General features: G+C 38.5%; 3 protein-coding genes, 2 non-coding genes and 1 pseudogene across 5 annotated transcripts; 4 read left to right on the top strand and 2 right to left on the bottom strand.

Annotated features, from left to right (window-relative positions):
- The first annotated feature begins 28,795 nt into the window (after positions 1-28,795).
- Positions 28,796-28,899, top strand: LOC148568925 (small nucleolar RNA R71). The gene has a single exon (XR_015881571.1). It is a non-coding gene; the product is annotated as a small nucleolar RNA R71 (small nucleolar RNA).
- Positions 28,900-36,804: 7,905 nt separating this feature from the next.
- LOC148568926 (zinc finger BED domain-containing protein DAYSLEEPER-like) lies at positions 36,805-76,416 on the top strand. Its single transcript, XM_088485499.1, has 5 exons — positions 36,805-36,986; positions 37,079-37,233; positions 73,697-73,765; positions 73,873-76,037; positions 76,147-76,416. The coding sequence occupies exons 4-5, from the start codon at positions 75,362-75,364 to the stop codon at positions 76,203-76,205; spliced, it is 735 nt and encodes a 244-aa protein (XP_088341625.1). The 5' UTR covers positions 36,805-36,986; positions 37,079-37,233; positions 73,697-73,765; positions 73,873-75,361; the 3' UTR covers positions 76,206-76,416.
- LOC148568927 (uncharacterized) lies at positions 47,911-49,530 on the bottom strand. Its single transcript, XM_088484825.1, has one exon. The coding sequence runs from the start codon at positions 49,528-49,530 to the stop codon at positions 47,911-47,913; it is 1,620 nt and encodes a 539-aa protein (XP_088340951.1).
- Positions 76,417-77,540: 1,124 nt separating the features above from the next.
- On the top strand, positions 77,541-78,553 carry LOC107636902 (PRA1 family protein B3 pseudogene; annotated as a pseudogene).
- A 1,537-nt stretch (positions 78,554-80,090) lies between these two features.
- Positions 80,091-94,481, bottom strand: LOC148568928 (uncharacterized). Its single transcript, XM_088484826.1, has 7 exons — positions 94,468-94,481; positions 94,256-94,325; positions 94,039-94,174; positions 93,440-93,945; positions 92,514-93,134; positions 80,499-80,966; positions 80,091-80,273 (listed from the first exon to the last, which is right to left on the bottom strand). The coding sequence occupies exons 1-7, from the start codon at positions 94,479-94,481 to the stop codon at positions 80,091-80,093; spliced, it is 1,998 nt and encodes a 665-aa protein (XP_088340952.1).
- Positions 88,238-88,341, top strand: LOC148568929 (small nucleolar RNA R71). Its single transcript, XR_015881962.1, has one exon. It is a non-coding gene; the product is annotated as a small nucleolar RNA R71 (small nucleolar RNA).
- Positions 94,482-128,575: the final 34,094 nt, after the last annotated feature.

Here is a 128,575-nt window from a genome sequence, read left to right on the forward strand (position 1 = left end):
TAGTTTTGTTCTATGGTTGAAAACTTGCTTCCTAGAGATCTTTAATTTGTATATTTTAATTCTCCTTTATACCATTCGATGCCATGATCCGTGTGTTAAGTGTTTCAGGTTTTATAGGGTAGGAATGGCTTAGAGAATGAAGAGGAAGCTTGCAAAAATGGAAGGAACACAAGAAACTAAGGAGAAAACCAGCGAGCATCAACGCGCACGCATGGCTCACGCGTGCGGGCAACATGGAGAAATTTGCAGCGACATGTGCGCGTGCCTAACGCGTACGCGTGGATTGGAGTTCTGCAAGACGACGCGTGCGCGTGCCTGACGTGTACGCGTGACAAGGAAATTTGCCAAATGACGCGCACGCGTGACTGATGCGTACGCGTGACATGCGCGATCTGCAGAAATAACAGAAAACGCTGGGGGCGATTTCGGGCCGAGTTTTGACCCAGTTTTTGGCGCATAAACACAGACTAGAGCCAGGGAACATACAGAGACTCAACAGACATTCTCATTAGGATAGTTTTTAGTTTTTAGATCTGAATCTAGAGAGAATTTACTCCTCCTCTAGGTTTTCTTTACATTCATAGTTTATTAGTTTTATGCTTTTGCTTTGGATATTGAAGTGTCATCACCTCCGTTGAAGTTACCATTCTAGTTTGTTTTCTTACTTCCTATTTATTTATTTCATATTCTTAATTCTTGTTTAGAGTTACAATTGGATTATTTTTAAAATGTATTAATGCAAAAGATTACTTTTACTTTTAATTAATTTTCAATCTCTATTTTATTTAATTCATCATGTCTTCTTTTTATATTTTTATGAGTGTTATATTCATGTCAATGGAGTAGATTCCATACTTGACATGGGGGTTGATTAAGAGGAGACACTTGAGTTGAAATGCGCAAGTGATTAGTTAAATTGGAAGTTGTTGGCTAATTCTGTATTTACTAACGCTAGACCTTCCCAAGGGAGAGGACTAGGATTTGCGAATAAGAGTTAGCTCAATCACTTGACTTTCCTTTATTTAGTAAGGGTTAACTAAGTGAAAATAACGACCTCTTTATACTACACTTGAGAGAATTCCAACAAGGATAGAACTTCCAATTAATCATTCCCCCAGTCAAGGCTTTTTAATTTAAATTTATAAATCTCTTTTAATTTTCATTGCTTTAATTTACAATTATATGCTTGTGCTCATTGCCCAAACTCAAAATCTCTTGGAAAACTCCTGATTAATAAATTAGCACCCTTTTTGGCAACTCGTTGAGAGACGACTTGGGACTCATACTCCCAGTATTTTTATTCTAAACTTTTGTGACAACCTTTTGAAATCGATGAGGCGAATTTTAACTGGTTAAGAACTATACTCGCAACGTATTTCCTAATTTGATTTCTTAATTGGCCGACTTACACGCTCACGTCAGAGATACAAGGGAAGGAATTGCTATGGACTTTGTGACTGGTTTACCAAGAACTAGGTCAGAATTTGATGCGATTTGGGTGATCGTAGATCGCTTAACCAAATCCGCTCATTTTCTGCCTATTCGAATAAACTGTTCTATGGAAGAGTTGGCGAGATTGTACATCAAGGAGATAGTAAAGTTGCATGGTGTACCTTCAAGCATAGTATCGGACCGTGATCCCCGGTTCACCTCAAGGTTTTGGGGAGCTTTCCAAAGAGCTTTCGGTACGAAGCTATGTCTTAGTATGGCATATCATCCATAGACAGATGGACAATCGAAAAGGACTATTTAAATGTTGGAAGATATGCTGAGAGCGTGTGTGTTGGATCAACCCAGGAGTTGGGACCGTTACATGCCATTGGTGGAGTTTGCATACAATAACAGTTTTCATGCGAGCATTGGGATGGCTCCGTATGAAGCCTTATATAGACGGAAGTGCCAATCTCCACTTTGTTGTTCTGAATCTGGTGAAGTAAGTATTTTGGGTCCAGTTTTGATCACAGAGACTACTGAAAACATTAAGAAGATTCGTGCAAGGATTCTAACTGCTCAAAGTTGACAGAAAAATTATGCGGACTAGAGGAGGAAACCATTAGAGTTTGAAGTGGGAGAGCACGTATTCCTTAGGGTTACACCGACGACTGGGATTGGAAGAGCAATCAAGACTAAGAAGTTGAACTCAAGATATATAGGACCGTTTGAGAGTTTGAAGAGATTAGGGCCGGTGGCGTATCAAGTAGCTTTGCCACCTCATCTATCTAACTTGCATGACGTATTCCATGTGTCACAACTTCATAAGTACACGTCGGATGCGGCTCATGTGTTGGAGCCTGAATTGGTCGAGTTGAAAGAGAATTCGACTTTCCAAGTAACGCCAGTAAGTATCGATGACAATAGTATTATGAAGCTGCGAGGAAAAGATGTTCCATTGGTTAAAGTTTCTTGGAAGCGAGCAGGAGTAGAAGCGCACACTTGGGAGTTGGAGTCTAAGATGCGAAAGGATTATCCCGCGCTTTTCTCAGGTAATTCAAATTTTGAGGGCAAAATTTCTTATTTGGTGGAGAGAATGTAAGAACCGTAACTAATCAATCAGTTAATTAAGTGATAAATTTCCCTAATTAGACTTCAAAAAGTTAGAGTGAGAATTTGAGGATTTAAAGGTGATTTTTGGACTCGTTCTTTCTGAGTTAGAAAATGTGCTTTCTGCAAAAAATCGTGAAAAACTGCGAACCGACAGTTGAACTGGTTCAACCGGTTCAAGTCTGCCCGGTATCGCATGAGAAAAAGTAAAAACCGACAAAAATCTTAGAAAAATATTAGAAGTTGAAAACCGGCCATTAATTTTAAAGGTTTGGCCCGAAGTTGGGCCAAACGGGCTAAAAACACTAACAGGTTGGACCGGGTCCAAGTTGGGCTCAAGCCCAACATATAAAAGGCTCAATTAATGAACCAATCAACATCACAACACACTAAAAAACACACAGAATCAGAAATTGAAAGGAGGAGAGGAGAAGAGATTGAGCACTATTCATCTCTATCTTCCAAAGCTCATATCTTGAGCTAGAGAGATCCAATCGCTGCACCGTTTGCAGCTACACGTTTCTTGTGAAGAGCTCTACAAAACTCACCCAAGAAACTCTTTAGGTAATCATGAAATCTTCCCAGTTCCTCTCTTCAAGGTTTCGAGTTTTTAAGGTTTTGGCTAAGTGAGGTTTTGTGATTTTTGGGTGTTCAGGTACACCCTAGCCTTTGATTGGTGTTGGTTTTGGCTTCCAAAACCATTGAACAAGGTAAGAGGCATTGAAACTCTTGTGAAATTTCAATTATAATGAGCCCTAGGTTGATTTATGATGGTTTATGTACATATAGCTTGTTTATGGTGATGTTTGGAGCTTGTTGATGCTTGTGGAGATTCTTGGTGGCATAGATTGTGCTTGAAAGCTTGTCTTGGGCTCAATTTGGGGTTTTGGTACATATTGGGGATCGGCCAAGGTATGATTTCGATTTCCTCTATGTAGTATATAATATTCATGGACACATAGGCTAGTGACCAATAAGATAGGTTGAACTAAATGATGGTTGGTGTGTTATATGTTGATGAAATGATGAATGTTGGGTTGATTTATGATGAATTATAATGATAAGATGATGTTGAATGATTGTATGGATTGGAAGTTGGTTCCTTATGATAATTGTAGTGTTGTGATTTATGAAATGGTGATTTTGATTATAAGTGTTATATAGTTGATGTTGGAATTGAGAGTAATGAAATGAGAAGGGGAATGTGGTAAGGTTGGTGTATTATGATACAACAGGTACATTTTGATGAATAAGGAGTTTTGGATGGTTTGGTATGATTTTGGTATGGGTATGGTAAGATATGGTGGTAATTGTAAAATTTGGTAAAATTGGGTTTTTGGTGAACTTTGTTCGATCATAACTTTTGCCTCGATTTTCGAAATTGATTGAAATTTATTTAGAATTAAAGATCTTTGAAAACCCTTTAAATCGATATAAAGTTTGTAAAAATTGGAATTTTATAGAGGACGTTATGATCACTCAAAATTGATGTTAAAAATCTGAACTTCTGCAAAGTTGCAGAATTTCATGAATTACTGATATGTGCGGGTGCACACTCTCGTGCAGATGCACACCCTGCAAGAATTTCAACCTGTGCGGACGCACACACACCTGTGCGCACACACAGGCAGGGAAGTGCGCTCTGTTTGCAGCGCTAGCACAGCTTGTGCGCGCACATATCTAAGGAAAAACTTCAACCTGTGTGGACGCACACGTCGGGAAGGTTAGTCTGTTGGGGCGCTGGCATAGGTCATGCGAGTGAACAGACCAATTTAAGTTTTGACACCTGTGCATACGCATACTCTTAAAAATTTCTTGGACGTGCGCACGCACACATCCCTGTGCGGCCGCACACGTCCTGTTTCTCAAATTTTGCTTGTTTTTCAACTATTCTACCTTCCAAACAAGGTTGTGAGCTCCTAAAACACCATTTTAAGATTTTTGGGCTTAGTTCTGAGTATTAGAACATGGGATGTAACTTAAGGGTTCTAGTATATGGTTTTAAGATAAATTAGAAACTGGAGGCCTAGGTTTCTGGTGTGCTGATAAGGGGTTTGACGTTAGGTGAAAGATGAATGATATATGGGATGAGGAATGATGAATTATTGATATTTGGAAACTGAGTTATGAATGGACAGTGGTTGAGATGAGTCGGGGGCTCGGATTGAGGTGATGGATCTCTGTATACTGAAAAATGCTTTTTGAAAACCACTAAACTAATGATTTTCTGAGATTATGAGACGCTATGCGCCCGGGCAGGGGCTGAGGTTGGATCCCGCCTGTTCGAGGTAGCGGCGGCGGCGTAAGGGCGGTGGTTCCTCCCGCTTGCGCTTAGATGTGAGGTCGGTGGCGATAGATCCCGCTCGCATCCCTTCGGATCTATAGGGCGTGCAAGCGCCGGTACTTGGACAGTGATCCGGGCACTATATCCCGGGAGTTCCCATATGAGAAATCCGAAGGGCGACGTCTCCATGGAGATGTGTCCGGTACTCCGGTTGGCAGTTGAACCGACAATGTGATATCACAGCCAGTAGGGCAGGCATTCATCATGTGCATTTTCTATCTGTTTGTATGTTTTGCCGACTTGATATTGTTTTCCTACCTGTATAACATGTCTAATTGCTATTTGAATTAATTGCCATATATGATTCTACCTGTGTTTTACTTGTATTGTATATATATATATATATATATATATATATATATATGTTTTCTACTGAGTTTGAGGAGGTTCGGAAGGCGGTGGCGATGGGATCGCATGGAGGATCGGTTGGTGAAGGCTGTGGGACAGCGGTGTTCGATTAGATTAGAAATCCCTTAAGATAGTTTACCCTTTATGGTACAATGGTTTAAGTTTTGTTAAGGTTTTACATATTATGCTTATTTGGTTTAGAATGCTTTAAGCTTGAATTCTTGTGATGGATATGGAGTCTAGGATTGCCTTTGGTGTCCCGGGGTCTTATATCCTACATCACTGGGCACTGTTACCATACTGAGAACCTCCGGTTCTCATACCATATTTCTGTTGTATTTTTCAGATGTAGATCGCAACCCACCTCGGTGAGTTGCTTTGGATGGTGGCAGAAGCAGAGGATCTTGGATTCTTTTGGAGTCTTTTTGGTTTACTTTGTTTATACATATCTCTTTTGTATTTTTTTTAGCCTAGAGGCTTGTATTTGAGAGAACAAACTTGTATAAGCTATTTTTAAACTGTCAGAATTCTGTACGGTTCTGTATACCGGTATATGGCTAGCCGGCTTAAACTCCGCGAGTTCGATGCTAGTTTCCTATGATATTATATACTTATCTTTTGATGTATCTCATCTGTTTCTTATGCCTTAAGATAGTATGCTTTGCGCTTTTGTAATCCGGTCTTTGAGCTATATCCTTCATCAGGCTTCTAGATTATATTCTTCCTTCTATACTTATGTTATGTATGAGCTTAGAACTGTCGTAAGCTCTGATTAACCTTTGCTTTATGACGCGAGGTAAGGCTTAGGCTAATTAGGGTGTTACAGTAAGGGTGTCACAACTTATGAATAATCTATTTAAGCAAATAACTACAAACATTTAAATTATAAATTTATTTACATAAAAAAGTTTACTTGAATAATGAAAAAATGTTTAGTAAAACAATTAATTTAAACGTCTGTATAATATAATGCAAATGAAAATGTATGCTAAGATAACTAATGACTACACTAATAAATGCCTATTTTATTTAATTTAAATAAAATTATTTAGTTAAATAATGAATCACAAAATTCATTTCGCATATCCTATATATGGTAGATTAAGTGAAAACATAGAATTGCATAACCAACAAGTACATCCATATAGATAACTTAGTTTAAGTAACAAAAAAATTTAACAAAAATAATTTACTTAGATATTTAGTAAATACAAACATAAATATTTTGCTACATGATTAGTTTTATTACAAATTGTTAATAACCTTAATTAATAACTAAATTAATAAAATATGCTTAATAATAACTTAGCAGACTAGTATTTAAACCTAACATTATATCCTAGCATTTAAACCAATCCTAACCATAGTTAATACCCTTAATTAATAACTAAATCAATAACATCCATTTTAAGGTATACCTAACATCATTTTCTAGCATTTAAACCAATCCTAACCATATATTTATTCACTTAACATAGTAACATATACTGTATACTACCTACATAAAAGTACCCTAATTATGGCAATACATTTATGATTTAAAATAACCATAAAACACAAAACAATACCAACCTCAAAGTCAACTGCTCCTGGAATGTGCCAAGTCACATTTAGTCTTTTAATGTCTCCATCGTGATTATCAGCGCGCGCCATGCTCTTCAAGTAACTCAGAAATATGATAAAAAAAAAAGGGGTAAAAGTGGGAGAAAGGTAAAAAAGGGAAGTTAAAGGGTCTGAAGAGCCTGTGAACGAGATACATATATATATAGGCCTCTGCTTTTCTTATCTTGTTTACGGTGTAAACAAAATAAGTTAATGCATATCTCGTTTACACTGTAAACGAGATAAGACCATTATACGACAGGTGTATAAACATGATATGAACATGTCGTTAATGGCCTTATCTTGTTTACACTGTAAACGAGATAAGAGATGCGATATTTTTTAGTAAAAATGCTCCAAAATGCATATTTCGGTAATTAAAATATTTATTTTATTTATTTAAAAAAATCCATGTAACATCTTAGTTTTTTAATCATATTTATTATTCAATAATTAATTAATTAAATTCATAATAATTTGAATTTTCACTACATAATAAAAAATTAGAAGATAATACAGTTGAAAAATTAACATATCTAATTTAACATTTGAAAATTTGAAAACACTAGTTGTAGTGAATTTCTAACTGACAATAAACAACATTTTAAGATATAGTCATAACTAATTCCATACTTATTGGATTTGAATAATCTTTGGCTACATAAAAAGATAAGAAAACTAGCTATTCTTTGAGTTCAATACAAAATCATATTCAAATTCAATTAGGTAGATAAATCTATTACAAGTTCACAGTAGAAAATGCGTCGTAACCAACCAGCCTGACATACTAACAGTATTTCATAAATATCTCAAGCTACAAATATTCGATTGACCTCGTTTAGATTTATTTTAAAGCTAACTCAATTATACATAAATTTGTCTCTAATAATTATTTTCAAATTCTAAATGTAGAAAACTTTATAGGGATTGCAAAGTGATAAGTCAGATTGAAGATTTCACCTAAATGCAAGTTAGATTCTCCTAACACAATCTGCACATACTTAAGAGCCATTTGAGTCTTTCCTTTATCAAACTTTTCCTCTTTTCTATTAAAAGAAATTCTAGGTGACCTATTTTCTCTATCTTCTATTATCTCTAAAGATTGTCTTTCATATACTTTCTTCACTTCATTATAGGAAAAATGCTTATCTTTTCTCACTTTCTTATTCTTATTCTAAACTTTTTGTGAAACTATTCACAAATTTTATTTATATATATTGTTTGAGAAGGTATCCTCTTTGAACTATGTTAACTTTGGAGATCAGAAATATGGAGATTTCTTTTCTACAATATAGCCAACTCGGACTCAGAGATTTGTATAGGATTCTGACGATGGCCAAGAGTGAGTTTGAAATTTCACAAAAATAGAATCACTGTTGTAAGTATAGTCCTAAACCAACAATTGACCAACATCAAAGTTTAAAGTAAAGATTGTCACAATCTAAAACAAATAATCGGGAGTTTTAAATCCTGGGTCGTCTCCCTTGGACCATGCAAATTGATGTGCACACTCTTGGTTGTGAAATACCGGGGTTTTGAAGTACAAAATGGAAAATGTAAAAGAAATTAAAGAATAAACGAACTAGCAATAGATCAAAAAGGAAATTAATACAATTTAAAGGAAATTAAGATCAAAACTAGTGAAAATACAATGCAATGTATAAAAGAGCCTTGACTTAGGAATGAGAGTTAATGAATCCTATCATTGTCATAACTACAACTATGGCAACTATGATGAGTTAATCTCACTTCTCCAACCCCTAATATCGAGGAGTAAGTCAAGCAAGCATAATTGACCTTAATGCAAAAGTCCTAGCTAACTTACTAATTAACTTAGTAAAAAGCTAGCGTTAATGGAAACAAGAGTCAACTAACAGCCCAAGAATTACCACTAAATTCGGACATTATGACTCTAGTATTCTAGGAACTCATTTTTCAAGCAAAGGTGTGAAAATCTACTCAAAATTTTCAAGTGACATTTTCACAAACACTTGGTGGGCAAAATAACAAAACATGGCAAATTGCAAAGGAAAATAAAAACTATAACCAAACTATTCACAATATCAACAATAGAAACTCAATCAAGCATATATAAATCATAAAAGACAAAAATAATAAACAAAAGATTCAAGAAATCAAAATTGAGCAAACTAACAAAATAACTTCTGTTATAAGAAAGCAAGAGTAAATGCGATGTAATTAAAGAGAAATTAAAGAGTACTTACAAAAGAGCAAGCCAAATCCAAGATCAAAACTGAAATTATAAAATTCTACTATGAACCCTAATTAAAACCCTAAGAGAGAATTCTTTAAACTACACTAAACTACCCCTACTCCTAATAATCTATGTAATGTGTGTAAAAGTGAGCTCCACCTAAGTGTATGTTCATTTTCCTTTGATATAGCCTTCAAATTGGCTTTAGCAACTCCAAAAATTGGGCCAAGAGGCCCCCAAATTCGCAAGCCACGTGCTTCATTAACGAAGTCACGCGTTGGGACTTGTGCGTATACACAGGCATATACGCACACTTGCTGATTCTTCACTTGTGTGTATGCACAGGAAGTTGTGCATACGCACACTTGAGTGTGTGCTTCTCCTTCGTTTTCTTCATAAAATCTCCCATTTTGCATGCTTCCTTCCACTTTTACCTAGCCATTCTTGCCTATTAGACCTGGAATCAATCACAAAACATATCACGGCATCGAATAGAATAAAAGTGGAATTAAAATGATCAATTTAAGCACAAAAATACATGTTTTCTCATTTAGGTTCAAATTAGAGAGAAATCACAAAGGTATGCTATTTTAGTGAATAAGTGTGAGTTTATGTGATGAAATCCGTCCAATTCAAGTCAAAATTTACCGTCAAATATAGACTCATCATATTCATATCTTTTGCAACCTTAATATTTATATTAAGTTCATCGAGTAAGATATTTTAGTCATTATAACTCATTGTTTATTTATTCCTCTTGTTCTTATTAATAGTCCATGATCTATCGGTTTCTAACCAAATCCTAATCGCCCCAAATCTTAAACTCTTGTACTTAGATGAATGAAATCTATCCCTTGACTAAAGATTCATACCTACATCAAAACACATACAAAGTCTAGTAATAGAATATATATATATATATATATATATATATATATATATATATATATATATATATCTACAAATTTCACTAGAGGTAGGGGTTATATACTTCTTTATGTATCATATATTAAATATTTTTTAGTATGAATACCATCATTGTATGTTATCCTATAATGTCTCTTTGTTACATACATATTATGCATTTTAATATAATTGTACATTAAAGAACCGAGGGTATGATTCTTTGGTAAGGGAATACCAAGGATATAGATATAGAATGTCAAGCACTTGCTAAAATTCATATTAAGGATGAAGGATACACTACAAGAAAAATATTGAGTACCGTCGAATTTAGTGATGGTTGTTACCGGCAGATTCAGCGGCAGTTTTTGCATCGGATACGAGTAAAATTTTGTTCTCAGAATTAATTACCGTCGGATTTTTTATTCTGCCACTAAATTCGACGGTAATTAGTGGCGTGAAATCTTATTTTACTACCGCCAAATTTACTGACAGATTTTCCGTCGGTATAACAGTTTTGTGAAAGGCGGCATTTAGACACTTTACCAGTGGAAATTTTGCCGGTAAATCCAACAGTAAAATTAGGGTAAAATTGAAACACAAAACCCTTCTCTCTCTCTAGCTCACATCTCCTTCGTTGAAGCTGTTGTCATTTCCACCACCACCTAGAGCTTCTGCTATAGTTGTCACTGTTAGTATTTGTGGCCATCAATGGTGATCACGTTGTCGCTGTCGCTATTGCCTCTTGTCACTGCCACGCTTTTACCATCCTACAACCTCCATCAGAGGTAATTTTGGTATATTTTTTATTTTTTCAGATTTTTTTTGAGTTTAGGGATTTTTTTAGGTATTTTGTTAAATTATTGATTAAATTAGTGTAATAAAATTTGTAATTAGAATTTTTTATCTTAATTTAATGAAATAAAAATTAAAGAAAGTTAGGGTAGGTTAAGTAGGGTAAGATTAAACGTGCTTGAGATGTTGGAAGATTTTATTTAGTTTGTTGAATTAGTTTCACCTTATGAATTTAATAAGTTATTTTTTTTAGGATGGTGCTATTTTGTCTGAGATCAATTGGAGTTCGCTTCTTCTGTAGTTTATGCATATGTATTCTCTATTGGTATTCTATCTCTAAGTATAATCAATTGTTTAATTTTTATGCCGGACTTACTTTTCCTAAGACAGCGTTTTAGGACGGAAGTGGGAGAATGTCGTGTAGAGACGCCTTCTCAAAACCCTTGTTTGTTGGAAAATTGTGGAGCTATAAGGGGTTGCGCCTATGATGCACGGACATGGACATTGACACAGGAAAAATTGACACACGAATTTTAAAATCTTATAAGATATGGAGACACGTATATATGTAAAATATAAAGTATTTTTTAGAAAATAGTAATGATATTTTGATATTTATTGATATTAAAGCATAAATTAATTTTTTAATATCTTATTTTAATTATATAAAGTATTTAAAATTTTTTATTTTAATAAATAATAATATATACTATTTCTAAATTTATTTCAACAATACATGTCAATAATAAGGTTGGACACGCTAACACATGATGGTATTTAGGTGTGTCCAAGTGTGTCTGGAGAAGAATTTTTTATTTTTTATTAAGACATGGTTGAACACGGCAGACACGCATATCGATGAGTGTCGTGTCCGAAATGTGTCCGACATGTGGACACGGCAACTCAGCGAAGTGTCTGTGCTTCGTAGGGTTACGCACTAGAACGATTAGTATTTGATGTGTTATTGAATGGGTGTTTATTCTAATTTATGCCTGAAGCTATTTTCTCTATGAAAACTGTTAAATTTATTTGGTGGATGTCTCTGAATTAAGAAAAAGTTCTGCCAAAATTTTGTTTAAATCGTTTAACATATGTTTGTTTTGTGAGGAAATGATAATTGAATTTGGTGGGATATTCTAATTATAGGAGACACCCTGCCGAATTTTCTAAAAATTTTAATAAGTTGTGTTGTCAGATGAAAATTATAGGGTGTTTGTTGCAAGATGATACCAAGTCATCATATGTGGATGTATGATAGAGATAACAATGGATGGGGGTTTAAAATCTAAATTCTTTGAGGGGGTTAACGCGTTTGTTGCGTTTGTCTTCAACCTGAAACTGTTTAAGTCTCAAAGGGTATCTAGGTATTCGTGCTATATGTAATGACCTAATTTTTGACAGGTTTGGATCACTGCTAGTCATTAAGCACTACTTCTCAGATACTCTATGAAACACTAGACTCGATATTATTATTTACTACATATGAGCTTTTCGTACTAGCGAAATCGTATAAGTTAGATAGGTTGAAGCATTTTGTTTTAATTAAGTTATAATTAATCTCATACGTCAGCATATATGTACAATAAAAGTATATATTAAATTAAAATGAAATCAGTTCAAATAGCACATAGTTCATAGAGTAAAGCACAAATGTATCCACACACACACACATACACACACACACACACACACACACACACACACACACACAAATATATATGTATCCAAAGTTAGCTTGCTACAGACTCGATGGACATGTTAATATACACACACAAATATATATGTATGTATATGTATACTGACTAGCAACTCCCCAGATACCTAGTCCATGCAGCAAACCTCTGGGCTAATCAAAGAAGTATCAAGTCATATCCCTCAAAAGACTACATAATTGAGAGAAAATAAAGTCTAAGGATCAAAGTCCATCTATCCTACAATCATTGCACCGTTGAGGCACAAGTTTACAATCATCATCCCAGGACTAGTCTCGAGCATCACCCGCAGCATCTCCTGTAGGATCCTAAAACACATGCTATTCTGGTACCTCTATGAATAAAACTCCAGTGGCTATGACCAAGTCAGGATCCTCCATCTGTGGGGAAATAGGAAAAGAAGAGATGAGAACCTATATGGTTCCTAGTAAGGTACAAAGGTGGAAACGTATCTCTCTTGTTATTCCTAGGATTCTTGGCTCTAACATCATGAGTTATTCTGTTACCTAATTTCTTAACCCTAGTTCTTTTACTAACTCTTCTCTCCTTCCCGTATTCATAACTTTTGAAGTTTATTGATTGATCTTTTCTCTTATCCTTATCATAAGTTACAGGTTTGATATAAACACAGAAAATCAAATATAAACAAGCACAAAAAAGAACATAGCAAATATCAAACATGGAGAATGAATAATCAACAAAAACAAGCAATATGTGCAAGCCAGGAGCTCATACGTCGATTGACTATCTGCAACATGATGTTACCCGTAATGAATCGCGAATATGGTTTCTCACCAAGTACAGTCAGGTACCGGTATTGTCATGGATGAACCATGTGCAGTTAGGATTCCTCATCAGCACGGGTGCACCCATACACAATCTGGCCAGAAAGTATAATAGTTGCTATAGCTGAGAAAATGTGCATCTTAATGAGAAACAGGCTATCAATTAGGCAGGCGTCCCCACATGAGCAATCTCATCACATCATTATATCATTCATAATTTTATTCATCATCAACAAACTCTCCATGGGTAGTACGTTTTTCCCTGACCGAGGTTCTCTTCCCAACTAGTACATTTTTCCTAGCTGAGGGTCTCTTCCTAGCCAATAAAATATGTCCCATACCATATTTTATTAGTTTGGGGACTCTCCCTCACTGAGCACTTGATTAGTGAGGTTGTCTGCCTACCAATATTACCTTAGTGGGACTTGCACGACTTCTTGGAGGTATCCTTTACTTTTAATATCTTAATATAATTATTTGCTAACAAACTTATACTCTTAGTTATTTTCTTAATTTATTTGACTTATTGCCTCCTTGGCGACCATATTTCTAACTAAAAATAAAAATACTAAACTAACTCGAAAATTAAAGATATGATGAAAAATCAAGAAACTTAGCTTGGTTTTAAGCTTGCGATAATAATTATTCCATAAAATAATTAATTATAACAGTAATGTTTAATTACCGAGTCTTGTTGTCAGAAATTTACAGAAAAAACTCTAACTTGGTGAGTAAAGTTTAACTATAATTTTCCTCAAGTTTTCGATCATGTTTGATGAAAATAAGGTTTATGATGTGTGGGGATATAGTGTGGAGGAGAGAAAACTGTGGCTTTATAATGAAGAAAAACCAATTTGATTATGAAATGGTGGAGTTGGTTTAGTTTGGTTCAAGCTCAATTTAATTAAGCTATGTGGGTTGGTTTATTATGTGGCTTCAAGAATTTTTGGTTGAAGATAGATTCCTTGATATCTTAGCCGAACTGCCAAAGAAAGAAGAACATGAATTAATGATTAAACCGTAAGATTACCATTTTCAAACCGTATTGGTTTAAACAACCGGCAATTGAGGAATTGGTAGCAGAGAGTATCTCACCTCCAAATCAAATTTAGAATATTCTACTAAGCTAATTTAGTCAAGAAAAACTAGTAGTAAAGATTTCATAGATGATTTTAACTCAGCGGTCAAATTCATCGTTATTGGTACCGTTTTTTGTGTAGGACACACTTTTATCTTTCACGACATATCTATTCCTTTCACTTATCTAATCTAAATACGCCTTATAATATTTGTTAAGGTGATTCACAGACATTTATCAGAATGTCATCACAGAATTTTCGAGAATAAATCCTATGGAGAAACGGGGTGTTACATTCTACACACCTGACAAAAAGTTTCATCCTCGAAACTTCGGGTATACCTAAAGATCAAAATATCTTTAAGAACTTCGTCCCAACTATGGTCTTACACTAACGTAATACTTATCTTACATGAAAAGGGGGTCGATCCTAAGGACATTCGTAACCGAAGTCGATGAAAACTCTTCACGTTCGTATCTCATGCCACCACGCTTCTGCTGTGCATCACTCACATCGATTCGTCTTGGTTGTAGTTACTTAGCAACATGCTTGCCCCACGCCTCATGCTTTTTGGTTTGTCCTTCAGTCAGTCTACTCCTCGTATTGGCTTAGTAGAACTCCCGATCTTCTTTGTATGGTAAATTTTCTTCTCGCATTTTCGGGTCAAGTCAATCATACCTTGAAGTCTTGCAATCATCAGGTTAAGTCTAGCTTTTCCTCGAGGTTAGACCTAGCCTTTCAGTCTTCCGCGTACATTCTGCCATGGTCATCGTTCTTATCTTTATTGCAGACATGCTAGCTTTATTGAAGGCACCTTCGTTCCCTTGTTGTACGAGCGTGTCACTCGAAGTATCGCATCACCGAGGTCAAGCGTCTCCTTAGAGTAGGTGTACTCTTATTTGTATGTGTCATACTTCTGAATCGATTCATTTGTGCCTAAGGCTTGATAAATCCCGATAACAAAGATGGATAAGGTTCGAGGGTTCAACTAAGGTCAAGGTACTATTTTAATAAACTTAGCTACTCTTATGGTTTCATTATCTATTCTTGTATTATTCCTATCCCATTGTCTAACAGTCAACTGTACTACTAAGTATAGCAGCTATGTCCCACACAAGTGTGGTCATCGGCATTTAAAGGTTTTACGATGACGGTCTATATGATAGTCGCATGTGTTGCGAGAAATCCTATATCAATAAGTTCATTTACTCACAGTTATTGAAGTCTTATTAATTCCTAACAATCAACATCAAGGTGATCAGCCTTAACATATCAAATAAAATATGAATAATTCCAAAACAAGCACTTGCAGACGATCATGCTACACGTATCAATGAAGATACCCTAACAGCGAGAGAAAACAAAAAGTAGAGTATGCAATGAAGCATAGTCAGTCCATTCCTAGGCTCTATTAGGAACGAACTACTTTGATACCAAGTTGTAACGACCAAATTTTCGGCAGGTCTGGATCACTGCCAGTCATTAGGCATTACTTCTCACTAACCATATAAAACTCTACACTCGATATTATTTACTATATATGAGCCTTTCATACTAGCGAAATTGTATAAGTTAGACAAGTTAAAGCATTTTATTTTACTCAAGTTATAATTAATCTCATACGTCACCATATATGTATAATAAAAATACATATTAAATTAAAATGAAATCAGTTCAAGTAGTACATAGTTCATAGAGTAAAGCAAAAATGTATCCACATATATATATACACACACAGACATACAGACTAGCAATTCCTCACATACGTGTCCATAAAACAAACCCCTAAGCTGGTACCAAAGAAAGTATCAAGTCTTATCACTCAAAAGGCTACAAAAGTGAGGGAAAATAAGGTCTAAGGATGAAAGACCATCTATCCTACAATCATTCCACTGTCGAGTTACAAGTTTGCAGTCATCATCTTAAGATTAGTCTCGAGCAGAACCGGTAGCATCTTCTGTAGTGTCTTAAAACACATGCTCCTCTGATACCTCTATGAATTAAACTCCAGTGGCGGCGACCAAGTCGGGATCCTCCATTTGAAAGGGAAAGGGAAAGAGAAGGGGTGAGATTATATATGGTTCCCAGTAAGGTACTAACGCAAAAATGTTTCTCTCTTGTTGTTCCTAGGATTCTTGGCTCTAACATCCTAAGTTATTCTATTACCTAATTTCTTAACCCTAGTTCTTTTACTAACTCTTCTCTTCTTCCCGTATTCGTAACTTTCGGAATTTCTTGATTGATTTTTCTCTTATCCTTATCATAACTTATAGATTTCATATAAACACAAAAAATTATAAATACAAACAAGCACACAAAGAACATAGCAAATAGAAAACACAGAGAATCAACAATAAACAAACACAAGCAAATGTGCAAATAATATGATGCATGCTTGTCCCTAGTACAAGCCATGAGTTCATGCGTCAGTTGACAACCCGTAACCCAACGTTACTTGGGATGAATCCCGAATATAGTTTCTCACTACAGTCAGACACCAGTATTGTCATGGGTGAACCCATGTGCAGTTAGAATACCTCATCGGCACGGGTGCACCCGTATATAGTCAGGTCAGAAAGTATAATAGTTGCTATAGTTGAGAAAGTGTGCATCTTAGTGAGAAACAGACTATCAGTTAGGCGGGTGTTCCGACATTAGCAATCTCATCACATTATTATATCATTCATAATTTTATTCATCATCAACAAAATCACTATGGCTAGTACGTTTTTCCCTGACCGAGATTCTCTTCCCAACTAGTACATTTTCCCTAGATGGGGATCTTTGGCTAGCCAATAAAATATGTTCTATACCATATTTTGTTGGTTCGGGAACTCTCCCTCATTGAGCACTAGATTAGTGAGGCTGTCTGCTGATCGATGTTACCTTAGTGGGACTTATACAACTTCTTGGAGCCATCCTTTACTTACAATATCTTAATATAATTATCTTGTTAACAAACTTATACTCGTAGTTATTTTCTTAACTTATTTGACTTATTGCCTCCTTGGCAACCAGATTTCTAACTAAAACTAAAGATACTAAATAGACTCAAAATCACATCTGCGTCGAACTAAAGTTTTCTAAGAATTAAGAATCTTATTTTTCTGGACGGTCTAGTTCTACCTATTGAAGAAAAATCGAGACTCCTTTACCGATTTCTTTATTTGGGCCATCACCTTGTTTTCTCGCAAGGTAGATATACATTGCAAAAAGTTCGGGCACGAGCTATTTATTTTGATGGAGTTGTTCTAGGGATCTTAAACTTTAATTTAAATCAAGTTTCATTGTGATAGGATTAAAATTGAATTTTGCACAAATTTTCAAAATTCTGCTACTATCCTTAGCAATTTCTACGAAAATAGCAGGCAATAAGGTTTTTACAAAAATCATGAAAAATTTAATTTTAACTCGTTACTCCTAAATTTTGGTGGGGTATACTAGACACATCCAAGTTTGATTTAAACTAAGTTTCAGACTCATATCACATCATATGAGAAAGTTATGTAACTTTGAATTCTATTCTGTTTTGATTGCTTCTATTTGAAAGATTTCAGTGAACTAGTTACCTTCCAAGTTACATAATTAATTCTCTAAAACAGCCATGAATCTAAAATTTGAATTGATTATTCTAGACATCGCAATCTTTCAACTGGCATAAATTTAGATAAAAATATCATTCAGAATCAAAAGATATCCAAATTGGAAGATGATGTTTTAAAATCTAGAAAACAGGTTTTTAAGTAGAGAACAATTTAACTTTTAAAAATAATAACTTCCAATCCACTAATCTAATCATTCTAAAATTCTATGAAAATTAACTAGATACATAAAAGATTCATATAAAACTAGTTTTACTCAGATTGCATGTCTAGAATGAAAGCAATAAATCGAGTAAATTGCTAGCTTCAATAACTAAGTCCGACAGAAACTGGTTTACTTCACCAGTGAGCTCGTCTTCTTCTAAGGTTCATAACTCTTTCTCTAAAGTTTCAATCCCTATGAAATTTGGTGTGGTTATACCACACCATCATAAATTTCATTTGGTTCAAGTTCTAAAGCATTCTCATTTTGAGAACAAAAGCTATGTATATTCTATTTTGAGAGGTTTTTGATTGGTTAATCAGTAATCCGGTTAACTTCCAAAGTACATGAACTGAATGAACTAGACATCATAGGCTTTTGTTTTTTTTGTCACACCAGAATAGTCCTTTCTGGATTTGAAGTTATACATCTAGGAAGTCACTACTCTAAATCTGAAAAATCTGTTTAACCAACAATGATCAGTAATTTTATAAAATCCATAACTCCCAATGTATAACTCCAAAAATTATGAGCTTTTGAGAAAATAAATTAGACACCTTAAAGTTTTACTCCAAGTGGTTGTACACCAATTTGAATTCGGGATCAGTACTAGTAGCTCACGCAAGTGGCTGGTATAATCAAACAAGTTATAGGATTGCATGTTAAAAAAATAGTGAACCTATCATTATGTAAATTGCATAATTAATTCTAAAAAAATGGGTTTGCCCTGAAATTTGGTTACAGTTTTCTTGACATATCAATCTCTCAGCTGTCTTTGGTTGTATCATAAAACTCATCAAAAGTTACATAGGTTAGAATTCATTGTTACAATAGCTTTAAAACAAATTTTTCAGCAGAAGCATTTACTTTCAACAATCTTTTATCTTCCAATCTACTCATCAGAAAATTTTGAAATTTTTAGATAAGGTTATAAACTGATCAAGGATTACTAGAATATTTATTTTTCTAATTTTGAGTGGTTGGATTTTACCCATCAAATCGGGTAAGTCACTGCCTATATCAGTAACAGATTCTGCAGCAATTGGCTTAAAATTTAACTAACCAATTCGGTTACCTAAGCTTCTAATCATCATTCTATCTTTCTCAAACTATCTTAGACTTAATCATCTTAGCTTTACAGCCCCAAGAGCTCAACTTTTTTTCATTTCATCATTCAATCATCATATAATCAAACAAGAGCAATATAGTACAACAATTAATCATAATAGCTTTATTATCATAATCATCAAACTTAATCAACAGCAAATAAATCAAGCAAACATTCATTTCATCATCAAACATCATCAATCACATAATCACAAACATACAATTAAACTAATCTAACCCCTACCTCATTGGAGTTCACTCTTGGTCACATTCAGTTCAAGCTCTCTCTTCCTTTCTCGGTTAGTTTTCCTCCAAGCTTTGTCTAGCCCCTTCTTGGCTTGTGGTTCAGCTGTTCTAGCAGAGTTCTAATAGAACAAGAGGAATTATCAGAATTTTGAATTTGGGAAAGGGGAAATTAATGTTGCTAGTACTTAACAGCAGGGAAAGAGTGGCTCTTCCTTAGCTTCGGTCAGTCACCGTTCTTTGCCATCACTCTCCTTCCTCTTTTGATGATGCAACAAAAAATCAAGAAGAAGATGAAGAACTCCTTCTCACTCTGTCGTTCTTCCTTGGCCAGCTCCCTTTCTCTCTTTCTTTGCTTCTGTTTTTGCATCTGTAATGACCCAGAAAAGACATATGTTCATATAAATAAAAGAAGAAGAAGTGGGGTGAGGTGGTATGAGTGTTACATTAGTTTCTTCTTTAGGGAATACTTAATCAGAAGCCATCATTACAAGAGGTAACCAAGAGGTGTAACCTTGGTTGGAAGTTCTTCTCTAGTTCATTCATCAGAGGAAGAAAGAAGAGGATTAGGGCTTTAATCATGGTTAAAGGGGTTCCTAATGATGTGTATGATTTTGGTCTTGGTTTGGTTGACTCGAAGAAAGTGGTATAATGTGTGTTGGTTCATGGTTAACTAATCTTAATGATATACCGATTCTTCTCTTTAATTAATTAATGATATAATTAATTAAAAATTTGATGAGAAATCAAGAAACTTTGTTTCAAGCTAGCGATAAAAATTATTCCATAGAATAATTAATTATGATGGTAATTTTTAATTACCAAGTCTCGTTGTCAGAAATTTACAGAAAAACTCTAACTTGGCGAGTAAAGTTTAACTGTAATTTTCTTCAAGTTTTTTTTATCATGTTTGATGAAAATAAGGTTTATAATGTGTGGGGTTATAGTATGGAGGAGAGAAAACCGTAGCTTTATAATGAAGAAAAATCGATTTGATTATGAAAGGGTGGAGTTGGTTTACTTCGGTTCAAGCTCGGTTGAGTTAAGCTAGGTGGGTTGATTTATTATGTGGCTTCAGAAATTTTTAGTTAAAGATAGATTCCTTGATGATTTGGCTGAATTGCCAAAGAAAGAAGAACACGGTTTAATGATTAAACCATAAGATTATCATATTCAAACCGTATCGATTTAAACAACCGACAACTAAGAAATTGGTATCAGAGAGTATCTCGGCTCCAAATCAAATTTAGAATATTCTACTAAGCTAATTTAATCAAGAAAAGCTTATAGTAAAGATTCCATAAATGATTTTAACTCGGCGGTCAAATTCATCGCTATTGGTATATGGTTTTTGACTTAGGACACACTTTTTTCTTTCATGACAAATCCATTACTTTTACTTATCTAATCTAAATCCGCCTTATAATATATGATAAGGTGATTCTCAGACATTTATCGGATTCACATCACATAATGGTTAGGACCTTAGAATGTAACATTTCACCTCTATTGTAATGGGTTCAAGGATAGGTATTAAATATGGACGGAACACGAAGAAGTGGATGAGCAGGAAATTAACCTGTTTGCCTTGAATTTCAATAAGTCTAGGGGTCGATCAACGAGGGTTCGGGTGATTAGAGAACTAAACATAGAAGAAATTAATTGGGAGGGTAACCACGAGAGATACAACGAGATGGTGTTTGATGCAATAGGTGTTACTGATATAGAAGACGCTGAAAAATATCCTAACTCAGAGGCAAAGAGCTTTTATCATCTATTAGAATATGGCGTAAAATCCCTGTATGAGGGGTCTGTTCATTCTTGTCTGCATGTGTTAGAATGATGAGTGTTAAGTTTGAGTCAAATTACACACAAAAGTCTTTTGATAAGTGAGTCACTCTTTGCAACAAATTATTACCTGCCGAGACTAGTGGCATCCCCCGAAGCCACTACGAAGCAAAGAAGTTAGTTTTGAAGTTAGGTCTAAATTCCATAAAAATCGAATATTGTTTGAATGGTTGTATGCTGTATTACAAGGGGGACGTAGATCTAATTGCTTGTAGATTTTGTGATGTATCGAGGTTTCAAGTAGAGAGAGAATGGATTGGTAAACGGTGGCTAAAGAGAATTTCAAACAAATGGATGCATTACTTGCCATTAATCCTTAGGCTAAAACGATTGTATGCATCGATGAGTTTGACCCCTCACATGACCTGGCATAGTAACCACAAGAGAGATGATGGTTTTATGACGCACCGGTCACATAGAGATGCTTGGAAGCCTTTGATCGAGTCCACCCTACATTTGCGAATGAACCCAGAAGTGTTAGATTAGCTTTGTGCTCCGACGGATTGGCACCAAATTTTAATTTCGGTAATGTGTACTCTTATTGGCCTGTAGTAGTGAATTCTTATAGCCTACCTCCTGAAATTTGCATTAAGGACCCATACATGTTCCTAACTTGTATCATACCTGGTTCAAGCAATCCAAAAGCCAAAATAGATGTCTTTTTGCAACTCTTGGCAGATGAGTTGATGGAGTTATGGGTTTATGGTTTAGAAACGTAAGATATTTTAACAAAGACAAACTTCTAACTACATGTTGTGTTGATGTGGACCATTAACAAATTTTCTACTTACGGGATGTTATCAAGTTTGTCTACTTATGGGAGAATGTCGTGTCCCATTTGAATGGAGGATACAAAGGTATTTTGGCTAACAAATAGGGTAAGAATTCATGGTTTGATTGTCATCGAAGGTTTCTTAATATTAATCATTCTTTTTGGCACAACCAAGAGTCGTTTAAGAAAAATAAAACTGAACAAGAAGAGGCACCCGTGAGATTAGGGGGTTTGCAAGTTTGACATCGTATTAGTAGAATGCCAAGGATCATCGATAACGGGGCAAGTTTGAGACCTTTGGGATATGGCAAGGCGCATAATTGAACAAGCAGAGCATATTTTGGGTTTTGCATTATTGGAAAGACAATTTGGTTTGACATTGTTGGTGCGCGAACGGAATTGTTGATTCACAACACTTCTTCACAACTCCGCACGACTATCCAGCAAGTGCACTGGGTCGTCCAAGTAATAAACCTTACGTGAGTAAGGGTCGATCCCACGGAGATTGTCGGCTTGAAGCAAGCTATGGTCATCCTTGTAAATCTCAGTCAGGCGGATTCAAATGGTTATGAGGTTTTGATAATTAAAATATAAATAAAACACAAAATAAGATAGAAATACTTATGTAATTCATTAGTGGGAATTTCAGATAAGCGTCTGGAGATGCTTTGTTGCTTCTAAACTTCTGCTTTCCTACTGCCTTCTTTCAACCATGTGTTACCTCCTTCCATGGCAAGCTGTATGATCCTCTCGGATGAAAACAAATCCATATGCGCTGTCACCGCACGGCTAATCATCTGTCGGTTCCCGCTAGCGTCGAAATAGGACCATTGTCCTTTTGCACACTGTCACTGCGCCCAACATTCGCAAGTTTGAAGCTCGTCACAGTCATCCCTTCCCAGATCCTACACAGAATACCACAGACAAGGTTTAGACTTTTCGGAACTCAGGAATGCTGCCAATGGTTCTAGCCTATACCACGAAGGTTCTAATCTCAGATTCAGATGCTCTATTGTCAGGAGAGACGATGCGAATCACGGATTAGAGGCCCAAGAGAATATACTCCGGATGTCGTCCAATGACTACGTTGAACATCATGTAGACCGCTTGTGGTTGTCAGGCACGCGGATCTTGGCTAAGCGAGTAACGAAGATTGGGTGATTGTCATGGGTCACCCCTTCATTCTGACTTAACTTAATTAAGAACAAGAGTATATCTTGGAGAAGAAGTAGGCGTGAATTGAATGAAAAATAATAGTACTTGTATTAATTCATGAAGAACAGCAGAGCTCCACACCTTAATCTATGGGGTGTAGAAACTCCACCGTTGAAAATACATAAGTGAAAATAGGTTAGGCATGGCCGAATGGCCAGCCTCCCATGGAGGTCTCAAAGTGCCAAAGTTACATAATATGATCCAAAGATAGATAAAAAGACGTAAAATAAATCTCTAAAAGTAGTTTTTATACTAAACTAGTAACCTAGGGTTACAGAAAATGAGTAACTAAGTGCAGATAGTGTAGAAATCCACTTCCGGGGCCCACTTGGTGTGTGCTTGGGCTGAGCATTGAAGCTTTTTCGTGCTTAGGCTGTTCCTGGAGTTAAACGCCAGTTTTGGTGCCAGTTTGGGCGTTTAACTCCAATTCTGGTGCTAGTTTGGGTGTTTTACGCTAAGATATTTTAGACTGACTTTGAATGCCAGTTTGGGTTATCAAATCTCAGACAAAATATGGACTATTATATATTTCTAGAAACCTCAGGATGTCTACTTTTCAAAGCAATTGAGAGCGTGCCAATTGGGCTTCTGTAGCTCCAGAAAATCCACTTCGAGTGCAGGGAGGTCAGAATCCAACAGTATCTGCAGTCCTTTTTCAGCCTCTGAATCAGATTTTTGCTCAGGTCCCTCAATTTCAGCCGGAAAATACCTGAAATCATAGAAAAATACACAAACTCATAGTAAAGTCCAGAAATGTGAATTTTGCATAAATACTAATAAAAATATAATAAAAAGTAACTAAATCATACTAAAAACTATATAAAAATAATGCCAAAAAAGGTATAAATTATCCGCCCATCACAACACCAAACTTAAATTGTTGCTTATCCCCATGCAAATAAAAACAAAATAGGATAAAAAGAAGAGAATATATAATGAATTTCAAAAATATCAGTAAAGATTAGTCTCAATTAGATGAGCGGGACTTGTAGCTTTCTGCTTCTGAACAGTTTTGGCATCTCACTTTATCCTTTGAAGTTTAGAATGATTGGCATCTATAGGAACTCAGAATTCAGATAGTGTTATTGATTTTCCTAGTTCAGTATGTTGATTCTTGAACATAGCTACTTTATGAGTCTTGGACGTGGCCCTAAGCATTTTGTTTTCCAGTATTACCACCGGATACATAAATGCCATAGACACATAACTGGGTGAACCTTTTCAGATTGTGACTCAACTTTGCTAGAGTCCCCAGTTAGAGGTGTCCAGAGCTCTTAAGCACACTCTTTTTTGCTTTGGACCACGATTTTAACCGCTCAGTCTCAAGCTTTTCACTTGACACCTTTACGCCACAAGCACATGGTTAGGGACAGCTTGGTTTAGCTGCTTAGGCCAGGATTTTATTCCTTTAGGCCCTCCTATCCATTAATGCTCAAAGCCTTGGATCCTTTTTACCCTTGCCTTTTAGTTTAAAGGGTTATTGGCTTTTTGCTCTTACCTTTTGGTTTAAAGAGCTAATGGTTTTTTCTGCTTGCTTTTTTCTTTTTCTTTCTTTTTTTTCTTTTTTTTTTCGCAAGCTTTTGTTCTTCACTGCTTTTTCTTGCTTCAAGAATCAATTTTATGATTTTTCAGATTATCAATAACATTTCTCCTTTTTCATTATTCTTTCAAGAGCCAACAATTTCAACATTCATAAACAACAAATAAAAAATATGCACTGTTCAAGCATTCATTCAGAAAACAAAAAGTATTGCCATCACATCAAAATAATTAAGCTAATTTCAAGATAAAATTTGAAACCATGCACTTCTTGTTCTTTTGTAATTAAAACATTTTTCATTTAAGAAAGATGATGGATTCATAAGACATTCATAGCTTTAAGACATAGACACTAGACACTAATGATCATGTAATAAAGACACAAACAGAAATAAAACATAAAGCATATGAAACGAAAAATAGAAAATAAAGAACAAGGAGATTAAATAACGGGTCCACCTTAGTGATGGCGGCTAGTTCTTCCTCTTGAAGATCTTATGGAGTGCTTTAGCTCCTCAATGTCTCTTCGTTGCCTTTGTTGCTCCTCTCTCATGGCCTTTTGGTCCTCTCTAATTTCATGAAGGATGATGGAGTGCTCTTGGTGCTCCATTCTTAGTTGCTCCATGTTGGAACTCAAATCTCCTAAGGAGGTGTTGATTTGCTCCCAATAGTTTTGTGGAGGAAAATGCATCCCTTGAGGTATCTCAGAGATTTCTTGATGAGGAACTTCCTCATGCTCTTGTTGAGGTCCATGAGTGGGCTCTCTTGTTTGCTCCATCCTTTTCTTAGTGATGGGCTTGTCCTCTTCAATGAGGATATCTTCCTCTATGACAACTCCAGCTGAATTGCATAGGTGACAAATGAGATGAGGGAAGACTAACCTTGCCAAAGTAGAGGACTTATCCGCCACCTTGTAGAGTTCTAGGGATATGATCGCATGAACTTCTACTTCCTCTCCAATCATGATACTATGGATCATGATATCCCGGTATACAGTAACTTCAGACCGGTTGCTAGTGGGAATGATTGAGCGTTGGATGAACTCCAACCATCCCCTAGCCACGGGCTTGAGGTCAAGCCTTCTTAGTTGAACCGGCTTGCCTCTTGAGTCTCTCCTTCATTGAGCTCCTTCCACACAAATATCCCTAAGGACTTGGTCCAACCTTTGATCAAAGTTGACCCTTCTAGTGAAAGGATGAAGGTCTCCTTGCATCATTGGCAAGTTGAATGCCAACCTCACATTTTCCGGACTGAAATCCAAGCATTTTCCCCGAACCATTGTGAGCCAATTCTTTGGGTTCGGGTTCATACTTTGGTCATGGTTCTTAGTGATCCATGCATTAGCATAGAACTCTTGAACCATTAAGATCCCGACTTGTTGAATGGGGTTGGTGAGAATTTTCCAATCTCTCCTTTGAATCTCATGTCGGATCTCCGAATATTCACTCTTTTTGAGCTTGAAGGGGACTTCAGGGATCACCTTTTTCTTGGCCACAACTTCATAGAAGTGGTCTTAATGCACTTTTGAGATGAATCTCTCCATCTCCCATGACTCGGAGGTGGAAGCAATTGCCTTCCCTTTTCTCTTTCTAGAGGTTTCTCCAGCCTTAGGTGCCATTAGTGGTTATGGAAAAACAAAAAAGCAGAGCTTTTTCCACACCAAACTTAAAAGGTTTGCTTGTCCTCGAGAAAAAGAAGAAAGAAAGGAGTAGAAGAAGAAGAAATGGAGGAGATGGAGGGTAATGAAGGTTTTGGCCAAGGGTCTATGGGGAAGAGTGTTATAGAAAGGTGTGAAGAGGAGAGAAGAAGAGGTGGGATAGGTGGGGATCCTGTGGGGTCCACAGATCCTGAGGTGTCAAGAAATTCGAGTCCCTGCACCATTCTGGCGTTTAAACGCCCATTGTGTGCCAAATTTGGTGTTTAACGCCAGCTCTGCTACCTTTCCTGGCGTTAAACGCCAGCCAGATGCCAGACAGCCCTTTCTGGCGTTAAACACCCAGAGTGTTACCCATTCTGGCATTTAACGCCCAGAATGCTGCTAGGCTGGGCGTTAAACGCCCATTCTGCTATCCTTACTGGCGTTTAAACGCCAGTAAGTCTGTCCTCCAGGGTGTGCTATTTTTAATACTGTTTTTATTCTATTTTTTATTTTTCAGTTATTTTTGTGACTTCACATGATCATCAACCTAAATAAAACATAAAATATTAATGGAAAATAAATAAATATAATTAAATAGCATTGGGTTGCCTCCCAACAAGCGCTTCTTTAATGTCAATAGCTTGACAGTGAGCTCTTAAAGAGCTTCACAGAGACTCAGAGCTTAGTGGTGGCCTCCCAACACCAAACTTAGAAGTTGAGTGTGGGGGCTCTGTTTGACTCTGTATTGAGAGAAGCTTTTCATGCTTCCTCTCCATGGTTGCAGAAGAAGATCCTTGAGCTTTAAACACAAGGTAGTCCTCATTCAATTGAAGGACTAGCTCTCCTCTGTCCACATCAATCACAGCTCTTGCTGTGGCTAGGAAGGATCTTCCAAGGATGATGGAATCATCTTCATCCTTCCCAGTGTCTAGGATTATGAAGTCAGCAGGGATGTAACAGCCTTCAACCTTCACTAAGACATCCTCTACAAGTCCATAAGCCTGTTTCCTTGAATTGTCTGCCATATCTAGTGAGATTCTTGCAGCTTGCACCTCAAAAATCCCTAGTTTCTCCATTACAGAGAGAGGCATGAGGTTTATCCCTGACCCCATGTCACACAGAGCCTTCTCAAAGGTCATAGTGCCTATGGTACAAGGTATTAAGAACTTTCCAGGATCCTGTTTCTTCTGAGGTAATTTCAGTTGAACCAGATCATTCAGTTCATTGATGAGCAATAGAGGTTCATCCTCCCAAGTCTCATTACCAAATAACTTGGCATTCAGCTTCATGATTGCTCCTAGATATTGAGCAACTTTCTCTTCAATAATATCTTCATCCTTTTCAGAGGAAGAATACTCATCAGAGCTCATGAATGGCAACAGTAAGTTCAGTGGAATCTCTATGGTCTCTGTATGAGCCTCAGATTCCTTTGGTTCCTCATTAGGGAACTCCTTGGAGGCCAGTAGATGTCCATTGAGGTCTTCCTCACTGGAAATTACTGTCTTTCCCTCCTCTACAGGTTCGGCCATGTTGGACGTGTAGATGGCCTTGCACTCTCTCTTTGGATTCTCTTCTATAGTGCTTGGGAGAGTACTAGGAGGGAGTTCAGTAACTTTCTTACTCAGCTGACCCACTTATGCCTCCAAATTTCTAATGGAGGACCTTGTTTCATTCATGAAACTTTAAGTGGTCTTAGATAGATCAGAGACTACAGTTGCTAAGTCAGAGTGGCTCTGCTTAGAATTCTCTGTTTGTTGCTGAAAAGATGATGGGAAAGGTTTGCTATTGCCAAACCGTGTTCTCCCACTATTATTATTATTATTGAAGCCTTGATTAGGCTTTTGTTGATCCTTCCATGAGAGATTAGGATGATTCCTCCATGAAGGATTGTAAGTGTTTCCATAGGATTCTCCCATGTAATTCACTTCTTCCATTCCAGGATTCTCAGGATCATAAGCTTCTTCTTCAGAGGAAGCTTCTTTAGTACTGCCGGATGCAACTTGCATTCCAATCAGACTCTAAGAAATCATATTGACTTGCTGAGTCAATATTTTATTCTGAGCCAATATGGCATTCAGAGTATCAATCTCAAGAACTCCTTTCTTCTGAGTTGTCCCATTATTCACAGGATTCCTTTCAGAAGTGTACATGAACTGGTTATTTGTAACCATTTCAATGAGTTCCTGGGCTTCCTCAAGCGTCTTCTTCAGATGAAGAGATCCACCAGGAGAGTTGTCCAATGACATCTTGGACAATTCAGACAGACCATCATAGAATATGCATATGATGCTCCATTATGAAAGCATGCCAGAAGGACACCTTCTGATCAATTGCTTGTATCTTTCCCAAGCTTCATAGAGGGATTCGCCTTCCTTCTGTCTGAAAATTTGGACTTCCACTCTAAGCTTGCTCAACTTTTGAGGTGGAAAGAATTTGGCCAAGAAAGCATTGACCAACTTTTCCCAAGAGTTCAGGCTATCTTTAGGTTGTGAGTCCAACCATGTCCTAGCTCTGTCTCTTACAGCAAAAGGGAAAAGCATAAGTCTGTAGACTTCAGGATTAATCCCATTGGTCTTAACAGTGTCACAGATTTGAAAGAATTCAGCTAAAAACTGATGAGGATCTTTCAATGAAAGTCCATGAAACTTGCAATTCTACTGCATTAGAGAAATTAATTGAGGCTTAAGCTCAAAGTTGTTTGCTCCAATTGCAGGAATTGAGATGCTCCTTCCACAGAAGTCAGAAGAGGGTGCAATAAAGTTACCAAGCATCTTCCTTGCATCTCCACCATTATTGTTAGGTTCGGTCATCTCTTCTTCTTTTTCGAAAAGTTTTGTCAGGTCCTCTCCAGAGTGTTGTGCTTTAGCTTCTCTTAGTTTCCTCTTTAGAGTCCTTTCAGGTTCCGGATCAGCTTCAACAAGAATGTTCTTATCATTGCTCCTGCTCATATGAAAAAGAAGAGAACAGAGAAGAAGAGAAATCCTCTATGTCATAGTATAGAGATTCCTTTATGTTAGTAGAAGAAGAGAAGAATAGAAGAATGAGAAGAGAGAAATTCGAACACAGAGAAGGAGAGAGGGTTCGAATTTTTAAGAAGAAGAGAAGTGTTAGTGATTAAATAAATAAATAGAAAGAGATGAGGGAGAGAGAATTCGAATACTAATTTAAATGAAAAGGAAAATATTTTTGTTTTTATTTTAAAATTTAGTTAGAATTTGAAAATTATAAAAAGGAATAAAATAAAATTAAAATTTAAAATAATTAGTTAATTAAAAAGAATTTTGAACAAGAGGTTAGTGGTTTTCGAAAATTAGAGAGAGAAAAGTAGTTAGGTGGTTTTGAAAAAGATAAGAATTAGTAAAATAAACAAGTAGTCAAGTAGTTAATTGAAAAAGATTTGAAAATTAATTTTGAAAAGATAAGAAGTTAGAAAAGATTTTGAAATTAAGTTTTAAAAAAGATATGATTGAAATTTTTTTTTTGAAAAAGATTTGAAAAAGAAATTTAAAAAGATTTGATTTTTGAAATTTAAAGTTGATTACTTGACTAACAAGAAACAAAAAGATATGATTCTAAAATTTAAAGATTGAACCCTTCTTAATAGGCAGGTAACAAAATTAAAATTTTTGAATCAATCACATTAATTGTTAGTAAAGTTTTCAAAAATTATGAAATAAAAATAAGAAAAATATTTTGAAAATCAATTTTTAAAATTTTTGAAAAATAGAAAAATGAAAAAGATTTGATTTTTGAAAACGTTTTGAAAAGATAGGATTTTTAAATTGAAAATTTGACTTGACTTATAAGAAACAACTAAGTTTTAAAAATTTTTGACTAGTCAAACCAAATATTCAAAATTTATGAGAAGAATAAGGGAAAGAAATTTTTTTATTTTTGAATTTTTAATAAAGAAAGAGAAAAACATAAAATTGACACAAAACATGAAAATTATGAATCAAAACAAGGAAATGCATGTAAGAACACTTTGAATATCAAGATGAACACCAAGAACACTATGAATGTCAAGATGAACATCAAGAACATATTTTTGAAAATTTTTAAGAAAAGAAAAATATGCAAGACACCAAACTTAGAAATTTTCAAACTTTAGACACTGATAATTCAAAAATACATATGGAAAACAAGAAAAAACACTAAACAAGAAAATGCAAAGATCAAACAAAGAAGATCATCAAGAACAACTTGAAGATTATGAAGAATACCATGCATGAGTTTTCGAAAATTTTTAATGAAAATAAAAAATATGCATTTGACACCAAACTTAAAAATTAACACTAGACTCAAACAAGAAACATCAAATTTTTTGTTTTTATGGTTTTATTAAATTTTTTTTTTTGGATTTTTTGAAAATTAATTTTGAAAAAGAAAATAAGGAAATTCAAAATTTTTAATAAGAATTCCAGGAATCATGCAATGTTAGTCTGAAGCTTCGGTCCAAAAATTTAGACATGGCTTAATAGTCAGCCAAGCTTTATGTGAAAGCTTCGGTCCAAAAGATTAGACATGGCCAATGACCAGCCAAGCTTTAGCAGAGCATTACATACAACAACCAAATTGATGGGAATCAAAAGGCACCTGCAGCGATAAGTGGAAGCCTCGGTCCAAAAGATTAGACATGGCTTGACAGCCAGCCAGGCTTCAACAAATCATGATGAAACTTTAGAATTCATTCTTAAAAATTCTGAAGAACAAAATAAAATATATATTTATTTTTATTTTTTTTTTGAATATTTTCGAAAATAAAAAGATTAAAAACAAAAAGCTTAAACATAAAATAAAATTACCTAATCTGAGCAACAAGATGAACCGTCAGTTGTCCAAACTCGAACAATCTCCGGCAACGGTGCCAAAAACTTGGTGCGCGTACAGAATTGTTGATTCACAACACTTCTTCACAACTCTGCACAACTATCCAGCAAGTGCACTGGGTCGTCCAAGTAATAAACCTTACGCGAGTAAGGGTCGATCCCACGGAGATTGTCGGCTTGAAGCAAGCTATGGTCATCCTTGTAAATCTCAGTCAGGCGGATTCAAATGGTTATGAGGTTTTGATAATTAAAATATAAATAAAACACAAAATAAGATAGAAATACTTATGTAATTCATTAGTGGGAATTTCAGATAAGTTTCTGGAGATACTTTGTTACTTCTAAACTTCTGCTTTCCTACTGCCTTCTTCCAACCACGCGTTACCTCCTTCCATGGCAAGATGTATGATCCTCTCGGATGAAAACAAATCCATATGCACTGTCACCGCACGGCTAATCATCTGTCGGTTCCCGCTAGCGTCGGAATAGGACCATTGTCCTTTTGCACACTGTCTCTGCGCCCAACATTCGCAAGTTTGAAGCTCGTCACAGTCATCCCTTTCCAGATCCTACTCGGAATACCACAGACAAGGTTTAGACTTTTCGGATCTGAATGTTGCCAATGGTTCTAGCCTATACCACGAAGGTTCTAATCTCATATTCAGATGCTCTGTTGTCAGGAGAGACGATGCGAATCACGGATTAGAGGCCCAAGAGAATATACTCCGGCTGTCGTCCAATGACTACGTTGAACATCATGTAGACCACTTGTGGTTGTCAGGCACGCGGATCTTGGCTAAGCGAGTAACGAAGATTGGGTGATTGTCACGGGTCACCCCTTCATTCTGACTTAACTGAATTAAGAACAATAGTATATCTTGGAGAAGAAGTAGGCGTGAATTGAATGAAAAATAATAATACTTGTTTTAATTCATGAAGAACAGCAGAGCTCCACACCTTAATCTATGGGGTGTAGAATAAGTGAAAATAGGTTAGGCATGGCCGAATGGCCAGCCTCCCATGGAGGTCTCAAAGTGTCAAAGTTACATAATATGATCCAAAGATAGATAAAAAGACGTAAAATAAATCTCTAAAAGTAGTTTTTATACTAAACTAGTAACCTATGGTTACAGAAAATGAGTAACTAAGTGCAGATAGTGCAGAAATCTACTTCCGGGGCCCACTTGGTGTATGCTTGGGTTGAGCATTGAAGTTTTTTTGTGCTTAGGCTGTTCCTGGAGTTAAACGCCAGCTTTGGTGCCAGTTTGGGCATTTAACTCCAATTCTGGTGCCAGTTTGGGCGTTTTATGCCAAGATATTTTAGACTGACTTTGAACGCCAGTTTGGACCATCAAATCTCGGGAAAAGTATGAACTATTATATATTGCTGGAAAGCCCAGGATGTCTACTTTCCAACGCAATTGAGAGCGCGCCAATTGGGCTTCTATAGCTCCAGAAAATTTACTTCGAGTGCAGGGAGCTCAGAATCCAACAGCATCTGAAGTCCTTTTTCAACCTCTGAATCAGATTTTTGCTCAGGTCCCTCAATTTCAGCCAGAAAATACCTGAAATCACAAAAAAACACACAAACTCATAGTAAAGTCCAGAAATGTAAATTTTTCATAAATACTAATAAAAATATAATAAAAAGTAACTAAATCATACTAAAAACTATATAAAAACAATGCCAAAAAGGGTATAAATTATCCGCTCATCAATTGTCTTGATATGATGCACATTAAAAAGAACGTATTTTGTAATATCATGCACATGGTAATGGACGATAAGAGGATAAAGAATAACGATAAGACAAGGTTAAACTTGGTGGACATTTGCAGACGACCAGGTTTGAACTTAAAGAGACTTGAGAATGGCTGGCGGACTAAACCAAAGGTGGTGTTCACTCTAATGAAGGACCAAAGATAAAATATTTGTAGGTGGATTAGAGGATTGAGGTTTTTCGATAGTTATGACACTAACTTGGGCAGGTGTGCAAACGTCTTACAAGGTAGGCTTGCTAGGTTAAAGAATCATGTTTGTCATGTCTTTGTGGAGTCATTACTCTTATCGCATTTAGAGAACTTCCTACCAACATTTGAAATCCCTCTCCAAAATAAATGAGTTTTTTAGGGAGTTATGTGCTATGAAACTTAACATAAACGATCTCACAATCATGAGAAGAACATTTCGATCATACTTTTTAAGTTAGAGAAGATATTCCCTCTCGGGTATTTTTGACGTCATGGAACACTTAGCAATCCACCTATTGTACAAAGCAAGAGTATGTGGGCCAGACTAATTTAGTGGATATACCCATTTGAGAGGATGATTGGATCATTCAAACTCACCGTGAAGAATAGAGCTCGTATCGAGGGTAGTATCTGCAAAGCATTCCTAGCTATAGAAACATCTGCATTTTGCTCCGTCTATTTTGTGCCTCATATTGAGTCACGTAAAACAAGAGTTATAAGGTATGATGAGAGGGAAAAATCCTCGTCAGGTGGAACAATGTATCCAATATTTGTTCTAGAAGGAGTTGCAATAGGCGCGGGTAGTATATTGGTTAGAGAAAAAAGAAATCAATGCTGCACATCTGTATGTGTTGCTTAACTTTGACCAAGTTTCACCCTACCTGATGTGAGATTTCAAGTCTTCGTAATTATTGCATTTAGTAACATACTATGTTAGTCATCTAATTAAAACTTCAGTACACTAAAATTTTCTTATTCATCATATTGTATCATAGGTTATTTCAAGAAATAAATCCTGATACATCACTGAACAATTTTTTATATTAGTTTAAAGAATACGTCAGAGTGCATCTAGCTGACACAACAGATTGGGAACTAGTTGCACTTAATTAGGACCCAATGAATAAAGACACAAGCTACCTGATATACAATGTTAATGGATATCGATTCTATTCGTTCAATAGTCAGTTAGAAGGAAAATATATAACACCAGAGTTTGGGTTCGTGGGATTCAGGTGGTGCTCATTTTGATTGGTATGGTGTGTTGCATAATATAATTCAATTAGAGTATTTTTATCACACTACGTACAAGGTGTGCGTATTTAAATGTATATGGTATGATCCAAGTTTGCGACAAAGAACCGAAAGCACAAAGACTATAATATCACTGAAGTAAATATGACTAGGAGATATAGAAACTACGATCCTTTTATTCTACCTCAAAATGCATGACAGATATACTATTTGCCTTATCCTAGGTCATGCTAGTCTAGTTGGGTGATTGTAGATAAGACTAAGACAAGAGGTCGCATTGAGTCTGATGGGACAGAGGGTCAGGAACCTTTCCAAATTGATGACCCAACTTCTTCAAAAATGGTGGTTGATGTTGGTTATCCGAACACCCTTAGGTTGGCTATTATGGATGATGATATTAGAAGTCGATGATCAGAAAATTATCTCGGAAGAGGAGGATGATAAACCAGAGAAAGAAGATAATGAATCTAAATAAGGTTAATGTCAATATAGTTCTATCTTATGTATTTCTTTATCAAACTTTGATTTCGTGTTTTGATTCTATATACTTGATATTTTATATCATATATAAATCACTATTTTCAGATAAAATACTAATTTATTATTTACTAATTGAGAGTTGACTTTCAATTATTAACTATTGGAGCCCATTATAGACTGAAAAAAATTTAAAAAAATTGACTCTATTGTTGGATTTATTGACGGAATTTTCCGTCGGTATCGATCATCCAAACTAATTTCAAAAATAAAAAAATGACGTCATCGTCGAATTTTTCCGACGGTACAGTGATGCAAAGTCTCAGCTAATGGCGCCAATGTTACTGTCAAATTTTTTGTTCTAATGGTAACGTGCATTCGATTTTCATCCCTCAACTATCATATTCTGTTGCAAGTTATCGTCGGAACAAAAAATTCAATGGTAACCAGTTACCGACGAGGTTTATGCTGTCAGATACAATCCGACGGTAACGTATTATCGTTGGATTATTTTCGTTATTCCGCCGATAAATTCGATGGTAATCTGCATTTTTCTTGTAGTAACAGACGATTGGTTTAGTCATAGTTATGCAAAGTGATGAGAGAATTAAAATTCATTGTGTGTCTTGTTTTATCTTTATTGAGTGACTACAATTGTGGCTATGAAGTTTTTTTATTATATAATTATTTGATGAGTAAAATTTGTTATTGTTTTTGTCTTTATAGTTTAGTATTCCCATTTTCCGTGTTAGTATCTCTAGGTCTACTTATATTTTTCAACTAGTAATGATTCAATTTCAAATAGCTTTTAAAAATAAAAACTAGTTATTCAGTATTTTTTAAATATTTTAGATAAAAATTTTATTTTAAAAATTTCGTAAAATTTGAATATCAACAACTAATATAATCTAAATAAGACTTAAGCCTAGTTTAAAAATATTAGGGTGTTACAAAAATGATCTCAATAAAACAAATATTTTAATAATTTATGACAAATTTTAATGTTGATATTTCATATTTAAATATCTTTTTGTTATTTGATTTTTGAATTTATAATTGGATGACATTATAATATTTTAATTATTGTAGTACTTTTAATTTAGATAATATTTTATAATTTATATTAAATTATAATATTTTTTGGTGATTATATTAAATTATAATTATTAAAATAAATATACTAAAATAATATGTTTTATTATATTTATTTATATTTTATTATAAATAGTTATTCGAGTTGAATCCATAAATTAATAAACTAGTAAATCAATAGCTAAAAGGTTCCATAATGTCTGATTTTCAAAATTTTGCTGGTTACTCTTTGTCTCTTTCGTACCTAGTACATTGATGTTCCAATAAAGTGAATAGAACATGTAAACAATTTCCAAAAACAAATACCTTATTTAAGATTTTGCATATTTCACTCTATCCACAAACATTTCCCAGCTCCGACATGTGTGCTGTATGCGAATGAATTTAATACAATATGTTGTCGTACAAAAGTTGGATATAGAGCATGGAGTATGGCTGGAGCTTTAACGGGAGTGGATTTTTTTAGTGGAAAAAAAATTAGATAGTTTTCAGTATTTAATTTTATTTTTTATTGTTCTCTTTTTTATTTATTTTTAGTTTCATTTATAAAATTAAATGTGAGAGATTACATTTTATTCTTTCTAAGTGTTAAAAAAAATAAAGAGGATTTATTTCCAGCTTTAACCATCATCATCACTATCAATCTATAATTTTAATTTTCCAAAGTCCTTTTATTTAATTCAATTAATTTGATTAAATATGTTATTTGTCTCTATTTTAATGCTTTAATATTTTTATTTTTACTAAAAATAGATATTTTATTCATTTAAAATAATAAATACAATTTATTTTAGAAAAACAAAGAAACTAATAAATTGGATTTCCGACGCTTTTTTTTTTTAAATCAAAGAGAGAAATAAAGAACCAAAGTTCAGATAAAAGAGAGTTTAGGCATCAACTATTTTCCTTTAAAGACTTCAAATTTTTTGTCTTTTAATTTGCCATAGAATCGTTGGCATTATGGATATTTTTTTATTCTTGTATTCCTATTTTAGCTTTTGATTTGTCTTTACCCACTGTTTCCATAGCTCATCGGATTTTGGGATACCCTCGAAGTTAAAATTGCAACCAAGTTCCAAATTTGCTTCGCATGTGAGTAGTTTATCAAGTAACAGAGCATTGATTCTTCTTCTTGTTCACTATGAAAGAATTGTTATGGCACGATAAAGGAATCTTTAATATAGGTTTTGGCAAGCTGATAACTCGCCATGCAAGGATTTCCACCCAAATATAATATTTTGGTTTTGGCTGGGCTCTTTAGATCCCAAGATGAGGATGGAAGAATTAAAAAGTGATCGAATCAAAAGCCACTGAGTGACCATTTCTCTCCTTGCACCAAGTAATTGAATCTTTGTCTTGTCCAATTTCTTTTAAAGTATTGCTTATTGGATTTCTAGACTGAATTGTGATGTGTTTTCCTGGATTTTACATTGCTTTTTGTCATAATTAAGTCTGAAATCATTCTTGATGTTTGACCTTAGATTAACTAAGTAGAAAGCTGAAATGAGTTTGAAATGTTTTAGCCAAGGATCCTCCAAAAGTCTAATTAGTCTACTTCTACCTACACTCAGAAAATGCCCTTTTCGAGTACTTTCGTACCTTTCAGCAAACTTCTCCATGCCCAAAAAGGTCATGGCTGATTTACTTTTATAGACTTTAAAGACCAATGTTGAGTCCTTTTGGTAATTCTCCATCCTTGTTTTCCTAATATAACAAAATTAAAAGCTTTGATATCCTTGAAGTTCAGTCCTCCTAAATTTTTTGTCAACAAATAGTGTTCCACCTAATCCAGCTCATTCTCGTTCTAGAACCTTTGAGTTTTGCCCGCAGCAAAACTGCATCATCATTCTTTAAATTTCATTTGCAAGGTTTCTGCTGGCAGCTTGAAACAACTAAGAGATATAAGGACAATAGCTATTGTCTTGATTAGGACTTCTCTTCCACTAGCTGAAAGCAAGTTTCCTTTTCCAATGTTGTAACTTTTTCCTACCCGATCCATGATGTAGTTAAATGTGACCCTTTAGATTTAGATCTAGAAATAACTATTGGAAGACCCAAATACTTATCTTAATTACCCACATGAGGGACATGTAAAGTTTGATCAGTAGAATCTCAAACTGTTGCTGGTGTATTGTGGCTAAAAAACACGACTAATTTGTCTTGTAGGATTTGTAAGAGTTTTTGAAATGAGTGAGAGTTAGCTTTGTAACAACTATAAAATCACTGCAAAAATGAGGTGTCTAATTGTCGGGCATTTGCAATTTAGTTTAAGACCCATGATGTCTTGTCTTTGTTCTTCTTTGTGGAACAGATGGAAGAGATCATCTGCATACAACAAAAATAGATAAGGAGAAAGAGAATTGTCATGTCACAATCCATGACTTTAAAAAAAATAATAAAATTAGTCTTTTACAATAACAAAGTAAGGAACTAATGCCACATATTCTTTTAACTTATTTAGCCATCTTTCATAGAATTTCAATTTCTCCATAACTAACCACACAAAATTCTATTTAGACCTTATTCATATTCTGTTTCGACACAAAATAATCACCTGATTTTTTTATTTTTGAGAAAGTACATCATCATTGAACTTCCCTCTAAAATAATGTGTGAAGTGTAAAAATACATTTTATATATATATATATATATATATATATATATATATATGATGAATGGTGACTAAGTGTAACCAGAAATTGATTGACCAATACCTATTAGATACTTTGGTATTTGACAAGAGAATATAAAAAAAGGATACGGTAATTCACTGTGAAGGTATAAATGAAATTTAGACACCAAAATATTAGGCCTGTGTTACGAGCCTTGGACTTGAAAAAAAAAATGAATAAGGCAAAATCAATAGGCTGAAAAATTTGGTAGAGTCTATGGATTTTGATGATGAATTTTTTGTGTTACTCCATATACTAAAGAGTCTCGTTAGAGAGACAATAATGAGATATTTGTACAATGTGTACAATAGACTGTTTATTTAGTCCAATATAAATTAAAAATAAAAATTATCCACGAAATAATAAATTTAAAAATTCTTATTCAGTTACATCAAATTTCAAATTTCAAATTCTCCAATTTCAAATTTTAAATTTTTAAAAAATCTAGTTAGTTATTTCAAAAAAATAACCATCTGAAATCCCTTCAATACTCTCTTCCTTTTCAACCGGCGGCCACCCCACCTTCATCAATAATCATTCCATTTCACCATTGCTACTTGGCTTGTCACACGCCACTCACCCTTAATAAAAATAACCATCCACTTAAGGATAAAAATAATCATCCGCATACCAATGAATTGAAGATCTAACATATTTTAATTATATATAATTAAACTCAATTCAATCAAAATAATCATCTACATAAAAATAAAATAAACATCCGCATACCTACTAAAATGACCATCCTAAATTGACCATTAAAATAGAAGAAAAAGATGAATAAACAGAAGAAACTATTATTGTGGTGAAACATAATTTTGAAGGATTACTCATGACAAAAGCGGCACTGTTGTGAAACATAGGGCTCAAATCATGAAAGAAGCTAACCATGCTTGGATCCGAAGAAGAAGAAGAGTATGGTGGTATCATCGGTGAGAAGAGGTTTGAAAGAATGGGAGAAAGCGAAGCCGGATTTGAAGAGAAGCACGAAAACAGCGGCTGCAACGTTAGGTTGAGCGTCGGAGGGCGAGGCGCATCGGACTGACCAACGGAGGTGAGGACGGTGTCGGTGGGAGGATGCGGCGGCCTCAGTATGGTCGGAGAAATTCAATGACGCGAGGTGAGAACCAAAGAAGACGACGGTGAGTTTTGGACGTGGACTAGAAATAACCGTATATAGTGTGAATGGATTTAATACTAATCTTAATTTTCAAATTTTAAAATTTGAAATTAAATAATTAATTAATGATCTAATTTTTAATTTTAATTTTATATTTTTTTTATTTATTGTACACATTGTACACAATTAATATTGGTTCCCTATACTTTCTCTATACTAAATAAATAATAGTAGCCCGCAAAAAAAAGAAAGCAAATTTATCGTTTATGAGTGTGAAGAAGAAAAGAAAACTGAAGAACAAAATTATTTGAGTAAACGGTACAAAAAAAAATTGTTAAATAGATGTTTGAGATGAATTTTTTTAAAATGAAATGGTTTATATTGAGATATAAACTTTGAATAATTTTTTATCAATTATATATCAATATTGGAGTTTAGATGTTAGGTTTTATTTGCATATTTTTTTTGTTTATTCTAAAAATTATAAAAACAAAAAGAGCAAACAAAATTATATTTTACAATTTTTAAAATAAACAAGATTATTTATTATCCTATTTTTGTTTTTTTTTTATTTTTAAAATAAACAAAAGATAAAACAATAAATAATTATACTTTATAATTTTAATTCTTGCATTGAAAATTTTGGATATCATTCTGATTACCTACGGTTTGATGATTTTATTTCTCCAACTTATCAATAGGCTACAAACTAATGTAAATTATTTAAATTAAATTCATGTCATTTGATAATAAAAAATGTTAGGCAAAAAAATTTATTTTGTATAAAAAAAATTGTTTTAAGCAAATAAATCTAAGATAATTTTATTATCAATTCATGTTATATTATTCAATTTTTAACAATTCAATTTTTGTACATTAGAAAAAAAACTTTCAATTGACACTACCAAAGGAATAATTTTAATCAAAATTGGAACTAAACCCAAATAATTAAGGTCTGCTAAATTCGAACTAAATTTTAAATTTTAAATTTTAAATTTTTATATGACAATAAAAAATTATAAGTAAAACCTAAAACCTAAACTCCAATATTAATATATAATTGATAAAAAGTTATTCAAAATTTATGCCTCAATATAAACTACTTCATTTTAACAAAATTTCACCTCAAACATCTAGTTAACAATTTTTTTTTTTAATTTTACTATTTATTCGAATAAATTTGTTTTTCTAGTTTTTTTTCTCCTTTGTCCCACTCAAGAATTGTAAACTTGTTACCTTATTTTCACTTATTGATGTTACTTATTTAGTATTTGGGATAACAAAAAAAATAAATTACCATCTAAATTTATGGACTTTACGATTTTTTTAGGCCTATTAATATTATTTTATCTCTTTTTTCACCTAAGTCCAGGTCCATAACACAAGCCTAATTATAGGCGTATTGGGTATATAGCCTGGGCGGCTTCTACCCGGCCCGGGTCTGTTTGTTTGGCCATGAGCCACGACAAAAAAAAAAAATTTTAATGTCCAAATTTCATTTATATCCTCACAGTAACACTTCAGTGAATTTCCGTACCTTACTCGATTTCTATGCTAATTGACTATTCTTCCTTCATAATTCTCTTGTCAAATGCCAAGTGTCCAACAGGTACTCTATCCACTCTTAGCCACCATTTTCCATGCCACCACATACATCACCTATATATATATATATATAGTAAAATAAAAAAGAAAGCATTGTATCCAATGTGGACTTAAAGCGAAGTCTATTACGTATAATACTTGTTCGGTAGGTCGGGTACCGGACGGTTCGGGTTGATATCCTGGTTGTGGAGGGGGAGATCTCGCCTGGTCGTACGTCACCGGGTCGGGGTAGGCGACGTCCCGAGTACTTCGTATGAGGAGGGGGGTGTCACCTGCAAAGACACTCTGACGCTCTAGTCAGTGATATGTGCAGGCGAAAAAGGGGTATGTGGCATGTAACGTACCTTGGGGGAAGGGCAGGACCTTCCCTATATATACCATGTCAGAGGTGGGCCCATCAAGGACAGGCCCACCTTCCTAGATGCCTCCTTCTCATAGCTGAAGCGTAGCTGGCAGGGACACGTGTCCGGGTCGGCGACTGAGCGTCTCGCTCCTGACCGTCCGGGTCGGGTGGTGCTCGGGTCGAGCCGGCCCGCTAGTTTTGGGTCAGGCCGTAACAGTGCCCCAACGCGTCAGCAATGATTGTGAAGGTGGTTGGTGGCGCGTTATCTCTTATTCCGTGTGTTGTCACTAGGTCGGCCGCCCGTGGAGGGGACGTGCCCCTTGCGCGCGTGACTGTTTGTTGCTGAGGTGACCATTTGTCGCATCGTTCCTCGCGCGGAGCATTAAATGCTCATAATGGGTTGGAAAACTCTGTGCGCAAAGACCATTTTGTCCCTAGGCCTTTCGCGCTTCTTGAGTGGTAGTTTTAAACAGTTTTGCATTGGTTTTCCTTTCCCACTCCCACTCTTGTTTCTCCTATCTCCCTCTTCTTCATCCCCTAACCGTTCCAAAGCCTCGTTCTAGCATCCTTGCGCATTTCTTTTTCTTCCAAGCTTTCGTAACCAATCCAGGTAAACCTCGATCCTTTCTTTTTTCTGCTTCAATGCTTTTTTATCCCTGTTGTTGGCTTTTCTGTACGTTTGTTGTTTGTGCTTGCTTTTTGTTCTTGTTGTTTGTTTGATTTTTGTGTGATAGATAACTTTTTAGTGTCAAGTAGGTGCGTTAGGGGGTTACCATTCCAGGGTAGGCTTTGCTTGGATTTAGCTTTTAGCCATGCTTGATTTTAATTGTCGGATAGGACAAATATAGTTTCTGGGCTTTTTCCGAACTCCCGACCTCATAGACTAACGGAGTGGTACCCTCACTATAGGTATGCCTCGCATCGTTTCTCGGGCTTCTCCCTCCGCCGCGAATTACGATCCCTACGCCTGGGTGACTTTCGATGTGAAAGATTCGCCAAATCAGATGGACGAGGGGGAGTTGACGGAGTTCCGGCAAGGCGAGTACTTGTGTGGAGGGACAGACGAGGAAGCCAATTATGACGTCTTCGTTCCCGCCCCCAACGAGCGGTTGTATGATTAATTTCCACTCCCCCCGGGTTGCCGACTGGATCTGGTTTTACAAGGCCATGTTCACCCAGGTGGGCATTCGCATCCCGTTTTCTGACTTCCAGATGGCGCTCCTCAACCGGATATCCGTATCGCCGTCGCAGCTGCATCCGAACAGTTGGGCTTCTATCCGCTGTTTCGAGATGGTGTGTGAATATCTCGAGCTGCCGGTGTCTGTTGACGTCTTTCTTTTCTTCTTCAACCTCACAAATCCTTCCAAAGAGGGGAAAGCGAGGAAAGGGTTCTTGTCCTTTCGATTCGCCCAGGGTCGGAGGATATCTGGTTTGTTCGAGGACTCTTATCATGGGTCCAAGGATAAATACTTCAAGGTTCGTCCCCTCAAAGGTTGCCATCCCTTCTGGTTGTCGTTGGAGGGGGAACGCCTCATCCCGACGTACTGGAGATTCGGGGCGGGGTCTAACACCTTCATTAAGGTAACCTATAAGGGAATGTCTGCCGTAAATAAGAAAATTACCGACGTGTTGTGGGCAGTTTTCGGGAAGAACCACGTGAAACCCCACCTCCTTAAGGGTGAACGGGAGGTCGCCACGAGTTATATTTGTGAGCTGCTTTGTCTTGTTTTCGCATTGTTTATCGTTTTACCTGATTATGCCGACTTTACGATTGATGTGTTTGTTTGTCTTTTACAGTGGAGATGTCTGCTTTGATAATAGGGCTCGAGGGTTTGTATAAGACCTTTTTAGAGGATAGTGATGAGGAGAAGGCTGACGAGAAGGTTGCCGGGAAGCCGGAGGACCTTTCTTCGGAGAAGAAAGATCAGTCGGTGCCTTCACCTCGTGACATCAAAATGTCTGACAAGAATCCTATCGGCGTGCATGCTTTCCCTATTCCCGAGGAAATGGCCGGCATCGAGCATTCATCCTCCTCCCGACAAGAGGGTCCCGACTTAAAGCTTGTCCCTACTCCCAAAAGGCAGAGGGCATCCTCTAGCACTGAGGGGACTCTTACTATGATGGAGAGAAACTTCGATGCTGGGGCCTTCATTGACTCCAAACTGATCCCCGGCACAGAGGATCACTTCCTCGGTACCGAGCTGACGAGCTAGGTGAGGTGGATGTATCGTACGCTGCTCCGTGGAGCTGTAATAGCTCGGAAGGCCGAGTTCGAGTTGTCGGGGATGCAGTCACTACGAAGAAAGCTTGAATCTGCTGCCACGGCCAACAATGAATTCAAAGTTCAAGTTGAATCGCTTCAAGAGCAGCTGTCTGAAGCAGGGGAAAGACTCAAGACTGCCGAGGAGAAAGCCATATCTGCCGAGGAGAAAATGAAAGCCTCCGATGAGATCGTGTCCCGTTTAACCAAGCGAGAGATGACTCTGGAGAGCCAATTGAATACCGCGCAAGGTCGGGTGGTGGCTCTGGAGAAGGAACATGACGAGGTCGTCTCGTCGGCTAAGGCTGTTCAAGCCGAGCTTGAGGAGCTGAAGAAGAAGCATAAGGGGGTCAAGGAGCAGGGAAAAAATGCGATTTTCATGACCGAGGAGGCCCTTAAGGCCCAAGTGAAGATCTTGGCTCCCGATTTTGATACGTCGGCCATCGGGGTCTTTAAAATGATCAAGGATGGCAAGGTTGTTGACATGCCTCGAAAATGAACTCTTGTACGTTGTGCTTTTTGCATGGATTTGTGACCTTGTTGTAGAACTTTTGAAACTTATTTTATGCTTTAATGGACGCTTGGTCGGCTTCTAATTATCGCCTTTATCTGTTTGTTTAGTAGTATTTGTTTTGTTACCATTTTTTCGGCGTGGACTTATTGCTTGTGTCCGTTTTGCCGTTATGTTGGTAACTTGGGCGAAACCGTCTTGGTCTTATTATCATGGTCGTTTGTTATGGCTTCGATTTGTTCGGCTCACGGGGTGATCAGTCCCGGGTTGCCGTATCGTTGTCCCGTTTGCCATATGTTGAAAAACATGATGATGTGGGATACATATTGGGGAATAGTAGATGGGAGAATTTAGACAAGTAAACTGCATTCCATGCTCTCGGGATTTCTTTGCCGTCGAGTTTCTCCAATTTGTAGGCGCCTTTGCCGAGCACTTCTCTGACTTTGTAGGGACCTTCCCAGTTTGCCGCCAGTTTGCCTTTTCCTGGGGTCGGTAGGCCGATATCATTGCGCCGTAGGACAAGGTCGTTTTGCTCAAATTCCCTCTTGAGCACTTTGGTGTTGTAGCGTAGGGCCATTCTTTGCTTTAATGCCACTTCTGACAGGTGGGCCTTCTCCCTGGTCTCGTCTACTAGGTCCTTCTCTACAGCTTCCTCCACTCCCTTGAGGAGTAACCGTGGGCTCCGCTCGCCGATCTCTATGGGTATCATTGCATCTACCCCGTATATCAGGCGGAAGGGGGTTTCTCCTGTGGCGGACTGCTCGGTTGTACGGTAGGACCAGAGGACCGAGGCGAGCTCGTCAGCCCACGCTCCTTTCTTGTTGTCTAGCCGCTTCTTGAGGCCTGACAAGATCACCTTATTTGCGGACTCGACTTGTCCATTTGTCTGGGGGTGCTCTACTGAGGAGAACTTCTGCTTGATGCCCAGGCCGGCAAGGAGCTCTACAAACTTCTTATCGGTGAATTGCGTCCCGTTGTCTGAGATGACGACTTCCGGGATGCCGAACCGAGTTATCACCTGTCTCCACATGAACTTCCTACAATTGGACGAGGAGATAGTGGCCAGTGGCTAGGCCTCTATCCATTTGGTGTAATAGTCGACGACGACTATGAGATATTTGACTTGTCCTGGGCCGACCGGGAAAGGTCCCAAGAGGTCGACTCCCCACTGTGCGAAGGGTCGGAGGACGTCATCAGGCTCAGTTCGGTAGCTGGTGCTCTGTGGTAGTTGGCGTTCTCTTGGCATTTGGCGCATTTTTTACGAATTCTTTGGAGTCATTCATCATTGACGGCCAGTAATACCCGGCTTGGATGAGCTTTCTAGCTAGGGCTATGCCCCCGATGTGGTGACCGTAGCACCCCTCGTGGACTTCTCTGAGCACGTAGCTCGTTTGGTCGGGGTGTAAGCACTTCAGTAGAGGTTGGCTAAGCCCCTTTTTGAACAGTTGGCCTTGTATGATCGTGTATTTGGCGGCCTCCCTTCTTAACGCTTTGCCTTCCCTCTCGTCCTCGGGGAGTTTGCCGTTTTGCAAGAAGTTGGTGATGGAGTCCATCCAGAAGGGGCTTATCTTGGTCAGGTGGAGGGCGACCGCTGGTTCTCTCGTAATGCCTTGAATGAGGGAGCGATTGCCGATTCCAGATTTCGTGCTCGCTAGCTTGGATAGGAGGTCTGCCCGTGTGTTCCTTTCCCTCGAAACGTGTTAGACCGTGACCTCCTCAAACTGTTCGCTCAATTCTTTAACCCTCTCCAAGTACTTCTGCAATAGCGAATCTCTAGCCTGGTAGCTTCCATTTACCTGTGAGGTGATGATTTGCGAGTCGCTGCATACTTCTAGCCTCGTAGCCCCGACTTTTTGGGCTAAGGTCAAGCCACCTAGGAGAGCTTCATATTCTACTTGGTTGTTCGACACTGGAAACTCGAACTGACCGACAGTTCGTAAATGACCCCGGTTGGGCTTTCTAAGATGATCCCGGCGCCCCCGGACGTCTAGTTGGAGGCTCCGTCCACATGGAGCTTCCACCGTGTGCCCGTGTCCTCGGTTGAATCTCTGGTTACTTCCACCAGGAAGTCTGCCATTGCCTGCGCCTTGATTGCATGCCGAGGCTCGTACCTTAAGTCATATTGGGACAGCTCGATGGCCCAGGTCATCATCCTTCCCGCTAGGTCGGGTTTCTGGAGCACTTGTCAAATTCCCTGGTCCGTTCTTACGACCACTTGGTGACCTTGGAAGTATTGTCATAGCCTACGGGAGGAGGTTAGGAGCGCAAGTGCCAGTTTCTCCAACTTGTTGTACCTGAGCTCTGCTCCTTGTAGCGCCTTACTCACAAAGTAAATTGGTTGTTGGGCTTTCGCCTCTTTCCGCACCAAGACCGCCGCCAGCGCTTCCTCCGTTACTGCTAGGTACAGGTAGAGCGGTTCTCCGACCACTGGTTTACCGAGCACCGGCGGAGCTGCAAGTATCTTTTTGAAATGGTTGAACGCTTCCTCGCATGCCGGGGTCCATTCAAATGCTATTCCCTTTCTCATGAGGTTGAAGAAAGGTAGGGCCTTTGCAGCCGACGCCCCGAGGAAACGAGATAGCGCGGTGAGCCTTCCCGCCAGTCTCTGGACGTCTTTGACGCAGCCCGGGCTCTTCATTTGGAGTATTGATTGGCATTTTTCAGGATTGGCTTCTACCCTCCTTTGGGTTATCATGAATCCTAGGAACTTCCCGGCCTCCATGGCAAAGGCGCACTTGAGAGGGTTGAGCCTCATGCCGTGTTGTCGGAGAGCCACGAATACGCTTTCCAGGTCACTCAGAAGGTCTTCGGGTCTGGTGGTCTTGGCCAGGATGTCGTCCACGTAGACTTCCACCATTTTGCCAATGATGTCGCCGAATATCTTGTTCATCAACCTTTCGTATGTGGCCCCTGCGTTCTTCAGGCCGAAAGGCATTACCTTGTAGCAATAGATTCCTCCTGGCGTTATGAATGCCATTTTTTCTTCGTCTGGCCGGTGCATCGGTATCTGATTGTAGCCGGAATAAGCATCCATAAAGCTTAGATACCGGTACCCCACCGCCGCGTCGACGAGTGCGTCAATGTTGGGTAGGGGGTAGCAATCCTTGGCGCATGCTTTGTTGAGATAAGAATAATCTACGCATATCCTCCACTTCCCACTATGCTTTCTTACTAAGACTACGTTCGATAGCCAGGTCGAATAGTCAAGTTCCCGGATGAATCCTGCTTCAAGTAGGCTGGCCGTCTGCTTGGCCACCTCTTCTGCTCTTTCCTGTGACATCTTCCTCCTCCTCTGGGCCACCGGTCTAACTTCTGGCTTGACGGCCAAGTGGTGCGACATGAGTTGGGGATCTATCCCCGGCATGTCGGCTGGTGTCCAGGCAAATAGGTCACCATTGGTCTTGATCAGTTCGATTAGAGGTTCTTTCAGCTCGTGAGGGAGGTTTCTGTTCACGAAAGTGAACTTTTCCTCCGTGTCGCCGACTCAAAACTTTTCTAGGTTCCCTTATGGTTCGGGTCTCGGCTTGTCGCTGACCCTGGCATCCAAGTCGGCAAGGAACACTCCTGATACTTCTTTGGATTTCTTTCTTAACGAGAGACTGGCATTGTCGCAAGCGACTGCCGTTTCCAGGTCTCCCCTTATAGACCCTACTGATCCTTCTTCAGTTATGAACTTCATTATCAGCATCCTCGTGCTGATGACTGCCCCTAGGTTGTTGATGGTCTTCCTCCCTAGGATAATGTTGTAGGCCGTGGAGTCTCGTAGGATCACGAACTCTACCATTACCGTTCTTCTCCCTTGGCCTTGTCCCACGGAGGTTGGCAGGGAGATTATCCCGTCCGGCCTGATGAAGTGGTCGCCGAGCCCTACAACACCGTGCTGGTGAGTCTTTAAGTCGGCGTCCTTTAGACCCAAGGCGTCGAACACATTGCGGAACATGATGTTCGAGTCTGCTCCTGTATCAACAAGGATCCGCTTGACAAGGCCAGTTCCCACTCTGGCCGTAATGACCATGGGAGGGCTTTCCGTGACCTCGTCGAACCATTGGTCATCCGGGCCAAAAGAAATGGATGGAAGCTTCTTGTGGCTTCGCGCAGAGGATGTGGAAACCGCCAGGACTTTGGCGTCTTTCTTGTGTGCCGACTTGGACCTGGGTGCCACGTTTCTCGCCGTTACCACGTTCACTATGGTAAGGCTGTGGTCGTGGTCCTCTGGCTCTTGGCATCGCTTTGCTGCCCGGGTCTTGTCTTCGCCTTCGTGGTCTCGGTTGCGTCTCCTCGGCTCTCTAATAAGGTGGGAGAATTCGGCTAGCTTTCCATCCCTGATCGCTTGCTCCAGTGCATCCTTTAGGTCGAAGCAATCCTGTGTCTTGTGCCCGTAGCCCTTGTGGTATTCACAGTAAAGGCTCTTGTTCCCTTCTGTTCGTTCCTTCAGAGGTCGGGGCTTCGACAAGATCCCCTTCTCGGCTATTTGTTGGTAGACTTCCATAATCGACGCAGTGAGGGGGGTGTAATTAGTGAACTTCCCGACACGAGGAAACGGCCTGGGAGTCTTACTTGGACCGCCGTCCCTGACGTGTTCCTTTTGTCTTTCTCCGCTCCCGTGATGTCGGTCCTGGTTGTGAGAGGGTTGCCGTTTGTTGGCAGCCACGACCTGACTGACTTCTTCATCGTTAATGTACTCCCTGGCTACACATTGGATCTCCTGCATTGTCCACACCGTCTTCGTGGTGAGGTGCTTTCTGAAGTCCTCGTTTAGGAGTCCGTTCGTCAGGCACAAGCTTGCGACCGAATCCGTCAGCCCGTCGATCTCCAAGCATTCGTCGTTGAACCGGTCTAGGTATTTTCTGGTCGGCTCACCAGATCTCTGGGTCACTCCAAGTAGATTGATTGGGTGTTTTGCCTTCGTGATTCTGGTTGTGAATTGGGCTAGGAAGGCGCGGCTGATGTCTGAGAACCTGGTCACCGAGCCCTGCGGGAGGTTATTGAACCACCGTATTGCAGGCCCCGCTAAGGTGACCGGGAAAGTGCGGCACCTTACCTCGTCTCCCACTTCCTCCAGGTTCATTCTGGCTTCGAAAGCCGTAAGGTGCTCCTGCGGGTCTTGGGTTCCGTCGTACCTCATGTCCGTTGGCTTGTCAAAATGTTTTGGCAGCCGGACCTCGAGGATGAAACGATGGAATGGGGTTGCACCCATTATCACTGGTCTCTGCGTCCTGGTCGTTCTTCCCTCATCGTTTTCTCGACGAGCGTCCTCATGGTCTCGCTCTATGGTGCGCCTGCCGTGCCTGGCATATATGAGGGGGTCATGGCGCCTCTTTGCGCGTGCTCCCTCCCTGACGTTCTCGGGCTCGGATTGTGGGCTAGCTGTTCGTCGGGAGCGGCTTCTCGAGACGGATCGGGAGTAGCGCGATTCGGGAGTTTGTTGACGAAGTTCTCGGTCGGCAAGCCGGCGTTTCAGGTCTTGCATCCTGTGGTGTAGTTCTTGCATTATTCTGGCGCTGTTGTTGCCAGTTCCCCCAAAAGGGCGTCTTTCGGGAGATCGTGTGGTTCGCCTTGGTGGGGACCTAGCGCGCTGCCGGGGAGAAGCCGCGGAGGCTTCCCCTCTGCGCTCGGTCTCGCGGCCTGCTTCTCCTGGGCCCAATACAACATCCATTCAGGCGGTAGTCCCCACAGACGGCGCCAATGTTCTAGAACGAGAATGAAGCTTGGTTGGTCATTGGCCATGTCTAATCTTTTGGACCGAAGCTTTCACATAAAGCTTGGCTGACTATTAAGCCATGTCTAAATTTTTGGACCGAAGCTTCAGACTAACATTGCATGATTCCTGGAATTCTTATTAAAAATTTTGAATTTCTTTATTTTCTTTTACAAAATTAATTTTCAAAAAATCCAAAAAATAAAATTTAATAAAACCATAAAAACAAAAAATTTGATGTTTCTTGTTTGAGTCTAGTGTCAATTTTTAAGTTTGGTGTCAAATGCATATTTTTTATTTTCATTAAAAATTTTCGAAAACTCATGCATGGTATTCTTCATAATCTTCAAGTTGTTCTTGATAATCTTCTTTGTTTGATCTTTGCATTTTCTTGTTTAGTGTCTTTTCTTGTTTTCCATATGTATTTTTGAATTATCAGTGTCTAAAGTTTGAAAATTTCTAAGTTTGGTGTCTTGCATATTTTTCTTTTCTTAAAAATTTTCAAAAATATGTTCTTGATGTTCATCTTGACATTCATAGTGTTCTTGGTGTTCATCTTGATATTCAAAGTGTTCTTACATGCATTTCCTTGTTTTGATTCATAATTTTCATGTTTTGTGTCAATTTTATGTTTTTCTCTTTCTTTATTAAAAATTCAAAAATAAAAAAATTTCTTTCCCTTATTCTTCTCATAAATTTTGAATATTTGGTTTGACTTAGTCAAAAATTTTTAAAACTTAGTTGTTTCTTATGAGTCAAGTCAAATTTTCAATTTAAAAATCCTATCTTTTCAAAACGTTTTCAAAAATCAAATCTTTTTCATTTTTCTATTTTTCAAAAATTTTAAAAATTGATTTTCAAAATATTTTTCTTATTTTTATTTCATAATTTTTGAAAACTTTACTAACAATTAATGTGATTGATTCAAAAATTTTAATTTTGTTACCTGCCTATTAAGAAGGGTTCAATCTTTAAATTTTAGAATCATATCTTTTTGTTTCTTGTTAGTCAAGTAATCAACTTTAAATTTCAAAAATCAAATCTTTTTAAATTTCTTTTTCAAATCTTTTTCAAAAAAAAAAATTTCAATCATATCTTTTTTAAAACTTAATTTCAAAATCTTTTCTAACTTCTTATCTTTTCAAAATTAATTTTCAAATCTTTTTCAATTAACTACTTGACTACTTGTTTATTTTACTAATTCTTATCTTTTTCAAAACCACCTAACTACTTTTCTCTCTCTAATTTTCGAAAACCACTAACCTCTTGTTCAAAATTCTTTTTAATTAACTAATTATTTTAAATTTTAATTTTATTTTATTCCTTTTTATAATTTTCAAATTCTAACTAAATTTTAAAATAAAAACAAAAATATTTTCCTTTTCATTTAAATTAGTATTCGAATTCTCTCTCCCTCATCTCTTTCTATTTATTTATTTAATCACTAACACTTCTCTTCTTCTTAAAAATTCGAACCCTCTCTCCTTCTCTGTGTTCGAATTTCTCTCTTCTCATTCTTCTATTCTTCTCTTCTTCTACTAACATAAAGGAATCTCTATACTATGACATAGAGGATTCCTCTTCTTCTCTGTTCTCTTCTTTTTCATATGAGCAGGAGCAATGATAAGAACATTCTTGTTGAAGCTGATCCGGAACCTGAAAGGACTCTAAAGAGGAAACTAAGAGAAGCTAAAGCACAACACTCTGGAGAGGACCTGACAAAACTTTTCGAAAAAGAAGAAGAGATGGCCGAACCTAACAATAATGGTGGAGATGCAAGGAAGATGCTTGGTGACTTTATTGCACCCTCTTCTGACTTCTGTGGAAGGAGCATCTCAATTCCTGCAATTGGAGCAAGCAACTTTGAGCTTAAGCCTCAATTAATTTCTCTAATGCAGTAGAATTGCAAGTTTTATGGACTTTCATTGGAAGATCCTCATCAGTTTTTAGCTGAATTCTTTCAAATCTGTGACACTGTTAAGACCAATGGGATTAATCCTGAAGTCTACAGACTTATACTTTTCCCTTTTGCTGTAAGAGACAGAGCTAGGACATGGTTGGACTCACAACCTAAAGATAGTCTGAACTCTTGGGAAAAGTTGGTCAATGCTTTTTTGGCCAAATTCTTTCCACCTCAAAAGTTGAGCAAGCTTAGAGTGGAAGTCCAAACTTTCAGACAGAAGGAAGGCGAATCCCTCTATGAAGCTTGGGAAAGATATAAGCAATTGATCAGAAGGTGTCCTTCTGGAATGCTTTCAGAATGAAGCATCATATGCATATTCTATGATGGTCTGTCTGAATTGTCCAAGATGTCATTGGACAACTCTCCTGAACGGTAGTCCTAAATTTTTTGTCAACAAATAGTGTTCCACCTAATCCAGCTCATTCTCGTTCTAGAACCTTTGAGTTTTGCCCGCAGCAAAACTGCATCATCATTCTTTAAATTTCATTTGCAAGGTTTCTGCTGGCAGCTTGAAACAACTAAGAGATATAAGGACAATAGCTATTGTCTTGATTAGGACTTCTCTTCCACTAGCTGAAAGCAAGTTTCCTTTTCCAATGTTGTAACTTTTTCCTACCCGATCCATGATGTAGTTAAATGTGACCCTTTAGATTTAGATCTAGAAATAACTATTGGAAGACCCAAATACTTATCTTAATTACCCACATGAGGGACATGTAAAGTTTGATCAGTAGAATCTCAAACTGTTGCTGGTGTATTGTGGCTAAAAAACACGACTAATTTGTCTTGTAGGATTTGTAAGAGTTTTTGAAATGAGTGAGAGTTAGCTTTGTAACAACTATAAAATCACTGCAAAAATGAGGTGTCTAATTGTCGGGCATTTGCAATTTAGTTTAAGACCCATGATGTCTTGTCTTTGTTCTTCTTTGTGGAACAGATGGAAGAGATCATCTGCATACAACAAAAATAGATAAGGAGAAAGAGAATTGTCATGTCACAATCCATGACTTTAAAAAAAATAATAAAATTAGTCTTTTACAATAACAAAGTAAGGAACTAATGCCACATATTCTTTTAACTTATTTAGCCATCTTTCATAGAATTTCAATTTCTCCATAACTAACCACACAAAATTCTATTTAGACCTTATTCATATTCTGTTTCGACACAAAATAATCACCTGATTTTTTTATTTTTGAGAAAGTACATCATCATTGAACTTCCCTCTAAAATAATGTGTGAAGTGTAAAAATACATTTTATATATATATATATATATATATATATATATATATATATATATATGATGAATGGTGACTAAGTGTAACCAGAAATTGATTGACCAATACCTATTAGATACTTTGGTATTTGACAAGAGAATATAAAAAAAGGATACGGTAATTCACTGTGAAGGTATAAATGAAATTTAGACACCAAAATATTAGGCCTGTGTTACGAGCCTTGGACTTGAAAAAAAAAATGAATAAGGCAAAATCAATAGGCTGAAAAATTTGGTAGAGTCTATGGATTTTGATGATGAATTTTTTGTGTTACTCCATATACTAAAGAGTCTCGTTAGAGAGACAATAATGAGATATTTGTACAATGTGTACAATAGACTGTTTATTTAGTCCAATATAAATTAAAAATAAAAATTATCCACGAAATAATAAATTTAAAAATTCTTATTCAGTTACATCAAATTTCAAATTTCAAATTCTCCAATTTCAAATTTTAAATTTTTAAAAAATCTAGTTAGTTATTTCAAAAAAATAACCATCTGAAATTCCTTCAATACTCTCTTCCTTTTCAACCGGCGGCCACCCCACCTTCATCAATAATCATTCCATTTCACCATTGCTACTTGGCTTGTCACACGCCACTCACCCTTAATAAAAATAACCATCCACTTAAGGATAAAAATAATCATCCGCATACCAATGAATTGAAGATCTAACATATTTTAATTATATATAATTAAACTCCATTCAATCAAAATAATCATCTACATAAAAATAAAATAAACATCCGCATACCTACTAAAATGACCATCCTAAATTGACCATTAAAATAGAAGAAAAAGATGAATAAACAGAAGAAACTATTATTGTGGTGAAACATAATTTTGAAGGATTACTCATGACAAAAGCGGCACTGTTGTGAAACATAGGGCTCAAATCATGAAAGAAGCTAACCATGCTTGGATCCGAAGAAGAAGAAGAGTATGGTGGTATCATCGGTGAGAAGAGGTTTGAAAGAATGGAAAAAGCGAAGCCGGTTTTGAAGAGAAGCACGAAAACTGCGGCTGCAACGTTAGGCTGAGCGTCGGAGGGCGAGGCGCATCGGACTGACCAACGGAGGTGAGGACGGTGTCGGTGGGAGGATGCGGCGGCCTCAGTATGGTCGGAGAAATTCAATGACGCGAGGTGAGAACCAAAGAAGACGACGGTGAGTTTTGGACGTGGAGTAGAAATAACCGTATATAGTGTGAATGGATTTAATACTAATCTTAATTTTCAAATTTTAAAATTTGAAATTAAATAATTAATTAATGATCTAATTTTTAATTTTAATTTTACATTTTTTTATTTATTGTACACATTGTACACAATTAATATTGGTTCCCTATACTTTCTCTATACTAAATAAATAATAGTAGTCCGCGAAAAAAAGAAAGCAAATTTATGGTTTATGAGTGTGAAGAAGAAAAGAAAACTGAAGAACAAAATTATTTGAGTAAACGGTACAAAAAAAAATTGTTAAATAGATGTTTGAGATGAATTTTTTTAAAATGAAATGGTTTATATTGAGATATAAACTTTGAATAATTTTTTATCAATTATATATCAATATTGGAGTTTAGATTTTAAGTTTTATTTGTATATTTTTTTTGTTTATTCTGAAAATTATAAAAACAAAAAGAGCAAACAAAATTATATTTTACAATTTTTAAAATAAACAAGATTATTTATTATCCTATTTTTGTTTTTTTTTTATTTTTAAAATAAACAAAAGATAAAACAATAAATAATTATAGTTTATAATTTTAATTCTTGCATTGAAAATTTTGGATATCATTCTGATTACCTACGGTTTGATGATTTTATTTCTCCAACTTATCAATAGGGTACAAACTAATGTGAATTATTTAAATTAAATTCATGTCATTTGATAATAAAAAATGTTAGGCAAAAAAATTTATTTTGTATAAAAAAAATTGTTTTAAGCAAATAAATCTAAGATAATTTTATTATCAATTCATGTTATATTATTCAATTTTCAACAATTCAATTTTTGTACATTAGAAAAAAAACTTTCAATTGACACTACCAAAGGAATAATTTTAATCAAAATTGGAACTAAACCCAAATAATTAAGGTCTGCTAAATTCGAACTAAATTTTAAATTTTAAATTTTAAATTTTAAATTTTAAATTTTAAATTTTTATATGACAATAAAAAATTATAAATAAAACCTAAAACCTAAACTCCAATATTAATATATAATTGATAAAAAGTTATTCAAAATTTATGCCTCAATATAAACTACTTCATTTTAACAAAATTTCACCTCAAACATCTAGTTAACAATTTTTTTTTTTAATTTTACTATTTATTCGAATAAATTTGTTTTTCTAGTTTTTTTTCTCCTTCGTCCCACTCAAGAATTGTAAACTTGTTACCTTATTTTCACTTATTGATGTTACTTATTTAGTATTTGGGATAACAAAAAAAATAAATCACCATCTAAATTTATGGACTTTACGATTTTTTTAGGCCTATTAATATTATTTTATCTCTTTTTTCACCTAAGTCCAGGTCCATAACACAAGCCTAATTATAGGCGTATTGGGTATATAGCCTGGGCGGCTTCTACCCGGCCCGGGTCTGTTTGTTTGGCCATGAGCCACGACAAAAAAAAAAAATTTTAATGTCCAAATTTCATTTATATCCTCACAGTAACACTTCAGTGAATTTCCGTACCTTACTCGATTTCTATGCTAATTGACTATTCTTCCTTCATAATTCTCTTGTCAAATGCCAAGTGTCCAACAGGTACTCTATCCACTCTTAGCCACCATTTTCCATGCCACCACATACATCACCTATATACGTATAATACTTGTTCGGTAGGTCGGGTACCGGACGGTTCGGGTTGATATCCTGGTTGAGGAGGGGGAGATCTCGCCTGGTCGTACGTCACCGGGTTGGGGTAGGCGACGTCCCGAGTACTTCGTATGAGGAGGGGGGTGTCACCTGCAAAGACACTCCGACGCTCTAGTCAGTGATATGTGCAGGCGAAAAAGGGGTATGTGGCATGTAACGTACCTTGGGGGAAGGGCAGGACCTTTCCCTATATATACCATGTTAGAAGTGGGCCCATCAAGGACAGGCCCACCTTCCTAGATGCCTCCTTCTCACAGCTGAAGCGTAGCTGGCAGGGACACATGTCCGGGTCGGCGACTGAGCGTCTCGCTCCTGACCGTCCGGGTCGGGTGGTGCTCGGGTCGAGCCGGCCCGCTAGTTTTGGGTCAGGCCGTAACAGTGCCCCCAACGCGTCAGCAATGATTGTGAAGGTGGTTGGTGGCGCGTTATCTCTTATTCCGTGTGTTGTCACTAGGTCGGCCGCCCGTGGAGGAGACGTGCCCCTTGCGCGCGTGACTGTTTGTTGCTGAGGTAACCATTTGTCGCATCGTTCCTCGCGCGGAGCATTAAATGCTGATAATGGGTTGGAAAACTCTGTGCGCAAAGACCATTTTGTCCCTAGGCCTTTCGCGCTTCTTGAGTGGTAGTTTTAAACAGTTTTGCATTGGTTTTCCTTTCCCACTCCCACTCTTGTTTCTCCTATCTCCCTCTTCTTCATCCCCTAACCGTTCCAAAGCCTCGTTCTAGCATCCTTGCGCATTTCTTTTTCTTCCAAGCTTTCGTAACCAATCCAGGTAAACCTCGATCCTTTCTTTTTTCTGCTTCAATGCTTTTTTATCCCTGTTGTTGGCTTTTCTGTACGTTTGTTGTTTGTGCTTGCTTTTTGTTCTTGTTGTTTGTTTGATTTTTGTGTGATAGATAACTTTTTAGTGTCAAGTAGGTGCGTTAGGGGGTTACCATTCCAGGGTAGGCTTTGCTTGGATTTAGCTTTTAGCCATGCTTGATTTTAATTGTCGGATAGGACAAATATAGTTTCTGGGCTTTTTCCGAACTCCCGACCTCATAGACTAACGGAGTGGTACCCTCACTATAGGTATGCCTCGCATCGTTTCTCGGGCTTCTCCCTCCGCCGCGAATTACGATCCCTACGCCTGGGTGACTTTCGATGTGAAAGATTCGCCAAATCAGATGGACGAGGGGGAGTTGACGGAGTTCCGGCAAGGCGAGTACTTGTGTGGAGGGACAGACGAGGAAGCCAATTATGACGTCTTCGTTCCCGCCCCCAACGAGCGGTTTTATGATTAATTTCCACTCCCCCCGGGTTGCCGACTGGATCTGGTTTTACAAGGCCATGTTCACCCAGGTGGGCATTCGCATCCCGTTTTCTGACTTCTAGATGGCGCTCCTCAACCGGATATCCGTATCGCCGTCGCAGCTGCATCCGAACAGTTGGGCTTCTATCCGCTGTTTCGAGATGGTGTGTGAATATCTCGAGCTGCCGGTGTCTGTTGACGTCTTTCTTTTCTTCTTCAACCTCACAAATCCTTCCAAAGAGGGGAAAGCGAGGAAAGGGTTCTTGTCCTTCCGATTCGCCCAGGGTCGGAGGATATCTGGTTTGTTCGAGGACTCTTATCATGGGTCCAAGGATAAATACTTCAAGGTTCGTCCCCTCAAAGGTTGCCATCCCTTCTGGTTGTCGTTGGAGGGGGAACGCCTCATCCCGACGTACTGGAGATTCGGGGCGGGGTCTAACACCTTCATTAAGGTGACCTATAAGGGAATGTCTGCCGTAAATAAGAAAATTACCGACGTGTTGTGGGCAGTTTTTGGGAAGAACCACGTGAACCCCCACCTCCTTATGGGTGAACGGGAGGTCGCCAGGAGTTATATTTGTGAGCTGCTTTGTCTTGTTTTCGCATTGTTTATCGTTTTACCTGATTATGCCGACTTTACGATTGATGTGTTTGTTTGTCTTTTACAGTGGAGATGTCTGCTTTGATAACAGGGCTCGAGGGTTTGTATAAGACCTTTTTAGAGGATAGTGATGAGGAGAAGGCTGACGAGAAGGTTGCCGGGAAGCCGGAGGACCTTTCTTCGGAGAAGAAAGATCAGTCGGTGCCTTCACCTCGTGACATCGAAATGTCTGACAAGAATCCTATCGGCGTGCATGCTTTCCCTATTCCCGAGGAAATGGCCGGCATCGGGCATTCATCCTCCTCCTGACAAGAGGGTCCCGACTTAAAGCTTGTCCCTACTCCCAAAAGGCAGAGGGCATCCTCTAGCACTGAGGGGACTCTTACTGTGATGGAGAGAAACTTCGATGCTGGGGCCTTCATTGACTCCCAACTGATCCCCGGCACAGAGGATCACTTCCTCGGTACCGAGCTGACGAGCCAGGCGAGGTGGATGTATCGTACGCTGCTCCGTGGAGCTGTAATAGCTCGGAAGGCCGAGTTCGAGTTGTCGGGGATGCAGTCACTACGAAGAAAGCTTGAATCTGCTGCCACGGCCAACAATGAATTCAAAGTTCAACCAAGCGGGAGATGACTCTGGAGAGCCAATTGAATACCGCGCAAGGTCGGGTGGTGGCTCTGGAGAAGGAACGTGACGAGGTCGTCTCGTCGGCTAAGGCTGTTCAAGCCGAGCTTGAGGAGCTGAAGAAGAAGCATAAGGGGGTCAAGGAGCAGGGAAAAAATGCGATTTTCATGACCGAGGAGGCCCTTAAGGCCCAAGTGAAGATCTTGGCTCCCGATTTTGATACGTCGGCCATCGGGGTCTTTAAAATGATCAAGGATGGCAAGGTTGTTGACATGCCTCGAAAATGAACTCTTGTACGTTGTGCTTTTTGCATGGATTTGTGACCTTGTTGTAGAACTTTTGAAACTTATTTTATGCTTTAATGGTCGCTTGGTCGGCTTCTAATTATCGCCTTTATCTGTTTGTTTAGTAGTATTTGTTTTGTTACCGTTTTTTCGGCGTGGACTTATTGCTTGTGTCCGTTTTGCCGTTATGTTGGTAACTTGGGCGAAACCGTCTTGGTCTTATTATCATGGCCATTTGTTATGGCTTCGATTTGTTCGGCTCCCGGGGTGATCAGTCCCGGGTTGCCGTATCGTTGTCCCGTTTGCCATATGTTGAAAAACATGATGATGTGGGATACATATTGGGGAATAGTAGATGGGAGAATTTAGACAAGTAAACTGCATTCCATGCTCTCGGGATTTCTTTGCCGTCGAGTTTCTCCAATTTGTAGGCGCCTTTGCCGAGCACTTCTCTGACTCTGTAGGGACCTTCCCAGTTTGCCGCCAGTTTGCCTTTTCCTGGGGTCGGTAGGCCGATATCATTGCGCCGTAGGACGAGGTCGTTTTGCTCAAATTCCCTCTTGAGCACTTTGGTGTTGTAGCGTAGGGCCATTCTTTGCTTTAATGCCACTTTTGACAGGTGGGCCTTCTCCCTGGTCTCGTCTACTAGGTCCTTCTCTACAGCTTCCTCCACTCCCTTGAGGAGTAACCGTGGGCTCCGCTCGCCGATCTCTATGGGTATCATTGCGTCTACCCCGTATGTCAGGCGGAAGGGGGTTTCTCCTGTGGCGGACTGCTCGGTTGTACGGTAGGACCAGAGGACCGAGGCGAGCTCGTCAGCCCACGCTCCTTTCTTGTTGTCTAGCCGCTTCTTGAGGCCTGACAAGATCACCTTATTTGCGGACTCGACTTGTCCATTTGTCTGGGGGTGCTCTACTGAGGAGAACTTCTGCTTGATACCCAGGCCGGCAAGGAGCTCTACAAACTTCTTATCGGTGAATTGCGTCCCGTTGTCTGAGATGACGACTTCCGGGATGCCGAACTGAGTTATCACCTGTCTCCACATGAACTTCCTACAATTGGACGAGGAGATAGTGGCTAGTGGCTCGGCCTCTATCCATTTGGTGTAATAGTCGACGGCGACTATGAGATATTTGACTTGCCCTGGGCCGACCGGGAAAGGTCCCAAGAGGTCGACTCCCCACTGTGCGAAGGGTCGGGAGGACGTCATCAGGCTCAGTTCGGTAGCTGGTGCTCTGTGGTAGTTGGCGTTCTCTTGGCATTTGGCGCATTTTTTACGAATTCTTTGGAGTCATTCATCATTGACGGCCAGTAATACCCGGCTTGGATGAGCTTTCTAGCTAGGGCTTTGCCCCCGATGTGGTGACCGCAGCACCCCTCGTGGACTTCTCTGAGCACGTAGCTCGTTTGGTCGGGGTGTAAGCACTTCAGTAAAGGTTGGCTAAGCCCCTTTTTGAACAGTTGGCCCTGTATGATCGTGTATTTGGCGGTCTCCCTTCTTAACACTTTGCCTTCCCTCTTGTCCTCGGGGAGTTTGCCGTTTTGCAAGAAGTTGGTGATGGAGTCCATCCAGGAGGGGCTTATCTTGGTCAGGTGGAGGGCGACCGCTGGTTCTCTCGTAATGCCTTGAATGAGGGAGCGGTTGCCGGTTCCAGATTTCGTGCTCGCTAACTTGGATAGGAGGTCTGCCCGTGTGTTCCTTTCCCTCAGAACGTGTTGGACCGTGACCTCCTCAAACTGTTCGCTCAATTCTTTAACCCTCTCCAAGTACTTCTGCAATAGCGAATCTCTAGCCTGGTAGCTTCCATTTACCTGTGAGGTGATGATTTGCGAGTCGCTGCATACTTCTAGCCTCGTAGCCCCGACTTCTTGGGCTAAGGTCAAGCCACCTAGGAGAGCTTCATATTCTACTTGGTTGTTCGACACTGGAAACTCGAACTGACCGACAGTTCGTAAATGACCCCGGTTGGGCTTTCTAAGATGATCCCGGCGTCCCCGGACGTCTAGTTGGAGGCTCCGTCCACATGGAGCTTCCACCGTGTGCCCGTGTCCTCGGTTGAATCTCTGGTTACTTCCACCAGGAAGTCTGCCATTGCCTGCGCCTTGATTGCATGCCGAGGCTCGTACCTTAAGTCATATTGGGACAGCTCGATGGCCCAGGTCATCATCCTTCCCGCTAGGTCGGGTTTCTGGAGCACTTGTCAAATTCCCTGGTCCGTTCTTACGACCACTTGGTGACCTTGGAAGTATTGTCATAGCCTACGGGAGGAGGTTAGGAGCGCAAGTGCCAGTTTCTCCAACTTGCTGTACCTGAGCTCTGCTCCTTGTAGCGCCTTACTCACAAAGTAAATTGGTTGTTGGGCTTTCGCCTCTTTCCGCACCAAGACCGCCGCCAGCGCTTCCTCCGTTACTGCTAGGTACAGGTAGAGCGGTTCTCCGACCACTGGTTTACCGAGCACCGGCGGAGCTGCAAGTATCTTTTTGAAATGGTTGAACGCTTCCTCGCATGCTGGGGTCCATTCAAATGCTATTCCCTTTCTCATGAGGTTGAAGAAAGGTAGGGCCTTTGCAGCCGACGCCCCGAGGAAACGAGATAGCGCGGTGAGCCTTCCCGCTAGTCTCTGGACGTCTTTGATGCAGCCCGGGCTCTTCATTTGGAGTATTGATTGGCATTTTTCAGGATTGGCTTCTACCCTCCTTTGGGTTATCATGAATCCTAGGAACTTCCCGGCCTCCATGGCAAAGGCGCACTTGAGAGGGTTGAGCCTCATGCCGTGTTGTCGGAGAGCCACGAATACGCTTTCCAGGTCACTCAGAAGGTCTTCGGGTCTGGTGGTCTTGGCCAGGATGTCGTTCACGTAGATTTCCACCGTTTTGCCAATGATGTCGCCGAATATCTTGTTCATCAACCTTTCGTATGTGGCCCCTGCGTTCTTCATGCCGAAAGGCATTACCTTGTAGCAATAGATTCCTCCTGGCGTTATGAATGCCATTTTTTCTTCGTCTGGCCGGTGCATCGGTATCTGATTGTAGCCGGAATAAGCATCCATAAAGCTCAGATACTGGTACCCCACCGCCGCGTCGACGAGTGCGTCAATGTTGGGTAGGGGGTAGCAATCCTTGGCGCATGCTTTGTTGAGATAAGAATAATCTACGCATATCCTCCACTTCCCACTATGCTTTCTTACTAAGACTACGTTCGATAGCCAGGTCGAATAGTCAAGTTCCCGGATGAATCCTGCTTCAAGTAGGCTGGCCGTCTGCTTGGCCACCTCTTCTGCTCTTTTCTGTGACATCTTCCTCCTCCTCTGGGCCACCGGTCTAGCTTCTGGCTTGACGGCCAAGTGGTGCGACATGAGTTGGGGATCTATCCCCGGCATGTCGGCCGGTGTCCAGGCAAATAGGTCACCATTGGTCTTGATCAGTTCGATTAGAGGTTCTTTTAGCTCGTGAGGGAGGTTTCTGTTCACGAAAGTGAAATTTTCCTCCGTGTCGCCGACTCGAAACTTTTCTAGGTTCCCTTATGGTTCGGGTCTCGGCTTGTCGCTGACCCTGGCATCCAAGTTGGCAAGGAACACTCCTGATACTTCTTTGGATTTCTTTCTTAACGAGAGACTGGCATTGTCGCAAGCGACTGCCGTTTCCAGGTCTCCCCTTATAGACCCTACTGATCCTTCTTCAGTTATGAACTTCATTATCAGCATCCTCGTGCTGATGACTGCCCCTAGGTTGTTGATGGTCTTCCTCCCTAGGATAATGTTGTAGGCCGTGGAGTCTCGTAGGATCACGAACTCTACCATTACCGTTCTTCTCCCTTGGCCTTGTCCCACGGAGGTTGGCAGGGAGATTATCCCGTCCGGCCTGATGAAGTGGTCGCCGAGCCCTACAACACCGTGCTGGTGAGTCTTTAAGTCGGCGTCCTTTAGACCCAAGGCGTCGAACACATTGCGGAACATGATGTTCGAGTCTGCTCCTGTATCAACAAGGATCCGCTTGACAAGGCCAGTTCCCACTCTGGCCGTAATGACCATGGGAGGGCTTTCCGTGACCTCGTCGAACCATTGGTCATCCGGGCCAAAAGAAATGGATGGAAGCTTCTTGTGGCTTCGCGCAAAGGATGTGGAAACCGCCAGGACTTTGGCGTCTTTCTTGTGTGCCGACTTGGACCTGGGTGCCACGTTTCTCGCCGTTACCACGTTCACTATGGTAAGGCTGTGGTCGTGGTCCTCTGGCTCTTGGCGTCGCTTTGCTGCCCGGGTCTTGTCTTCGCCTTCATGATCTCAGTTCCGTCTCCTCGGCTCCCTAATAAGGTGGGAGAATTCGGCTAGCTTTCCATCCCTGATCGGTTGCTCCAGTGCATCCTTTAGGTCGAAGCAATCCTGTGTCTTGTGCCCGTAGCCCTTGTGGTATTCACAGTAAAGGCTCTTGTTCCCTTCTGTTCGTTCCTTCAGAGGTCGGGGCTTCGACAAGATCCCCTTCTCGGCTATTTGTTGGTAGACTTCCATAATCGACGCAGTGAGGGGGGTGTAATTAGTGAACTTCCCGACACGAGGAAACGGCCTGGGAGTCTTACTTGGACCGCCGTCCCTGGCGTGTTCCTTTTGTCTTTCTCCGCTCCCGTGATGTCGGTCCTGGTTGTGAGAGGGTTGCCGTTTGTTGGCAGCCACGACCTGACTGACTTCTTCATTGTTAATGTACTCCCTGGCTACATTGGATCTCCTGCATTGTCCACACCGTCTTCGTGGTGAGGTGCTTTCTGAAGTCCTCGTTTAGGAGTCCGTTCGTCAGGCACAAGCTTGCGACCGAATCCGTCAGCCCGTCGATCTCCAAGCATTCGTCGTTGAACCGGTCTAGGTATTTTCTGGTCGGCTCACCAGATCTCTGGGTCACTCCAAGTAGATTGATTGGGTGTTTTGCCTTCGTGATTCTGGTTGTGAATTGGGCTAGGAAGGTGCGGTTGATGTCTGAGAACCTGGTTACCGAGCCCTGCGGGAGGTTATTGAACCACCGTATTGCAGGCCCCACTAAGGTGACCGGGAAAGTGCGGCACCTTACCTCGTCTCCCACTTCCTCCAGGTTCATTCTGGCTTCGAAAGCCGTAAGGTGCTCCTGCGGGTCTTGGGTTCCGTCGTACCTCATGTCCGTTGGCTTGTCAAAGTGTTTTGTCAGCCGGACCTCGAGGATGGAACGATGGAATGGGGTTGCGCCCATTATCGCTGGCCTCTGCGTCCTGGTCGTTCTTCCCTTATCGTTTTCTCGACGAGCGTCCTCATGGTCTCGCTCTATGGTGCGCTTGCCATGCCTGGCGTATATGAGGGGGTCATGGCGCCTCTTTGCGCGTGCTCCCTCCCTGACGTTCTCGGGCTCGGATTGTGGGCTAGCTGTTCGTCGGGAGCGGCTTCTCGAGACGGATCGGGAGTAGCTCGATTCGGGAGTTTGTTGACGAAGTTCTCGGTCGGCAAGCCGGCGTTTCAGGTCTTGCATCCTGTGGTGTAGTTCTTGCATTATTCTGGTGCTGTTGTTGCCAGTTCCCCCGAAAGGGCGTCTTTCGGGAGATCGTGTGGTTTGCCTTGGTGGGGACCTAGTGCGTTGCCGGGGAGAAGCCGCGGAGGCTTTCCCTCTGCGCTCGGTCTCGCGGCCTGCTTCTCCTGGGCCCAGTACAACATCCATTCAGGCGGTAGTCCCCACAGACGGCGCCAATGTTCAGTAGGTCGGGTACCGGACGGTTCGGGTTGATATCCTGGTTGAGGAGGGGGAGATCTCGCCTGGTCGTACGTCATGGGGTCGGGGTAGGCGACGTCCCGAGTACTTCGTATGAGGAGGGGGGTGTCACCTGCAAAGACACTCCGACGCTCTAGTCAGTGATATGTGCAGGCGAAAAAGGGGTATGTGGCATGTAACGTACCTTGGGGGAAGGGCAGGACCTTCCCTATATATACCATGTCAGAGGTGGGCCCATCAAGGACAAGCCCATCTTCCTAGATGCCTCCTTCTCACAGCTGAAGCGTAGCTAGCAGGGACACGTGTCCGGGTTGGCGACTAAGCGTCTCGCTCCTGACCGTCTGGGTCGAGTGGTGCTCGGGTCGGGCCGGCCCGCTAGTTTTGGGCCAGGCCGTAACAATACTAAATCATGTATATCAATTAACATAGTCCTCACATAATAATATATACGTACAATGTTTTTTCTTGTCAAGATTGTTGCAGAATTGAAGAACTGAAGAGAAACCAGTGATGGTTCCAAGAGTGAAGCTGAGAGAATTAGAAAGAATAGAGTGATACTGCATGGAACTCTTTATATTTAGTGATTGTACATTGGTGAATGTTGTCCTTAGAGATTGTGATACACTGTTACTATTTATAATAGCTAGACTAAACAAAATAACTACCTAGAGTTAATAATAAAAATTTGTTATAAGCAGAGTAGTTATAACAAAATTCAATACTTGTTATTTTGATTTCTTGGAGTCCAAGCTATCATTATCCTTCACATCTAACTCCCTTCAAACTAAGAGAGGACCTTAGATCCACTCAAAGTTTGTCACAAAACTTCTGGAACCAATTGATAGAGTGCCTTGGTGAATATGTCTGCTAATTGATCTTGTGCTGGGATGTTATTTACATAAGGCTTTCAAGTAGTGACTTATTCTCCCATAAAATGGAGATATAATTCAAAGTATTTTGACTTGTTATGCAGTATTGGATTGGTTTCCAATAAGCAAACACTTTGATTGTCACAATATATGGTGGGAGAGATGGAAAGTAGAATGTGTAACTCATCTAAAAGATTTTGGACCCATATCAATTCTGCTTGAGCTGCTGTTAATGCTCGAAAATTGACCTCTATGCTAGACCTACTCACAACATGTTTTTTGTTTTTCCATGATATCAAATTGGTTCCCAAATACACACAGTATCATATTACAAATTTTCTATCATCATAATCTATTCCCCAATCTGCATTTGCAAAGAAAAGTATAAAATCAGTACATTTAGTAAAAACATTAGTCCTTGATTCCTCGTACCTTTGATACATCGAAGCATTCTCTTCATGGAAAGATAGTGATTGAGAGCTGAATTATGCATATACTGGCAGGCCGCCTACTAATAGGATAAGTGAGGTCTGGTCTTGTGAGTATTAAGTATTCGAGAGCTCCTACTATGGACCTGTATAACTTAGGATCTTCCAAGTTTTCAAAGTCATTCATGCTTAATTTAGAGGAAAAAACCACTGGTGTTAGGACTGGATTAGCCATTAACATATTAGTTCTAGTTAAAAGATTAATTATATACTTGTTTTGTGTGAGAATAAGGTTATGTTGTCTAAGAAAAATAGCTTCCAGACCCAAAAAGTAGTTAAATTGACCAAGGTCTTTAAGAGAGAATATACAATTAAGTTTGCTAATTAAATATTGTAATTCATCTTTATTATTCCCTGTTAGGAGAATATCATCCATGTAAGAACATAAGAGAGTAATAGAGTTAGGAGTGTGTCTTACAAATAGAGGGGTCTATTTTGGTGCTGGTGAAGCCAAATGTCATTAAAGTGGCAAAGAGGGTGTAAAATCAAGCTCTTGGTGCTTGTTTGAGTCCATATATCACTTTCTTGAGTCTATACACCAAGTGAGAATGCATTAGTGAAGTCATGAGGCTGTTCCATAAACACTTTTTCATGTAGTTCTCCAATTAAAAGTGCATTGTCAAAATCAAATTGGCACATTTACCAACCATTTAACAATACTAGGGGAATAAGAATTTGAATTGTTTGTGGCTTCACCACACGGGAGAAGGTTTGATCAAAATCAACTCCTTCCCTTTGGTAAAAACCTTTGGCTACAAGCCTAGCCTTATATTGAACTATGTGCCCTTCTTGGTTTTTCTTGAGAGCAAAAACCCATTTACTACCATTGATAATAACATTGGGAGGAGGTGCTACTAGTTCCAAAGTCTTACATCTTGAAAGAGTATTATATTTTGTCTCCATTGTCTTTCTCCAATGTGGATGTTTGAGATTTTGATGTGCTATTTTAGGAAGATTAAGAAAATGTTGGATCTTTATTTGAGGTTGTTAGTTGTGTCAAGTGAGCTGAGGGTTTGTGTTGTCCAGATTTGGACCTTCTTGTCATAGAATGAGAGTTAAATTTTTGGGTTGGTGGTGGTGGTGGTGAGGCTGCAGTGACTTGAGGTAGCTTAATTTCAATGCTTGAGATTGGTATTTGGCCAAGACGAAAAGAACAAGGATGCTGAGTTGTTGGAGTTGCTGATATTGTAATGGTTGAAGTATTAGAAGGTAAGTTTAAGATATGTGGTAATGATTGAGAAGTAGTTTGTTGTGGTAAAATCTGTTTTTATGAGTTTAGAGTAGGGACAACTACGAATTGATGAGTAGAATAAGTTTCTTTAGAAGAATCAAAAAATTGATTAGTGTGAGCTTTAGAAAATATTGTAGAGTAAGGAATTTTGAGTTCATCAAATACTACATTCATAGATATATGAAGCTTACCATATGGAGACAAATATTTGTAGCCTTTATAGTTAAAATCATAACTCAAAAATAGACAAGGATGTGACTTATAATCAAACTTGCTCTTATTATATAATCTTAGTAGAGGATAACAAGTGCATCCAAATTCTTTCAAAAAATTATAATTAAGTTGTTGATGAAACATTTTTTTCATATGGAGTTTGATTTTGCAAAGTTAGTGTTGGTGATCTAATTATACAATAAGCGCAATCTGAGAAATTTATTAGCCCATTATCTTATTTAAATTTGAGTTAAGGGGGTTTAAACTGTTTGATTCGGATTAAAAATTTGACGTTCTCAATTTGGAGACTCGCAGATAAGATTAGATTTGAACTCAGCAAAATTATCTGTTGTATGAAAGTCCAATTATTTTTCGAAAAATATGTATCAGTATCATAATTAACTGTACACACTCATTACAAGAAACACCGTTAAAATCGACGGCCAAATCGATGGTTTTGCCATCAATAATATTAAAAATTGACAGCAAAATCAATGGCATAAGTTGTCGCTTTTTACCATGTCAATTTTTTAAAATTCTAATAAAATTGACGGCTTGCTGGGCCGTCGATAAGTTTTCAATAAAATCGACACCATTTTTGTCGATAATATGAGTTTAAGATTTTTACATATTCAATAAAATCGACAAAGTTGTTGTCGATAATATTATTTAAAATTGACATGTCTGTCGATATTTGATACATTAAAATTGACAAATTAGTCGTCGATTTAATTATTAAGATACCAACAAACATGTCGTCGATTTTTTATTTTCTTTTGTCTTTTTAAATTTAAAAAGCGATAAGAGTGTCGTCGATTTTAATAGCCATATTTTTTTATTTTTTTTTCATTTGAAATATAGTAGATATTTAATACAAATAAACTTTTAAATATAAAAATAAAATTTATACTAAATATTAGATAATGAGGCAACTAAACTTTTAGATATAAAAATAAAATTTATACTAAATATTAGACAATGAATTTACAAATTTATCAAAATAATAAATAATCTTTTAACATAAATATTCAAGACAACATAAATAACTAAACTCAGACTTATATTCTTCTAAATTGTAATCCACTAATAATACAAAATATTCAAAGCAAAGTAAATAACCCTACTCGTATTCGTCTAAATAGTTTTCATTTGAGTCATCGAGATCAATAGAAATATCCTCCGTCTGAGAATCCTGGTGGCTGCAGGATAAGTAGGAGATATGTGTGATGATTGATCATTGCTATACACAGCAATATGTGACTTCAAATCTTCACTATTTTCCAATTGTCACTTCTAGGATCCAGGATTTCTCTCTCCTCAGCTAAATTTAAACCTCAAATTTAGTGAACTTCCTTCTGCTTTACCTCGCCCTCAGCCAAGTTAGGTGTTTCTAATGTAGTTTCATGTTCTTTACTAGTTTCGTTTGATTTTCCACAGCTTAATAGTCTTCCCAATTGCAAGAATCAAATCAAATTATTTTTGCTGTTATTCCTACATGAATATTCAAATACAATCATGTCAAACTTGATGAATTGATGGTATATTCCACCCAGCCAAAAATAACAAGAACAATCGTTAGCATGTATGCACTACCCGTGGAAATACTTGATAAAATGCTAATATAAGGGAATTTTGCATTGAGATTAAGTCATTAAACAAATAAAAATGTTATCTATGCCTAGCTCTAACTTTTAATCTATATTGTAATTAAGAGAAGCATTTAATCTACTCCACTGCCATTAAACTAAGTACACAAAAGTGATATCATTATAGTAATTATATATAAAACTATGTCGTAGCTTTTTCAAAACCAGATTCCTCTCTTACATTTATGGGTTACAATTTACAAATAATCCATCAAGTAACACTAATATGTTATCTTGAAAGTGCATGCAATGTGAATCAATTAGATATATAGCACAAACCCGATTATCCAGACTTGTATATAATTAAGACTTGAAGACTACTGTATCCATACTTGTTTAAGATTCAGACATGCCCACTGCACTGTAATAAAGGTCATTTATCCATATTCATAAGGTCCTTGAGTAGGGGTGACAATATGTACCCTACCCGCGGGTATCCAACCCGACCCCATCCGATCGGGTAGGGTTGTCAACCCGATCCGCAACGGGTAGGGTAGGGTGCGGGTAGGGTTTTCGTGCGGGTCGGGTAGGGTGCGGGTTGAGCCTCAACCTACCCGACCAACCCGCACTTTATATATGTATATGTTATATACTTATAAAAAAATATATTTTAAGTGGATGTTGAACTAAAGACTTCTCACTAAATACAAAAGATCCTTAGTCATTAAAAGAAGATCATTAATTAATAATTTAATAAACTTTTTTTTACATAAAAGTCAGTTCTATTTTAAATTATCATCAAGTTATATAATAACGTTGCTTTTTTTTTTTGTAACCCGCGGGTAGGGTCGGGTACCCGTGGGTTAAGAGCGGGTAGGGTTAGGGTTGAGATATTCTCAACCCGCGGGTAGGGTAGGGTTGAGTTTATATAAAAATCTCAACCCGCGGGTAGGGTTAGGGTTGACTCCAAACCCTACCCTACCCTACCCATTGCCACCCAAGGACCTTGAGATTGTGCAAAGAAACACCAGCATTCCTTGAACTACAACATTAGGTATTGAAAATCACAGAAACTGCACATAACCAAACTCACCACAAAAAGATCTCCAGCTAAAGGCTTTAATTTCTTGAATTTCTATAATCCTCTAAAGTTTAACACGCACGCTCAATATCTCCTGCATTGCGAAATTCGGTGGTCTTGCGTCCCTTGCGCTTCGGAGTCTCCAATGCAGCAAATAGGTTGTCAGCATATTGCTCAAAAGAATCTACCTCATCTACCTCTGGGTCTAAGTCTTCATCGCTGACTTCGAGTTTGAACACCATTCGTGCAAGTCTGTGGAGCAGGCAGTGGTTCAATATAGGGCGGTTGAACGGGGCGTAAAGATGAGGTTGCGGGGGTACCAGCACCACTGGAGGGGGAATTAGACAATCCACTTTATGCACGGGTGAAGTTACAGCAGATCCTGTTTTAAGTTGCTCACATGCTGAGTTTAACTTTGATTTCTTCGTGTAACGACCTATTTTCGGCATCTTAATAAACTGGGTACCAGCAAAGGTATTACTAATATTATTATCAAAATGTAAAAAAAAAAAACAGAAATTCAGCAGCATTAAATATCAGCAAATAATTTGAAATGTTAAGAAAAAATATCTCAACTTATATTTGAAAAAAGAAATAGCAAAAGGCTTAAAATGTTTTGCATGGAGCAACATGCCTTTTCAATAGCTTAGTCAATTATATTTTTCTAAACAGACAGCCTCAATATAAAATAATAATAAATTAGTATTCAAATAAAATAAAATAAAATCCCTCTTTGGTGAGCTTCTCAATTTTCAAATATATAAAACATATAGAACTTGAAGAATTCCGATAAGGAACTATATATGCATGAACATTCGAATGTACGTCTAAAGGCAAGAGTTACGACTTTGTTGCATAAACACTATAGAGACATTATCAAAATTCAAATCAAAACCAAAGACATGATTAAAAATAAAAGTATATGCAAGTTAATAAATCTAAACTTTGAGTTTTCTACCCAAGTATTAATTATCTTTTAAAAGGAAGAAAAAGAGGAAAACGTCGACCCGAGCCGGCAACTCTAGAAAATTACAAACCAACTCAAATGTCCAAATAGTCGCCCAACTATTTGGATGCAGATGGGACGGCGCGGTCAAAATCCAATTCAGGAGATCCATCTGAAAATTAGAGAAGGGCAGCCAAACCCACAACTTGGTAAACAAAGGCTCATGCACACAAATTCAGTCCAGGACACGCGGGGAGTGCAGATTGAGATAGCAAACCCTCTCATTCTCATCAGCGAGCACCAATTCATACCACCCCGCCGCCTCACAGTCTAAAATGGCCCCTGCATTACGGAGTCTTTGAAGGTCCTCCTCATCCAACCGGGAGGGCGTGCCGAAAACATCAGACGTCACTCAATGATAACGATTGGGCACCCCCCGCCGGGAAGACAGGACCCAGGTTCCTCTGAATTTCCCTCTACCGCACCATACCTATATCCAAGTTAGGATTGTTCCACTGTCAGCCCACTACCCAAAAAATGCAAAACGCACAGAGGATCCCTAAACCACACTAAACCAAAACATCCTATCGAAAAAATCCTCTAAACCACACTAAAACGCAGTATTCCAGATGTACATTTTTTCTTCGATAAAACTCAAAGTATACAAAATAACAACAAATAGCAGATCAAAACTCCAATGTAAGGTAAGATAACAAAGTATACCAACCTGGCTAGCAAAGGAAGCAGAGGGAAAAGAAATGCCAATAAATGCACAGAATAGCACCACCACCGGATGCTCAAAGCAACACCAAAGAAATTCTGTAGAGAAGGCCTTGTGTCTGGAAGAAATAAAATAGAAGGATAAGAGGCAGCTGCAAATGAAACCCACCAACGTTTTCAAAAAAGAAATACGAAAGGATAGGGCACAGAGAGGGAAATGCACAACAAAAACCTCTCTCCTCCCACTAAGCGTCATTATGACGCCTAGGGGAACATAACGGACGAAGCACCCCTAGGGAGAAATTCAACGGACCAACGATCGAAGGCTCATCACACCTTAACACACAAAAACACATGGACCAGGCACACGGTTCCCCGAAGAGGACTCCCTTCGCGCACTCACGAACACCCCGCCTCACGATTTGCATAACCAGGCACTCCCAAGCAGCAAGACCGGGCCCACCTGCTCTCTCGCTCCGGGGTAATTGTTATGGACCCGGTTCCCAAGTCCCCTTCCCCCAAGTCATCTCGACCTGGATACCCGGGCCCAGGCCATTGTCATGGCCCAACTCGGCCTGTGAAGCATAACAGTCCAAACCAGTATTCGAAATTTGAATACTCCTCTTACAAACACAAACTATATAAAGGGAGCTAGGGGTGTTCAGATCCAAATCGGTCCAAAAAAACCGCAAAACCGGACCGATTCAAACCGAAAACCAAATTAAACCGCTCTATTTTGGATATTTTTTGGATTTTAGATCGGTTTTATTGCGGTTCGGTTCGGTTTGCGGTTCTACTCTACATAACCGACCCGAACCGAACCGAACCGCATATATTACAAATAATAATAATAATAATAATAATACCCTTACCTAATACCTACCGTAGCACTAGCACACTAGTGCAGTAGCGCCGATTCCCAAATTTTTGAAACCCTAAACTAAATAAAGAAAGTAAGAAACCCTTTCTGCTCAGTGCTTTCTCTCGCTCCTTAGTCCTTAGTCTTCGTTCTTCATCCTTACACAACATCACTCACTCTCACTATCACAGATTCACAGTATTACTCACTCTCAGTCACTCCCACTGACACACGCCGACGCCGTCCGCCGCTCTTCTTCTGAGTAATGCCCTTCGCCGCCTCCTCTTCTCAGTGACGCCGCTGGCGGCTCCTCTCCGCGGTGACGCCGCTGCCGCTTTCTCCCCTCGGTGGCGCCGCTGCTGCTCTTCTTCAAGGTATATTTTAACTTAGTTTTGTTTATTTTGTTTTGTTCTGTTGTTTTAAGATTTTGTTTAAATTTAATTTTTACTTGTTAATCTGTGTTAAACTATGTTAAACTGTTCATTGTTGAAGGTAGATTTTTACTTGCTTTTGTTTATTTTATTTTATTCTGTTATTTTAAGATTTTGTTTAATTTTAAATTTTACTTGTTAATCTGTGTTAAACTGTTCAAGCCTCAAGGTATATTTTTACTTGGTTTTGTTTATTTTGTTTTGTTCTGTTGTTTTAAGATTTTGTTTAATTTTATTTTTTACTTGTTAATTAGTGTTAAACTGCTCATTGTTGAAGGTAGATTTTTACTTGCTTTTGTTTATTTTGTTTTGTTCTGTTGTTTTAAGATTTTGTTTAATTTTAATTTTTACTTGTTAATCTGTGTTAAACTGTGTTAAACTGTTCAAGGTATATTTTTACTTGCTTTAATTTTTACTTGTTAAACTGTGCTTTAATTTTTATTTGTTAAACTTTGTATTAAATTAAGTATTTTGTTATTGTTGATTGAAATTGAATTCTATTTTTTTTATCTTCTGCAGATTTTATATTTGTTCCAGTGATTTTAGCTTTCAATTCGAAGGTCAACAATGTCAGCTTTATATCCTGAGGTAATTTTTTATTGTATAATGTGTATGTTGGTAACAACTCAATATGTTAATTAATTGAGGAAAATATTAAAATAACATAAATTGATTAATTATCTTTGTTATCACAGGATGTTCAAAGTAGCGAGCCAGGATTTACCAGTGCTACTCCATCCACTTTTGAATCATTCAGATCTTCAGGACAGTCAGAGTCAATGCCGCCTCCACAGCAGCAATCGCAGCCACAAACTCAGACGCAGACGCAGCCACCATCGCTGCCGCCACTGTCGCCGCACAGTGATCAGAACAATGAAGGAACTAGATCTAAGAGGAGGAGAGGCAAAGCAAATGTTGCTAATGAGTCACCTAATCCTGGCCAGTCTGAGGAACAAGGTACAGGTAACACTAAAAAACCTGTTAGACCTAGATCTTGGACTTGGGAGCATTTTAAAAAAGATGATAGTGGTCCCAAACCTAGGGCTATATATAAGTGGTGTGGAGCATCTTATGCGGCTGATTGACATAAAAATGGTACTAGCAATCTTAAAAGTCACTTGTTGAGTCAGTGTAAAAAATTTCCAAAAGATTCACTTGATCCCACACAAAAAGCACTTGTTATGCAGCAACTTAAAAAAGAAGAAGGAAATGGGCTGGGTAATTGTTTGACTGCTGTATCATTTGATCCTGATTTATGAGTGGAGGGATTTCGTTATTTCATGAGTGTTTTACAGCCAAAACTCCATATTTCGGGCAGAATTTCAGTTGCTAGGGATTGTTGGAACTTGTTCATGAATGAAAAACATAAGTTGAAGAGTGTCTTTATAAACTCAAATCAAAGTGTGTGTTTGACCACTGATTGTTGGACTTCTGTACAAAATCTAAACTATCTTTGCCTCACTGCACATTTTATTGATCAAGATTGGAAGTTGCAAAAGAGAATTCTTAACTTTTGTCTCATCAAGAATCATAAAGGTCAAACAATTGGTAGGAAGATAGAAAAATATCTTTTGAATTGGGGAATAAGTAGAGTCTTTAGCATCACAGTTGATAATGCTAGTTCAAATGATGTTGCCATTTGTTACTTGAAAGGTAGAATGGAAGATTGGAATTCACATCCTTTAAAAGGTGAACATTTGCATGTTAGGTGTTGTGCTCATATCTTGAACTTGGTGGTGAATGATGGTTTGAAAGATATGCATTCTTCAATTAGTAAAATTAGAAATGCTGTTAGATATGTCCGTGCTTCTCCTAGTCGTATGGATAGGTTTAAAAGTTGCATTAAAGAGGCTAGGATCCAAGATTGCTCTTGTGTGCAATTAGATGTCCCCGCTAGGTGGAATTCCACTTACATAATGCTTGATAGTGCTTTAAAATTCCAAAAGGCCTTCAAGAGATTGAGTGAGAGGGATGCTGAGTTTGTAATGATGCAAGGGGGCATTCCAAAGAATGAAGATTGGGATAATGCAAGATGTTTTGTGAGGTTTTTGAAGATTTTTTTTCGATGTAACCAAAAAAGTCTCGGGTTCTACATTTGTGACTTCTTCATATTTTCATCACTTTTGTTCAATTCTTAGTTCTTTGAAGACTTGGGCTGATAGTAATGACATATTACTTAAGGGTATGGCTACAAAAATGAAGGCTAAGCATGATAAATATTGGGGTAACTTGAGGAATATGAATATGATGATTTTTGTTGCTGTGGTACTTGACCCTAGATACAAGATTAAGTTTGTTGAGTGGAGTTTTCAAAGGTTATTTGAGAAGGAGGATGCTGATTTATTATGTGGTAAGGTAAAGGAAGTATTCAATGACTTGTTTAACAGCTATAGGGTTGCTCTCAATAGTGATCAAGCACACCAATCTGCACAACATAGCCAAGATGTGGATATGGATGATAGTGCCTTTGATGATGTTCGCTTTGCGGCAGCATTTGAAAATGATGTACAAGCAAGTGAGAGTGTCAACACAAATGAAGTGGATTTATATCTCATGGAGTCCTTGGAGAAACCAGTTGATCCAAGTAGTTTTGATATTTTAACTTGGTGGAAAGTGAGCTCTAACAATTACAAATATCCTGTTTTAAGTCAAATTGCGAGGGATATTCTAGCTATGCCGGTGTCAATAGTTGCTTCTGAATCCACCTTTAGCACTGGAGGTAGAGTGCTTAATCAATATAGGAGCTCTCTTACACCAAAAACTGTTGAAGCTTTGATTTGTGCACAAAATTGGTTTCGAGCCAATTTATTGCCAATTGACCTTGAGGAGTCTTTTGAAGAATTTGAAAAACTTGAGAAAGGTAATGTTCTTTAGTATTATGTTTTATTTTATCTTTACATAGTGATTAACTTTACTATTTGATAATATGTTTAACCTACTAATATTTATTTTATTACATTTTATTGTAGAACTTGAGCCAATTCCTCAACTAATAGATGAAGAAGACTCTGGTGATGAATCTGATTAGTGATCAATGCTTCAGCTTTCAGTTTGGAGTTTTTTATGTTATGTTTTATTAAGACTTTGCTATGTTATTTGATTTTGTGTTGTTGAGACTTGTTTAGTTGTTTTGATGCTGAAGAATTATTATTTTATCAAGACTTGTTGAATATGTTGGATTGTTGGACAATTAGACATGTTGGTTTATAATGTATTATGGAATTTTTGTTTTATTATTATGTTGGATTGTGTTTTATTATTATGATGGATTGTTGGACAGGTTATATAACTTTATAAATTAAGTTATTATTTTGTATTTAAAAAACCGCGGATCCAAACCGCTTGTAATCGGATCGGATTTCCAAAAAAAATTCATCCAATCCAAACCGCACCGCACATAAGTTAAGCGTTCAGATCGGATGACTTTTTCCTTCAAAACCGAACCAAACCGCACCGCGAACACCCCTAAAGGGAGCTAAAGGCTTCCTCAAGTACGCTGCTCATTCTACTCACATACAACTCGTAGATTCCTTCTGATTTATGCGTCAAAATGTCTTTGCAGGTATCACCCCCTACCGCTCCAATCAGATGATCCGACAACTGCCTCGACTCGCAAGTTTTCGATCCATAGCACTACCTGAAACTTCTAGTACATCTATTAACATAAAAATATTTTAAAATTTGGTAAGCTTAATTATCAATATAATGTGATATAATTCAACAATTAATTAAATGAATAAAGTTCTCTGTGTATTGCTGTATATATGCACACACAACTCATTTACAAACAATATATGTTTTTGGATTTTAACCCCCTACTTTTTGCCTTTTTATTACGAAAAGTTTTCAACCTTTTAAACTCAAATTACTAAGAAGTTACTAAACAATAAAAAATTTAAAAAAGAATAAACAAAAAAAAAATCAAAAGTATATATCAACATCAAAAGAAAAATTTGCTTTGAGAGAAAAAACAACAGTTATTATAATAGAAACTCACATGCAACTTATTTAGTTGTAAAATTACAAATTAAAAATTATTAAATAATAATTTAATTAAATATATTATATTATTTAATAATTTTTAATTATCAATTTCAGTACACGTCAATTTTCACGATGTCACAATTTATTATCTTTTGCATAACATGTATTTCTATCTCTATCAAATATTCAAACCTCGTCCCCCCCCCCCCCCCCCCTGTTATGTCCTTGATTTTGATTACATAAAACTCAGAGTATATATATTTCTATCTCCATCAAATATTCAAACCTCTTCCCCCCTTTTATGTCCTTGATTTTGATTACATAAAACTGAGAGTGAAACCTCTTAGAAGTACAAATTAAAAAAAAAAAAAAACGTTTGATAAAACTCAAATATATTTTTCAATCTCTTGCAACCGTCTCATTCCCTCTCTGTACTCTGTCTCTAACCACCAATGGCATCATCAACTCTCTCTCAAACCCTCCTCCCCATTTCCTCCACCACCACCTCAAACCCTCCATCCAACGCCACCGCCCAGGTGGCCCTCCGAGGAATCCTCGCAAACTCCTCCGACTCCGTCCGCCACGCCCTCAGCCGCCGTCGCCCCTGGTCCGAGCTCCTTGACCGCTCCTCGTTCTCGACGCCGCAGTCCTTCTCCGATGGTACCCTTCGTCTCCGCAAGAACCTCCCATACTTCCGCATCAACTATTACGCCGTCGTTTCCCTCACCGTCGCCGTATGTCTCCTCTCCAACCCTTCCTCCCTCGTAATCCTCCTTCTCCTCCTCTCCGCATGGCTCTCTCTCTACCTCCTCCGTCCCTCCGACATACCTTTGGTCCTTCTTGGACGCACCTTCTCCGACTTCGAGACGCTCTCAGTCCTAACCGTTTTAACCGTCTTCGTTGTGTTCCTCACTTCCGTTGGAACCGTTGTCTTCTCCGCCATGCTCGTTGGGGTCTCCGTCGTCGTCGCACATGCAGCGCTTAGGGTTCCGGAGGATCTGTTTCTTGAGCAGAAAGAGGGCTCCCAATCTCATTCAGTTGGTTTGTTTTCGTTCCTCCGCGGTGCCGCTATCAATGCTGCAGTGTCTGCCGCTGCGGCGCCCAACACAGTTGCTGCTCGTGGTTGACGGTTCTCTCTTCCAATTCATTTGAAGAACTTTAAAGGAGGTGACTATACATATATCGTCTTTATATGAACACATCAGCCACTATAAAGAATAAAACAAAGGAGGATTGTTTGATGCGTAGAAGAATATGGGATCTATTCTTTTACTTTTGAGTTTTATATCTAAAATTTAAAAGACACTTATAGCACACACCTAAAATAAAATTTCAGAATGTTAATATATTATTTTAAATCTTTATTTCATGGACGAAAATGTATTATTCTCATCTATTTTTGTGGTTATGATACTGGTGAACCAGGTAAAGAGCAAGGTCTAGCTTTCAGAATAAAATATTAAAATTATAAAAAGAAAAAATAAACTAAAAAATCTTATTTAATTTAATATCTATAAATATATATATATATATATATATATATATATATATATATATAATATTTATAATTATATATTAATTATATCCAAAATTTTATAATTATTCTAACGCTAACTAATAAAGAATAAATAAAGTAATTTTCATTTTGTTAATTTTTTTTATTGTATCTCAATCATTGTTATCTTTTTCTAGCTACTCAAATAGATATAAATTCATTTATTAATTAAGTTAATAGCAGACAATATGTAATTATGTATACAATATCTCTTGTTTCTCCTTTATTTTTCTTTTGAAATACAAATCAGCAAAGCTAGAAACAAGTTAGTAAATTTTTAATATTGTTTATAAAATTTGATTGTAAACATAGATCACATTTATATTTTTTTAGATATGTAAGACTTCTCTACATTCTTATATATACTATAACACAGGTGAAAAATAGCAGCAAAATCTTAGCGTTCATTTCTAAAACCGTCGCAAATTAATAAGAATGCAATGGTTTAGATCAGCACTTATGAATGTGCATCAAAATTTGATAGTTTAATGACAGTTTTGTGAAGAACTGTTGCTAAGTCAAACGCTTTATAACATATAAATAATTTATCTATCTTTAAACCATAGAAACCTTGTGGAGTGTTTTTGGTGACTAAATAGAAAAGAAAGAAAAAAAAGAGACAAAACCAAATTAATTGGCTAGGTTCATATCTAAATTTATTAGATGTTGAAGCTCACTCCATGGTTGGCTCCAATTCGAGTGAATGTCCGCGCCAAAAGCAGTTGCTTTAGCCATACAATCTGCAATACTATTTGCATTCCTCTGAATTAAAAGAATAGAGACTCTCCAATTCCAATTCATAACCTCTTGTATATGCTTTGCCAAATCCAATTCCGGAATATCCTTACCAAGCATTCTTTGGTTTACCAAGAAAAGAGCTTCTAAACAGTCTGTTTCACAAATAACCTCACGAAATCCACTCTCCCAAGCAAGAAGTAAACCTCTCCAAATTGCATATAATTCAGTAAAAAGAACACTACACACTTCGACTTTTTCAGTGCAACCTTTCAACCAACATTCATCAGGATTGTGAATGATACAACCAAAACCAGCATAGCCAAAAGGAGCAAAACAACTAGCATCACAATTCTATTTAACAGAATGAACTGGAGGTGGAACCCAATGCAAACAAAGCAAAGGAGGAGACAAAGATTGATGCATAGCAAAAAAAGTGTGAAACTCCCTTACTGAACTACGAATCAAACTCACCACTTTACTAGCACTCCAAGAATCATCTATATTAAATAAGTCATGATTCCTGCTTCTCCAAATCCACCAGATGGTCGAAAAAAAAAGAAAAACATCTCCACTCCTTGCACCTCTGTAGAGCCAATCACATAAATCCGAGTTATCTGAATACAAGCCTAAAAGGTTTCACACCTCCTTGGCACTAGGGCACTCCCGAAGACAATGAAGAATGGATTCAGAACCATTCTGACACCGATGACAGGTACTAGATAAAGCTAAGCCATGACCCAAACGAAACTCTGCGGTAAGAATAACATTATGAAGACTGAGCCAAATCAAGAACTTGTACTTCTCAGGAATATGCAGTCGCTATACCCACAACCAATTATCATGCTCATTCCAGTCAAACTTTCTTTTGGCTAGCCAACTGTACCCACTCCTAGCTGAGTAGAGTCTAGAAGATGCCACACCCCACGACCAACCCGAACTCTCTCTAGCATTCAAATCCGGATTATAAGCATTCAAACGCTGTTTGACATCTTCTGGAATGATAGAGAAAATACCATGGAGATTCTATTGACCATCTTTCCAAACGTCTCTAATAGTTAAATCAGAGTCAGATATATGTACAAAAAGGACATCTTGAACAATTGGGCCCTCAATACTCCAATTGTCAAACCAAAAAGATTGATCAAGTGACCCAACGCACCAAGAGAAGGCATCTTTAAGAGCACCAAAAGCCTTTGAGATACTCTTCCAAACATGAGAAGCGTTGCAAGGGACAGAGCCATCTAAAATTTCCTCATTCCTCAGATACTTCGCCCTCAATAGAGCAACCCAAGGCTTGTCCTGACAATGAAAAAGTTGCCAAACCAATTTACCAAGTAAAGATATATTAACACACGCAGGATCTCTAACACCTAGACCACCAAATTTCTTTGGAGTGATCACAGTCCTCCAATTAACAAGAGAAAGACCTCTACCATCAACTTGACCCTTCCAAAGAAACTGTCTCATCATAGAAGACAATTTATCGCAAACCCAATTTGCAAAAAAAGATACCTGCATATGATAAACAGGAATGGATGCTGCAACATAATTGATCAGGCAAAGTCTCCCTGCTTTATTTAGAAGCCTTCCTTTCCAGTTAGCTAATCTTCCCCTCACATTTTCAATCACCGAATGAAAAGAAGCCCTACTGGTACAGGAATGATTAAGGTTAACTCTAAGATATCTTCCTAAGTCCAAAGCAAAACGTATTGAAGAAACACTAGTAAAAATATCTCTTCTACGAGCAGTCACATTTTTAGAACAAAAAGCTTTAGACTTTTCAAGATTCACTTTCATGCCAGATTCCTTGCAAAAAATGTTAAGAGAATGCATGACCATTTGGACCTGACTCTTTGTAGCATGACAAAAAAGTAAGAGATCATCTGCAAATATCAAATGAGAAATTTTTGGGCCACCCATAGTGACAGAAACTGGTTTCCACACACCCTCGACCACCTTATGAGATATATAGCAAGCAAGTCTTTCCATATAAAGCATAAATAAGTAAGGAGACATTGGATCGCCCTGTCTAAGCCCCCTTCTAGGAGCAAAACAATCCAATCTATTCCCATTCCACATAATAGAAAGAGATGATGCACGGACACTGGTGCACGAAATTGTGATCATACTTTTCACAACTCTGCACAACTAACCAGCAAGTGCACTAGGTCGTCCAAGTAATACCTTACGTGAGTAAGGATCGATCCCACGGAGATTGTCGGCTTGAAGCAAGCTATGGTCATCCTGTAAATCTTAGTCAGGCGGATTCAAATGGTTATAAGGTTTGATAATTAAAAGATAAATAAAACATAAAATAAAATAAAGATACTTATGTAATTCATTGGTGGAAATTTCAGATAAGCATTTGAAGATGCTTTGTTGCTTTTGAACCTCTGCTTTCCTATTGTCTTCTTCCAATCATGCGTGCTCCCTTCCATGGCAAGCTGTATGATCCTCTCGGATGAAAAATACCAGGTACGATATCTACACGGCTAATCAACTGTCAGATTTCTCGTCTCGGATGAAAATACCCCTACCGCACGGCTAATCATCTGTCGGTTCTCACTAGTGTCGGAATAAGATCTCTCTATCCTTTTGCACACTGTCACTGTGCCCAACATTCGCAAGTTTGAAGCTCGTCACAGTCATCCCTTCCTAGATCCTACTCGGAATACCACAGACAAGGTTTAGACTTTCCGGATCTCAGGAATGCTGCCAATGGTTCTAGCCTATAACACGAAGGTTCTAATCTCAGATTCGGATGCTCTGTTGTCAGGAGAGACGATGCGAGTTGCGGATCAGAGAGCCAAGAGAATATACTCCGACTGTCATCCAATGACTGCATTGAACATCATGTAGACTGCTTGTGGTTGTCAGGCACGCGGATCTTGGCTAAGCGAGTAACGTAGATAGTGGGTGATTGTCACGGGTCACCCCTTCATTCTGACTTAACTGAATTAAGTACGAGAGTATATCTTGGAGAAGAAATAAGCATGAATTGAAAGAAAAATAATAGTACTTGCATTAATTCATGAAGAACAGCAGAGCTCCGTACCTTAATCTATGAGGTGTAGAAACTCCACCGTAGAAAATACATAAGAGAAAGTAGGTTTAGGCATGGCCAAATGGCCAGCCTCCAAACGTGAACAATGGCATAAGCTATATGCGAATACAATAGTAAAAAGTGCTATTTATATTAAACTAGTTACTAGGGTTTATAGAAAATAAGTAACTAAGTGCAGATAGTGCAGAAATCCACTTCCGGGACCCACTTGGTATGTGCTTGGGCTGAGCATTGAGCTTTACATGTGAATAGACCATTTCTAGAGTTAAACGCTAGCTTGGATGCCAGTTTGGGCCTTTAACTCCAGTTTTGGTGCCAGTTCTGATGTTTTACGCCAGAAAAGGGTCTCTGGCTGGCATTTTACGCCAGTTTGGGCCATCAAATCTCGGGCAAAGTATGAACTATTATATATTGCTGGAAAGCCCAAGATATCTAATTTCCAACGCAATTGAGAGCGCGCCAATCGGGCCTCTGTAGCTCCAGAAAATCCACTTAGAGTGTAGGAGGGTCAGAATCCAACAGCATCTGCAGTTCTTTCTCAGCATCTGAATCAGATTTTTGCTCAGGTCCCTCAATTTCAGCTAGAAAATACATGAAATTATAGAAAAATACACAAACTCATAGTAAAGTCCAAAAATATGATTTTTGCATAAAAACTAATAAAAATATAATAAAAAGTAACTAAACACATACCAAAAACTATGTAAAAACAATGCCAAAAAGGGTATAAATTATTCGCTCATCACAATACCAAACTTAAATTGTTGTTTGTCCCCAAGCAACTAAAAACAAAATAGGATAAAAAGAAGAGAATATACAATAGATTTCAAAAATATCAATGAAGATTAGTTTCAATTAGATGAGCGGGGCTAGTAACTTTTTGCTTCTGAACAGTTTTGGCATCTCACTTTATCCTTTGACGTTCAGAATGATTGGCATCCATAGGAACTCAGAATTCAGATAGTGTTATTGATTCTCCTAGTTCAGTATGTTGATTCTTGAACACAGCTACTTTATGAGTCTTGGTCGTGACCCTAAGCATCTTGTTTTCTAGTTTTACCACCGGATACATAAATGCCACAGACACATAACTGGGTGAACCTTTTTAGATTGTGACTTAGCTTTGCTAAAGTCCCCAGTTAGAGGTGCCCAGAGTTCTTAAGCACACTCTTCTTGCTTTGGACCACGACTTTAACAGCTCAGTCTCAAGCTTTTCACTTGACACCTTCACGCTACAAGCACATTGTTAGGGATAGCTTGATTTAGCCGCTTAGGCCAGGATTTTATTCCTTTGGGCCCTCCTATCCATTAATGCTCAAAGCCTTGGATCCTTTTTACCCTTGCCTTTTAGTTTAAAGGGCTATTGGCTTTTTGCTCTTGCCTTTTGGTTTAAAGAGCTATTGGCTTTTTCTGCTTGCTTTTTCTTTTTCTTTCTTTTTCTTTTATTTTTCGCCAATAAATTTTTTTTTCTTAAGCTCTGTGTTTTTCACTGCTTTTTCTTGCTTCAAGAATCAATTTTATGATTTTTTAGATTATTAATAATATTTCTCTTTTTTCATTATTCTTTCAAGAGCCAACAGATTTAACATTCATAAACTTCACTATAAAAAATATGCACTGTTCAAGCATTCATTCAGAAAACAAAAAGTATTGCCACCACATCAAAATAATTAAGCTAATTTCAAGATAATTTTCAAAATTATGCACTTCTTGTTCTTTTGCAAATAAAAACATTTTTCATTTAAGAAAGGTGAGGGATTCATGGAATCATTCATAGCTTTAAGACATAGACACTAAACACTAATGATCATGTAATGAAGACACAAACATAGTCAAAACATAAAGCATAGAAACGAAAAACAGAAAAATAAGAACAAGGAAATTAAAGAACGGGTCCACCTTAGTGACGGCGGCTAGTTCTTCCTCTTGAAGATCTTATGGAGTGCTTGAGCTCCTCTATGTCTCTTCCTTGCCTTTGTTGCTCCTCTCTCATGGCCTTTTGGTCCTCTCTGATTTCATTGAGGATAATGGAGTGCTCTTGGTGCTCCATCCTTAGTTGCTCCATGTTAGAACTCAAATCTCCTAAAGAGGTGTTGAGTTGCTCCCAATAGTTGTGTGGAGGGAAATGTATCCCTTGAGGCATCTCAGGGATTTTTTTATGAGGAACTTCCTCATGCTCTTGTTGAGGTCCATGAGTGGGCTCTCTTGTTATCTCCATCCTCTTCTTAGTAATGGGCTTGTCCCCTTCAATGAGGATGTCTTCCTCTATGACAACTCCAGCTGAATTGTATATGTGACAGATGAGATGGGGAAATGCTAACCTTGCCAAAGTGGAGGGCTTGTTAGCTACTTTGTATAGTTCTAGAGATATGATCTCATGAACTTCTACTTCCTCTCCAATCATGATACTATGGATCATGATAGCCCGGTCCACAGTAACTTCAGATCGGTTGCTAGTAGGAATGATAGAGCGTTGGATGAACTCTAACCATCTTCTAGCCACGGGCTTGAGGTCAAGCCTTCTCAGTTGAACCGGCTTGCCTTTGGAGTCTCTCTTCCATTACACTCCTTCTACACAGATGTCCATGAGGACTTGGTCCAACCTTTGATCAAAGTTGACTCTTCTAGTGAAAGGATGAGGATCTCCTCTCATTATTGGCAAGTTGAATGCCAACCTTACAGTTTCCGGACTGAAATCCAAGTATTTCTCCCGAACCATTGTGAGCCAATTCTTTGGATTCAGGTTCACACTTTGATCATGGTTCTTAGTGATCCATGCATTAGCATAGAACTCTTGAACCATTAAGATTCTGACTTGTTGGATGGGGTTGGTGAGAGATTCCCAACCTCTTCTTCGAACCTTACGTCGGATCTCCGGATATTCACTCTTTTTGAGCATGAAGGGGACCTCGGGGATCACCTTTTTCTTGGCCACAACTTCATAAAAGTGGTCTTGATGGACTTTTGAGATGAATCTCTCCATCTTCCATGACTCGGAGGTGGAAGCAATTGCCTTCCCTTTCCTCTTTCTAAAGGTTTCTCTGGTCTTAGATGCCATTAATGGTTATGGAAAAATAAAAAGCAGAGCTTTTTCCACACCAAACTTAAAAGGTTTGCTCATCCTTGAGCAAAAGAAGAAAGAGAGGAGGAGAAGAAGAAGAAATGGAGGAGATAGAGGGGTGATTTGGGTTCGGCCAAGGGGGTTAAGTGTGTATGATGTGTGAAAATGAAGGTGGTAAGGAGGGGGTATTTATAGGGTGTGTGTGTGTGTGAGAGAGAGAGAGAGAGAGGGGGGAAGTCGTGTATGAAGGGGTTAGGTTTTGGGAGGAAAATGTTTTGAATTTGAATGGTGAGGTAGGTGGGGTTTTATGACGGGTTTTTGGGGAATATTGGATGGATATAAGTGGTGAAGAGATTATAGGGAAGAGGGTAGGATTTGATAGGTGAATAGTGTTTGGGGAAGAGTGTTATGGAAAGGTGTGAAGAGGAGAGAAAGAGAGGTGGGGTAGGTGGGGATCCTGTGGGGTCCACAGATCCTGAGGTGTCAAGGAATTCTGGTCCCTGCACCTTTCTGGCATTTAAACGCCCTTCGTGTGCCATTTCTGGCGTTAAATGCCATCTCTGCTACCTTTTCTGGCGTTAAACGCCAGTTTGATGCCCCTTTCTGGCGTTTAACGCCAACTAGACACCCTTTTCTGGCGTTAAATGCCAGTCTGTCTGCCAATTCTGGCATTTAACGCTAGCCAGACACCCTTTTCTGGCGTTAAACGCCAGTCTGTCTGCCAATTCTGGCGTTTAACACCCAGAATGCTGCCAGACTGGACGTTAAATGCCCATTCTGCTATCTTTACTGGCATTTAAACACCAGTAAGCCTGTCCTCCAGGGTGTGCTATTTTTGATGCTGTTTTTGATTCTGCTTTAATTCTGCAGCTGTTTTTATGACTCCACATGATCATCAACCTAAAGAAAATATAAAATAACAATGGAAAACAAATAAATAAATATAATTAAATAAAATTGGGTTGCCTCCCAATAAGCGCTTCTTTAATGTCAATAGCTTGACAGTGAGCTCTTAGAGAGCTTCACAGAGACTCAGAGCTTAATGGTGGCCTCCCAACACCAAACTTAGAAGTTGAGTGTGGGGGTTCTGTTTGACTCTGTATTGAGAGAAGCTTTTCATGCTTCCTCTCCATGGTTACAGTAGAAGATCTTTGAGCCTTAAACACAAGGTAGTCCTCATTCAATTGAAGGACTAACTCTCCTCTGTCCACATCAATCACAGCTTTTGTTGTGGCTAGGAAGGGTCTTCCAAGGATAATGGATTCATCCTCATCCTTTCCAGTGTCTAGGATTATGAAATCAGCAGGGATGTACAGGCCTTCAACCTTCACTAAGACATCCTCTACAAGTCTATAAGCCTGTTTTCTTGATTTGTCTGCCAATTCTAGTGAGATTCTTGAAGCTTGTACCTCAAAGATCCCTAGTTTCTCCATTACAGAGAGTGGCATGAGGTTTATTCCTGACTCCAGGTCACACAGAGCCTTCTCAAAGGTCATGGTGCCTATGGTACAAGGTATTAAGAACTTTCCGGGATCCGATTTCTTCTGAGGTAATTTCAGTTGAACCAAGGCATTCAGTTCATTGATGAGCAATGGAGGTTCATCCTCCTAAGTCTCATTACCAAATAACTTGGTATTTAGCTTCATGATTGCTCCTAGATACTAAGAAACTTGCTCTTCAACAATATCTTCATCCTCTTCAGAGGAAGAATACTCATCAGAGCTCATGAATGACAATAGTAAGTTTAGTGGAATCTCTATGGTCTCTATATGAGCCTCATATTCCTTTGGTTCCTCATTAGGGAACTCCTTAGTCGTCAATAGACGTCCATTGAGGTCTTCCTCACTGGAAATCATTGCCTCTTCCTCCTCTACAGGTTCGGCCATTTTGGGTATATTGATGGCCTTGCACTCTCTCTTTGGATTCTCTTCTGTATTGCTTGGGAGAGTACTAGGAGGGATTTCAGTAACTCTTTTACTCAACTGACCCACTTGTGCCTCCAAATTTCTAATGGAGGACCTTGTTTCAGTCATAAAACTGTGAGTGGTCTTAGTTAGATCAGAGATTATAGTTGATAAGTCAGAGAGGTTTTGCCTAGAATTTTCTGTCTGTTGCTAAGAAAATGATGGAAAAGGCTTGCTATTGCCAAACCTATTTCTCCCACCATTGTTATTATTGAAGCCTTGTTGAGGCTTATGTTGATCCTTCCATGAGAAATTTGGTTGATTTCTCCATGAAGGATTGTAAGTGTTTCCATAGGATTCTCCCATGTAATTCACTTCTTCCATTCCAGGATTCTCAGGATCATAAGCCTCTCCTTCATGGGAGGCTTCTTTAGCACTGCCAGATGCAGCTTACAATCCAGTCAGATTCTGAGAAATCATATTGACTTGCTGAGTCAATATCTTGTTCTGAGCCAATATGGCATTCAGAGTGTCAACCTCAAGAACTCCTTTCTTCTGAGATATCCCACTGTTCACAGGATTCCTTTCAGAAGTATACATGAACTGATTATTTGCAACCATGTCAATGAGTTCCTGGGCTTCTGCAGGTGTTTTCTTCAGATGAAGAGATCCACCAGCAGAGTGGTCCAATAACATCTTGGATAATTCAGACAGACCATCATAGAATATACATAAGATGCTCCATTCTGAAAGCATGTCAGAAGGACAACTTCTGATCAATTGCTTGTATCTTTCCCAAGCTTCATAGAGGGATTCACCTTCCTTATGTCTGAAGGTTTGGACTTCCACTCTGAGCTTGCTCATCTTTTGAGGTGGAAAGAATTTGGCCAAGAAAGCACTGAGTAACTTTTCCCAAGAGTTCAAGCTTTCTTTAGGTTGTGAGTCCAACCATATCCTAGCTCTGTCTCTTACAGCAAAGGGGAAAAGAATAAGTCTGTAGACCTCGAGATCAACCCCATTGGTCTTAACAGTGTCACAGATTTGCAAAAATTCAACTAAGAACTGATGAGGATCTTCCAATGGAAGTCCATGAAACTTGCAATTCTGCTGCATTAGAGAAACTAATTGAGACTTAAGCTCAAAGTTGTTTGCTCCAATTGCAGGAATTGAGATGCTTCTTCCATAGAAGTTGGAAGTTAGTGCAGTAAAGTCACCAAGCAGCTTCCTTGCATCTCTAGCATTGTTGTTGGGTTCGACTGCCATGTCTGCTTCTTTTTCGAAATTTTCTGTAAGGTCCTCTCCGGAGTATTGTGCTTTAGCTTCTCTTAGCTTCCTTTTTAGAGTCCTTTCAGGTTCAGGATCAGCTTCAACAAGAATGTCTTTATCCTTGTTCCTGCTCATATGAAAAAGAAAAGAACAGAAAAGAAGAGGAATCCTCTATGTCACAGTATAGAGATTCCTTTATGTGAGTAGAAGAATAGTAGAATAGAAGAATGAGAACAGAGATGAGAGAGGGAATTCAAATATTAATTAAAAGAAAAGAAAAATATTTTTGTTTTTATTTTAATTATAAGTTAGAATTCGAAATTTAAGAAAAGAAATAAAAGCAAATTGAAAACTAAATAAATTAATTAATTAAAAAGATTTTTGAAAAACTTGTTAGTTAGTTTTCGAAAATGAGAAGTGAAAAAGTATTTAGGTGGTTTTGAAAAAGATAAAAAATAGTAAACTTTTTAAAATTAAAATAAAAAAATCAAGTAGTTAGTTGAAAAAGATTTGAAAATCAAAATTTGAAAAGATAAGAAGTTATAAAAAGATTTTGAAATTAAAATTTTAAAAAGATATGATTGAAATTTATTTTGAAAAAGATTTGAAAGAGAAATTAAAAAGATTTGATTTTTGAAATTAAAGTTGATGACTTACTAAAAGATATGATTCTAGAATTTAAAGATTGAACCTTTCTTAACAGGAAAGTAACAAACTTGAAATTTTTGAATCAAAATATTAAATGTTATCAAAGATTTCAAAAGTCATGAAATAAAATTAAGAAAAAGATTTTGAAAATTTGTTTTAAAGATTTTCGAAAACATTAAAAAAAATGAAAAAGATTTTGAAAAAAAAATTAAGGAAGAATTCGAAGATATTAAAAGAAAAATAAAAAAGATTTGATTTTGAAAAAGATTTGAAAAGATAGAATTTTTAAATTGAAATTTTGACTTGACTAATAAGAAACAACTAAATTTTAAAAATATTTGACCAAGTCAACCCAAAATTTTGAAATTTATGAGTAAAATAAGGAAAAGATATTATTTTTGATTTTTTGAATTAATGAAGAAAGAGAAAAACAACAAAATGACACATGACATAGAAATTTAAGATCAAAGCAACTAATGCATGCAAGAACACTTTGAATGTCAAGATGAACACCAAGAACACTTTGAAGATTATGATGAACATCAAGAACATATTTTTGAAAATTTTTAAGAAAAGAAACACATGTAAGACACCAAACTTAGAAATTTTTAATGTTTAGACACTATGAATTCGAAAATGCATATGAAAAACAACAAAAAAATACAAAATATGAAAATCACAAGATTAAACTAAGAAAATCATCAAGAACAACTTGAAGATCATGAAGAACATAATGCATGAATTTTTGAAAATTTTAAGAAAATTAAAAAGAATGCAATTGACACCAAACTTAAAATTGACACTAGACTCAAACAAGAAACACAAAATTTTTTTGGTTTTATGATTTTATTAATTTTTTGTATATTTTTCAAAAAATTTTTGGAAAAAGAGAAATAAGAAATTCAAAATTTTTAATAAGAATTCCAAGATTCATGCAGTGTTAGTCTAAAGCTTCGGTCCAAAAGATTAGACATGGCCAATTGGCCAGGCAAGCTTTAGCACAGAATTATAAATGAGAATCCAAAGGCTCATGCAATGTTATTCTAAAGTTTCGGTCCAAAAGAATTAGACATGGCCAAATGGCCAGCCAAGCTTTAGCATAACAAATACAGCCATGTCCTTTCTACCATGGAAAGTGGAAACCTCGGTCCAAAAGATTAGACATGGCTTAACAGCCAGCCAGGCTTCAACATATCTCATGAAGATCTAGAATTCATTCTTAAAAATTTTTATGAATTTTTCGAAAACTAAAATATTTTTTTTCGAAAATAAAAACAAAAGCTTAAACATAAAATAAAATTACCCAATCTAAGCAACAAGATGAACCGTCAGTTGTCCAAACTCGAATAATCCCCAGCAACGGCGCTAAAAACTTGGTGCATGAAATTGTGATCACACTTTTCACAACTCCGCACAACTAACCAGCAAGTACACTAGGTCGTCCAAGTAATACCTTACGTGAGTAAGGGTCGATCCCACGGAGATTGTCGGCTTGAAGCAAGCTATGGTCATCTTGTAAATCTTAGTCAGGCGGATTCAAATGGTTATGAGGTTTGATAATTAAAAGATAAATAAAACATAAAAATAAAATAAAGATACTTATGTAATTCATTGGTGGGAATTTCAGATAAGTGTTTGGAGATGCTTTGTTGCTTCTGAACCTCTGCTTTCCTATTGTCTTCTTCCAATCATGTGTGCTCCCTTCCATGGCAAGCTGTATGATCCTCTCGGATGAAAAATAGCAGGTACGATCTCTGCATGGCTAATCAACTGTCAGATTTCTCGTCTCGGATGAAAAATACCAGGCACAGCTACCGCACGGCTAATCATCTGTCGATTCTCACTAGCATCGGAATAGGATCTCTCTATCCTTTTGCACACTGTCACTGTGCCCAACATTCGCAAGTTTGAAGCTCGTCACAGTCATCCCTTCCCAGATCCTACTCGGAATACCACAGACAAGGTTTAGACTTTCCGGATCTCAGGAATGCTAGCAATTGTTCTAGCCTATACCACGAAGGTTCTAATCTCAGATTCGGATGCTTTGTTGTCAGGAGAGACGACGCGAATCGCGGATCAAAGACCTAAGAGAATATACTCCGACTGTCGTCCAATGACTACGTTGAACATCATGTAGAGCGCTTGTGGTTGTCAGGCACGCGGATCTTGGCTAAGCGAGTAACGAAGATAGTGGGTGATTGTCACGGGTCACCCCTTCATTCTGACTTAACTGAATTAAGTACAAGAGTATATCTTGGATAAGAAGTAAGCGTGAATTGAAAGAAAAATAATAGTACTTGCATTAATTCATGAAGAACAGCAGAGCTCCGCACCTTAATCTATGAGGTGTAGAAACTCCACCGTGGAAAATACATAAGAGAAAGTAGGTCTAGGCATGGCTGAATGGCCAGCCTCCAAACGTGAACAATGGCATAAGCTATATGCGAATACAATAGTAAAAGTGCTATTTATATTAAACTAGTTACTAGGGTTTACATAAAATAAGTAACTAAGTGCAGATAGTGCATAAATCCACTCTGGGGTCCACTTGGTATGTGCTTGGGCTGAGCATTGAGCTTTACACGTGCATAGGCCATTTCTAGAGTTAAACGCCAGCTTGGATGCCAGTTTGGGCGTTTAACTCCTGTTTTGGTGCTAGTTCTGGCGTTTTACGCCAGAAAAGGGTCTCTGGCTGGCGTTTTACGCCAGAACGCCAGTTTGGGCCATCAAATCTCGGGCAAAGTATGAACTATTATATATTGCTGGAAAGCCCAAGATGTCTACTTTCGAACGCAATTGAGAGCGCGCCAATTGGGCTTCTGTAGCTCCAGAAAATCCACTTTGAGTGCAGGAGGGTCAGAATCCAACAGCATCTGCAGTCCTTTCTCAGCCTCAGAATCAGTTTTTTGCTCAGGTCCCTCAATTTTAGCCAGAAAATACCTGAAATTACAGAAAAATACACATACTCATAGTAAAGTCCAGAAATGTGATTTTTGCATAAAAACTAATAAAAATATAATAAAAAGTAACTAAAATATACCAAAAACTATGTAAAAATAATGCCAAAAAGGGTATAAATTATCCGCTCATCAGACACAATTCATAATCAAATTCACAGTGATGATAGCAAAACCAAAAGTAGTGAGAGTACTCTCCAAAAACCTCCAATCCACCCTATCATAAGCTATTTCTAGATCAATTTTAAAAGCAAGAGTACGTTTCTTGGATTTTGTGTGCTTCATGAAATTTGGAATTTCTTGGGCCACAATAATATTATCAGGAGCACCACGACCCAGAATAAAACCTCCTTGTAAAGGACTAACAATATCTAGAAGAAAAGGCCGAAGTCGATTAGTCAATACTTTGGTAATAATTTTATAAACAACATTACACAAGTTAATAGGCCTGAAATCCTTCATAAAGGTAGGGTTATCAATTTTAGGAATAAGCACAATCAGAGTTTCCATGATGCTAGGATTTAAGTACTCTCCCAAAAAAGCACTCCGAACAATATTCCAAATCTCGGTGCCTACTATCTCCCAATATTCTTTAAAAAAATAAGCTTGAAAGCCATTTGGACCAGGAGCCTTAAAAGGGCTCATACGGAATACTGCTGACTTGACTTCCGCAAAAGAGACAGGGTCAATTAACCTAGCACAAGCCTCGGTGCTTAGAGTGGGCATCAGAACATCCCCTAAACAATCAACCTCAACCTCTTCCGCTGTACCAAAAAGATTCTTGTAAAAAGATAGGGCTTATTCCTGGAGAATATCTGGATCAGTAGACCAAGACCCATCTCTAACATATAATCCATGTACTCTATTATGGTTTCTACACACCAAAGTCTAAAGATGAAAGAATTTAGTGTTTCTATTCCCATACTTGACACATTGCTCTCTAGATTTCTGGTACCAAAAAAGTTCCTCTTGCAATAAAAGCCTATTGTAATCTTCCCTCAATTCAGCTTCTTTAATTCTCAGAGATAACACATCGGTAACCTCTAAACGCCATTGAATCTGATCAATATGATATTCCAACTTACTTTTTCGCACAAAAATATTTCCAAAAATCTTTGAGTTAAGTCCAAAGAAGCCTGTTGAACCATCTTAAGCCTTTCAGTAACACCTCCAAACTCTTGATTCCAAGCCTTACTAATAACATGTTTATAAGAAGGATGTGTTGCCCACGCAGCTTGGAACCTAAAAGGATGAGAACCTTTCACTCTGGGGCCACCATGACAACGAACTAAAATAGGATAATGATCAGAATGAAACCTGCTAAGAATTTCAGAATAACCCCCAGGAAACATTGTCATCCACGCCTCATTAACTAGAGCTCTATCCAACTTTTTAGCCAAGTCCCTGCCAGCTTGAACTGCTCTATACCAAGTATATCTCCTACCAGTCACTTTAAGATCAAAGAGCTCACAGTCATCTAGAGTAGTAGCTAATAGACTAGCTCTGTGAGAAGAAAAATAAGCACATGTACTCTCGTCTGGTGCCACAATCTCATTAAAATCACCAACAGCCATCCACGGTCCATTATGGCCTAAATTAATAGAACGCAAATGATCCCATAGCATACTTCTTTTTTCGAATTGAGGACTCCTATACACTGCACTAAAAAGCCAAATTAAGTTACCCACACTCACTTTTACTGTAATACATTGGTCAATTTGGTCAATAACCACACAAGAAGCATTAGCAATAGAAGATAGAAACCAAATGCCACCCATGTGTCCTCCTGCTTCCTCAATACCAACACAATGAAAACCCAACTTATCCCAAAAATTCTTCAAATTATTAAACATTGTATGAGTTTCAAAGAGAAAGAAGAAAGATAGTTTATATATTCTCACCAAATTTTTGCAATGCACACGGGCCATCTTGCTAGATGCACCCCTCACATTCCAGGCTATGATATTGAAACTATACATAAAAAACAGTAAAAAGGGAGCTCCAATAACAAACCTGAGACTCAACATGATGTCCCTGTCTTCGACGATCCTTCCTTTAATGGACTCTCAAGTTGTAGCACAATTTTCTCCGTCGAAACTTGCGCCACACTCACCGTCGATGCTCCATCCTTATCTACTGGTGAATTCTACAAAGAGTTTGGGTGAGGACGCTTTCACACAGTGCCATTTGTTGTCTCTCCTTGCTGCTGATGATGAACGTTGTGCCGGGTCCCCGAAGAAGCCATACTAACTGGTTTTCTAATATTGATGCCCCTACTTAATTTTACTTTGGATCCAGCAGCATGTGTTGTACGTTGGTGATTAGGCCTTGTCCAAGTATTGGTAGCCTTGTTAGGAGTCTTCTTTGCTTTTGGTTGGACCTGATGGGTGCTAGGAGAAGGCTTTTGACCCATTTTATACTTTCCTTTCCTAATCACTTCAGTCCAGCCTTCCAAATCCTCATGTTGTGCATGGTTTACATGAACAGCATGCAAATCACTCTCCACCAAATCCGGGACAGCAACATTTACAGTCTCATCTCCAAGATTCTTGCCAAAATTAAAACTTGCCTTTTCCACATGCACTGGATTTTTTGAATTTGAACTTTCTGCCTGCTTTGCTACATCGCCGACCACCTTGGCATTAGTTCCTCCTCCCGCATTGCTATCAGTCTTGCACACCTTCATATCATGACCAAACTTGAGACAAGAGCCACAAATAAGGTGAAGACTTTCATATTCAACCTCATATTCAACACCTTCAACAAGAATCTTCTTAGTCACTGGCAATCCTAAATCTATCTGAACACAGGCTCGAGCACCTCTTTCAGCTAATTTTGTTGCCAAATCAACCTTGACGGGAATGCCAACCGCAGCCATAACACGGAGCATTGCATCTTCTTGGTAGCACCAAATTGGTAATCCAGAAATTCTAATCCACACTAAAGTTGCTCTAAAACAGTTTTTACTTGATCTAAACTCTTGATCCCAAGGCTTCACAGCCACATAATTTCCCTTGATGATCCATGGGCCTCCTAAGAGAACCTTTTCTCGCTCCTCAGCCACATCAAACTTCACAAGAAAGTAGTCAAACCCCACATCCAATAAATCAAAACCTCCCTTAATCCGCCATACCATTCGGAGTTTATGAGACAATGCAGTGTAGCTATAATGTTTACCTAGCACCTTAATCACTATAGCATCCTTATAAGGTTCTGCCAAACAATTCTTAGCTTCTTGGATAAATGTGACACTCGGTGGCAAGAGATCTCCTTGCTTCCCAGAAACTACCGCAATGTTATCTCTCGACAAAGTTTCAACTAGTGAAAAAGCTTTAGCAATCTTGGAACCCACAACTTTGTCCCTGAAAGAAACCTTCAAAGGCTTAGAAACCACTCCCGAAATATGATCCTCCTTTTCCCCTGATGCAAGCCCTCCCCCCTTCTCCCCCTTATCTCTTCCGCCGACATTATTGGCTGCCTCGCCGTGTTTCACCCTCAAAGTCTCTTCCCTGCTCACTCCACCGCTCATCTTCGATTTTCAAAATTGTACAGTGTCCTTTGTGGAGTGTATGCTGATATGGCATTTTCTCAGTTTTTTGAATTTTCTCTTTTTTCAAAAAAATGTCACTTCAAGGGTCCCATACTCCCATTAACACATAACTCATCTTCTTCCTTTTCTTCTCTTTCTTCATTTACGGGGTCCCTTCCTCTCTTTTTCTCTCTCACTTTGAAACCCCATTTCATTTTCGTCACTTCAAGGATCACTCGCTCGCACTCATCTTCTCCTTCTTCTCTCTCTTTCTTTCATTCTGAAGTTATTCCCTTCTCTCTCTTTCTTATGAGAACCCTCATTCTGGTGGAGATCTCATTCTGATTTCACTTTTTTTTCCTCTGGAATTTTGAACCCATCTCCTATAGTTGTGAATCATCAAACGGCTTTCATGAATTATGATGGAAATCTATGGAGTTGCAGAGAGGCGTTGAGGAGGATCGATCGGACGCTGTGATGAGATCTAACAACAGACACTATCGCAAGGAGCAGGAGCGTCGTTAGCAACTGGGTAGGCAAGATGGGAGGATCGATCGTCAGTGATAGAGGCATCGAGGAGGAATGATAGAACGGCATGATAAAACCCAGATTGTTGATTCTCCGAGAGGTAGTAGGAGTGTGCTCAGCATCTGGATGGACAAGATGGGAGGATCGATCGTCACTCAGGTTCAGAGAGGGGAAAAAATCAATGGACCAACAACCATCCAGATTCAGAAAGCCAAGTACCTAGAGCTCGGAACTTTTCTCTTAAGGTCGTCGATTTTGTTTGTTGGTTGTGTGATCCAAAGAGAGTCACCATGGATGCTGTTAATCAATCAGAAGGCTTCTCTCTCTTCCAATTGATCCCAAAAATAGGTTTTTACACTTGTCACAAGGCTTAAAGCACATTACCTAACATTTATCATGGGTTATTATTCCCCAAACTAATTAATGGGTTTCCTGTAGAATCTAACATTTATCACAGGTTTTCCAAAAATGAAAAAAATGTGCTCCTTTGCAAAGCTGAGGCTGATTCTTCTGTTGCTGATGGGTTTTCCAAAGGCTTCATAAGTCTGATTGTATCTACTATTTGAGGACTGGATTATGTGGCTATGGTTTCTGCTGCCGTTTCAATCATCCCCATGACCGTGCCGTGGTAAAATTTATGGTTCGTTTGATTTTTAAGTTTGTGGAGGGTTTTTTGTTGTGTTATTTGTGCGCTTTATGTGATCATCGGTTTTTCTTAGTGTAGTTTGATTTGATATTGGGTATGATCAGTGTGATAGTGTGGAGCTTATTGAATCAAAAGGCTTTTTGTTTGAGGGGTTCTCCTTTGAATCACAATTTTTTTAATCAATTGAACTCTGAAATTGGTATATTTGCAGTGATATAATAATTTAGTGATATGTGAATGTTTCAAGCTGTTGGTGCTGCTGCTAGGACTGGAGGAGGGGAGTATTCAGAGCGAATTGGCCAGCCTTTGTGCTAGGTGCTTAATATGGTTCTGCTTATACTTTTTACATGCATTTGATATTCCCTTTGACAATTGACCCCTATGATTCCTTGTTTTATATGAAATGATGTGCTCTGTGGTAAAATATAATTCTATTATATGTTGAGGATATAATACGCCTGAATTTCTGTTTTGACTCATCTTTATATTTTGAGTTTCCTTTTATATGAAATGATGTGCTTTGTGGTAATCTATAATTCTATAGTTCTATCATTTGGAAGACAACCCTCCATGGTTGCAGAAGGGAGGCAGATCATAGTATACCTGTGTTGATGGAGTAGCTACAACTACTAAGGAGTGCGGTGTTGGGGAAGAATAGGAGCACAATGAGATCGGTTGTAGTGAAGCGGACTAGGAAGGCAACAGCAACAACAGTAAGACATGGAGGAAATGAGTCGTATATCTCCATGTAATTACAGTGAATTATTTTGGTTGCTATATTATTCTGAACATGTTTTGGTTTGTCACCAACTACTCTTAGTTTTTATTCTCTGCAGGTTTTCAACTTGTGAATGCATTTATGTGCTATATGTTTATTTTTCTGAGAGCATTCTGAGATATGGTTTATGACCATCTAGCTTAGTAACTATGTTCTTCCAAGCCCAAAGGTCTGGCTCCAATTTTCCAGCTTCCTGTTTTTCTTTTCTTTTCCTTCTTGCATTTTCTTTAAATTTTTCTCACAAATTTAGATGCCCTTCTTTGTTCATCTTTATTTGCTCTTAACATTTTGTTTGATTTTCTATTAAGTTGGTATTTCTTTTATCTTTCATTTTCATCCTCAAAATGTTACTTGTAATATAGCTGCTTCAGAAGATGAAATAACTGAACCAAATACTTTGTCCGAGGGCTTCACCAGTCGTGTGAGTTATAAGTTAAAATACAAGTTAATATTTTCATTTGTTGATTTTATGTGGTCTATAATTCATTGGAAATAGAAAATTCATGCAGGTTGAGGAAGAAGTGTTAATGTTAGAAGCGTTAAATTTTTTTTTGTTTGTATGTAGGAATGGTAGAGGCATTGAATTCAAAAACTATTTAATGAGAACAAGATAGAGGATTTGTTCGATCATTGGGTGTATTCCATCCAGATGCATCTATAGAAGGCAAGATCAACTCTGAGATAGAACCATCACATAATAATGATTCGTATTCATACCTCATATCTTATTTTATCTCGCTCAAGAATCATATGCATGATTTATTATATTGGACTGCATAAATGATTTATATTCAATTATTTATCATTGTATTAAATTGCTTATAATAATTTTGCAGTTGCTTTTCGATTATATGATCTAAGGCAGACATGATATATTGAATCCGAAGAGGTAGAGTGCTTTTTCTATTTTCTAACAAATCAGCATTAAGTATTTAGCGACTAATATTGCTTGCTCTTTGAAATATATGAATCTTATATTATTATTGTTAGTTTTAATATTTTGTATGCATATATTATCAAAAAGAAATTCCCGATCATGGTTGAAATTGAAAATTTAAATACCTGTGAACCTTAGAACCTGCAATCAGTAATGCAGATTTTTATCTAATCCTTTTCAATATGTTTGACATTTCCTCCCATACAATGCCTCATACGGAGCCATTCCGATGCTCGCATGGTAACTATTATTGTATGCAAACTCCACTAACGGCATATATCGATCCCAACTCATCGGTTGGTCCAAAACACAAGCTCTCAACATATCCTCTAGTGTTTGGATCGTCCTCTCAGATTGACCATCTGTTTGAGGATGGTAAGCTGTACTCAAGCTTAATCGGGTTCCAAAAGCTTTCTGAAATGCACCCCAGAACCTCGAAGTGAAACGAGGATCTCTATCAGAGATTATAGTAGCAGGTACACCATGGAGTCTCACAATCTCCTTTATGTATAACCGAGCTAGCTCCTCAAGGGTGTAAGTCATCCGAATGGGCAAAAAGTGAGCTGACTTCGTCAGTCGGTCCACAATCACCCAGATAGCATCAAAACCAGTCCTAGTCCTTGGCAATCCCGACACAAAGTCCATTGCAATACTTTCCCACTTCCATTGCGGAATCTCTAAAGATTGCAACATCCCGGAAGGTCTTTGATGTTCAATCTTTACCTTTTGACAAGTTAAGCACTTTGAAACATATTCCGCCACATCATTCTTCATACCCGGCCACCAAAACATCGCCTTTAAATCATGGTACATCTTAGTACTTCCCGGGTGAATGGAGAATCCACTTTTGTGTGCCTCCCTTAAGATATCTTGCCTCAAAGTGCCAATATCCGGCACAATGATCCTACCCTTGAATCTCCATAACCCATCTTTTTCTTCCGACACTCTCCACTGTTTTCCTTGCTCGATAGCCGGTAACACCTTCCATAACGCTTCATCATTTTCATGAGCCTTTAGGAGTTCGGACTTAAAGTCACTTGAGATTTCTAATCGGCTCAAACACAAGGTTCCAGATACTTCTCGAGCACCAATTTTTAGACTCTCGAATCCCTTGAGCAACTTCTCCTCTTGAAGCATCATCCAAGCCGCATATAACGACTTCCGACTTAACGCATCCGCCACTATATTCGCCTTTCCAGGATGGTAATTTAACTCAAAGTCGTAGTCCTTCAACAATTCCATCCACCTCCTTTGCCTCATATTAAGCTCTCTCTGATCAAAGAGATATTTCAAGCTCTTGTGATCAGAGAAGACTTGGAACTTAACTCCATAGAGATAATGCCTCCACACCTTCAAGGCAAACACGACCGCAGCGAGTTCCAGATCGTGCGTAGGGTAACTAACTTCATGAGGTCTCAACTGTCGTGAGGCATACGCCACCACATTATGATGCTGCATCAGCACGCACCCTAGACCCTTTAACGATGCATCACAGTACACCTCAAAAGGCTCGTTCGGCTCAGGTAACACTAACACAGGTGCAGTGGTCAACTTTTTCTTCAATGCCTGAAAGCTCTCCTCGCACTCAGGAGTCCAAACAAACAGAGTGTCTTTGCGAGTTAACTTTGTCAACGGCAAGGCTAATTGCGAAAAACCTTTGATGAACCTTCGGTAATAGCCAGCTAAACCCAGAAAACTCCTTATCTCAGTTACTGTGGTTGGTTGCTTCCATTCCATTACAGCCTCCACCTTAGTTGGATCTACGGCTATTCCCCTCTTACTCACCACGTGACCCAAAAACTTTACCTCATCCTTCCAAAACTCACACTTAGACAATTTCGCATAGAGTTTCTTCTCCTTTAAAATTTGCAACACGGTCCGCAAGTGTTCCGCATGCTCTTCTTCAGTCTTGGAGTAAATTAGTATGTCGTCAATGAAGACAACAACGAATTTATCCAGAAACGGACGGAACACTCTATTCATGTAATCCATAAACACTGCAGGAGCGTTCGTCAACCCAAAAGACATTACAGTATACTCGTAATGACCATAACGAGTCCTGAAAGCAGTCTTAGGGATATCCTCACCCCTCACCCTTATCTGGTGATAACCGGATCGCAAATCGATCTTGGAGAAAACCCCAGCTCCTTGTAATTGATCCATGAGATCATCAATCCTTGGCAATGGGTATTTATTCTTTATGGTGACCTTGTTCAGCTGCCTGTAATCCACACAGAGCCGCATACTTCCATCTTTCTTCTTTACCAGTAATACTGGAGCACCCCACGGGGAAACACTTGGTCGGATAAAGTTCTTACCCAACAATTCCTCTAACTGAGACTTTAGCTCGGCCATCTCTAACGGTGACATCCTATAAGGAGCACTTGAGATTGGTCCCGCCCCAGGCACCAACTCAATAGCAAACTCGACCTCTCGGTTAGGTGGAAATTCCTCAATATCATCGGGAAACACTTCCGGAAACTCACACACTACCGGAATCTGATCCAACTTTTGATCATCACCCGAAACACCAGCGGTTAACAACAGGATACCCTGACATTCGATTCCAGAACAGTTCACCATCATCGAATTCAAGTAATAATTATTCACCACGACCGGCCCTTCTGTATCTTTCGGCATAAAGTACACCGACTTTGTAGAACAATCAAGCAGGACATGGTTCTCAGATAACCAGTCCAATCCCAAGATAAGATCAAGACCGATCATCGGTAAGCAGATTAAATTATGGACAAAATCACGCTGCTTGAACCTGAACGAAACTTTCGGGCATCCTAGCCTAGTTACCATGGCTTCATGGGTAGCATTATGTACCTTTAGGTCATAACCTAAGGTTACGATCTTCAATCCTAACTCATGGGCTTTCTCAAATGCAATAAATGAATGCGATGCTCCCGAATCAAATAAAGCATTTAAAGTTTGACCAGCCATTTCACAGTTACCTCGAATGAGTGTCTCAGATCCTTCTGCACCCACAGCTGAGGTGGTGAACACCCGACCAGTCTGTTGTGCTTTCCCAGCACCTTGCTTTTGCTTCTCTGGACAACTTGCGGCTTTATGCCCCGCCTTTCCACAATTGTAGCACAAACCCCATCCGGCCTTGCATGGTACTCCCGGATGGTGACTCCCACACCTAGTACAAGCTTGATCATTCTGAGGCTGCTTCCCAAACCTTTTCCCTTGGGAGTAGTTGTTGTTGGGCCTCCTAAAAGAACCTCCCCTCTTAAAAGACAGACCTCTAGGTGCAAAGCTCTTCCCTCGGTTCTGTGGAAATGATCCTTTGTGACTTTCTTTCTCAGCGGCTGCCCTCTTCACACACTCTTCAGCAACCCTACACTTGTTCACCAATTCGGAGAAAGTCCTAATCTCCATTGGCCCCACCGAACCGAAAATATCACTCCGGAGTCCTCCCTCGTACTTAACACACTTCCATTCCTCATATTCCACCGGAGTCCCTTGACACATACGAGAGAATCTGAACAGCTCCTCAAACTTATCAGTATACTCAGATACGGACATAGTACCCTGCTTCAGCTGCAACAATTCAAGCTCCTTGGCCGTCCTAGCAGAAGTCGGAAAGTACTTCTTATAGAACTCTTCTTGGAAGACATCCCAGGTGATATAATCATCACCGTGCTGCAGAAGACGACGGATACCTTGCCACCAATGCGACGCTTCACCTGTGAGCATATAGGTAGCGAACTCGACACGCTGTCCTTCAGGTACCACTTGTGCTTGCAGTGCTCGCTCTATAGCCTGAAACCATGTATCGGCCTCAGTCGGGCTAGTAGTTCCCTTGAACTTAGGTGGATTAACCTTCAAAAAGTTTGCCAGTGTCATCGGGCCCTGAACTCCACCTCCGTCATTACCATGGTTGTTCATCTGTTGACCAAGAGCCTCAGCAGTGGCTTGCATAGCAGCAGCCATATTCTCCAACGCAATCATAAAGTTCACCGGGTCATTAGGGTTAGTCTCCGGCGCACGAGCATTAGTACGACCTCTCCCACGGCCTCTACCGCGTCCACGAGGCGCCATATGGTTCCTATACACACCAAACAATCGATATTAAGTTGATCAGTCTCAATATCGGAAGTTTAGTGCTTCAAAGTCCCAAATGCATGCTCATGAACGTTTATGCCAACTATATCATGTAGATATACTAACAGCACATAACACACATACAGAGAATGCACAGAAGCATAGTCAGTCCATTCCTCAGGCTCTACAGGAACGAACTGCTCTGATACCATAATGTAACACCCTACCATACAGAGTCTTATGCTTAAGTCATAATTCAGAGATGGCAAGGTATTACGACCTCTAATACAAAAATTTAGTACGTATAGTAGTATGAATGATTGATTATAACTAGGAGCCTTGTAGAAAAAAAAAAGGGGTAAACAAAAACCGCAACTCGAAAGCGCAACACTCCGATCACTAACACAACGAGCAAAGGATAAGCTAACGCAAGATCATATATATAAAGAGTATCAAAAACAGGAATATCAAGACTCAAAATCCGGCTGCTAAGGTAACCGGTTCGAGCATAGCAATATATACGTATAATAAAATAAGGAAAACCCCAAGGAAAACCCAAAGGGACACAAATACAGAAAACCTATTCTCCAAAAATCCCCTCTAGAAGGAGTCATCACAGTTTGTATTATTTAATGGAGATAAAAGTATCTAAACAAGATATATAACCCAAAACAGAGTCCCGAGAACAAAGGATCTTCGCTAATCCAGAAGTCTCCAGCATGCCTCAGCGATAAACCTCACGCCCTGCATCTGAAAACCACAAAATCCGCATGGGTGAGAACCAGAGGTCCCCAGCATGGTAACAGCTTCCACATATATAATACATAATAATAGAGGAAAGCCGAAGGCAATCCTAGAACTTCCTACAGATAATATCAAAGCTTATAAACAAGCTAAACCGTAAGTGGCAACTGACTAAAGATTCTTCAGTCTAACTAATACTTCCCTTTCCAATTCCTTCAGACCTCCCAACCACCAGCAGGAGTATAATATAGCAAACACAGTTATATCAGACAAGAGATTTACAAATAGGAACAGATAAGGCATTTAGGCAATTAGCAAGTAATATGCAATCAAATAGGCAATCTCAAACAATTCATGTAGTATGCTTATGATGCATGCCTGTCCCTAGTGGCTGATGATATCATCTGTCGGTTATAGAGCCAACCCGACAAGTCCTGGTAGCTAGCCATTGGACTGTCCCTCTGTCGTGCATCCCCAACTCGAGTTATACTCATCATAAACTTGATCATAATCATGATCCATATCCATCACCCTCACTGGTGAATATTTATCCATCACCATCACTGGTGAATATTTATGGGGGCGAGCTCATCCGGGCCTTTCACAGTGCCCGGCCACACTTACGACATAGGGTCAAAAGAGCTTCGAGTCTCAACCTGGAGCACATGGTGGCTAGCCATTGCTACTACCCAGGGAAACCCTCATCTCCAATGGTGGAAGTGCAAACCTTCACAATTCAATCAACATCATATATGCATTTATACTTGGCCATAAACATGGCTCCGCCGTAACACGACAATAATCTAGCCATCCGGCTCACGGTTAAATCCATAACCAGCCAATTCATTAACAATTACGGCCCTTCGGCCCATGGCACAACAAGCACTTCCACCGCCATTCTCCGCATCTCACATAATCATCTTTGATCCTCAATGATCATTCATTTTTCCCTTGCTTCACTCGCAAGTTACCACATTCACTAGCCCTTTTTCTCATGCTGGGCATATCATAATGATTTAAGACATAAGTGGTGAGATCGGAGGCTTAGAAGTATGAAATTTGGCTTTTAAAACTCAAAAATCAACTTTGGGATGAAAATAGGTCCACGCGTACGCGCACTCCATGCGCACGCGTGGATGGCGCTTTCTCGAAGAACGGCGCGTACGCACCAAGTGCGCCTACGCGCGAGGGGTCATTCTGCTAAAAATTTTCTAAGTTAAAAGCTGCAGAATTTACAGATTCAAACCCCAATCTTCCGACGGACATAACTTCCTCATTTTAAATCGTTTTTCACCCGTTCTTCGAACGGCATGGACATCCCGGATCCAATTTCATTTCTAAACAGATTTGGCACAAATCAGAGATCCGTAGTCCAAGTTATGTCTCGTCAAAGTATGCCCAAAAACCATGTTTTCATACAAAACCACAAGGTGCCATTTTCAAAACAAGCCACTTTCAACTCTTTTCAAAATCAATCAAAACATGTCAATTTCAACCCTTCTCTTTGAAATCATTCAAAATATACCAAAATCAACAACAAGCCATCCTCAACTCACACATTGACATTTTACCAAAATTCCCAAAACCACATCCAACCATTTTAACACTTCTCTATCAAATGGCTAAAGGACAAACACAATATCATGTCATACATCCTTCCTCATCCCAATTTCCAACAATATCATTTCCAATCAACAATCACTATACATAATCAACATCATACTCACCATCAACATGGTACCACCCACCAATTCAACCTTAGTCATCCATCAAGCATATATCACAACATGCATTTCTTATATATCACACAATCAAGGCATCAATATTCATAATCACATATATGAACACATCATATATCTCAACCATTCAACAACACCAACAATTCAATGCCTATCTTAGGGCCTCTAGCCTAAGTATTTCCTACCACATTACATATTAGATACGGGAAACCAAAACCATACCTTAGCCGATTCCCCAAGCTCAACCGGAGCACTTCCAAACCACTTGTCCACAAGCTCTCAAGGTATCAACACCTCCAAGAACAGATTTTATCACACAAAACCCTCTTCCAAGCTTTCCAAAATCACCAATCAAGCTCCAATATTCACATATACACAACCTAAGCCACAATCATCATACCCATACACAACATCTCAATACCCAAACATCATAGAACAACAAATTATACTAGGGTTGAGAATCTTACCACAACCAAGGTCCAAGGAGACAAGATTAACCTTCTCCTTCAAGAGAGTTGGGTCCTATAACATCAAAGAACCCAAAATCTCAACATTTTTGCTCATGAAACTCGAAATCAAGGGCTGGAATTTCGAACAGTAAAACGTGGATTACCTCAAGATTGATTGTATGGGTTTTGTAGAGCTCTCCGCGGTGAACGCGTGGCCTTAAACGGAGCGGCAATCGGAGCTCTAGATCAAAAGTTATGGTGGTTTGAAGATCAAGTGAGAGAAGGAAGTTGAGAGAGTGTTCTTCCCCCTTCCATCTCAATTTTCAGCGTGTTTTGGTGTTGTGTGAGGAGAGAGAGTGCTGAAAACTAGGGTTTTGGTTTAGTTATGTTGGGCCAAGGGCCCACTTTGGGTCCGGTTGGTCCGGTTTGGCCCGTTCGGTCCAATCTTGGTCCGATTTCTATAAAATTGGTACCGAAATTCTCGTCTCAATTTCCTCTATCACATTTAGCCATAAAAATAACATTTTTGGCTTTCTAGAATAAATTCTCATTTATGGGTTAATTAGCCATTAATTAACCGGGTCTTACATTCTACCCACCTAATTGGGAATTTTGCCCACAAAATTCAAATTCAATTACCTGAGAATAAGTGCGGATAATCCGTTCGTATCTCCGACTCAAGTTCCCAAGTGTGTTCTTCAACACCGCCTCGACTCCAAGCCACTTTAACTAATGAAACCTCTTTTCCACGTAATCGTTTGATACTAGTATCGTCAATTCTAACTGGAGCCACTGGAAGCGTCAAATCTTCTCTTAACTGAACTGATTCAGGTTCTAACACATGGCTAGCATCAGGAGTGTACTTCCGAAGCTGTGACACGTGAAACACATCGTGCAGGTTCGAAAGATGAGGTGGTAGAGCCACCCGATACGCCACCGGCCCAATCCTCTCCAGGATCTGAAATGGACCAATGTATCGAGGATTCAACTTCTTTGCTTTAATCGCTCTACCTACTCCTGTGGTCGGAGTAACCTTCAGGAAAACATGATCTCCTTCCTCAAATTCCAAGGGCTTCCGCCTCTGATCGGCGTAACTCTTTTGGCGACTCTGCGCCGTAAGCATCCTGTCTCGGATTTTCTTGACTTGTTTAGTGGTTTCAGCTATCATTTCTGGCCCCAACAAGCCTTTCTCTCCAGCTTCATACCAACATAGTGGAGATTGACATTTCCTCCCATACAATGCCTCATACGGAGCCATTCCGATGCTCGCATGGTAACTATTATTGTATGCAAACTCCACTAACGGCATATATCGATCCCAACTCATCGGTTGGTCCAAAACACAAGCTCTCAACATATCCTCTAGTGTTTGGATCGTCCTCTCAGATTGACCATCTGTTTGAGGATGGTAAGCTGTACTCAAGCTTAATCGGGTTCCAAAAGCTTTCTGAAATGCACCCCAGAACCTCGAAGTGAAACGAGGATCTCTATCAGAGATTATAGTAGCAGGTACACCATGGAGTCTCACAATCTCCTTTATGTATAACCGAGCTAGCTCCTCAAGGGTGTAAGTCATCCGAATGGGCAAAAAGTGAGCTGACTTCGTCAGTCGGTCCACAATCACCCAGATAGCATCAAAACCAGTCCTAGTCCTTGGCAATCCCGACACAAAGTCCATTGCAATACTTTCCCACTTCCATTGCGGAATCTCTAAAGATTGCAACATCCCGGAAGGTCTTTGATGTTCAATCTTTACCTTTTGACAAGTTAAGCACTTTGAAACATATTCCGCCACATCATTCTTCATACCCGGCCACCAAAACATCGCCTTTAAATCATGGTACATCTTAGTACTTCCCGGGTGAATGGAGAATCCACTTTTGTGTGCCTCCCTTAAGATATCTTGCCTCAAAGTGCCAATATCCGGCACAATGATCCTACCCTTGAATCTCCATAACCCATCTTTTTCTTCCGACACTCTCCACTGTTTTCCTTGCTCGATAGCCGGTAACACCTTCCATAACGCTTCATCATTTTCATGAGCCTTTAGGAGTTCGGACTTAAAGTCACTTGAGATTTCTAATCGGCTCAAACACAAGGTTCCAGATACTTCTCGAGCACCAATTTTTAGACTCTCGAATCCCTTGAGCAACTTCTCCTCTTGAAGCATCATCCAAGCCGCATATAACGACTTCCGACTTAACGCATCCGCCACTATATTCGCCTTTCCAGGATGGTAATTTAACTCAAAGTCGTAGTCCTTCAACAATTCCATCCACCTCCTTTGCCTCATATTAAGCTCTCTCTGATCAAAGAGATATTTCAAGCTCTTGTGATCAGAGAAGACTTGGAACTTAACTCCATAGAGATAATGCCTCCACACCTTCAAGGCAAACACGACCGCAGCGAGTTCCAGATCGTGCGTAGGGTAACTAACTTCATGAGGTCTCAACTGTCGTGAGGCATACGCCACCACATTATGATGCTGCATCAGCACGCACCCTAGACCCTTTAACGATGCATCACAGTACACCTCAAAAGGCTCGTTCGGCTCAGGTAACACTAACACAGGTGCAGTGGTCAACTTTTTCTTCAATGCCTGAAAGCTCTCCTCGCACTCAGGAGTCCAAACAAACAGAGTGTCTTTGCGAGTTAACTTTGTCAACGGCAAGGCTAATTGCGAAAAACCTTTGATGAACCTTCGGTAATAGCCAGCTAAACCCAGAAAACTCCTTATCTCAGTTACTGTGGTTGGTTGCTTCCATTCCATTACAGCCTCCACCTTAGTTGGATCTACGGCTATTCCCCTCTTACTCACCACGTGACCCAAAAACTTTACCTCATCCTTCCAAAACTCACACTTAGACAATTTCGCATAGAGTTTCTTCTCCTTTAAAATTTGCAACACGGTCCGCAAGTGTTCCGCATGCTCTTCTTCAGTCTTGGAGTAAATTAGTATGTCGTCAATGAAGACAACAACGAATTTATCCAGAAACGGACGGAACACTCTATTCATGTAATCCATAAACACTGCAGGAGCGTTCGTCAACCCAAAAGACATTACAGTATACTCGTAATGACCATAACGAGTCCTGAAAGCAGTCTTAGGGATATCCTCACCCCTCACCCTTATCTGGTGATAACCGGATCGCAAATCGATCTTGGAGAAAACCCCAGCTCCTTGTAATTGATCCATGAGATCATCAATCCTTGGCAATGGGTATTTATTCTTTATGGTGACCTTGTTCAGCTGCCTGTAATCCACACAGAGCCGCATACTTCCATCTTTCTTCTTTACCAGTAATACTGGAGCACCCCACGGGGAAACACTTGGTCGGATAAAGTTCTTACCCAACAATTCCTCTAACTGAGACTTTAGCTCGGCCATCTCTAACGGTGACATCCTATAAGGAGCACTTGAGATTGGTCCCGCCCCAGGCACCAACTCAATAGCAAACTCGACCTCTCGGTTAGGTGGAAATTCCTCAATATCATCGGGAAACACTTCCGGAAACTCACACACTACCGGAATCTGATCCAACTTTTGATCATCACCCGAAACACCAGCGGTTAACAACAGGATACCCTGACATTCGATTCCAGAACAGTTCACCATCATCGAATTCAAGTAATAATTATTCACCACGACCGGCCCTTCTGTATCTTTCGGCATAAAGTACACCGACTTTGTAGAACAATCAAGCAGGACATGGTTCTCAGATAACCAGTCCAATCCCAAGATAAGATCAAGACCGATCATCGGTAAGCAGATTAAATTATGGACAAAATCACGCTGCTTGAACCTGAACGAAACTTTCGGGCATCCTAGCCTAGTTACCATGGCTTCATGGGTAGCATTATGTACCTTTAGGTCATAACCTAAGGTTACGATCTTCAATCCTAACTCATGGGCTTTCTCAAATGCAATAAATGAATGCGATGCTCCCGAATCAAATAAAGCATTTAAAGTTTGACCAGCCATTTCACAGTTACCTCGAATGAGTGTCTCAGATCCTTCTGCACCCACAGCTGAGGTGGTGAACACCCGACCAGTCTGTTGTGCTTTCCCAGCACCTTGCTTTTGCTTCTCTGGACAACTTGCGGCTTTATGCCCCGCCTTTCCACAATTGTAGCACAAACCCCATCCGGCCTTGCATGGTACTCCCGGATGGTGACTCCCACACCTAGTACAAGCTTGATCATTCTGAGGCTGCTTCCCAAACCTTTTCCCTTGGGAGTAGTTGTTGTTGGGCCTCCTAAAAGAACCTCCCCTCTTAAAAGACAGACCTCTAGGTGCAAAGCTCTTCCCTCGGTTCTGTGGAAATGATCCTTTGTGACTTTCTTTCTCAGCGGCTGCCCTCTTCACACACTCTTCAGCAACCCTACACTTGTTCACCAATTCGGAGAAAGTCCTAATCTCCATTGGCCCCACCGAACCGAAAATATCACTCCGGAGTCCTCCCTCGTACTTAACACACTTCCATTCCTCATATTCCACCGGAGTCCCTTGACACATACGAGAGAATCTGAACAGCTCCTCAAACTTATCAGTATACTCAGATACGGACATAGTACCCTGCTTCAGCTGCAACAATTCAAGCTCCTTGGCCGTCCTAGCAGAAGTCGGAAAGTACTTCTTATAGAACTCTTCTTGGAAGACATCCCAGGTGATATAATCATCACCGTGCTGCAGAAGACGACGGATACCTTGCCACCAATGCGACGCTTCACCTGTGAGCATATAGGTAGCGAACTCGACACGCTGTCCTTCAGGTACCACTTGTGCTTGCAGTGCTCGCTCTATAGCCTGAAACCATGTATCGGCCTCAGTCGGGCTAGTAGTTCCCTTGAACTTAGGTGGATTAACCTTCAAAAAGTTTGCCAGTGTCATCGGGCCCTGAACTCCACCTCCGTCATTACCATGGTTGTTCATCTGTTGACCAAGAGCCTCAGCAGTGGCTTGCATAGCAGCAGCCATATTCTCCAACGCAATCATAAAGTTCACCGGGTCATTAGGGTTAGTCTCCGGCGCACGAGCATTAGTACGACCTCTCCCACGGCCTCTACCGCGTCCACGAGGCGCCATATGGTTCCTATACACACCAAACAATCGATATTAAGTTGATCAGTCTCAATATCGGAAGTTTAGTGCTTCAAAGTCCCAAATGCATGCTCATGAACGTTTATGCCAACTATATCATGTAGATATACTAACAGCACATAACACACATACAGAGAATGCACAGAAGCATAGTCAGTCCATTCCTCAGGCTCTACAGGAACGAACTGCTCTGATACCATAATGTAACACCCTACCATACAGAGTCTTATGCTTAAGTCATAATTCAGAGATGGCAAGGTATTACGACCTCTAATACAAAAATTTAGTACGTATAGTAGTATGAATGATTGATTATAACTAGGAGCCTTGTAGAAAAAAAAAAGGGGTAAACAAAAACCGCAACTCGAAAGCGCAACACTCCGATCACTAACACAACGAGCAAAGGATAAGCTAACGCAAGATCATATATATAAAGAGTATCAAAAACAGGAATATCAAGACTCAAAATCCGGCTGCTAAGGTAACCGGTTCGAGCATAGCAATATATACGTATAATAAAATAAGGAAAACCCCAAGGAAAACCCAAAGGGACACAAATACAGAAAACCTATTCTCCAAAAATCCCCTCTAGAAGGAGTCATCACAGTTTGTATTATTTAATGGAGATAAAAGTATCTAAACAAGATATATAACCCAAAACAGAGTCCCGAGAACAAAGGATCTTCGCTAATCCAGAAGTCTCCAGCATGCCTCAGCGATAAACCTCACGCCCTGCATCTGAAAACCACAAAATCCGCATGGGTGAGAACCAGAGGTCCCCAGCATGGTAACAGCTTCCACATATATAATACATAATAATAGAGGAAAGCCGAAGGCAATCCTAGAACTTCCTACAGATAATATCAAAGCTTATAAACAAGCTAAACCGTAAGTGGCAACTGACTAAAGATTCTTCAGTCTAACTAATACTTCCCTTTCCAATTCCTTCAGACCTCCCAACCACCAGCAGGAGTATAATATAGCAAACACAGTTATATCAGACAAGAGATTTACAAATAGGAACAGATAAGGCATTTAGGCAATTAGCAAGTAATATGCAGTCAAATAGGCAATCTCAAACAATTCATGTAGTATGCTTATGATGCATGCCTGTCCCTAGTGGCTGATGATATCATCTGTCGGTTATAGAGCCAACCCGACAAGTCCTGGTAGCTAGCCATTGGACTGTCCCTCTGTCGTGCATCCCCAACTCGAGTTATACTCATCATAAACTTGATCATAATCATGATCCATATCCATCACCCTCACTGGTGAATATTTATCCATCACCATCACTGGTGAATATTTATGGGGGCGAGCTCATCCGGGCCTTTCACAGTGCCCGGCCACACTTACGACATAGGGTCAAAAGAGCTTCGAGTCTCAACCTGGAGCACATGGTGGCTAGCCATTGCTACTACCCAGGGAAACCCTCATCTCCAATGGTGGAAGTGCAAACCTTCACAATTCAATCAACATCATATATGCATTTATACTTGGCCATAAACATGGCTCCGCCGTAACACGACAATAATCTAGCCATCCGGCTCACGGTTAAATCCATAACCAGCCAATTCATTAACAATTACGGCCCTTCGGCCCATGGCACAACAAGCACTTCCACCGCCATTCTCCGCATCTCACATAATCATCTTTGATCCTCAATGATCATTCATTTTTCCCTTGCTTCACTCGCAAGTTACCACATTCACTAGCCCTTTTTCTCATGCTGGGCATATCATAATGATTTAAGACATAAGTGGTGAGATCGGAGGCTTAGAAGTATGAAATTTGGCTTTTAAAACTCAAAAATCAACTTTGGGATGAAAATAGGTCCACGCGTACGCGCACTCCATGCGCACGCGTGGATGGCGCTTTCTCGAAGAACGGCGCGTACGCACCAAGTGCGCCTACGCGCGAGGGGTCATTCTGCTAAAAATTTTCTAAGTTAAAAGCTGCAGAATTTACAGATTCAAACCCCAATCTTCCGACGGACATAACTTCCTCATTTTAAATCGTTTTTCACCCGTTCTTCGAACGGCATGGACATCCCGGATCCAATTTCATTTCTAAACAGATTTGGCACAAATCAGAGATCCGTAGTCCAAGTTATGTCTCGTCAAAGTATGCCCAAAAACCATGTTTTCATACAAAACCACAAGGTGCCATTTTCAAAACAAGCCACTTTCAACTCTTTTCAAAATCAATCAAAACATGTCAATTTCAACCCTTCTCTTTGAAATCATTCAAAATATACCAAAATCAACAACAAGCCATCCTCAACTCACACATTGACATTTTACCAAAATTCCCAAAACCACATCCAACCATTTTAACACTTCTCTATCAAATGGCTAAAGGACAAACACAATATCATGTCATACATCCTTCCTCATCCCAATTTCCAACAATATCATTTCCAATCAACAATCACTATACATAATCAACATCATACTCACCATCAACATGGTACCACCCACCAATTCAACCTTAGTCATCCATCAAGCATATATCACAACATGCATTTCTTATATATCACACAATCAAGGCATCAATATTCATAATCACATATATGAACACATCATATATCTCAACCATTCAACAACACCAACAATTCAATGCCTATCTTAGGGCCTCTAGCCTAAGTATTTCCTACCACATTACATATTAGATACGGGAAACCAAAACCATACCTTAGCCGATTCCCCAAGCTCAACCGGAGCACTTCCAAACCACTTGTCCACAAGCTCTCAAGGTATCAACACCTCCAAGAACAGATTTTATCACACAAAACCCTCTTCCAAGCTTTCCAAAATCACCAATCAAGCTCCAATATTCACATATACACAACCTAAGCCACAATCATCATACCCATACACAACATCTCAATACCCAAACATCATAGAACAACAAATTATACTAGGGTTGAGAATCTTACCACAACCAAGGTCCAAGGAGACAAGATTAACCTTCTCCTTCAAGAGAGTTGGGTCCTATAACATCAAAGAACCCAAAATCTCAACATTTTTGCTCATGAAACTCGAAATCAAGGGCTGGAATTTCGAACAGTAAAACGTGGATTACCTCAAGATTGATTGTATGGGTTTTGTAGAGCTCTCCGCGGTGAACGCGTGGCCGCAAACGGAGCGGCAATCAGAGCTCTAGATCAAAAGTTATGGTGGTTTGAAGATCAAGTGAGAGAAGGAAGTTGAGAGAGTGTTCTTCCCCCTTCCATCTCAATTTTCAGCGTGTTTTGGTGTTGTGTGAGGAGAGAGAGTGCTGAAAACTAGGGTTTTGGTTTAGTTATGTTGGGCCAAGGGCCCACTTTGGGTCCGGTTGGTCCGGTTTGGCCCGTTCGGTCCAATCTTGGTCCGATTTCTATAAAATTGGTACCGAAATTCTCGTCTCAATTTCCTCTATCACATTTAGCCATAAAAATAACATTTTTGGCTTTCTAGAATAAATTCTCATTTATGGGTTAATTAGCCATTAATTAACCGGGTCTTACATAAAAGGTGAGGCCACTGTCACTCCCCCCTGCTGTCCTCCCCCACCGCTATTGCCGCCATGGCTACCGCGTAGGATTGGACTATGCTTCTAATGAGCAGATATTTTATACGCTTTTTGGGGTTAATTTCATGTAGTTTTTAGTATGTTTTAGTTAGTTTTTAGTATATTTTTATTAGTTTCTAGGAAAAAATCATATTTCTGGACTTTACTATGAGTTTGTGTGTTTTTTTGTAATTTCAGGTATTTTGTGGCTGAAATTAAGGGAGCTGAGCAAAAATCTGATTCAGGCTGAAAAAGGACTGCTGATGCTGTTGGATTCTGACCTCCCTGCACTTGGAATAAATTTTTTGGAGCTACAGGAGTCCAATTTGTGCGCTCTCAATTGCGTTGGAAAGTAGACATCCAGGGCTTTCCAGCAATATATAATAGTCCATCCTTTTCTCAAGGATAGATGACATAAACTGGCGTTCAACGCCAGTTCCATGTTGCATTCTAGCGTTAAATGCCAGAAACAGGTTACAACCTGGCGTTTAACTCTAGAAACAGCCTAGGCACATGTAAAACTCAAGTCTCAGCCCCAGCACACACCAAGTAGGCCCCATAAGTGGATTTTTGTACTATCTATCATAGTTTACTTATTTTCTGTAAACCTAGGTTACTAGTTTAGTATTTAAACAACTTTTAGAGATTTATTTTGTACCTCATGACATTTCAGATCTGAACTTTGTACTCTTTGACGACATGAGTCTCTAAACTCCATTGTTGGGGGTGAGGAGCTCTGCTGTGTCTCGATGAATTAATGCAATTATTTCTGTTTTCTATTCAAACACGCTTGTTTCTATCTAAGATGTTCATTCGCACTTCAATATGATGGATGTGATGATCTGTGACACTCATCACCATTCTCAACCTATGAACGCGTGCCTGACAACCACTTCCATTCTACCTTCGATAGAATGAGTATCTCTTGGATTCCTTAATCAGAATCTTTATGGTATAAGCTAGAATCCATTGGCAGCATTTTTGAGAATCCGAAAAGTCTAAACCTTGTCTGTGGTATTCCGAGTAGGATTCAGGAATTGAATGACTGTGACGAGCTTCAAACTCACAAGGGTTGGGCATAGTGACAGACGCAAAAGGATCAATGGATCCTATTCCAGCATGAGTGAGAACCGACAGATGATTAGCCGTGTGGTGATAGCGCACCTGGACCATTTTCACTGAGAGGACGGATGGTAGCCATTGACAACGGTGATCCACCAACACACAGCTTGCCATAGGAGGAACCTTGCGTGCATGAAGAAGAAGACAGGGGAAAAGCAGAGATTCAGAAGACAAAGCATCTCCAAAACCCCAACATATTCTCTATTACTGCATAATAAGTATTATTTAATCCATGCTCTCTTGTTCATTTGCAAGTCAATTGATAATTACAATTGATCCTAACTAAGAATTACAAAATAACCATAGCTTGCTTCAAGCCAACAATCTCCGTGGGATCGACCCTTACTCACGTAAGGTATTACTTGGACGACCCAGTGCACTTGCTGGTTAGTGGTACGAGTTGTGAAAAGTGTGATTTACAGTTCGTGCACCAGCTTCTAATTCAGGACGATTGTTGCTATAACAACATCAACAACAACAAGATCTCATTGATTCTCGCAATGAATTCTCTATGTGAATCAACTTTCACAATGTCCATACTACCACAGGTGTTGCCCTTTTTCTTTTAGTTTTTATTTAAAATATTTATCTATTTATTTTTATTTTTATTCTCCTATAGACTTTTCAATTGGGGGTTTATGTAATTTGCGTGGGTTATGGCTTCTTTTTTTTCTTCCTTACCCGAGCTGTTTCCATTTGTAGCAAAGCAGTTGTTGGGATGGGACCAAATTGACCCATTGTGCATCTCTTTCTTGAGTTTTCAAGATAACCATCAATGTCATTTTATGTTTTTATGAAATTCCATTCTTGTAATTTTCCCATCCACAGTTAGGATTCTTTTCTTAAGTATGAATCTGCTTTGGTTTTTTTGTTTTCAATTTAAGTTGAATAATCAAATTACCTTTTTTATATGTTAAATTTGAATAGGAGAAAAAAAAATAAAAAGAAACAAATGTTGGTGGGTAAAGCCTAAAAGTTAAAAGTACTTAATTATAGTAATTAGTTACACTCAAAATTAGGTTTACTTGATTGTGAAAGTAGCAATTTATGTTAGATGAATTGAAAGACAGATTTTTTTTATGATGGATGGTTAATGTGTTAGAAGCTTGACAAACATGTTCCTTTTGCCATTGTTATGTTGGAAAGTAATGATTTAGCTCATTAGAATGAGCTCTAATAGTTTCATTTTCATAAACCTATTGAATGGAATGGAATCCACAGTTGATGGTAGTTCAATGAACTCAATTTTATTTCTTTCCTTGAGGTTTAGGTTAGTTTTCTTCACTGAATTTTAGATTTCATTGAAGTGTGATTTACCTTTCCATTGACTGTCCTTCACATTAAATTGTCAAAATTTTCATATCACTTGAAATTTCATGTTATGTCATCTATGATTTTTCTTAAATACTTTGTCAGATATTTCTCATGTTCTAATTGAATTTTATTGCCTTTTCATTCATATCTAGGTCAGAATTCATAAGTTTTCACTATTTCTAAAATGTGTTGTATAGTAGTTTTTTAAGTTGGTTTCTTGGACTTTAGTTGGAGGAATAGAGCATTATTAGAGAAAGGATAGTGTAATTAGTTACATTTTCTATGATATTTAATGCTGTTGATTACTTGATGGATGTTTGATTTCAGAGGCATCTAATTAAAAAGTGGTGGTACTTTTTAGTGGTATTGGCTATTGTTAAAAATCAGTAGTGAGTGAAGGGTGAAGCTTTCAGGAAAAGTTTATAATATTCAATAATTGGTTTGTGTTTTTTGTATATGTTACATACCCTGGACAGAGAAAGAGAGAGAGAATGCTGAGTCAGCAGCAAAGGTAGCCAAAAAATGGGAAGAAAATAATCTCTTTACCTTATCATTATTCTAAAAGAAGCAATAAAGAAAAAGGAGGAATAATAGGGCAGAAAAGATCTGTAATCATAAGTGATCATAATTGATGATTGGATTAGTCAGATGAGAGAATCAGGGAGGCGTAATCGTAGGAGTTGAATGATTGATTCTAGGAGATAATTATGATAATTAATTTGGTTACAGAGAGGGAAGACAATTAAAGGAGGAGCTGATTAGGTGAGACGTAGGAAAAAGATTTGGAAAGGCCTAGGTTAGGAGAGAAGAGGACTCTCAAAGTTCCTCTGTTATCTTTTACTGTTCTATTGTATTTCTGTATTTTTCTTAAAATAAATACCAGTATAACAGTATACTTAGGTACTTGGTTCCTTGCTTAAAATGGGTCGATCTTAGATTATGATTGTGTTGTTGTACTTGTTCAAATCGTTTTAGTTTGTATAAATAGGTATCATATCAGTATTGTTGTTTTCAATCTTTCTTCTTTCTTTCTTTTTTTAAAAGAAGTCATTTGTTGCTGATATTATTTTTTGATTTTATATTTGTTGTTTTAATTTTATTTGTGTTAATGAAACTATATACAAATTAACGTGGTGCGATGGGGGGGGCGGGGAGATCTTATGAAAGCAAGTTAATTATTTATGTCTATTTTTGTATTGATCTTATGTTTTTATCAAAGTGTATCATTTTCATGTTTAGTGCATCATCAACTTGGTCATCTACTATACTCATTTAATTGCTTTAGAGTCACATGGTAAATTTAGTAAGCTAAAGTAGTTTTCATCTGTGGAGTGTGTACTCTGTAGGGGTGTTCAAAACCGATCCGGACCGAACTAAACCGACGAACCGAACCGAAAAAACTGAGAACCGAATTAACCGAAAACTGAAAAACCGAAAAAAAATCTATTTTGCTGTTTTTTGTGCGGTTCGGTTCGGTTTTCGGTTTTGATTCTGAAAACCCTAACCAAACCGAACCGAACCGGTTCGGAAAAATCCTAAAAATGACTAACCCCAACCCCCCCCCCCACTCCCCAGACCCCCACCCCCCAAACGAATGAAGCTGCTGCGCGAGTGTGAGAGCGTCCCAGCCGTCCCTGACCCTAACCCCCAAATCCCCAATCCCTAACATGCGCTCTCTAGTCTCTACTACTCAGTCACTCTCGCTCCCTCTTCTCCAAATCCCCAATCCCTAACTTGCGCACCCAAATCTTCCCAATCTCTCACTACTCAGTCGCTCTCGCTCCTCCGAATCCCGGCGCCGAAGCCTTCCTCTTCGTGGAGACGCCACCCACTGACCCAGAAGGCAGCACAGCACTGACCCAGAAGAGAGAGCACAACACGACGCCGTCGCCCACTAACTCAACAGGGCAGCACAGCACCACGCCGTCGCCGTTGAGACGCCACCACCCAGCAGCGTTTCTGGGTTCTGGCCGATCATCAGTTCAATCCAGCACCGCCCAGTCTCCCACTCAGCCTTCCTCCCAAGTCAATATGGAGACTGAGCCACCAATTCAGGTAATGGTTACCATTTGCTGTTTACTGGTGTATTGTTGCTACTTTCTGTTTGAGTGTATTAGGTAAAGTTGGTAACTTGGTATGAATTATTGATGAATTACTTTATTATTAGGTAAAGCTGCCTTGCTGGTTGCTTTTATTATTCAATTGCTTGTCTCAGTTTATTGTTCATTTTATTGTTCAATTGCTTCCTGGATTTGATTGCCAATTTTTTTTTAGGCAAAACCAGCAAAGTTCAAGTTTTGATTGGATCTAAAAGATGGGTTACTAACAGTGGATATACTTCGCTTGATCACATAGTTTCTGGTTTCTACTCATACCCTTAACAGATTTTGCTGCATGCATGAAATCAAGGAACTTGCTTTTCATGTTCTTCTCATTTTGGATTTGTTTGTTGATCCAACACTTATCCATAGTATCTTGGATTATACACTGTTGATTACTGTGGTTTACATTTGAGAACTTGTGTGTTATGAGCTGTACCCTTCAAAATAATATCTGTCACATGTTTTGCCAACTGTTTGTTGATCCAGAAAAAATAAAAATAAATTGTCCACATTTGGTGTTGTGAATGTGCTATATGATATAAGATCACATGCTTAGTGTGAAGTTGGTAATTTAATTGCAGGTTCTGATTAATACAACTTTGTGGCACTCACCCAAAAGTGAAGTAGTTTTTGTTACGACTTTAGGAGATGGAGAACAAACAAGATGGTGTAAGCAATGGTGATGGTGATGTACTACATGACATTGAAAATGAAGGTGTATTGTTGGATGGGAAGGGCGAAATTCGGAGGAATTGGTCGGAGTTTTTGGAAAGGAACATGTCATATGCAGAGCCACTGCTTGTTAAAAGGACACACAACCTCCCAGATTGCTATAATTGGTGCCAACCTCTGCCCTATTGAAAGCCTTGATTATGAGTAAGCCAAATTGAAAATTTCACTTCTGATTGAGTAAATCTTGTTATGGTGTAGGAATTGTTCTCCTTATATTATTATTATTATTATTATTATTATTATTATTATTATTATTATTATTATTATTATTATTATTATTATTATTATTATTATTATTATTATTGTTATTGTTATTGTTGTTGTTGTTGTTGTTGTTGTTGTTGTTGTTGTTGTTGTTGTTGTTGTTGTTGTTGTTGTTGTTGTGTAACTATTTTTTTTTTATTTCAGGTTGGTTTGCGTTAAGAAGTTTAGCTATTTTGTTGGAGAAGACACCATAACTTTGCTATCAGTTTAATGACAATTTATTTTTATTTTCAGTTGTATTGATTGTTGAACTATTAAACTTCTTTAATTGTCGTACTTGAATTCTGTTGTCGTTAAATTTCATTAGATCAAGACTTTGTTAGCTATTGTGTATTTCTGTTTGTCGATTTCAATGTTATGACTTTGCATAATAGTATGGTAGTATTTTTTTGAATTGATTGAAAAAACCGAACAAACCGAACCAAACCAAACCGATTTTAATTGGTTTGGTTTGGTTTGGATGGCCTTAACAAAAAACCGAACCAAACCGAACCGCAGTTTAATTAGACGATCGGATCGGATGACTTTTTCTCAAAAACCGAACCAAACCGCACCGCGAACACCCCTAGTACTCTGTATTCAATTGTGTTTAACTTTTTTATTGTAAAATTTTTTCTCTTTTGGTTTTTTATTTTTTATTTATTTATTGATTCCTTTTTATTATACTGGAATGGAAGTAATCATTGCATGAAAAAGCAGGTTTTTCATTACACTTGAGTACAATTAATTGTGGCAGTAAAAAGTATTCAATGGAGTTATGGAATGTTCTAAACTTCTCCAACAACCCAAGAAGGGTAATCAATTTTTAAATAGATCAATTTGGTTTATGTTTCAGGTTTGGTGAATCTGGTTTATCCAAGTGTTGTCCATTCCAGATTTGAGCATTTCCTTGGCGTGTAGTGGCTTGCTGGTTAATCCATTGAAATGCTTAAAACATGTAAAATGAATTTTATTTCATTTTATTTTTTTACTTTTACTTCTACTCTTTTTTTTTCTCTTCATAAATACATAGTAAAGTGAAATAATGGAGTTTGATGAATAGATTTTAAGAGGAAAGAAAGAAATCTTGACCTTGAGTTACAAGAAGGAAACAATGTAGCACCTTTGAGGAGTTAGGACCTTTGAATGTCCTGCATCTTAAAGTGAAAATTTTTAGATGCTTATTTATATTAGTGAACTATTTTGGACTGAAATAGGAATTTAAGAACTTCTCTCCTCCCCCAGTTTTTGAAGTATCTGGCCTGTATTAAATATGTCATAACAGCTAGGTTGAATGGTTGCAAAATTAGCTCATGCTAACCCTATGACTGTCCTATGAACAATTGTTCATTAAGTGCTGATTTAGTTAAACGTTACTATTGAAACTTGAGCACTGCATGATATCGATGATGTACATTCTATCACATTGATTTTTCTCTGCGTGAATGTAGATTGAGACGTACAGAGACATGATTACTCCTGTAGTAGATCCATTTAAGTATTTGATTAGGTCTCTATGAATTCTTTGTTTCTTTCGCTTTATTCCCATGTTCATTGGATCCATCTATCAATGACGTCGGGTGGTCTGATTAGTAACTGCTTCATTTGTTCTGATTATGATGTCAAAATGTAAAATTATTTTGTCTATTCATTTACCTTTATTCAACACCCAAAACTTTTGGGATAGATAGTTCATGATAGGCATGAGAGCTTCTTCTATGAGTAAGAGGTTTAGAATTTGATTATTGTAATCTTTCATTCTTCTAAGTAAAAGCTAAATTTTGGCACACATTGTAAATGCTTCAAACCCATATGAGGCTTTTGGTTGGTGGTTTGGGAAATTCACGTTGATAAAATAAATGAAGTTCAAAATTATGTAGATGTTCTAAACCAAAATTGGTTACACGTCCTGTCCTAAACACTTCTGTATACGATTTACATGTAAATAGCATAAATCAAGTCAATTTAATTCAATTTATATAAAGGTGTTCAGGACAGGGCATGTAACCAATTTTGATTTAGGACATTTGCGTAATTTTAAACTTTATTTATTTTATCAATGTAAATTACCCTCATATAAAGGTAGAAAATCATTTATGTGCCTATACCCAATAAACTTGAGATAGTTCATGAAAATGTTATCATATTTTTTCTTTATGGATGGGGTGGTTCTCCATTTTATATTTCTTTTGTGCATTCTCTATGTCGGTGCATGTGAAGTTGTTTTCTTATTCGCAGATGGTTTTTAACTTGAAAATTCATTTACTTATTTTTTTCCTCTCCCTCTTTCAACAATTAGAGTATGACATTTTGGAATATGTTGTGAGTGAGCACTTGGTAGTTGGTACTTGGTAGACGTGATAAACTAAAAGATGATAGTTTAAGAATATGCGACTGAATTATCATGCTTTTAGGCTTTCTGTCAAGATATGTGACTGAATCTTGTTGGTGATGTTTCAATTTACTGATTTAAGGCATCAATTAATTTTTTTTATGAAAGATTTAGGGATTATTTATGATGACTAAGCAACAGATTGTAGGTTGACCCCTATATATTATTTTGTTATGATGTAGGCATAAGAAAGATAGAAGCCAGTGGCAGCCAAGAAGATTAATTAGGAATTTAATATTAGTTTGATATAGTGTTTGAGTTTTTCTTTAGTTGATTATTGTGGTTAGTTTGATAAAGTGTTTGATATGTTTACTTAGTTATTTATTGTTTATGTCGCTTTTGGTATTTTCAGGTTTTGTTGGTTTGGGAAGGATGTATATGTTGTTACTGTGCTTACTCCCTAAAGTTCTGGAACTGTCGTGAGTGTTCATAAATTATAAAAGAAAAAAAAATCAAAATTTCAATCCTAAATTTGTCTCATGTATTTTTACTAGATTACATTTTTTTTACATGATTGTAGAATTTTATTTGTATTTTATTCACTAGAAAACAAAAAATTACTTGTCATTGTTGTTTATGTCATATGCTAATACTTTGACTATAGATGATATTTTGCATAATAAATTGTGCCTGGACTTTCACTCTTTTGAAATTAAAACCCATAAAAAAAAATCAAAACATGGTTCCCTAATTAGTCACCTTTTTCACCAAAGAGTTTGATTCAAATAAATATACACTACAAAAAATTTGGACGGCGGTTTTTTTGGGTAATTACGGCGGTTTGAACCGCCATTATTACCCGTAATGGCGGTTTCGTGAAGCGACGTAATTCTGGGCGCCATTCTGGTTATTACGGCGGTTTTTTGAAAACCGCCACAATTTTCTGGGTTAAAACGGCGGTTTTTGAATAGGTTAAAACGGCGGTTCAAAACCGCCGTTATTTCCAGGGTTAAAATGGCGGTTCTTGGATAGGTTAAAACGGCGGTTTGAACCGCCATTATTATCCTGACAGAGTGGCGTTTTGGTTGGTTAAAATGGCAGTTCAAACCGCCGTTATTTCCAGGGTTAAAATGGCGGTTTTTGGATAGGTTAAAACGGCGGTTTGAACCACCATTATTACCCTGACAGAGTGGCGTTTTAGTTGGTTAAAACGGCATTTTTGAACCGCCATTTTTACCCTGACAGTAGCGTTTTGGTTGGTTAAAATGGTATTTTTAAACCGCCATTTTACCCTGACAGTGACATTTTTTATCGTTTAAAAAAATAATTTTTACTGTTATTTTTATCACGTTAAATAAATAATTTTGTGATTAAAATTTCATAATAGCAAAAAATCATAATCCATAAATAAAATATTATATAACTCAAACAAAATATTAATATAATATATAATTTTTTATTATTGAAAATCAAAAGTAATAACTCCTATATAAAACTTTGTCTTACTAAAAAACTTACCAAAATACAAGCATTGCAAATTTGCAATAAACACTAATTAGTCAAATCTACCATCCAGTTCCTTAAACTATGTTAATCTCTAATAATGTATTTAAATCATCTAATAAGTGCTGTTTTTACTACTTAAAATATGAATATACAAGACAAGTAGCTTAGCTTAGCTAAGTGATGATGAATAAGATTTGGAGGCCAAAAGTTTTCTCCTTTTGTAATTAACTTTAAAACAAGCATGTCTTAGTTTTTTGGTCTCCTGTGTGAGTTTCATCCCAGGAACTTGTTCCAACATCTTTGTTTCTTGCTCTATCTTGTAAGGAGAATCTGAGATAGAAAATGACTCAAGTTCAGAAAACAATCATATACTAAGTGTATATGTATACAAAAAAGATGAAATACGCTCTAATTATATATGGATATGAATGACATATGGAAAGCAGAAAAAAAATACATATATATATATATAGAAGCTAATTAAGCATATATATTATTGATCTTTTGGGTACATTATTATAAGGTTCAGGGATGGGAGAAAATCCAAAGAACGAAAGCACAAAGGAAAAGCACAAAGGGTATGAGATGAATGGCCTTTTCTCCTTGGGACTTATAATTAGACTTACCATTAATAAGATCAGTGATGCTCTCCTTCTTGCTATCATCATCATCAGAAACCGATAATAATGCAGAGTACAGATTACTATTATGCATTACTGGCTTATCCTTGGGATTTTTCCTACTTATAGCGGTTCCTCATTCGTACTTCATACAGGATTTTTCCTTATAAAAATTTTAATAGATTATAGTATATAACTTATGCTATAGTAATAAGACTTATACTATCAAACTTTAGACCATAAACTATGAAGTCTTATGCTTTACAAAATACCAGGACCAGACAGTCTACTTGTGCTTCTGTACTACGTTCTACACATGACAAATGACACAGTTTTGTCAGAATTTTTTCAAGAAAAAAACAAACTAATAGCTAATGAAATCATATACCTGTTTGAACTCTCCAAGATCAATATACATGTAGTAAGAGTCAGAGAACTCGTCAATTTCTTCTTGTAACTTCTTCCTTGTTACTTCAGATAGGAAGAGGAAGTACCTTTTATAGGAAATATTTAAGGCAACGTATCATCAGAAGAGCTTAACAGGATGTAAAGAAGTTCATATTCAGTCATGAAACTCACTTTGGCTGTAAGGGGACAAGCTTCTTTTGTGAGCAGCAATCTAATATCCAACTGTAGTGAATGATATCACTCAGGCTTCAATTTTAGCCACTTTCCACTTCGATCACTAGGCTCCCATTTAGAACCGAGGTCTTTAACAACTATTCCCTCATCTCTAAACAAAAGGATTAGAACAAAAATTCTTTAGAAGAGGTATAAACAGTTTCTTCCTTTTCCACTTTTAATAAATATAAATATATTATATATACTAAAAATAAAATCACTGAAATAAAACAATCATCCAAATTTAATATAATAAACTTTGACACATAATCCCCAATTCTTCATCTCAACTTTATATTGGATGAATACGGTGCATGGGAGATATACAGAAATACAGACAGACAAACACTGACAAGGAACATTAAAAGTTAAAATATATATAAAGAAAGAAATGGAAGATATGTTAATGTATTATCCTTCCTAAAATGTAAATTCAGCAAGCGAAGACACATAAATGGCTTATAGCACACCCATCAGCGTATTAGGATTGCAACATATACAATGCACAAGCACACTATATATTGCACAAGAATTGAACATTTATATTATAAATATAGGAGCATGAATGATTGAACTTTACATGAACCAACTCTTTCTTAACCCAAAAATATCAGTTTGAAGAACATAAATTGCTTTCTATATAACAAATGCTAGAAAGCATGTAAAAGTTGCTTGTAGCCTAACACTTTCATTTGAGGATATTTTCATTATGACCTTTCTTGATCTATTTAGCATTCAAAAGGAATTAAAAGAGATAAACAAAAAAATTCCAAGGACAGCAATGGAGTCTGGTTTGCTGAGTTTGGACTTTTGAGGATACTAAGCAAAGACCCCAAAATAAATGAGAAGAATTCCTACTCTCCTAAGTCCATTTATGGCTACATCATGAAAAATCGTTTTTGGCTTTTCTTCTATATTGAAAGATTAGCATCTTAAGGCAAACATATACAAACAGAAATTGTCAAATGTTTCAAAAGTTCAGAACCTTCCTATATGGCTCAATCATACTTAAGGCAAACTATTTTACCCTTCATAATCTTCCTTCCTTCCACTCTTAATTCATCCACTCATCACTCTTCTAATTAAAGACTAACACACTTCCTTTTTTTTTTAATCTTTTACTTCTTATTTGTCTTCACTCAGGATCTGAAGAAAACTATTAAACTCATACAGATATATTGAAGCATAAGTACTGTGAACATTGTGAAATTAAAAGAGCACTGATTAAGGATTAAAAAAAAGGAAGCTTCATGCTGGAGATGTGAAATAGATAAGTTTTCAATGTATTGGAAAAAGGCAAAAAAAGAAAAAACTTCTGAAAATATACTTTTTTTTAGTATCTTTAACTAGTACTATTAGAACATTGGAGACACTGGTCAGCAACATCAGAACAGATGTTTTTTAAATATGCAAGTGAACAGCACTGGTTAATTTGCTACTCAGATATCTTCCTTCCTACATTTCATTGCTCAACCAACAAAAAGCCAGATTAAATACTGTAAGAAAGAAACTCAGATTAAATATAGAGCAATCTCTATTTGAGAAGTAAGCTCTTTTTCAAATTGACGACGCCTTTCAGGTCGAGCTGCTATCTTATAGTTTAATACTTCCTGTTTATAAAGACAAAATACATTAAAGGTATGCATGCAGAAAAACCAAAGAAACTGTTAATCAACTTGCAATAATTAAAAGACTTTATCACAACCATTTATATAAGATCCACTTCTTTGAAGAACGAATGAATTCACGTGATTACAAGCATGAAAGCTAATTAGGTAGAGAGATGCTCAAATTAAATAGAATGCACTTTAAAATTGACTCTAGAGATCAAAAAATTAAGTTAGTTATTTTATTTTTCTTTTTTCCTTTTTACAATATGTCATTTGAAAGCATTCAAGTTGCAGTGAGTTATTAAAATCAGTTTGCAATTGAGTGCAACAGCAACAACTATAATCAATGTCAATTTTTGACTAGTTAATAAGCTCAAAAACTGCAGCAAAGATAAATTCAGCCATCATGAATGCAGCTCATGTTGAATTTGATACTGAAATCTGCAGATAATTCAGGATGTGAGTGAGGCTTGTGAAAAAGCTTTTTATATACAGTTTCTATGTAGAGAGTAGTTAGTAAATTTCTTCTATAAGATAATAAGAACAACCAGCTGTATATCAAAAACATTTTACTGCACACTAGAAGCGCACAAGTCCAAATTAAACTGTACCCAGAACAATTTCCTACCTCCAGAACAAATAATCATTGTACCCACAAGCTTCACTAACCCTTCTCCCATTAATAGTCATATAAGAAAAACTATACAATCACACAATAAACAAATAAAAATTCCATGCAACAGCAAGAGAAGCATAATAATTCATAAACCTAAAACCTAGACAAGCCACCACAAATCTTCCAAACCAACTAAAAGAAGAATGACAAGAAGCATATACCATCATACGAAGCTTTCAGATTCAAACTCATGCTCAATCCACACAAGAAAATGACACCCCTACTTCCAAAACCAATAAAATAAATAAATAAAACTCATTCAGCAATAAGAGTAACACCTTAGCAATTGCTTTGGGTGGATATTCTGCTCCAAGTTTTGGATCAACACACTGCTTGACTTTATCCTCGCTAAGTCTTGGTGTAGCCTGAAATACAAGTTGCTATGATAACCTAAATTGGAAGATATATAAAATTTAATACATCTCAATTAACAAACCCAAACTTGTCTAAATCAGAAACGGATACAAATGCAAATTTAAACAAGTCAGAACACTAGATACTTGAATCAACATAACAAAACCAGTTCAAATAACAAGTGGTCTTTAATCAACATAACTAGTTTAGAACACTAGACATTGGCACTAGATCTGAGAGAGAGAGAGAGAGAGAGAGAGAGAGAGAGAGGAGGGGGTAAGGTTACGAAAACAACCTTGCCGGCTTTGCAAGCAGTGTCGACGGTAGATATGAGGAAGGAAGATCTAAGATCCAAGATCTGAGATCATCGACTGGTTGAACACAAGACCCGATCGGCGTCAATCACCCCCGCTCCAACGTCAATCGAATGCTTCAACACAAGACCCGATCACAGAGCTGCAGAGAAACAAAAACCCCCAAAAATCAGCAACAAAAACAATTTTGAAACCATAACCCGAACAAAAACGAAAAAATCATGTAATTTCAGTTTCGGTTTCTCCTTCAAGTATGTTCTTGACGAAGGAAAGGCTATTTCCATGGGGAAGAGGCAGAGGAAGCTTTACACCAATGGCGGTGGAGAATATTCAAACAAGATTGGCAAGTGGAGTCACGTGATTTTCGAGCACCCTGCAACGTTCAAGACGGTTGCCATGGATCCGGAGAAGAAGAAGGAGATAATTGACGATCTTACTACTTTCAAGAACAGCAAAGAATTCTATGCGAAGATCGGGAAGCCTCGGAAGAGGGAGAAGTACCTAGAGAAATCGTAACCGGCGGAGAGAGGAGAAGCCGAGAGGGAAGAACAGCGTTGTCGGAGGAGACGAAGGAGAGAGAGAAGGGAGATTGAGAGCGCCATAACGTTTCGTTTAA

The sequence above is a fragment of the Arachis ipaensis genome, chromosome B4 (genome assembly GCF_059453495.1).
Source record: "Arachis ipaensis isolate K30076 ecotype BB chromosome B4, ASM5945349v1, whole genome shotgun sequence".
NCBI lineage: Eukaryota > Viridiplantae > Streptophyta > Magnoliopsida > Fabales > Fabaceae > Arachis > Arachis ipaensis.

What these genes read in the sequence shown, in the direction of transcription:
- LOC148568927 (XM_088484825.1), bottom strand. Translation starts at nt 49,530, where the DNA reads ATGAGGTACGACGGAACCCAAGACCCGCAGGAGCACCTTACGGCTTTC.
- LOC148568926 (XM_088485499.1), top strand. Translation starts at nt 75,362, where the DNA reads ATGGCTACAAAAATGAAGGCTAAGCATGATAAATATTGGGGTAACTTG. An exon ending in ATTTGAAAAACTTGAGAAAG is followed by an intron (nt 76,038 to 76,146) that starts GTAATGTTCTTT and finishes ATTTTATTGTAG; the next exon opens with AACTTGAGCCAATTCCTCAA.
- LOC148568928 (XM_088484826.1), bottom strand. An exon ending in GTGTGCATTGCAAAAATTTG is followed by an intron (nt 94,175 to 94,255) that starts GTGAGAATATAT and finishes TTTTGGGATAAG; the next exon opens with TTGGGTTTTCATTGTGTTGG. An exon ending in CTGATTTAACTATTAGAGAC is followed by an intron (nt 80,274 to 80,498) that starts GTTTGGAAAGAT and finishes TTGTGGGTATAG; the next exon opens with CGACTGCATATTCCTGAGAA.